Source organism: Taudactylus pleione, unplaced genomic scaffold (assembly GCF_031769625.1).
Source record: "Taudactylus pleione unplaced genomic scaffold, aTauple2 ptg000842l, whole genome shotgun sequence".
In the NCBI taxonomy this organism is placed as follows: Eukaryota; Metazoa; Chordata; class Amphibia; order Anura; family Myobatrachidae; genus Taudactylus; species Taudactylus pleione.
Window position 1 is genome coordinate 326,999 of NW_028285244.1, and position 138,384 is coordinate 465,382.

Consider the following 138,384-nt stretch of genomic DNA (forward strand, 5'->3'; position numbering starts at 1 on the left):
TGCTCGCATAGCTGTGGGTGACCACCCACAGATTATGCGAGCGGCCAAAAAGATGGTCGCGATGGTCAAGACCATCGCGACCATCGGGCTTGCGACGAGACCCTTATGGTAGGGTCTCGTCTTCCACAAGCCCGGAGTGCTTTTGGCTCTATCAGAGCCAAAAACACTCCCACTGACATCACTAATGATGTCAGTGGGGCCGGACCCAGACGGTAGGTGTTCCCATGGGAACGCCTCCGTCTGGGCAGCCACACCCCCGGCACGCCCACCAAAGGGGGCGTGCTGTCAATCACCATCGACAGCACGCCCCCTTTGGTGCGAGACCCTGAGCGACGGTTTCCCCGTCGCTCGCCAGGTCTCGCGCATGCGCACGACGGAGCAGCCTCCGTCGTGTGCATGCGCATTTGGGAAACATCGACCAGCTTGCGAGCGCTAGCGAGTCTGAATGAGACCCAGTATGCGCGGCACTCTCACATAGGACATTACTACTGGAGGCAGATTTACAGGGGGCATTACTACTGGGTATACAATCGGGAAGCCGGCTGCCTTAATACCGGCAGCCGGCTTCCCGACTGTCATATCCCGGCGAGGGATGAAATGCCGGGCGTCTAGATGTAGACGCCCGGCATTTCCCAGACGCCGGGAGACCGGCGCCCGGCATCCCGATCGAAGAGATGCCGGGCGCCGGGAGCGGACAGCCGCGGATGGGGGAGGGTTAGGTTTGGGCCACCCGGGGAGGGGGGGGACTTAGGGTTAGGCACCCCCCCGGGGGACTTAGGTTCAGGCAGCGGGGAAGGGGGGGTTAGGGTTAGGCACTTAGAGGGGGGATTAGGGTTAGGCACTTGAGGGGGAGGTTAGGGTTAGGCACCCCTAAGGAGGGTTAGGGGGTTAGGTTAGAGAATACTTACCTATCCACTATCGGGATTTCCAGCGCTGTCGGGCTTCCACTGCCGGGAACTCTGCTGATGTCGGCCAGGCGCTGCCGGGAATCGGCCGGCGGTATTTCATACCGATTCCTTACTACTGGGGGGATTTTTACATGGGCACTACTACTTGTGGGCATTTTTACAGGGGCACTACTACTGGTGGCACATTTACAGGGGCATTACTACTGGGGGCACTTTTACATGGGCACTACTACTGGGGGGCATTTTTACAGGAGCACTACTACTGGTGGCACATTTACAGGGGGCATTACTACTGGGAGCACTTTTACATGGGCACTACTACTGGGGGGGCATTTTTACAGGAGCACTACTACTGGTGGCACATTTACAGGGGGCATTACTACTGGTGGCACATTTACAGGGGGCATTACTACTGAGGGCACTTTTACATGGGCACTACTACTGGGGGGGCATTTTTACAGGGGCACTACTACTGGTGGCACATTTAAAGGGGACATTACTACTGGGGGCACATTTACAGGGGACATTACTACTGAGGGATAACTACTTGGGGCATTACTACTGGGGCACATTTACAGGGGGCATTACTACTGGGAGTACTTTTACATGGGCACTACTACTGGGGGGGGCATTTTTACAGGAGCACTACTACTGGGGGGGCATTTACAGGGGGCATTACTACTGGTGGCACATTTACAGGGGGCATTACTACTGAGGGCACTTTTACATGGGCACTACTACTGGGGGGGGCATTTTTACAGGGGCACTACTACTGGTGGCACATTTAAAGGGGGCATTACTACTGGGGGCACATTTACAGGGGACATTACTACTGAGGGATAACTACTTGGGGCATTTTAACAGGGGCATTACTACTGGGGCACTATTACATGGGCACTACTACTGGGGGCATTATTATAGGGACACTACTACTGGTGGGGGCTAACTACTTGGGGCATTATTACAGGGGCATTACTACTGGTGGCACATTTACAGGGGGCACTTTTACATGGGCACTACTACTGGGTGCATTATTACAGGGGCATTACTACTGGGGACACTTTTACTGGGGGCTTAGTATTAGCTGCAGTACTACTGGGTGCATTACTGCAGGGACATTTCTAATGGGGGCACTGTTACATGGGGCATTACTATTCATAGGCAAACTCAGGGGGGGAGTTCCGTTTGCCTGGAAACCCCCCTCCCCAACCCACACCATGACCACAATAGAAATACTGATATAATAGAATTGTACTAGTGCTGCATTTTCTTCTCCGTATCACAAATGAAATAATTAGCACCACCTGTGGATCTTTTACCATGTGCCAGCCAGTAATAAATACACCTATGCAACAACAACTAGGAGATCTGGAAAACATGCACTGTTAGGGGTGCACTGCTAGAGACCATATATAGGCTTAATTATTAATACTGCATAATAATACACTATCCAGTGATTAACGAGCCCAATATGTACATATATTGTATGTCCAGGGCAGTGCTAGGTTCTTCTGCTGCTCCCCCAGACTCCCGAACTTGCTCCAATGCTCTGGAATGGTGCCCACATCTGAAATGAAAACATTCAGATCAGGCAGGATGGCCCTACTGCCGCATTTAGTGATCGCTGGTCCCAGATATTCTGGAATTATGACACACAATACACTTTGTATGATGCAAAGCTGGATAAGTGCTAACTATGCCCTCTTCATGGACAGGCCACACTCACTTTTTAAAATCAAGCCTTTGGAAACCCCCCTCAAGAAATCCTGCGTTTGCCACTGCCTTTCCTCTGTCGGGTGCATGTTCCTTCGACGCGTGCAAATTCCGCCAGGAGGCGCCAAAATGTATCTTCACTTACCAAAAATATTAGGCTCGGGCCGGCCCTAATTACAACAACATTGTAATCTTACAGTCGTTCCTCATCCTGTAATGTGCCTACACTGAACTATATGTTGTTCCGTTCAGGCACCCTCCCTTATTCCCAAACATGCACAATATGATCAATATTAAGGGTTCCTAATATTAGCAACCACTTTACTTCTAACAAATCGCAGGGACGGGTTCCTATCAGAGCCTCTTTCCATGTATTGTGATTTGTAATAAATTTGGGCAATACTTAATTCCTTATTGCCACGATATTCGATGATAAGAAATTATAGTTATAGGGTCTAAAACCCTATAAATATTCTCCTTACAGATAAATTCAAGTTGCCTATAGCAACCGATCAGCTGTCTTTTGTTAGACTGTGCTAGGTAAATAACTACAAGCTGATCGGTTGCTATGGACAATTTCTTTACTTTCTCTCGTGAAGGTTTGGTAACTCTCCCCTTGTTTATTTAAAACCACTAAGGAAAGAACAGCTCTATAGAAAATATATTAAAATCACTCTAATAATCCAACAAATAAAAAGTCACCGTATTTTTTACCAGCAAATAACAAAATGAATGGAAAACAAAACAAACACCTAAAATGTATCTGACAGGTCTGTACTGTAGAGGGGAAGATGCTGATCCATCAAACTTTCTAAAGATGACAAGTGGGGAAGTTGCCTATAGCAACTAATCAGCTTCTAGCTATCATTGATTAATAACATTGTATGGAATGATAGCTAGTAGCTGATTGGTTGCTATGGGTGACACCGCTCCGCTTCTCTTTAGTTTTAACTTGTCAAGTCCCTGGGGTTTGAAGGGTTAACAAGCACACTGACTCCGCCAATCGGCGACTGTGTGTGACGTCGCCTCCCGCAGCAGATTTCCGGGCCTGCGGCTGCCGGCGCCGGGATCTTAGTCTGTGTAGCTGTCAGCATGCTGTCCGTACGGAGGGTTCTCCTCGCTCTCTGGCACCAGGCCGGGGGAGCCCCCTGGCAGCGATCGGTCAGCACGGGCTGGTCTCCCGTCGGGGCCGCGTTTAATGTGAAGCCGCAGTGGAGGCTGGGTGTACTGGAGAAGAGCACGGTGAGCGGCCCGGTCACGTGTCCTCCGGGTGCCCCATTCCTCCCTATGCCTGCGTGCATGGGCACTGCAGGCAAAGTGCCAGCTGCTCCAGTGCCACCTGCTTACGTGGGGCGCGGGCATTGTAACCCTGGTACTGTGTGGGGCACAGAGAGAGAGATGATTGCTGCACGTGCACCAGTGCCCTTGCCCTATACAGCGCTAATAACACTGTGCTTATTGCAAGACCCTTTCTCCACCTCCTGCTTTATATATATATATATATTCACCCTCCTTACTACAGTGGGGTGAGCGATAAGCCCCTGGCTACAAATAAGTGCATTGCATAAGTGCAGTAGCCTGGTGCAGTGTGACAGGACCAGTTTCTGTGTTATGATAGAGTATTATAGGAAATGCACCCAGGTTGTCTGGCTGACTTTGAAACATCGGGATTGCAGCAATGGTGGGAGCTTAACTTCTTAAAATGACTGAGGTGCTCACATTACATCCAGCATAGAATTATAATATTCTATGTATAGACGTGATTACGGGCAGCACAAATATTGGGGATATTGAAGCGCCCACAGAGTTGTCCCCTATGATAGCAAGTGAAGTGCTGTGATGAGTAGTCCTTGCATTGCATAGCCTGTCATTGCGCCAGGTAAACTTGTGCATGAATCTGTACTCTATGGTTCTGTACTGTAGGTATTGAATTAATTGAAAACAGACGTCAGAGAGATGATTATTTACAACGTCATAGCCCTCTTGCACCCCTCTTTGCATTTAATTTTATTATTTAAATGCTTGTGCAGGAGCAAACTGTTAGTCTCTTTTTTTTTTTTCCTTTTGATTTGGTTTTGTTACCAAACCCCAATTGTGGCTCCTCTCCCTAGCCAACTTGTGTTGGGTGTCTAATAGATGCTATTTCTTGAGGGAGTACTTGGCCTGTCTGCAGGTGAGACTCAACCCCTTAAGCTGCGTACACATTGGGAGATATTATAAACGACTGAACGTTATCGTTCAGTCATTCACAGTATCGGCCAGTGTGTATGCAAAAACGATGAACGATAATGACCAACGATGCAGGTCTTTGCCGTTCATCGTCTGATCATGCAGGCCACCTGATGATATGGTCAGATTGTTGCATGTTCGGGGATGAGGGAGGGTGCCCGGCACTGAACGATATACTTCAGTGTGTGTGTTCAATGTCGTGTTTTGTCATTTAGTGGCTATGGAGATGTACTAAGCTCTGAAAAGTGATAAACTGGAGAGTGTATTGATACCTACGTTTTAACCTCTATGCAATCCTGTCTATACCTTCTAAAATTGCCGCTATTTAGCGTAATGAGTCGCACAGTAAATAAATGCCTTCAGACTTTGAATGTGTTTCCAAAGCACAAAAAGTTATTATTCAGTATAAAAACAGATGGTTACACGCTGTGATCTAAAGACAATTAGCGCAAATAAATCATACAGACCCAAGGTACAGTTGTTACATACGCACGCGCTCTGAGCCCAGATACCGGCATCAGCATTAGAAACCTCTGTCAACAGCACAGCAAGAAGACTCAAGACTGGGGTCAGAGAGCCCACATATATACTCTTGCAGGGGATAGGCAATACAATAGACAAGTTTGGCATGATTCCATTGGTTCTTCTTAAAGGTGTTTCTGTTACAGGATAGTTTATAGGACAATTTCAAATGGACACAAACAGCCTCCAACCGCCCTTTGTGTCCTTTTTCCCGCTGCATACTAATCTAAGCTGATAACATTACAGAGTACATTTTTAATGTTTTAACTCTCTATAGTCCATAGTTTGCAGACGCATGTTCCGATCTTTTCGCCGATGACACCGGAAATCTGTGGAGACACAGTGGATCAGTACAACACCAGACACGGTCTGCTTACCATGTACTAAACCTTAGATATCAAATAACCTTTATTACACAACATTAATAATCACTGAATAAACCTTGAATATTACACTTTAATACGCATAAACTTTGTGTAGCAGACTGGTGGGTTGGAGGTGATCTCCCTGTAAATATTTATGACCATTGACTATCTCTAGGTTATATCTTGCAGACCTAAAACTATTGTGCAGATTGCAAGATTTTCATGGTGGTATTGGGGGTGTAACTGGGAGGAGCACAGGTGTGCACATAAGTTATTTCTTCAGTAATTTGTTTTCCGTGTCAGTTTCTACTTGCATAATAGAAACCCAATTTGTGCTAGATGCATCTATTCGGCCTTATGCCATATAGGCAGTCATATCTAACATTGTGTTTTTTATATCATCTAGGGTCTGTTTGGCGTTCCTGAGTTGAGTTCTCCTGAGGGATTTCAGGTTGTTCAAGATAAGGCCCTGAGGAAAGCTGAGTCCTTAGTGGAGAGGGTGTGCGCTTCCCCACCAAGTGCAGACACTGTGAAGATGTTTGACTTACTCAGCGATGAGCTATGTAAAGTTGCTGACCTGGTGAGAACAAACCTATAAATCCTCGGATGCCGTTTTATTTATGCAGGGGCAGCGCCAATTACATGAACAGTATGTAGTGGTAGAGGGAAGCAGCAACGATAACTATGCATTTGTCCTCCCTCCAACCTACAGTCTACTGCTTCGTGCTAGCTAGTCTTACAATCCTCCAAAATAGCAGTGTATTGTATCTACAAGCTGAGGTGGTGCAGTATAGTCACTATGCAGTATGGTTTCAACATGTAACCTCACTCTGTATAAGTACTTGGAAGAGGCACAGGAATGATTCTTCCACACCTCCTCCTGGCCATAAATCACATGCGATAATGACTATTGCAATTCTCTAATAGTTACTATGCAGTGTCGTCTGCAGGGAGTTACATCAGAGACAGCGAATGAAATAAGGAGTGCCACGCAGGCTCAGGAGGGGATACTTTAGGGTGTAATGAGGCAGAGAGACCCACACCTAGAGGAGAGAGGCACAGTGGGGAATGTGTTTAATCCGGAGATTTGGAAGCAGAACTTACCCACATAGTCAAAGTAATATTCATCACACACAGCTACACACAATCTATAAGGAGAGGGACCCGTATGAGAGTTTACAGTTTAGAAGGAGAAAATGACAATAGACTGAAGGCGATAAGTTGGATGTACACCAATTGTTTACAGTGCAACAGAACCACTGTAGTACTCACAACTCTGGCTAGACTGCTGCTGTACTTTTCTTAGACATTAAAAGGGGTTAATTAAAATTTTACCTGGTCTCTTCCTTTCTAGTTATTGTTATTTGGTGGGATCCTCACCGTTATATTTAGCAGGGTCCTCACTATTGTAAGTAGCCCCGGTCACTGCTGTTCTACAATCAGCGCTGGTCCGCTCTCTCCGTAGCGGTGAGTATGACGCAGCGGCTCTGATTCTTTTAATTCAAGCAGATGATCGGCAGTGGTCGTCTGAGTCCTGGGGCCCTGCGAAATCCTGCAAATAGTGGGACGCACGAAAGTGGCCAAATTCATATTTGTTGTCAGCCATTTATATGGTCCCAACGTGACCAAATTTTATAATAATGACCCTATGAAATAGCTAGATAATTATAGACATGATGGTAAAATAAGGTCAGGAGGTGACCTCCCGATATGTAAGCATTCCGCTTCCAGCTACCGATGGGCACCAGTGAAACCAGAGTTGGTCAGTGATCCTTACTGAGTGGCTTTTGGGCTGCACAGCACCATCACAGTATATTGTCACCATGTGTGGTTTGTGACTATGGGGTCTATTTACTAAGCTGTGTTAGGAGATAAAGTGAACGGTGATAAGGTACCAGCCAATCAGCTCCTAACTGACAATGGCAGTTAGGAGCTGATGGGCTGGTACCTTATCACCGTTCACTTTATATCCTAGCACATCTTAGTAAATGGACCCCTATAATCCTAGTTGGTACGTTTCCAAAATGTTCTAAAACCAAACACTGCACAGTTCTCCGCACCAAATTACGATGACACACCGTTTTTATTTTGTCCTTGAAATCTGCATTACAGGAGCATGTTATAGCTAAACCGATTTTGTTACATCTCGTTACATAAAAGTATATTTTCTGGCTAAATGAACTTTTGGCTGATATCTTCAGGCTGATTTTGTGAAGGTCGCTCATCCTGACTCTTCGTTCAGAGAGGCGGCAGAGGAAGCTTTCAGGAACATCGGCACCATGGTGGAGAGGTGTGTAATCCCCGTCCTTGCCTGATCTGTGTTATATTAATGTGTGCTTATGTTGACGCTATAGGTAGTGATTATGTAATCGGATGCTATATCGATCATTTTATCTTTTCAGAGAAGTTTTTTGAGGTATGTTATTGTTGCTGTTTTTTGTTTTTATATGCGACTGTACTTGTTTGCATCATTATGCTAGAAAAAAGATAATAAAAGATCCTAATTTGTTTTTAACGTGTTCCGTCTTTAGCTGTGTTGATCCAGAAGAAAGCTTAACAAATCCCCAATGATACAATTAACATTCTCTCCTCATGGGGAGAATTAGTCCCTGTTCATACAAATGGCTATCAGATGATTTTCTGTGATGAATAATCTAATAGCAGCATTCAGGAGAGAAGAAATGAATATCCAAAAGGTGTAATAAGTGTCCAGTCAAATGAGGAATAGATTATGGAGAATCACACAATCTGACACAGCTTCCGGCAAACCAAACACCAGGTCCCAGGACGTATTGCCAAACAGAGTTCCAGGCTCCTCACCAAAGGGTATAGCCGGCACATCGTGACCTCCTTACTAGTATAAGATAGGATAGGTACACTAGGATAAGTTAACTACCTGCCGCTTCATTGTGCTGGACATCGCGGCTGTGAAGCTATAAGCCGCCAGGCGCTGACACTACACAGAATCCATCACTGAACAAATTAATAGACAGAGATCCAGGCTCCCCACAACAGGGTAGAGCCGTTATATCGTGATCTCCACATACTGGAAAAGGATCTTATTTGTTGGAATCATTCTGCTCTGAAAATTGAAGAAGGAAGCGTTCTATTTTTCTAGTGAACTTGTGGACATATTTGGGACTATTTTATATTTTCATTGTATATCTATATTCTAGAAGGCTGCGCCTTTTTCCACACTTATTGTTTATGTTTTGAGGAACTGTGGGCCTGATTCAGAGCCGGACGCTCTGACCAGAGCGCTCGCTCTGAATCAGGGCCGTCCTATTTAAATTTGGTGCGGCCTCCTGGCTGCTCGCATAGCTGTGGGTGACCACCCACAGCTATGCGAGCAGCCAAAAAGATGGTCGCGATGGTCAAGACCATCGCGACCATCGGGCTTGTGACGAGACCCTTGTGTTAGGGTCTCGTCTGCCGCAAGCCCGGAGTGCTTTTGGCTCTATCAGAGCCAAAAACACTCCCACTGACATCACTAGTGATGTCAGTGGGGCCGGACCCAGATGGTAGGCGTTCCCATGGGAACGCCTCCGTCTGGGCAGCCATGCCCCCGGCACGCCCACCAAAGGGGGCGTGCTGTCACTCACCATCGACAGCACGCCCCCTTTGCTGCGAGACCCATAACGACGGCTACCCCGTCGTTATTCGGGTCTTGCGCATGCGCACGAATACGGCTCTATGATTGACAACTTGTTCAATCAATTATCCAAATCGCAAAAGCACTCAAAACGAGAGAGGGAGCAAATTCCATTGGGAAAAGCCTTTTTGGTCTGGGCACCACCAGTTTAACACATTATCTCCCCTAGCTTATTGCGCCAGTGCTCTTTCTACACTTTATCGGTTTGCGTCCAGTTGAAATGATTAGAAACTTTAATCTTCTGCGTTTAGTGGCAGTGGAGACGTTGCCCAAAGCAACCAATCTGTTTCTAGATAGCATTTATCGACTACATTCTATACAATGTCTAGAAGCTAATTGGGTGCTATGGGCAACATCTTCACTTGTCCACTTCACTGTTTTCACTGCTTGGTACATTTTCCCCATTGTTCCTAAATGTTTGATTGTTGATTCAGGATGGCTAAGGAATAGAAAACAATCTACATTTTTTCTACTATTACCTAAATAACCTATTAATTTATTAAATTAAGTTTGTGGATTATTTGTGCTCTACTGTTTTTTTTTGTTTTGTTTTTTTACATGAATTCTTTGTTGTTGTTGTTTATTAGTAAAATTAGAATGACTTATTCTAAACACTAACCGGGTTGCTTAAAGGGGCCTATCCATTAGCAGATAGATTTGAACGATGAACGATTTATCGTTCAGTTATTCAATTTATCTGCTAATGGATAGGCTCTGAACGATGAAAATGCGCACTCCCGCGGCCGACAAATTTTGTCTTTTGTCTCTCCAACATGAGAGATCGCTGACAGATATTAGAACGACGAACAATATTTTTAATGAAAATTAATAGAAACATTAAAAAAAATCCACTCCCAGAATGATGTCATGCAATGTCGTTCGTCGTTTGCAAAAAAATGTCATGTACATAACCGATATCTGTCACCGCAGCCCCAGGAATTTTCAAGGGATAATCTTTTGTCTTTCATCTTTTGAAAAAGATCTGCTAATGGATAGGCCTTAGATGCTTATTTCGGCAGTGAGGTCACTGGATTAATAGCGGGACAAATTCTCAAGGCAATTACAGTCACCTTAATCTCATTGACAATATAGTCTGACCTGGGTGACATTAAAAAAGCCAACCTCATCATTAAATATATAGAAAGTATACCTAAGTTTCTGCGATGGTGCACAGTTCTGTCATTGGTACAGGAGCTGCAGTAATAGAGAAAACGGCTTCTGACGTTGGTCTATCATGAAGTGTATATGCTTAGTTTTGTAAGGGTTATGCAAATTATAGACTAAATGTAGCTGCTCTAGACTTTAAATACAAGAAACGACTGACCAGTCTCTGCGAGCCTCTGGTCACATCACACTGTCAGGCTTGAAGATGACTTGGTCCTTTTATTTGTCCACTTTCTGCCAGTCTCCTCTGCTTCTCTCCTCTGTACTGTCACTCCATGTACACAGCTCTTTTCCCTCTGTTTCCTTTCCTGTCTCTACAGCCTCTCTCCACATCATCCTCTCCCCCCACTCTGTAGGGAAGATGTATGATCGTGTGGTTATCGTTCGGCAATTGTCAGAACCTGCTTTGCCCATTATGGTGGTGAAGCAGGTCCTGACACTGCCCAGATGTATTTTAAGTTGAATTGCCGAAGAGTGAGAGCGTTAATTCACCCGTCTGGTGAATTGTGTTTTCCCTCTTTCGGCATCGGAAAGACGCTCGCAGGGAGTCTGTGGATGCGCTGGTCAGATATCCCCAGCGGCACCCTCGGCTGTTTTGAAAAGCACAAAACACGAATAACCTTTTATTTTTTTGTATGCACAAATCCTGGCCATTGGAAGAGACAGCCAGAGACATTGCTGTGTGAGTGCGGCAACGGCAGCTGTCGAAATCGATAGCTGCGGTTACCGGAATGGTCAGTGTCGTTCATAACTACAGACTCCTCATCAGCACCCTATATAGGTATAGTAACCCTGTCATTCTGATCACTTCCCTACATTATTAAATGCAGTAGAGCGGTAACTGCAGCACATAACTTGCACAGTTGCTGATTTTGCACGTAACACCTGTACTTGCATCTCCCCTTGTGCCTCTCACTCTGTGCCTAATTCAGACCCGCTGGCGAGCGCTCGCAAACGGGTCGATGTTAGACCAGTGCGCATGCGTACGACGGAGGCTGCTCCGTCGTGCGCATGCGCGAGACCCGAATAGCGACGGCCAAGCCGTCTTTATGAGTCTCGCACCAAAGGGGGCTTGCTGTCGATGGTGAGTGACAGCACGCCCCCTTTGGTGGGCGTGCTGGGGGCGTTGCTGCCCAGACGGAGGCGTTCCCATGGGACCGCCTACCGTCCGGGGCCAGCCCCACTGACATCACAAGTGATGCCAGTGCTTTTGGCTCTGTTAGAGCCAAAAGCACTCCAGGGCTTACGGCAACGAGACCCTACCGCAAGGGTCTCGTCGCAAGCCCGATGGTCTAGACCAAGGCGACCATCTTTTTGGCCGCTCGCATAAGCTGTGGGTGGTCACCCACAGCTATGCGAGCGGCCAGGAGGCCGCTCCAATATTAGGAAGGACGGCCCTGATTCAGAGCGAGCGCTCTGTCAGAGTGTCCGGCTCTGAATCAGGGCCTCTATCCTAACGTCTCCTTCTAACCGTCTGTACTTGTGCCTCTACCATCTGACACTGCTCACCTAACTGCCTGGGCAGCCACAAAGGCTGCTGGGAATTGTAGTTTGTGACTTGGCTGTGTAGCAACATGTGCATATGCTACAGTGTTGGCCATAATAACTTGCATAGTGGAGTATTACTACAGTAGGCTTTTCTCTGCAAATTGTCCCTTTTAATAACAAATAATCTGATGCACTGGATCAGCTTGTGTATTATTTGGTGGTTTATATTGCTTCAATAAACATCAATATCTTCCCCAGCCTCCTGTATTTCAGGCTCTACCATCTTGTATCTCCTTTCCCTACTTGAAAAATCTACAATCATGTTAATCAAAGTTTGTTTGGTTGGGACAAAGACCCAGGAGGCAGTGACGCCTCTTCTTTTCTGCTTTACAGAAATACAATTTAGGGGGTCATCTGGTTTAAGGGGAGATGTATCAAACCTTCAGGAGATATGCACTAAGCCTTGGAGAGTGATCAAGTACCAACCAATCGGCTCCTAACTAATTTTTCAATCAGCCTGTAAAATGACAGGCTGGAGCTGATTGGGTGCCATGGGCAACTCCTCCACTTTACTAGGAGGAGATGCACTAAGCTGTGGAGAGTGAGAAAGTACCAACCAATTAGCTCCTAACTGTCTCTTTATAGGCTGTTTGAAGAATGAATTAGGAGCCGATTGGTTGGTACTTTATCGCTCTACACTCTCCAAGGCTTAGTGCATCTCCTAGTAAAGTGGAGAAGTTGCCCATGGCAACCAATAAGCTTTCTAACTGTCAATTTATAGACTGTGCTAGATAAATGAGTTATTGGTTGCTATGGGCAACTTCACCCCTCTAGTTCTCTTGAAGTTTTAATACATCTCTCCACTCAGTCTGTTCTCTTCCACGGGAGTGCTCAAACGGGCTCTTGGGTAGACATCGAGGCTGACAAACTCAGCCTATGATCCCCATATTCCTGTTTCTGGGTCCTGCACAAATCATTCCCCTCAGCCTCAGCTTCCACCCACATTGAAAGTCACACGTTCAATGTAGGATTATTGTATGAGACCAGATATCGCCGCTGAGCTCCTCTGGGAGGCTCAGGTGTGCCCGACCCTTTACCTGCCTAGACGTGACCTTCCATCCCTTTTAAAATCTTGTGTAGTGTGCCTTGAGTTGAAAAAGGTTGAAAATCGCTTCTCTAAGGTTTGATACATTTCCCCCTCAGTGAGCTGTGACTCATCTTGATAGAGGAATTGATGAGAATCAGCTGATGAATGTTATCGGCCCAACAATCTAATCTGTCCCAAAAATGCTACAGGAAAAAGCAACAACTGTAAATTGGGAAACACTTTATAGTACTAACAATATTTGGGTGTGTACTCTGTTTTGAACTTTTTGTAATTTCTGTCTTCATCCCCTTAACACAATACACTTTGACCCCCAAGTATCAACTAACAGGGGTATTCAATATGGAGCGAAAACTCAGTTTTTGCGATGTTTTCGCACTGATGACGTCATTTTCGCAGGTTTTGGTTTTACACCGTATTCAATTTCATAGACTTTTCGCAGGTTCGAAAAGTCTTTGAAAAAAAACGTGGATAACTTTTCACCACTGAATAGGTGGAGAAAAAAAGTGCAGAATTGGGGTTTAGGGGTGAAGGCTTAAAAAAAAAATAGCCTGCACCCCTGGGAATGACATTTTAAAAATAACTGTGTCAAAAAAAGTTTTTAAAAAAAAATGGGGACACCCCAAAAAATGAATTAAAAAATTGGGGTGAAAAAAAAAAATGGGAAAAAATTGTTTAAAACTAGGGAAATAGGTTCAGGGCTATTCTGCAAGTATGCGGCAGGTGTTTTCTAGAATAGATTGTTAGCGGCAGGTGCATACAGTAGTTGCAGAATTTAAAAAAAATTACTTTAGGGACATAAAAATATGCTAGTACCCATTTTCATGTACCCCAAATTTGATGGGACCACTTAAAAAAACGAAAAAAATAACCTAAGTGCTCTTCTGCATCACTTCTTCAATGTCGGGAAAAAAACACCTGCCGCAGCTATTTAAAACCACGACTTTCATTTGCAGGCTAAAACGGGGGTACCCATAGTGATCCCCCATGTTTTTACAGTTTTAGAGGGGGTCCTACAATTTATTCCAGGTAAATTTGTTATTTTTTCGCCGATCCTACTTCGCCGGGTCCCGTTTTCATATTGAATACGGGGATAAAGCAGGCGCGCGCCCTATACTTTATCCCAGGAAAATCTCCGATATGCAACGTAAACTTCGACAGCGAGGTTTACGTTCCATATTGAATACCCCTGTAAGTTGTAAATGCTTCATAGTTTAACAGGGACATCCAGGACTTGATATCCGCCTGCTTACTGGTGGGAATACGGCATGGTGCACAATCAAGCCTTTAAGTTGTGTTTTATAATCCTTGTGATGCTTTAAAATGTTGTTTGTTTTATTGTTTTTTTTTTTTTTTTTTTCTTTTATAGGTTAAATACCAACATTGAGTTGTGTCAAAGTTTGAGGAAACTCCTGGATAACAAAACACTTCTGGATTCCTTAGACGCAGAAACCAGGTACAGTGTACATCATTTCTTTCACAGTGAAACAGCGGCTCAATATATTAAATTGTTACAAAGATTTCTTCAAGAATCCTAATTATCCCCTCAGTCATTGAAGGTCCTGTTCTGTCACATTAAGCAGATTTTTGCTGATTTTCTTAGTAGACAATATAAGGATGTTAGCTAGGTCCTATGGCACTGCTAAGCAGTAGGATACTGCCCATTGTCACCTCCCTAATGCAGCCCTGTATAGGGAATTCCAAAAGGTTGAATCCTCTTTTGGCAATGTACAGTGGAGTGTTTAACTTATTTATCTTTTTATAAAATGGTGTAGATAATAGGCGAACTAAGGTAGCACTACTATATAATGGACTGTCTGTCACTGCAAAATTCAGAACGCTATGTACAACATTACAGAAAAGCTCATGGTCTTATGATAGCAGACCTCTTCTATGACAAGTCTGATTAGCCCATGGGTATTGGTTATTGTGAGATTTTAACTATCTTCTGCTCTTTACTCTGTGATTTCCTTTTAGAACAAACTGTCTGCTAGAAAGTGAATCTATGCCTTAAAGGGTTAACTCTCTATATTTTAATTGTCATCTATTTTTTTTTTTTTTTTAAGGCGAGTGGCTGAATTGTTTTTATTTGATTTTGAGATCAGTGGCATTCATATGGATGAAGAAAAGGTAGGTTCATTTCCATATAAAGAAATGTTTTTGTCTGTACATGTATACTGGGGTTGTTTTCCGTAAAGCGCTATCTCCCTTGTGTTGTGTGGCTTTGGACTTGAGCGACTGCTACAGTTCTGCAGTTTTCCAGAGACTTCCAAGTGTACAATTCACTGAGGGAAGTGGCTCTACCTCACAAGGCACAAGTTTAAGAACCTACAATAGTCTTAGTCAATGTTGCCTGGGCCATAGGCTGCAGTGTATGGGGAATAGACAAATGGGGATCCAGTCTTGGCAGCTGTGGGGGTTTTAATGGCAGGAAGTCCAACAATGCTGTTACTTATAGGGAGATAGAACTTTGGGGCTCAGTCACCTCCTGTAGAAGCTGTGCATGTGTTTGATCTGGTTATTACATCTTTGCATTGACCTGATGTCCTACTTGCCAACCTGACCAGTGTGATTGTCCGTTTTTCCCACTTATTCTCAAACAACGATAACCCAGACCAAATGAACTAGCTGGAACTAAAAATGTTTTTAAGACCCATTAGCAAAATGTCCCCATATTTATGTTTGGTATAAAAATATGTCTTTATAGAGTTCTGCTTACAGCTTGATACTAACCCGTTAATATAACATTTTAACTCCTAAACTAATATGTCTGTCTCTGTAGGATTAAATTCAGTGACTATTTGGTATAAATTTTCTCAAGTCCAAAATAAAATAGAAAATGGTAAAATAAGTCCTTTTTTCAGTTTATTCTTCTAATTAGTTTTGCGGGTCTTGGTTTATTCATGATATACTTACCGGTTAAAAAAGCAAGGTTTGGATAAACTGATTTTAGACTTAAGCTGGGCATCCACTATACAATTTTCTGTCCAGTCTGACTGGCTGGAATGAAAACCTGGTAATGTAGGGGAGCAAATGACAGTCAATCATATGGTTTTAAACACTGAAAAAAGGACAAAAAGAAAATTGTTCAAATTTGTTAAATTTTTGTGTTATAGCCAATTTGTCTGAACAATCATTTTCCTTTTTTTTGTGAGCAAATTGACAATCGTCATCTGCTCCCATACATTACCAGGTTTTCATTCTAACCAGCCAGATTAACAGATATCTGACAGAAAATTGTATAGTGGATGCTGAGCTTAAGGCTTACTGAAAGACTTCTGTGTATGTTTCCCCAGTTATATAATTTATGCCAGTGGTTTCCAAACTGGGTGCTGAGGCTCCATGGAGTGCAGTGGGGCACTTACAGGGGTGCCACGGTTTGGTGGTCTAGGACCAAATCAAATTATTTATGGTTAATATTATAGGCTGCTGATCGTAAAATATGTAAAAACAGAATTGCACCCCTGTCCACCGTCAAATAACTGAACATACTGCTGTGTGTGTACACACTGACCGATATATTTACTGTGTACGGGCGGTCCACTTGCTGCAGAGCCCATGTAAATGCCCGTACAGTTGTGATGTCAGGCATGACACATCTGGCCGGCGATTGGTAAGTGTGTATGCACTTACCAATCATCAGATAGGTCAGCGGATCGGTCGGATGGTCTATCCATTGTGTTAGTGTGTACCCAGCTTAAGGATAACGTATAAGCATAATTCACTTCATGATATTTCGCAGAATTTCTCAGTTGGAAACTTTTGGCCTAGGAGCGCCATGAAAAAAAAATGCTGATACTCTAGGGCGCTGTGATTCAGAAAAGTTTGGGAACCACTGCCTTATGCAAATCTTGGGTGATCTGTGAGGTTCACGAGTCACCGGTCTGTGTTATGCTACCGTATACTTTGTTCTTGCTGAAAACGTTTTCTGCTTTTGTTCATGTCCTACGTGCAGTCTGTATCTAAAATCCAAATGTTTGTTTAAATGCAGCGCCAGAAGGCTGTCAACCTGAATGTTGTCATTGCAGACTTGAGTAATGACTTCCTAATGGGATCCAACCTGCCCAATAAGATTGATATCAATAATATACCTGAGCATATTCGCTCTCACTTTTCCTGGGATGGGCAGTACTTACAAGTCAGTGGTTTACATGCAGATTCTCCAAATGACCTGGTAAGTGATGGGTGTATGTACGTTTGGCAAGTGTACCTGTTGCCTGCTCATTGGGGGAAGCCATTTTATGGGTTTAACCATCAGGGCTATCGCTTTGTTAAATATTTTTGATGTCACCAGTTCCTAGTGAATTGGAAAGCAAAATTATTGGTTCAGTCAACAAAGGGACAAGGATCCAATGTCCATAGGATTGCAGTATATTAAATGACAATAAACTAGCAACGTCCCTGACACGTGAGGTACTTTGTGTGTCATACTTCAGTGATCTCATAAATTCCAGATTAGTTCAGCTCACAAAATGGCTGCCTCCACTGTGTGACAGGAACTCTTGCATTTAATATTGATGTTTTTTTTTTTTTTTTTCTGTTGTGTGGTAATGTACTGCGTTTTCCAAATATCCTCTGTGTGTGTGTGTGTGTGTGTTTTTTCATTCCATACTCACTGTTTAACATGGATAAATAAGTTTAGGTCTGTAGTCTACATTAAATAACTAAACTTTATTACCCTTTTGATAAGTGTTTTTTGCTGTACAGAGCAGACAGAGTAAAGGTGCAAAGATATATCTGTAGATCATGGTTGTTCATATACACTGACTACCATCATCTTCCAGTCAGCTGCGGGTCCCGTTGGCTGAGGGTCGCACCGCCGCCCCCTCTCTCCGGCTCCTGCATGTGTACAGATTGCCCGTACACACACTTGCCGATGAACGGATATGACTGCAGATATATCTATCTGTTGGCTGGGCAGCACAGCCAATGTGATATGTCTGTGAACGACGTCATCCAGACATATCACTGGTACACACTGTGGGCACCAGATATATTGGCCGATTGATAGGCCAATATATGTGTCAGTGTGTACCCAGTTAGGTGTACTGTACAAAAGCCTAATGCTGTATTGACTTCTAGTTAAATAATTGCTCTGTACAGTCATTGTAAAAAAGTAAACCTTTGGAATGTGCCATTTGTTTTTCCTCTTATAGAGCAAAAATATCCTATTTTTCTTTTAATGGCAAATGTTAAATCAATTTACTTGACATTTTTATTATGTTTGTTCTTTTTATTTTAAGATCCACTTGTGTATATCAGGGTGTTGTATTTATTTAATGTTTTTGTATTTTAAAAGACTGTTTACGTCAGTAGTTAATTTTAGAAATGTAAATGTTGCCTAATACTGGACACACTGTAACCGGCCCTGCCCATTTAAAGTGTATTTTCCATGAAGAAAATGTACAGCCAAAAACCACTTTTTTCATAGACCTTCTAAAACGCTGCAACAGAATATTTCACCTGTTAAACCACCGTGGTCATTTGCAGTCTGCCTTCAATGTTTTCTGTCCTTATTCTTTAGCTCTTACTCATATTATACAGTTCTGGATGTACACAAATATCTAAAATGTTTTTTTTTTTGTTTAATTGGCTGATGCGACTTATTTTATTAGAAAAACAAACTGGTAACATAGTATATTTCGCTATAGCTTAATATGCTGTATGGACTCAGGGCCTGATTCAGAGCCGCTCGTAAGCGGCCGCTCGTTCGCTCTGAGCGATGTTCGCACAACTGCGCATGCGTATGGGTCGTAATGCGCATGCGCAAACCAGTCATTGCAGTCGGAAATCGTGCGCTCGTAAAACAGCGAGGGGCTGCTAATTTGATTGACAGAATGTACAGTTTGTGGGGGGTAACAGGGGAAGGTGCTTGGAAATGGGGGAGTGGAGATCCGAACGCAGGCGTGCCAAACGGTCAAAGGGCGTTTAATGGGAGTGCATAATTAGTAAAGGAGCGTCATCGACCACGTCACTTGGTTGTCTTTTAGCCTGAACTGCTCGCAGTGATAGCAGTAAGAAAATCCTACCACAAGCACTGCGAGCAGTTCAGATGCCTTTCGATGTTCCCGATTAATCTAATAAATACCGGAGATGACGTGTGATGCGAACGGCAAAGAGGCGTCTTTACAAAATAGCGAACGCATTTTTCGAACGCTCGCTCAGACATAGAGGCGTCAACAAACCGCAAAGAGTGAGCGCTCAATTTAAATAGCCGGCCCCTTTTTTGGAACGACCGGCCGCAAATAGCGTCCGGCTCTAAATCAGGCCCTCAGTCCAAAAAAGCGCTGGTTAATCCCTTTTGCTACAGAGGAAGAATAGCAGAAAAAAACTTCACACACCATTGACCCCTTTTTTTTTGTTTGTTTGTTATTTTGTTTTTACATTTATTTTCCCTTCATTCCACCTTCTGCCACTGTGACAAAGCTGGTCATACATGCATTTATATCATCATACCTAGACTACTGCAGCGCCCTTCTACATTGGTCTCCCAGCAAAAGAATTGCACCGCTTGCAGATGGTACAAAATGCAGCTGCCAGGCTATAAACCAACCGTCTCAGTTCCAGCCACATAACCCCAATTCTCTACTCCCTCCACTGGCTGCCTGTCAGATGGCAAATAGTTTTCAAGATTGGCTTAATGACTTTTAAAGCCGGCTCTAGGGGTGTTCGACCAGTGCGGTCGCACAGGGGCACCACCCGTAGAGGGTGCGCCCCTCCCCAGCAACCCGATTTCAGTGGGACAGTACTGAAGTGGCCCGCGGGTGGTCCAATTGGGAAGTTGTGGACCCCCACTGCCACAGCTGTGCGGGGCGAGGGCTGGGGGAAGCCCAGCCAGTGACGGAGGGCTGGGCTTTACCCCCGGCATGATGTTATTTGGAGGCGTGCCATGCGGGCACACCTCCAAATAACGTAACGTAGGGGGCGTGGCCTATGGTAATTAGGCCACGACCCCAATTTCGGTCGCACGCGGTTTCGCCGCGTGCGATATAAGGGCACCCTGTTAAGGGCTGGCACAGGGTGCTCCAACCCCTGGAGCCGGCCCTGCCAGGGCCTAAGGTACTTGGAGCAGCTTCTGATCCCTTACTGTCCCACTCGATTACTGCGATCCGTTGATGGACTATTAACAGTACCTAGAATCTCCCGAAATTCATTTGGGGGTCAACTTTGTGTGTCCCTTGTTAAGCTTGTTTTGTATTGTGTGCTGTAAAGGCAAATGTAAAGCACTTTGAGTACTATTAGGAGAATAGTGCTATATAAATAACATTATTTATTATTATTATTTGTAACTTGTACATATTGCGCCACAGTGATGGTTGAGGTAAATTGCAAACACTGTTAGTCCAAGTATGGTAGTAGCCCTACTTTCATTTTACATTTACACACTTCAAAAAACTGATGGGTAAAAATAACTTTCCAAGAAATTTCAGTGGAATTTACGGCTTGGAAGTCGAGGAACTATTTTACACTTTCAAAGTGTGAAGCATGCATCATATTCAAGCTATATTTTACAAATTAAGTAAATTGAACTAAACTGAAATTGCAAAATGTATAAATAAGTAGTTGTTGCCCACAATTAAATAGCTTCTAGTTGTATTGCTTTGCATAGAGGCCCTATTGTGGGAGTGGCACACGTGACAAGCAGCGCTATACAGACTGCTGACAGCAGCGTCTTCACCCACTACTCGCCCCAATGTCACTGTGTGCCCTGTGCACAGACTGCTATGTAACCTATCCTATTCACCTACCACTCACACCAATATCACTGTGTGCCCTGTGCACAGACTGCTATGTAGCCTATCCTATTCACCCACCACTCACACCAATGTCACTGTGTGCCCTGTGCACAGACTGCTATGTAGCCTATCCTATTCACCCACCACTCACACCAATGTCACTGTGTGCCCTGTGCACAGACTGCTATGTAGCCTATCCTATTCACCTACCACTCACACCAATGTCACTGTGTGTCCTGTGCACAGACTGCTATGTAGCCTATCCTATTGACCTACCACTCACACCAATGTCAGTGTGCCCTGTGCAGACTGCTATGTAGCTTATCCTATTCACCCACCACTCCCACCAATGTCACTGTGTGCCCTGTGCACAGACTGCTATGTAGCCTATCCTATTTACTTACCACTCACACCAATGTCACTGTGTGTCCTGTGCACAGACTGCTATGTAACCTCTCACCCACCACTCACACCAATGTCACTGTGTCCCCTGTGCACAGACTGCTATGTAGCCTATCCTATTTACCTACCACTCACACCAATGTCACTGTGTGTCCTGTGCACAGACTGCTATGTAACCTATCCTATTCACCCACCACTCACACCAATGTCACTGTGTGCCCTGTGCACAGACTGCTATATAGCCTATCCTATTCACCCACCACTCACACCAATGTCACTGTGTGCCCTGTGCACAGACTGCTATGTAGCCTATCCTATTCACCCACCACTCACACCAATGTCACTGTGTGCCCTGTGCACAGACTGCTATGTAGCCTATCCTATTCACCCACCACTCACACCAATGTCACTGTGTGTCCTGTGCACAGACTGCTATGTAGCCTATCCTATTCACCCACCACTCCCACCAATGTCACTGTGTGCCCTGTGCACAGACTGCTATGTAGCCTATCCTATTTACCTACCACTCACACCAATGTCACTGTGTGTCCTGTGCACAGACTGCTATGTAACCTATCCTATTCACCCACCACTCCCACCAATGTCACTGTGTGCCCTGTGCACAGACTGCTATGTAGCCTATCCTATTCAAGTGACTGCGGGCCCAAAGCACCTCTCCCTCCACCCCTTACCGGCCGCGCACATGGTGCCACACCCATCTCTTGCATTGATATCAATACATTTTGTTTTTGTTATTACTCTTCCTTCTTGATCCATAAAGTTATTCCTAGGAGTTTCCAATCCAAAATTATGCAGTTTTATGAAAATCGGTTCAGTAGTTTTTGTGCCAACTAGGAACAAACAGACACAACATTCTTATTATATTAGTATAGATGATGTCATTTGCAGTGCATATGTGTAATGTTTAAAATGTAGCGCACTTCATTGTTACTTTCTGGATTTAGGTACGGGAAGCGGCGTACAAGATTTTCCTTTACCCAAATAGCAGGCAGTTGAAGTGTTTGGATGAACTACTCAGTAGTAGAAATGCTTTAACTCAGCTTGTGGGATACCCAACATTTGCGCACAGAGCACTGCTAGGGACCATGGCTAAAACTCCAGGTACAACCTTTCTCTAACATTATTTAATGGGAAGCTATTTTTAATTTTTTTTATTTTATATGTTGTTTTATACATTTTTGTTTTTCTTCTTGTAAATCAATGTACTGTACTGTCCTTCATTTGTTTATTTACTTTTTTTTTCTGTTTGTTTTTTAAAGAAGTTAATGTTATTGAGCTTCACATTTTCCTTTTAATACTTTTTTTTCATAGAGAGGTTTATTTTAAGTAGACTTTGGGAGGAGCTGAAATGATACGACCGTTAAATAACCACAAATCACCCCTACACTATTGTGCTTGATAGGTCATTTATGAAGGGCTTTCTGTGTTTTTTTCGTTTTCACAAAACATGGCGGTGCATGAAGACCAAGCAGCTTAACTTTTGCCTATTTTCTATTATTTTGTTTTAATGTAACTCTGAAAGCCTAAACAGCATGATGGCAATGTGGTGTTGGGTAAAGGGGGGGGGGGGGGGGGGGCAAGCCTTCTTTGTAAGCCATACGTGTTCAGGCTTTGGTAATGAACTTCAGCATATACAGTGTTGATGGGGGTCTGTAGATCCCTGGATTGCTGGAGTTTCTTATGAGTTCCCAGGGCATCCGAAGTCTGATCATTTGAGGGATGCCAACGTCTAGGAAAATTGGGAACGGTTTACAAAATTCTCCGTTTTAGGTTTTTTCACTGTAAACCATGTACAGCCATGGCCAAAAGTTTTGAGAATGACAAGTATTGGTTTTCACAAAGTTTGATGCTTCAGTGATTTTAGACCGTTTTGTCAAATGTTACTATGGTATACTGAAGTAAAATTACAAGCATTTCATAAGTGTCAAAGGCTTTTATTGACAATAACATTAAGTTTATGCAAAGAGTCAATATTTGCAGTGTTTGCTCTTCTTTTTCAAGACCTCTGAAATTCGCCCTGGCAAGTTGTCAATCAACTTCTGGGCCACATACTGACTGATGGCTGCCCATTCTTGCCTAATCAATGCTTGGAGTTTGTCAGAATTTGTGGGTTTTTGTTTGTCCAGCCGCCTCTTGAGGATTGACCACAAGAACTCAATGGGATTAAGGTCTGCGGCGTTCCCTGGCCATGGTCCCAAAATTTCAATGTTTTGTTCCCCGAGCTACTTGGTTATCACTTTTACCTTATGGCAAGGTACTCCATCATACTGGAAAAGGCATTGTTCGTCACCAAACTGTTCTTGGATGTTTGGGAGAAGTTGCTCTTTGAGGTGGTTTGGTACCATTCTTTATTCATGGCTGTGTTCTTAGGCAAAATTGTGAGTGATCCCACTCTCTTGGCTGAGAAGCAACCCCACACATGAATGGTCTCAGGATGCTTTACTGTTGGGATGGCACAAGACTGATGGTAGCGCTTACTTTTCCTTCTCCAGACAAGCATATTTCCAGATGCCCCAAACAATCTGAAAGGGGATTCATCAGAGAAAATAACTTTACCCCAGTCCTTAGCAGTCCAATCCCTGTACCTTTTGCATAATATCAGTCTATTCCTGATGTTTTTCCTGGAGAGAAGTGGCTTCTTTGCTGCCCTTCTTGACACCAGGCCATCCTCCAAAAGTCTTCACCTCACTGTGCGTTAAGATGCACTCACACCTGCCTGCTGCCGTTCCTGAGCAAGTTCTGCACTGGTGGTGCTCTGGTCCCGAAGCTGAATCAACTTTAGGAGACAGTCCTGGCGCTTGCTGGACGTTCTTGGGCGCCCTGAAGCCTTCTTCACAACTATTTAACCTCTCTCCTTGATGATCCGATAAATGGTTGATTTAGGTGCAATCTTACTAGCAGCAATATCCATGCTTGTGAAGCCCTCTTTGTACAAAGCAATGATGACTGCATGTGTTTCTTTGCAGGTAACCATGGTTAACAGAGGAAGAACAATGAATTCAAGCTCCACCCTTCTTTTAAAGCTTCCAGTCTGTAATTCTAACTCAATCGGCATGACAGAGTGATCTCCAGCCTTGTTCTCGTCAACACTCGTCTGTGTTAACGAGAGAATCACTGACATGTCAGCTGGTCCTTTTTTGGCAGGGTTGAAATGCAGTGGAAATGTTTTCGGGATTAAGTTCATTGTCATGGCAAAGAGGGATTTTGCAATTAATTGAAATTCATCTGATCACTCTTCATGACATTCTGGAGTATATGCAAATTGGCATAATAAAAACTGAAGCAGCAGACTTTGTGAAAACCAATACTTGTGTCATTCTCAAAACTGTTGGCCTTGGCTGTACTTCAAGCCGTCTGAAAATGGCCGCCTAACACTTCCCAGATATTATTCTCAACTGAGTTGACTGCAGATGTGCTTTAGCTCCAAACCTTGATGCCCCACACCGAGCAACCGTGTTCTGCTTTACTTTTGTTGTCTCTCACCAGCCTGCTTCCTTTTTTTTTTTAATCCATTGTGGAAATGTCTCTTCATATGAACTAGAAATCCCCCTATATTATAGTCTTCTAGATTTGTGTCGTTAATACTAAATACATTGGATAGGCAATATACTATTTATGACCATTTAAATGTATGTCAAATAAACAGTTACTAGTAATCCATGTGTGCTCTGGTTTCCCCATCCATGTTAGATCTACTGTTCACTATAGGTACGGTGCCGGACCTAGAGAGAGAACATATCTGCGCGCGTGTGTCTGAAAAGGGGGCGTGACCAAGGAAAAAGGGGCATGTCTTTATGATGCGTCCCCTTTTCGTCACTCTTTGTAGCGTGCATGGCACTTAAGGACATGCAGGGCTGCCCCAAAGCGCTGCGGTCAGTGTGAATGGATGCTGGGCGCATCAATCATTTACCGGGAGCCAGGTAAGACGCGTCCCCAGGGACCCACCCATTTTGCAAAAGTGAGTCCCCGGTCCTCATATACGAGTAAAATATGCGCTATTTCTCGTATTAGCGATCACTGGGGCAAAAGCGGCGCAGTTACTAGAAAATAGCAGCCTTTCCTACTACAAGCTTTGGGGTCTATTTACTAAGCCTTAGGAGCTGGTTGGTTGGTACTTTACCTCCATCTAACTGTCATTTTTCAAAACACAGCCTGTAACCACCCATGCGTTAGAATTAGAATTTCAGTCATACCAAATTGGAATTTATTGCTAGAGTTTATAAATAAAACAGTTATAATAATCTACTGAATTACTATAATCCGATTAGACATGTTAGTTGAATTTAACATCACAAATCTGGGATTCTTTAACTTCCTTTGGAGTCCTCACAAAACTAATCTGAAACATACGCTCTACGTTAGTAAATAATTTCCTAGAGTTTCAGGTTTTATGGCTAAGTATTTTTCAAAAGCACTGATTTAAAGCTGCAAATAATGAATGCAAAATACATCTGCTTTTGTCTTTACTATTGCTGTCATTTTAAATCTCGCAGACAAAGGTGTTAAACCAGCGGGTTTTAAATATGGATTCTAGATTTTTTTTTAAACTTTGGGACAATCGGTTACTGTTCAATCTCTTGTAAAGAAAGAATCTTAAAAATTTCACGATCTCTCATCTGCTAGAGTTGCTTCCCAGTAATCCTCTGAAAACTTTTTTTTTTTTTTGTTTTGATTTTGATCTAATGTGCTATGAAGAGAAATTACAATTTTCTCTTTCATCCGATCTGGGGGACACTGTACCATGGGGCTTCTTGTGGGAACTGAAGGAGCTGACACTTAATTAGACTAATGTAATTCTAAGGGAGTAGCTTCTCCCCTCTGAGCTCTTCCCCTGCAACCTATGGTCTTTCAGTGTTTTGTAAGTGCCCATGGGAGCTGGGCTGTTTTCTTTAGGGCTGTGTTTTAGATCAGGGCTCGACAATTTTTTTTTTTTTTGGAGTGTCTTATGTCAGAGACTTGCACTGCTTGCTCATGTTTTTCTGGGTGACCGGGCACTTCTGGTATGTGCCGGTACTGAGACTGTTGCAGTATTCGCTAGGAGTTCAAGGCCCCACTCGGGGGACACAAGGTTAGGTAAGACCGCCAGTTACCTGGCCTAGGTTGGAAAAAGAGCAGGTCTATACCCCATGTTAATCAGGAGTTGGGTTACGCCTGGACAACAAACCCAGGCCACGATCTCTTTATTATGTGTCCTTCTGCTGTGGGTAGTCCTTTGCTGTCTGGTATCCACGCATTCCTTGCTGTTTGGCTCTCTACTGAACTCACACAGGCTATTTTCCGATTCTGTTAGGCTCCCCTTTTGTGCGAGCTGTGGCATTTCCGAGGCAGCCGTTATGCCGGTGACTGCTTGATCCTCTGTTCACCTACAGGTTCGCCACTTTACTTGCTTTCCGGTGTTCACATCCAAGCATTTTAGTTTTGTTTGGAGATTCTTCTGTTCAGGAGTTTTCTGAGCTTCCCCTACCATAGGGCGCGGCTTTTGAACATCCCAAGGTCCAGTGTCCCCCCAGATCAGAATCCGAAGAACGTGAAAATTGGATTTTTGCACTTACCGTTCAATACTTTTTTGGGGGGGATTTCATCTGGGGGACACTGCATTCCCCGCCCTTACACTCATGTCTTTGTTCATGAGTTGGTTGTGGTTGATTTGTAAGTTTACACTAAGTGGTTCACCTTTGGTTTAGGGATACTTTTGAAGTTGTACTGAAGACCATGGGTTGCAGGGGGGAGGAGCTCAAAGGGAGGAGCTAGTTATACTAGTCTAAGGGACATATTCAATTAGCGAAAAGTCGGAAAGGTTTTGCCTTCCGTACTTTTCACCGACTGCGTGTTTTGGAGGCGAAAACTTTTTGTGCACGGCCCCGCTTTTCACACTATTCAATTCCAAAGGACGCGAAATCTGGAACCGGCGCAACTCATACAGGCGAAAAGTACTGTCAGATTTGGGGAATCTAGCCTGGCACCCCCCAAAAGACGCACTAACATTGGAGATCAATTACCCGAATAGCCCTGCTGAAGCTATTTGGTGTACTTAAATGCTCTCAATAGCTGCTAATTAGCATCTTTGCACAAGTGGTGAAAAATAGCATTTAGCAGGGTTTTTTTTGAGAAAATAAGTAGTCCCAGCAAACTTGAGGTACATGAAAATGGTGCAAAAATGGTTAAAAATCGTAATAGTGAAGTTTTAAAAAAAAAAACTTAAACGCACCTTCAGCAAGCACCTGCAATCAAAAAACCACCTCCCCCATACTTGCAGATCCCCTCAAAAGCTTATTTCAGTAGTTTTTAAGTTAGTACCCCAACTTTGTACTTTTTCGCCCCCTTTTTCAAAGTCCATTTTTTGGGGTGTTCTTTACATTTTTTTTTTTTTTTTTTTTTGGACCGTTAATCTTTGGGGAGCTGTCCCAAGAGTGCAGGGCGGTTTCCCCACCTTTGCACCCCAAAACCGCAAGTCTGCACTTTCTGCCTGCTTTCATAGGCGAATCTTTTTCGCCTATACCAATGCATTGACTTTCCGCGTAGGCGAAAAGTCTTTGGAATTGAATACGGGGATAAGTTTTCGCCTTGTGGTCATCAGCAAAACTTTTCAGCTGAAAAATGGCTTATCGCGGCTAATTGAATATGCCCTTAAGTGCCAGCTCCTTCAGTCTCCACAAGCAACCCCATGGTACAGTGTCCCCCAGATGGACTCAGAAGAAAGGCTTTAACAGGAAGTACAAAAATTAAATTATTCCACATGTGGGGCTACGTAGTGGTGTAACTTGTTTTAGCTAAATTATTGAATATTGATCTCTAACTTGACTCTAAACTTGTCCTTTTAAATCTTAGATTTCACACTTTTACTTCCAGAGAAGTTACAGTTCTACATAAGTTTAGTTAAAACTCCTATTTCCTGGAGATATTCTAAACCTACCCCCAAAATGATCAATGAAGTTTGCTGTAGTCTGCTTTACTTTAGTATCTCTTGAGACCTTTATTGATTTGGATTCTTTAAGTAACTCTCTTTTATGGAGTGGATTGACAAACAAATTTCTGTATTTACTCCCAAAATAAGCCGCCATCTACAGCACCATTTTTAAGATCAAATGATATAATAATTGATTGTACGATGATTGAACTGCATTATATTTGCTTTAGACTTGTTACTTTGTGTGTTTATATTGTATATAGATTTGTATGCTGCATACATATGTACTGCAATTATTTTCAATGTAAACAAAAAAACACGATCGTCATGTAACATGTTTTCTAATGTTAACAGAAAACGTGATGATGTTTCTTGAAAAGTTATCCAGCAAATTGCGTGAGCGGTGAGTTTTCTTGCTTTTAATGTACCCATTGGCGAACAGACACGGAACTGCTACTTTGTAGGCTTAGCGGGTATTCGTAGTAATGTTTTTTTTTCATTCGTGAAGAACTGGTCTTGATTCCAAGGCTGCTTTTTCATGAAGAGAACCATGCAACAATGACATCAGCATATGATGCAGTTAGTGGATAGGGGCATTCAAATCTGTCAACAATTAGGGGTATATGTACTAAGCCGTGGAGAGAGAAAGCACCAACCACTCTCCTCCTGTCAGTTTTCAAACGTAGCATGTAACATGACAGAGCTGATTGGTTGGTACTTTATCTATATCCACTTTCTCAGTCCAAGGCTTAGTACATCTACGCTAGGCCTACTTAATTGATTAAGACTGAATGCACTACCGGAACAGGTCGCAGCCCACCTGAAAAAAGTACCTGTACGTGGAAGGTGACCGAGGGAACCCTGCCAGAGAAACCTGCTATCGTGCTGTTCCCTCCTGCAGTAGGGCGTATCTGTGGACGCGCGTTTCACCACATCGGGTTTGTTCACCTAACAGCCTCACCAAGAGTGATTAATAATTATCATACATTGTGATTAATAATTATCAGGGATTTGTTTAAATTTTATGTGTAAAACCTGCTAATACATACCCATTGGGAGACTTAATCAATTACTGTAAGTAAACATAGTCACCACAAAATGTATATAAAATATGGAGAATATGAGAAGGGTTATCCTTTTAAATTATATATAAAATTTTGTTTAGAATTGTTCTAGGGGGCTCGATTTAGAATTTTCCACAGTAGAGCAAAATAAACCCCAATTTTTTACATAGGAAATAATAATAAGTTATATTTTAATGATTCAATTATTCATCTACATATAAAATAAGAGTGGCCCGCAAAGGAGTCTTTTAACTGATAATTGGTTGCACCAATTATTGTTTTTCTGGAGCTCTAGATACTCGATTCCAGGGAGCACCTCCAGCACATAAAAAATAGAAAATAAACATTTCAAGATAATATTCTCTCGGAATAAATGGGATTATATTGCTGGTTATATTTATATATCTGATATATAATGGATAAAGATCCTGAGCGGGATATTATGTCTTTTTTTGTTGAAATTAATACATCTACCCCTCAATGATCAGATATAGGGGCATGGTTGCCCTCTAATATGGATTATGTAGAGGCTGAGAGGGGATATGCCAATGGTTTCTGAGCGACCCAAACCAAGTGCTGGGATAAAATGTTGCCAAATGGGTGAATTGTGTAGTTTTTTTGTTTTAAACCTCAAACCAGCAAGATTTCTTGTTGCCATCTTCTGTGTTTAATGCCTAATTGATTTGTACACTGATATTTTATTTTTCAGTACAGTGAAAGATTTAGAAATGATGCTGGGAATGAAAATGAAGCTGAACCCCATGAATCAGGTAAGATAGAAAGTCATTTCCCGGTGAGGTCCTGTTTTGTTAATTGCAGTTGGCGATTTGCCCCCATTGTACATATTACTTGTTTATGATACTTGCCGTCACCTCACCCAGGTTTTCAAGGCTATGTGACCATACTACAATAAATGTGGTGTATTTTTTTTTGTACCAATTACAAGGCAAGTTAGTCTAGATGTCTTGGGTCCTGAGCATATAATAGAAAATGTTAATGTCCATTATTGTATTGTGCGGAATGTGTTTTTTTTTTTTGTTTTTTTTTTCCTTCTATGTTATAAATAATTTTGTCTCAAGGGTTTTCTTTATACCATGCTGCCATAATTGTAAGCAAGTAGCCGCAGATTGCTTGATGAGAATTTAGCTTATACATGAGATTTCATACCATACACTCACACTCACACGTACACACTAACACATATACACCATAACACACAGAATCACATACATAAATACACACACACACTGAAACAGTACACATACATACTTTCACTTCATGCAGCAGCTGCTGCGAGACTGATATAGGTTGCAACAGGGGCCAGGCACCTCGATTCATTAGGCCCCTCCCCACGTTGTAATGCCCAGATTTGCGGGGGTATGGGGACGGGGCTTGCCGTATTGGCTACGCCCCTGATGCGGCCAGTGTTAGGAGGCAATCTGTGTGTAAGGGAGGGTTTCTAGATACCCGGAAACCCCTCCCTGCAATCGCTAGATGCTAGTGTGAAGCCGGCCCCTTTCCCCCCTAGAAAGCTGATGTAGGAGCACGTACTGTGCTGCTGCATTCAGTAGAACAGCCGTGGCTGCTCCTCCACCCGTGAACAGGTGTTGCTGGACACCTGTTCTTGGCAGGGTCACATAGACCCTGTGTAGGGGGCGCCTCTATGTGTGGGGACCCCGGGATGACCACCCCTGTCACCCCTCTCTTAATCCGGCCCTGTCTACAGTTGTGGTTCTTTGAGGTTGGATGTAATTTGGTCACTATCATTGGTCATGTTGGACCGGTTGCCATGTAGGTCAAAGGGGGTGTCCCTCTTGAGACCACCTGCAGTACTGTGTTATCTGAAAGCTTCTCCACAAGCCTATGATTGCTAGTGTTGTGGGTTTACTGAAAGAGAAAGGTAAAGCTGTATCATTTATTTTCAAGCTAGACCAAAGAGGTGATCTCTGTGAACTACCAGCATGAGTATACATTGGTCATCTCCTGGTTGTTCCCTCTGAGTGCAGGGACAATGAGGTTTTGTACACATGATCTAGACAGCCATTAGTAGGTGGGTCAGGACAAAAGCAGTGATGCTTCAGTAGCAGCCGGTCTCTCAACCAGAAGTATCGACTGCAGCCCACCTCTGCATTCCTTTTGGAGAGTGAATGGTTTGCCCTGAATCTGCTCTTTAATGCAAAGTTAAAGTCTTGTACTGCATTGAGTTGTATTCATATGTTCAAGCCCTAGGCGAGCCCTCGGGGTCTAATGCAGAATGCTCTTTTGGAGCTCCCGAAGGAACTCTCCCTGAGAAACCAACCTCCAAGTTGGCAAGTGTGTTTGATTTCCAACTGGGCAAATCTCCTGCTGTTGAGCCTCCTGGTGTCCAATGGGGCTTAATATTTGCAGCCATGGCTACCAGATATCTATCTTGGATCTGTTTGAGTTCTTTGTCCCCCTGTCCTGGGTTCCCAGGAATCTGGATGCCTGGAAAAACCTTCCATTCTACTATTAAAGAGTTGCTGAATGCAGTGGTAATCTGTCCTGTTCTGGGTGGCCAGAGGAGTGTTAGCAGATCTGATTTGGGCCCAAGAGGGACAATATGCCCTACACAGTTTTGTATTCCAAAGCTCTTAACAAATCCATTCTGTGAGAACGGTTCAAGATGTCTCCTCCCAGTGATCCAGGCCATGAATGAAGGAAAGTTACTGACCTCTCTGCAAATCCTCATCTGGGGGGAATATGGCTCTTCCATCTCTCATTCCTTGGAGCATTCAAAACTGAAAGTGCTCATTTTGTCCTGTCATCAGGTCACTGAGAACATGGCCATCGTGGATGTGCCCCTGCATTGCTTTGCCATTAAGCTTGTGTGTGTATATATAGATAAGATCCTGGTGAAGGCAAGGTCTAGTGAGCTGGTGATCAAACATCTGGATTTTTCAATTCAAAATGTTCACATCTTAGCGCAGTCAGTGCTGATCGATTTATATATTTGTAACCGGTTTTGGTTTATGCTCATTACAAAAACCTCATATTTGCCCCACTTCAAGTTTTTGTTGGGAGTCCATTCGTACATTCCATTCTCGGGTAGTTTTCTCTATCATGGTGTATTAGGTATCCTATTGTACAATATTTACATTTACGTGTGTGTATGTATATATATATATATATATATATCTATCCAAACGGCTCCCGGTGCCTTCCTCTATTACCTTTCCAAGCAATGGGAAGGAAAATAGTATATGCAACAATAAGCTGCACTCCCGGCGACTTCACATACAATACACTCGTGTTTATAGCCAAACACGAGTGTACACTCGTGTTTATAGCCAAACACGAGTGTACTGTGTTGTCTGTGAAGTCGCCGGGAGTGCCGCCTACTTTGTGTTTAAAAAAATAAATACATTTAAAAAAAAAAAAAAAAAATCTTTATATAGATGGAGAGATAGAGATATATATATCTGTTTATTTTTGCCAACAGGTACGGCACACTCCTTCCCTTATAGTGAATCTGCCGCGGTGCCATCTACATCAAAGCATGTACACATCCAGGTGCGGCACTCAGCGGACTTGTAAATAACATCATCACATCTCCTTTGAAGCACGAAACGTTGCTTCAAAGGAGATTTGATGTTGTTTACAAGTCCGCCAAGTGCCGCACCTGGATGTGTGTGTGTGTGTGTGTGTGTGTGTGTGTATGTATGTTTTTTATTCTTTGCATGTATAATATTTCAACACTTCTGTTTCAGGAATTGATGCCTTGGGACCCCCCTTATTATGCTGGTGTTTTACGCGCAGAGAAGTAAGTACTACTGACAAGGAAATAATGAGCATAATACATTTGTTATAGCGCAAACAGAGAATGCTTAGCCCGTTACTGAACAGGGATGCAACAAATCAAATTTCAAAAAGCCATCCAAATGCGCCAATTCTACTGTCTGCAAAGAGCATAAGTAGATGGCCAAGATTACAGCAGGTCATCTACTCTCTCACTGGGTCTGTTAATGTATTTAGAACATAACTGCGCACACTGGCCACTAGGGGGATCACACTGCCAGCATCTGCCAGCAGCTCTGATATACAGTCAGGTGCATAAATATTGGGACATTGACAGAATTTTCAGATTTTGGCCTCTATTCACCACCACAATGGTTTTGAAATGAAACAAACAAGATGTGCTTTACTGCAGACTTTCAGATTTAATGTGGGGGTAATTACATCCAAATCAGGTGAACGGTGTAGGAATTACAACGGTTTCTATATGTGCCTCCCACTTTTTAAGTACTTTTTATATTTATGCACCTGACTGAGCACATGTACAATCACGTCATTATCAGACATTGGCTGGATTTGGTGCCACATGTGCTGCGATGTGTGTCCAGGTGACAGATATTTCTGCCGCTATTGCAGCATGTCTGGCTAGCCGTATTTTACATGTCCTAATATACTGATTGTATTGCACAAGTGACTTTAGGGAGCTTAACGGAGATAATATTTTCTCCTTTGAGTACATTATAAAATACTGAAAACTTCCCAGCAGTACTAGTACTGTTGGGAAGTTTTCAGCAAGATTAATGTACTAACAATGCAAGCATGTCAATCTGCTTTTAATATTTTATTTTTTATTTTCCCAATAGGGATATTATCTGAATGCATGAGGGGCTTTTTGCATATTCCCCAGTATAATGGGTAGATTATAAGGGATGCTGTTATTAATAATTACACTCTCTAGTGTAGTCTCCTCCCTGTCCTCCATCTCGTCACACCTCTGCCAGTACTTGATAAAAGCTGCCAAATTGCTCTCATCATGCCTACTGGTAATCACAATGGTAAATGGAATATCTGCATTCACTGTACTTTATGGTCCTTCTAATGTTTGGAAGAAGTGCAATAGATTTAGATGATGTAGGTCACTACTTTGAGGCGGGCTGGTGATACACTTGTGATTTGTCAGCTGCGCTTGTGTGAGTGATTTTCTTCCGTCTTCATTCTCTTGTGAAAATCGCCATTTCGGCATTGGCCTGGAGAGTGAGGATAAACATGCAAAAATAAAAAATAGCTGTCAATCCTATTTACACACTGCATGCGGTGTGACACTTTTATCTTATCAATGCTTTTATTAAACTTAGGAATCCCTACGATGATGGTTCATTAACAGCATATGCTGGTTTACTCGTTACAATACTGTTCTGGTAGAGCAAAAAAGAAAAAAAAAACACCAAAAAAAAAAAAAAACTCCTTAAACAGCCAACGTGACAAACATATTAGCGGTCTGTGTCAGCATATGACATAAAATTAACTCACAATTTACACAGCATTTCGGTCCCTGCCACAGTGGAGCTTACAAACTGTTCCCTACCACATGGACACACACACACGTATACACTAGGGTGCATTTCTCTATTGCCAGAAGCCAGTTAACCTATCAGTTTGAAATCGATAGATCTTAGTGTAAAAACACTCTCTACCCCTCACACACATTACATGCTCCCCATAGTATGCCAGTGGGGGGCAGGCTCAATTTCCTGCTCTAAGTACTGAAATTCAGCTCTCCAGAGCTCGCATGGAACCTACATATGACAGGCAATCACTCATCAGCCGCAGTGCCTGCTGGGAATGGTACTTTGGTCTTTTCAGCCACAAAGCCAACTCGGTCATTGTGCAGTGGCCATCTCTAATGACATTCACCGCGCTCCAGTTACAGTGGAGACTATTACCCTGCCACGGACATGCCAATGTGAAATAGAGGAACTTTTTGGTCATTTCATTATAGTTCTAGACTACATGTTGAACAGCAGAGGGCGCCAATAATTCAAAAATAGAGTTTAGTGGAAAAAGAGTGAGATGCAAAAGAATAGCTGTAGAAAGTGAAATGTCCTCTCTTTAACCTCTCTCTCGCTCTCCTAGCGGGGCTAAAGCACCAGTTTCTTATTTTAATTGTAAGCTGAAATCATTCTTTGTTGCATAGTGCGTATTTTGTGTGTCATACGATGTCAGGGAACCTGCGATTGGGAGATACCCATTACTAATTATCAGACTGTAGTTTAACTTTGAATATTTGCTGTGAGTGGTCTCTTTTTAACCAACCCATTATTTAATAAGACAGTTACCCTATTAGAAATCACTCCCAGTTATTAGATGGGAGTGACTTCTTTTTATCATCACAAGAAAGATGTTGTCTGTAACTTCTACATAAGTAGCATACACACAAATGTCCATTCAGACCACTAAGTATCTGCCTGCAGTCAGTGTAGGTGGCAGGTAGACTTTATTGGGGATATTTTATCCCTGCTGGATTAGTGTTTAGTGAACAAAGCGTTTACATTTTAGATAAAGCATTTCCCATTGTACTGTAGCACTATTCCAACCATTCACAGTTTCAGATGATGGTGTAAACGCCATATTGTTTCTATGGAGAGGTAACCTTAAACTTTAGTCCCCTACCATGAATGAATAGCACTCAAACACATGAATCAGGAGTCCTCTGGGAAGCAATAAAGTGTTTATGGGGAGAAGGCAAACAATGGCAACTTTACTCTATGGTGTTCTGCAAACACAGTAGCTCCTTTAAAGAAATTGTATGTAGTTATTAAAAAGGACACCCTCACCCTTTTATGACCCTTCCTCTATAATATTATATTTATGTAATGCATACTTGTCTATACGATGTCATTCTAACGATGACTAATCTGCAGAACCGTGTTTCCGTGCATCTCTCCAGCCTGTCTAATACACATGGCATGCTATGTTCTATAGCACATTATACTGACTCCTGCTTCTAATAATAATAATTCACAATAGACACAGATCAGACAAATAGACAATGATGCTGATAGCTCTCGGGGGGACTTGGAAGCTGTGAAAAGTAATGTGGTGACATATGAGAGCAGAAACGGACGCCATCATTTTGTAATGTTGTGCCCAACTGCTGCCAAGGAACCTGGGAGCCCACAGCCCCCCCTGTGATAGGATTAAATAGATGTGTATTCCTGGAGTGATGCATGAAGAGTACATAATGCATCTGGCCAAAGCGTAGATCGGCGGATGTGTAATATCCGGTAAAGATTCTTGGCAGCTCTTCCAGAAGTTGGCACAATTGGCAAATATTGGGGAAAACTCCCCTAGATGTATTCAGAAGCATCTGAATGGGTGACTAACTGGAAAAGCAAAATTGGCACTAGGTGGACGTATAAGAATGTGGTAGTAATATACATTGTCGCAAACCGGAGGTCAAAAGTCAATTGCAGGAGTGAGGTGCCAGCCTGAAGATGGGCTACCTATGCCCGTCTGGGCAACTACATGCCACCCAAACCCAGAGAAATGCAAAAGACTCAACCCTACTCCGTAATAGTCCATACAAGGAAGTAGGTGATCGAAAAAGGTCCATTTATCCCCTTTTGGGTAATGGTCCTATGATTTGTAAACCCACCAAGAATCTTAGAAACTTGACTATTACTGCTATGGGGCCACAGAAAAAAGAAGATTCCCTCCAGCACACTGCAGCAATATTAGCAAAAATACTTGACTCCAACATGATATATGATTAAGCGCCGGGCCAGCGTCAAGGCTCCTCTATACCGGCGTCCCTAACATCACGTCCGAGGCGCAGAGCAGCCCAAAAGAACACAGCCAAGGACCATTCCCAGGACATCACACGAAAAATAGAAGAAAGGTGATAATGTGATGCCCTGGGAGCGGTCCTTGGCTGGGTTCTTTTGGGCTGCTCTGCGCCTCGGACGTGAACCCCTTAATGTTAGGGACGTCGGTATAGAGGAGACTTGACGCTGGCCCGGCGCTTAATCATATATTTGCAAATGTGTGCAACCAATACCTTTGAATTTCTATTATCATGTAGGATTCAAGTATTTTTGCTAATATTGCTGCAGTGTGCTGGAGGGAATCTTCTTTTTTTCTGTGGTTCAGTATAAACCTCGCCCTTTACAAGCACCTGAACAATATCATTAAGCTGATTTGAGCGACCACCATACTTTCTTTTTGTATTACTGCTATGGGGCAAGGTAGGGCCGTGATATAGCAGGTTGCATGCAGCTGTATAAATAAATGTGAATGCTATAGCAGAGGCTTGGTATAGTATGGCTGCATGTAACGAGACCAGTTTGTCTTTTGATCCACCTGGTTGTCCTGTGATTCTCCATGCATTCACAAAAGCCTGCCTCTTGCCCACACTATACTGTACACCAGGACAGCGGAGAATGTAAGTGATAAAATCAGAGTTGCAGGACCTAGTGCATGATAATGTATGTCCATTTGTCCAACGTGGGAAGAAGAAAATAGTCTAGCCAGCATTGTACTGCATCTGGTTCCTGTAGGGTGATTACAGCATCCTGGTCTCTGATTGGGCAGCCTCCGTGTACATGGTGCTTCATGGAGGAAGTGATTTAAACCAAGTTGCAGCCTGTGTGGTGGCCTGTAACAACAGTTGGCTGAGAATGGACTAGAGTAACAGGACTGTCACTGGAGCTGATACCCTAGTTGGAGCTGAGGACCTGCTGAGCTGGCTCTGGGAAATGGGAGTGTGAAGAAACACCTGCTTGATGGTTTTGTAATGAGGAGTCGCTCTGTTCCTCCAAGGAGCTGACTAGTCTGTGCCGTAGAAGCAGCCATGTTCCCCATTTGTGCTGGCATGAGAGAGGGTGACACATACGGGGGTCACCGCTCCGTCATTTGATTAAGGGGGGGGCGAGTTTTCATCTCTGTAAATAAAATTATTCATTTCCATAGCAAGGAGGACTATTTTAAAATGAAAATAAACTCTGAGCATCCTATTAGACTATACTGGAAAAATGACAGGAGAAATCTGCTTTGTTGTGTACAGGACCATCCTATGCCCAGATGTCCCCTAATTTATATATAATATTTTTGCACATCCTTCCCCAGCTCATCCCACCCCTGTTGTCTGTATTTGGAACCTTAGGCAGAATGAGTAACCTATAATGACAAAGTGATTCATACACGAAGTTACACAGCTCTGATTTTCTCCACACGGCATTTTCAGCAACTATTCTAGCTGGAAGCCTCTAATCCTGTAAATGCATGTTCCATAGAGCCTGGAGGCAGACGTGCGAGGACGGCGATAGCACAGTCATTGATGAGGTACAGTAATTGTTTGGCCCCAGGAACACTGACTACCATAGCATTAAGCTCCGTTACAGCTAGCCGTCTTTGTTGTACGTGGCCAGTTACAGCCTCCTTGTTGCAATCCATCAAATACATAAGCAGCCATGGTTACTTTTACACCGTGATTGAAATCCCTGAAAATTCTCCCTATTCTTACTATTTTTAAATATATGCTGGTTACGTTTGAGATGATGATGATTAAAACAATGAATAAAGCCCTGCTCTGCTTGTGTAAAGTTTAATTCTGTATTAATTCAGTTCCATCAAAGGTGATAAAAATAAAAGGTTATTCTGCATGTACGAAGTTACATGAATTGTTTATAGACTGTTTTCTCGGGGGGATGTTTATTAGAAGAAGGGTTATTTTATTTATTTTTTTCTTCCACTTAAAGTCAAGTCTTGGCCACATTTAAAGAACTTTTGTTTCACGGCATTTGCCTACGCAACGTCTGTGCTGACAATTTGCCTATTTGGGGCTTGAAAAGGTCATAAACCGATCTCAAATATGGCGTTTTTGTTAAATATTTAGCACGTCCGGTACCATTTTATCCATATTACTCAATGCTTTACAGAGATGCATAGAACCAATAGCCCCAGTGATATGTAGCAGCAAAGCTGACCTCCCGAGTCGCCCCACCAAACCGCCATGGAGCCCTTCTTTAAAAGTTATTGGCATAAGATTCAAAGGTCACATAAGTTCCGTACTTTTGCGATTGACCATGTCATTGGGAAATGTTTAAGGAAGCATGTTAACCGAGGAGTAAAAAAGGGCGTGGGTTTTGTTTAGTAGTTCTGGGGACGAGTACACTCTGTGGGGAGCAGTAGAGGATGATTTTTCCCTAAATAACCATGTGCTCTAGACCAGTCCTAAGATGTTTTGTCGGGTTGGGTACGGGATGCCGGAGGTCAGAATACCGGCAGCGGCATCCCGACAGTCAGAATTCTGACTCAAGCTGGTAAGTGTCCTAACCCTGACCCTCCTTTTCCGCAGCCTAAACCTAACCCTCCCACTAATACTTATAGTTGGGATGCTGGCAGTCGAGATTCCTGTGCCGGTATTCTGGACGCCAGCATACTGACCACCGGGATGGCAACTATAAACCCCTTTTTGTCTCCATAGCGGCTACATTATTAAGTTTATACAAAGTGTAACCAGGTTCTTTCTGTTCCTGGGTAGAACACACTAGAATGTGGGAGACCAGCTTTTTTACAATGTTTAAGGTTTTACCAATGGCAGCAACTTAAGGGCCTCTGGCATGATTAAGAAGGTTAAGAAGCATCATGTCCCAATAAGGTGAAATTACTGGGCAGGGCCAGATATGGATCAGAGTTTCCCTGTAGCTACAATTCCACTTGCATCCGAGATCAGTATTCAGAAACATCTTCTTCCATCTGTCCAGGGTATAGTACCACATGTAATAGACTTCATAGGAGGTTTAGTTGAGGTTGAGCTACACTAAATGGCTGAAACTACTTGAACACCTGTTCCAATGAGTGTTTGTTTGGTCATTTCAGTCACTCATTTCGAATATGTAGGTAAAATCGAGAATACAGCCATGCAATATCCATGGTCCTACATTAGCAGTCAATTGAGTTTTACTGAAGCACTCAGAAGTCGGTCTGTCAAATATCTGCCCTGCTCCGTCAAACTGCAAGTGCTGTTGTTGTCAAGTGGGAACATCTGAGCTACTAAGTGATGGGCCACCACCTAAGCTCACAGAACCGAATGCTGCGTTCGGAGATGTGTAGCGCGAAAGGCGGCCTTTGGGAGGAACATCGGCACAAGACCTGTTCATCAAAACATTCTTGAATTAAGATTCCATAGCTGAATGGACGCACACAAGCCTCAGATCACCATAAACCATTGTTGGCTAGAGTGGTGTAAGGTACACTGGAGCAGTGGGGTATATCTTTTCTAAAGCTATGCATTGCAAAAGAGGAAACTTTTTTGGAGAATGTGCGGAGAACTTGTAAGGAGAATGCTTACTGCCCCGGTGAATACTGCAGACTGTGAACTTTGCTGGAGCAGTGGTAATGTTTTGGGGCTGTTTTCCATGGTTTTGCATGGGCCCTTTAATTCAAGTGTAGGGCAATCGTGATGATGCAGTATACGATGACATTGAATACAATTGTGTGCTTAGAACTTTAGCAGCGGCTTTGGGAAGGCCCTTTCCTGTTTGTGCATGACAAGCTTTTTTACAATGTTTTAAGGTTTTGTCAGTGGTAGCAGTGAGTGTTTCAACATCGGGGCCTCTGGCATGGTCAAGAATGTTATGAATCCTGTCCCGATACGGAGAAATTACTGGGCAGGACCAGCTGACAATGGTTCATGCCCAAAGGTCTATAAAATAATGGGGTGCTGATAATGGCATGGAAGAACATCAGAAGCCTGCACACAGCGCTGACCTAAACCCCATCAAACGCCTTTTTGGATATACTGGAATACCGACTGCATGCTTGGCGTTCTCGTCTGAGCCCGACCTCACTGATACTCTTGTGGCTGAATGGATGTAAATCCTTGCAACCATGTTGCAAAATCTAATGGGAAACCTTCCCAGAAAAGTGGAGGCTGTTTATAGCAGCAAAGTGGGGACAGACTCTCCTATGTTACTGCCCAAGCGCATACCAGTGTGTAGTTCGGATGTCACATACTTTTGGCTATTCAGTATATTCCTTCCCTTTTGTCACCGCAAACCATCTCACCTGTCTGGGTGCTATCATCTTCTTTCCAGCTTGTGGAATCTATCAATAGGGACAATTACATCAATGAATAGATCATGCAGTTTGGAAGTTTATACTCTGTGACAAAGTAGCTGAGAGGAGGGTCCTCAAATCTTCAGTTGGGTACAAATAAGATTACACCCAAAATAAAAAAAGGATTTTTTTTTTTTGGTCTTTGATCTAAATATGGAAATCATAGACCTCATCCACAAAGTATCTGAATCAAACTAGAAATTATGTTCTACCTTCATGAGGGGGAAGGGGACTGGAATGCCTTAGACCGGGTTAATTTGACAATTCAGAGTGGTTAGATTACACTGAAAAGAGTACTGATCCCAAATGTTGACCACAAATTTTGCACTTGTCAGTAAGCATGATGGAAAAAGGGTCTGTGTGATTTGCTTAGCCCCCACAAATGTGAGAATTGTTACTGCTCAAGGGATCATATTCACTGTCTTCTCAGGATATTGTACCCAGAAATGTAGGACGCTGTAAGAGATGGGTTGCTAAATAATTTCTGGAAGGCCTCAATCCCGACACTACAATCCTGGCAGGGGATTTAACATAGGCGTCGAAATACCGATGCCTATGTTAATACCGATCGTCCAGCATCGGAGGTAAGTAGCGATGTAGCCGGGGATGGGGGGGGGGGTTAGGTTTAGGGACCCCCTGGGTTGACCTAGGGTTAGGTACCCCCCGGGGATGGTTAGTCACCCCCCTGGGGGTTCGGGGAGGGGGGGTTAGGTTTAGGCACTAACGAGGGGAGGTTAGGGTTAGGCACTAGGGGGGGAGAGGGGAGGTTTAGATTACTTACCTCCGCTGTCGGAATTTCCTCCACGTCGGGCTAGCGCTGTTGGGATTTGAACCGGTGGCTACACAGCCACCCACATTTCAATCCCATTCCAGACTGCTCCAGGAGCTAAATTCAGCCTGTAGTTTACAAAATATTAGGGGAAAATGTTCCTGATACAAAAAAAAAAAAATCATATTTTAAGATAACCCCCCAGATCATTTCATATTGTCATTATGTCATTTACATTTGTAGTTCAATGTCGGGCATGCTCCACTCTGAGGGAAGACGTGTAGATTGTCAAGCTTTCTGGTTACATTTTTGGGTTCCTGGCTGTGTGGTCTGTACAGTATTTAAATGTGAATGTTTGTACAATCCAGAAGTGACGCAGGGTTCTTCTGTCCCTATAGCTCTCTAATGGTGCGTACACACTTAGCGATTTAAATGAGTGATTTGAATTATAGCGATATTGTTATCGTCCCAATCGGCCAGTTAAATGGTCCCTACCAACTCACCATCGACCAGCGATGCGCGTCAACGTATGGATGATAGCGATATCGTCCGTCGGCCATGCATGCCGGTCAACTTGCTCAACATCGAGCAAGTTACTATAGGGACCCGCGATCATTGATTGCGAGTCGCTGTAGTCGTCCATGAGTTAGTGGTGTGCTGGATGTTCATTACCGATCATCCAGCACAGCAGGGAGGGTGCAGGACGATCAGCCAGCGATATCGTATCACTGGCTGATCGCTTTGTGTGTATGGACCATTAGACTAGTTCGCATATTTTGTATCATATATTGGGAGGTGTTGTACTGTGTTCAGCGTATGTCTACATTCAATGTACACATGGTTGTTATATTGGCTTTGAACATGTCGACATGTTTACTATGTTGATATTTGGCATGTCCACTCTGATGTAATGTGAACTTTTTTTTTTTTTTTTTCATTTTATCTAACACTACAAGGGTTGACCTTTCCCATAATGTCAACATTTTAACCATGTCGACATCATGAATTCTGACATGATCTCTGTCGATTTCATGTCTATATCCCATTAAATAAGTACGTTTCATGCAAATTTTCTGGGTGTGTATGATGTATGTACATAATCTATGTAAGTTACCATAGGCAGAATTATAGAAAAATGCACAAAAACAATTATTTTCAATATTCCAAAAAATGTATGTTTTAATGTAACCAGAAAAAGGTACACCCCCAACATCTGTGCTAACCAGCAGGCTTATTGTTTACAGCCTGTTCTGTAGAGACCTGAAGATTACCAAACCTATTCTTGGGTCTTCCAGGTGTACTGCATATAAGAGCCAGTAAAACAAATGGGGGCAGACCCAGGGAGAGACTACCACCAAAGTGTACTCATATAAAAAAGGCATTTAAAGTGAGCCAATGAATGAACAATGGGGGCAGCCATTTTGTAGACTAAACCAATGTTCAGGCTAGGGAGGTCATTCACTCACTAATTCCTCATGCTTTCTGGATTCTGATAAATATTGCTGCTGTCTCAACAGTTTGTCGGCAATTGGTTCACTTTAATGCATTAAACAAGTGTGTAATTTTAGCTATGAAGTAGTTCTGATTAAAGCCTCTACCATTAAATTTAACTTCACAGCCTTCGCTTTCTCAACACAGATGTCACCCTTGTGTTTTGTTTTTTTTTTGTTTGTTTTTTTGTTTTTTTTCCTTTCGTTCTATTTTCCTGGCAGCAGCTGAAACCAACGAGCTTTGCAAGGAGCAGCACAGATGTCAAACATCTTGCGGTTCTTCTCTGCCAACCAGAAGCCTGGGCTACAGACTAGCTGTAATTGTTATGACAGTCGGTGATGACATTCCTATAACTGGTACTGAGAATTGGTCTTCAATTGGGGGGTTAATAGGAAGCACGTGAGGCTAGCGCCGTGAGACAAAACACTGGGAAGGTTGGGTATTTGTGTTGTACATTCAGTTTAACTGCTCAAAATTAAACATTGTACTGTCAACAGGATGCTCCGAGCATGCACTAGGCTCTGTGGTTCCAGTTAATACTTTGGCAAACATTGGGGTATATTACCATTGTTCTGACTCTTTTATACATTGTTTTAACTGGTTTGGAACGATTGCCTGCAACTTGAAGGGACATTTTAAATCATTTTTGTTCTATATTCAAAGCACCACCCATCCGTTTGCAAGTTACTTGGCGCTAGTATAACGAAATCCAGCTTCAACAGGGTTCGTCGCCGAAGCAGCCCTCCAACTGTTGTTGAACTACAAATCCCACCATGCATTGCAACAGTTTTAGCATGGCCGAATAGCAAAACTGTGTCAGGGCATGTTGGGATGTGTAGTTCTACAACAGCTGGGGGGCTGTTTATTGCCCGCCCCTAATCTAGATGGCAAAGGCAGAAGGGTGATTGGTCTCTATGGCTTTTGCGCAGAATTGCACCTTTTTCCATAATTTTTCATACAGATCTCCTCATTTCAAAAGGGTGTTTTTTTTTTTATTATTATTATTTATTTATTTATTTTTTAAACCACGCCATGGTTTCTAGCCAACCTAAAATGGAGTCGTCAGATTTTTCCATCCAACGAATGTTGTAGCAAATTGCACAGGTCCTGTGCTGTTCCGTAGCTCTGACAGTAGTTTTTATTAACCACTGCAAGGTTTAGCTGATTGGAGGCCTGGTCCTTACGTGCCAATAATTCTGTAACTAGCAGCATGTTAGCTGGGGAAATACCAGTCATCAAATTCACCGGCAGAGTTCTGCATTTTGCAGCTTGGATGGCCTCACGGTTCCCTGCTTGTACTAATGGCTGACATAAATTGCACCATTTTTTTTTTTTTCTTTAGAGTGAATCGTAGATAAGTGTTCAAGCTCTTAATTGCAGTCATGGCAGGTTTTGATTAGGTGTTAGGCCTCGCTAAGGGTAAATGTTTTTTTTTATCTCTGCATAAGTCCATATTCAATCAGTGTTCCCTATCTGCTTCTGATGATGAAGAATTCACTTAAAACAGAGGCTCCCAAACGCGGTCCTCAAGGCACCCTAACAGTATTGGTGTTAGAGATATCCATGGCTGAGCACAGGTGGTTAAATCAAATTGACTGAGGTACTAAATAAATCGCCTATGGTCAAGCATGGACAGAGATTGGGAACCTCTGACTTAAAGTAATCACCAATCTCCAATAAACAGACTGGGCTGATGGCCAGGACTACCGCAGTTTTGTATATGCTCTTCCCATTTCTCATTAGAATGTATCCCTCTTCCACAGGTGGCAGCATTTTGAAACCTAGCATTGTCTGGTGTTCTTGTCAGTCTTGAGTTGAGGAATTTACAGTACAAGCCTTTTAGTCTGGGTGGAGTTCTACTGTAATATAGCATTTAGGGCGTTTAATGTTCCATTGGCAGCTGCCACTAGTTGGCAACTAATATGAATCTGTGTGGTGGGATACAGTGGCTGTTTTCATTTTTGTATGGACAGTGAAATAGAAATGTTTCAGTAATACAATTGTGCTTCTAGTTTCCACTAACCAGGTTGCATTTTTGTGTCTCCCATAGGTATAATATAGAACCCAGTTTGTACTCTCCGTTCTTCTCCCTTGGTGCCTGCATGGAAGGATTAAATTCACTATTCAATCAGCTTCTTGGCATTTCTTTGTATTCTGAGCAGCCAGAGAAAGGAGAGGTGTGGTCCAAGGATGTCCGGAAGCTGGTAACTCTTCTATTATTCCTGAGGACTTTTTTTGGGGGGAGTCGGAAACTCTACTTCAGACAATAGGTGCTACAGAGAGGGCTGATATTATAAAGCAGAACACTTCTACCCAAATACCACTTTTGTGCATATATTTTATGTGGTGAGACTAAGAGGAGGTTATAAGGAGAGCAACACGGGGATGAGATAAACGGGTGGGGGATACTTGAGATGGTGTGTGTGGGGGGGGGGGGGGTAGGTAAAGTTGTCTTCAGGTTGTTAATTAGACAGGAACACAGGTACTAGAGACCAGTGTTAAAAGGTCTGTAGGTCTTATTATATGTACAGTATGCTGTGTAGTGCCAAAAGTCATGGGATAGATGTGCAGTATTGTGTAGGACCCCCTCTAGCCTGCAAAGTGCAGCTTCTGAACGTGGCATAGATTCCAAAAGTGGATGGAAGACCTCCTGGAGAGATGTTGACCCATGCCATCTGAATAGCTTTCCACAGCTCCATGATATTTATAGGCGCAGGATGTTTGGTGCGAATTGACCTCTCCACCATGTCCCATAAATGCTCGACTGGGTTCAGGTCAGGCAAACGTCCTTGCCGCACCATTCATCGGAGCTCTCCAGAATGTTACTCAAACCAGTTCTGGACAACTTGAGACCGATGACATGGTGCATTATCCTGCTGGAATATTCCACCTTTGTGGGGGTACATGAAATCAATGTTCAGGCAGACCCATGCCATGTGAATACCCCCTACACCATTATGGAACCACCACCAGCCTGCACGGTGACTTCTTGACAACTGGGGTCGATGAGGTCTGCACCACACCCAAACACTACCATCGGCTTGAAACACATGGAACAGTGACTCATCGGACCATGTCAAAAATTGCCAGTCTTCCAGGGTCCAATCAGCGATGGTGTCATAGTGTTAACAGGGGCACTCTGGTAGGAATCTGCTCCAATATCTCATGGAAGCTAAAGAACGCTGCACTGACCTGCTGGTTTTGATTCTAGTGCCTACTACATTGATTGTGGATGTGATTTGAGCCAATGTCTCTTGTCTATTGCCATGGACTATTCTGGCCAGACACCGATCACGATCATTAAGTACCCGTGGTCAGCGCAGTGGCTGGTGGTTGGTAATGCCATTAGGTATTCCTAGTACACACGTGACACTAGATCTAGGAATGTTGAATGTCTACACAACTTCAGAAATGGAATGTCCTATCTGTCGGGCACCCACTATCATGCCCCGTTAACTCTCCATGAGCAACCTAGCCGGTGTTCAAACTGACTCGCAAGATATCTAATTACAACTGATGCAGGTCTGGGCATTTCCAAGATGTCACAGTACAGTGACGCTGCCTTCCATTACCTTTTACATACTGCTATCCCATGGCTTTTGGCACTGCAGTGTATGTTGCAGTTTATGTTGAGAGTATCTGGACAAAAGGGTTTTCTTTCTTTTTATTTTTTGTTCCCTAAAGTGTCTACATATCTGTTGGTACTAAAGCTCCACAAAATACAGTACTGTACTTCCTCTGTCTAATGCTGTGGTGCTCTTATACATAGCTGCTAAATATTTTGGCGCTACATGATCCCTAACAATATAGGTACAACAGTGTGCACTGAGGGACAGTCATTTTGTGGGCTGAACCAATAGGTTCTCTAGGAACTTGTGAGATTACTGACGTATGGGGCATAATGCACCCCACATTTTAGTAATGATGCTGGTTTTGTTATTTAATAGGATATTTTCCTATGGATATTGGATTTTTGTCCTACATCAAGTAAACTTGTCTTCCACATCTGTTGCACACTCTTATCATTTAAGGCAGTGATTTCCAAACTGGGAGCTGTGGCACCCTGGGGTTCCGCGGAGCACTTGCTGGTGTGCGACGGTTTGGCGGTCCAGGACCAAGTTAAATTATTTATGGTCCATGTCCTAGGCAAAGCCAGAGCTGGTGGCTACCAATCATAAAATATGTGGACAAACAGAAGCACAACCCTGTCCACTACCACATAGCTGAACCTAAAGGCCTGTTTGCACTAGATGGTCTACTGTGTGTACACACTTGCCGATGCCAGGAATGATGGCGCAACAGCGGGGGCCATGCTGCATTCGGCAGCATGGCCCCCACTGGCTATATCGCCCATGGGACCTGCATGCAGGTCCGACAGACAATGTTGCTGACGACGCGCGGGAGTGAGCATATTCAGCGACCTAGCTGGTACTCACTGGCCGATGTGGACCATATGTCGTCTGATCCGCCAGATCGGACGCCATATCATCTAGTGTGTTCCTGGCATAAGGATGACATGAAAGCTCACTTTAATCATTTTTGCTGGATTTCTTGATAAGAACCTTTTGGCCTAGGGGTGTCGTGGAAACAAAGCCGATACTCTAGGGTACCATGATACAAGAACGTTTGGGAACCACTGATTTAAGGGAAATCTGCCATTTTTAACCTCGAATAGTAAAAGATTTGATGTAACCCATTTTATACTACACACATTTGCTTATTTGCGAAATTTAGAAATGTATTTTTTTATTATTGCCAGGCAGTTGTCCATGAAAACGAGGGCTTATTGGGATATATTTATTGTGACTTTTTTCACCGGCCGGAAAAGCCTCCTCAGGTAATCCCAATAATAACCCTTTATGTGTTACCATAATTTGCTAGGTATATATTTGTTTGCTGTTTGGTAATGCATGGTTTACATCTATGATGTATTTAAAGTTACCATGATAAAAAAGTTTTTGTTTCCCCCCCCCCATCCAAGCTTACTTTGTGATTTTACATGTAGACATGATGAAAACAGTAAATTTTTTTATGTCCCTTTTATAATGCAATGCCGAATTCAATATTTCGAAAGGATAGGACTGGGCAACAGCGAGGATACCTGGCCGATGAGAGCATCCAAGGTGGTAGGATGTAAGCGGATCACATGATGCTTACATTCTATCCTGGGAATCCTCCATCAGCCAGGTACACTGCTAAAGGTAGAAGTGTCGGATTTTTACTGTGTTTATAGAATATGTATTGTAATCTTTAGATTAGGGATGTGCAGGCTCAGATTAGTTCGGATTTGCACGCCGGGTTCGGATTTTTCCCTCCAAAAATTGGGGCTCAGAAAGAGGCAAAACGTCATCTTTCATGGAGAAACATCATCATTCCTAGACTTTTGTCCAGGAATGATGATTTGTCCATGAAAGATGATGTTTTGCCTCTTTCTGAGCCCCGATTTTTGGAGGGAAAAATCCGAACCAGGCATGCAAATCCGAACTAATCAGAGCCTGCACATCCCTAGTTTATATACAGTACCGTGCAAAAATCTCTTCCTGTGAGAGACCTTGCTGATGCAGTGTGCCATGGTGTATGACCTGTGACATGAAACCGGTCTTCCACAACCTCAACTTTGTAGCAGAGTTTGGCTGTTCCTCACCCAGTTTTAAACCTACACAGCTGTTTCAGTTATTGACTGTGTTTCAACCTACATATAAAAATGATGGTCATTATCACCTATTTGGTATGATTGATTACTCATACACCTGACTATAATCCTACAAAATCCCTGACTTTGTGCAAGTGTACCTAGAAGAATTGATGCTGTTTTGAAGGCGAAGGGTGGTCACACTAAATATTGATTTGATTTAGATTTTTCTTCAGTTCATTCACTTTGCATTTTGTTAATTGATAAAAAAAAAAACTATTAACAATTCTAGTATTGAAAGCATTCTTACTCTGCAGCTTTTTTTTACACCTGCCTAAAACTTTTGCACAGTACTGTATATTAGTGCACATTTGTTCCTGGCTGTGTCTTGAAATCCGCACTGTGTTGTTGTTGCTGCCTTGGTAACTAGCACAGCTTTTATGGAGTCTTGACACGTGGGGACTACTTGCCATTTCTTATATGCTTGATTTGTACTTATGCTTGCAAGGTAGCAGGCAAGCCATGTCCTCTTAATGAATATAAAACCTATAAAGCAGGGGTGGCCAAACTCTGTCCTCGAGATCTACCAACAGTTCACGTTTTCCAGGTCTCCTCACAGAGTCACAAATGAAATAATTATCTCCACCTGTGGATCTTTCAAAATGTGTCAGTGAGTAATGACTACACCTGTGCACCTGCTGGGTGACCTGGCAAATGTGAACTGAGGACCGAGTTTGGCCACCCCTGCAATAGAGGCATGCAGATGAAAACCATTGATTTTGGTTTTTTTTTTTTTTTTTCTTGTTGGTGATAGGGGTCTATTCCATCACGCTCCATTATACATTAGCTGCTGAGGTGTCTGTGATCCATATACCAGCGCCCTCTAATGCTAATCATTCTTACATGTTCTTTGCACAGGGGTTCTGTGGGACATGTTAAAAAAAAGTAAAGTAAACCCTACTTCTGGATTTGGTAAATTTTCCATTTAAATGCAACTTGCCTATTTTTTCAGTAGATAAATGATTTTCCGTGTATACGGCTTTGTGGCTCATTTAGAAATATAAATGTCTTTTGCATTTAACTTCAGATACCATTTAAAAGAGAAGTTATGTATTAGAACTTGTTAAAGTTGGGAAATATGTTTTAGTAACATTCACATGTATATAAAATCTTACGAATTATGGGCCTGATTCAGAGCCGCTCGTAAGCGGCCGCTCGTTCGTTCTGACCGATGTTCGCTCATCTGCGCATGCGTACGGATTGTAATAAGCATGCGCGAACCAGTCAGTGCGGCCGAAAATCATTTGTTCGCAAAATAGCGAATGTCTGCTATTTTGAGTGACAGGAGGAGGCGTATGTGGGTGGTAACGGGGGAAGGTGCTTGAAAACGGGGAGTGGAGATCAGAACGCAGGCGTGCTTAAAGGTCAAAACGGGCGTTTAATTGGTGTGCATAATTAATACAGCAGCGTCAGCGACCACGTCACTTGGTTTTTTTTTAGTCAGAACTGCTCGCAAAATAGCGGTTGAAAAAACCAACCACAAGAATAGCGAGCAGTTCATACGCTGTTCAATGTACTCGATTAATCTAATAAATAGCGGACATGACGTAGGATGCGAGCGGCCAAGGGCGTATTTTTCAAAATTTCGACAGCAAGTTTTGCTCGCCCGTTCAGACTTAGAGGCGTGAACAGGCCGCAAATTGCGAACGGTTCATTTGAATAGCCACCCCTTTTTTTTAAAGAACGACCGCAAATAGCGAACAGCTCTGAATCAGGCCCTATATATTTTTATGTACACTTTCTATGTATTCATAGCTGTCTGCACACAGTGTAATATATGTATGGTTTCCGCATGCTCGATAACGGTCTGGTTGCAGTCATTCAGTCTTATCGGACATACCTATGAATCCTGTAATGAGATGACCACGCATCCAGTCTATATCGGTTCCTGACAGTGCATCGGCCACTCACCCTAAGCCAGTGTTGACTAACCTTGACACTCCAGCTGTTGTGGAACTATATATTCCAGCATGCCCTGCCACAGTTTTAGCATGCCCTAATAGCAAAACTGTAGCAGTGCATGCTGGGTTATGTAGTTCCATAACAGCTGGAGTGTCAAGGTTAGCCAACACTGCCCTAAGCCAAGAATGTCAAGTTTGCTAACATTGTGTAGGCCCAAATTTGACTGCTGTGTCCTTGCTCTTGGCACCTAAACTGGACACACGCGGGCAAATCTGTATACTTGGCATAAATTAAAGCTATTAGATTTGGTCCGCTCTAGAGGATCTCCACCACCACCTTTCAAATTATGGACTGTAGAGACGGACGGAATATCAAATGTGGTGGACATGCAATGGCATTGAATCCGGGGGAACCTCTCTTAGAGGTATATGTTAGCGGATGGTTTAAGCAAGTTGTATATGTTTAGGCCTGGTGTTTCTTTATTACACTGAGGGTTCTGACAGGGATAGCACTACCAGCTGTTTGTCAGGTACAGGTTTTATCCATTGTTATATCTTTTTTTCTTTTTTTGTTATATATCATTTTTGAAATAATTGGCTTTTTTAATTTTGTTCTGTGGTTCTGTGATAGGATTGTCACTTTACAATTCGAGGAGGACGGCTTAGGGAAGATGGAGACTACCAGCTCCCTGTGGTGGTTCTCATGCTGAATTTCCCGCAGTCCACCAAGAGCTCCCCAACACTGCTAACCCCCGGCATGGTGGAGAATCTGTTCCATGAAATGGGGCATGCTATGCATTCTATGCTGGGGCGGACACGCTACCAACACGTTACTGGTAAGAGGCACCCTTCTTGATAGATATATAGATTGAGATAGAGAATTATTTTAAACCATTGCATAAGGAAAGTAGTTTATGGACTGTAAGTGTGTTTATGTGTTTGTGTTTATGTGTTTATGTTTATGTGTTTGTGTTTGTGTGTGTGTGTGTGTGTGTGTGTGTGTGTGTGTGTAAAAAATGTTGGAGGTCAAAGTTAAAAACTAGCGAACTTGACTCTGGGGGGGGGCCCCAAGTATGCCCCAGGTGTTTTTTTCATTGCAGGGGCTTGCAGCAGGTGGACTTTTCACGATCTTTGTAACTTAACTTTAGCAACTTTAAAATATGCTGACCCCCATTTTCAAGTACCCCAAATTTGCTGGGATAAGTTATTTTCTGCAAAAAAAACCCTCCAGAATACTGTTCTGCACCACTTACACAAAAACGCTATTTAGCAGCTATTGAGCCCGTTTAAAAACAACAAATACCTTCAGCAAGTCAAATCGGGGGGTACCATAGTGAAGCCCCATGTCAGAGCATCTTTTTGGGGGTGTCAGGCTGATTTCCCAAAATCTGACAGTACTTTCCGCTTCTTTAAGTTTTGCAATGCCCCTTTTTTGCGTACTTTCAAATTGAAAACTTGGGATACGCGGGCACGTGCGCGATACTTTTCCGCCTACAAAACACGCGATGTATGCGAAAAGTCTGGGAGGCGGAAAAGTATTGCGGGTTCCGCTCAAATTGAATACGGCTCTTAATCTGCTACTTTCTACAAATTCTTTTGTGACAAAAATATTTAATCTTAGTCCTTGGTGCACTATCAGCGAATTACGATGCATTGTTCAGGAAAAAGTACGCAATCTGGGTAAAAAGGCAAAAGACTTATCCTATGTGTGGCTCGCACCACGTATCATTATGCTTAATCTGCTATTTTATTCAAATTCCTTAATGACCCCAAAATATACTAATACTAAATACTTATTTTGCGAAGTGTACTAAGACGCAAAAACTCTGAAAAAGTACTCAAGCATGGTAATCGCTACCCGTGGTGAGACACTTAAACCCGGACATTTCGCCTCTTTTCCAGGTGGAAAAGTATTGCGCACGTGCCTGCTATTCCCCGTATTCAATTCCAAATAGGCGAAATTGGGAACAGGCGAAAGTTTGATATGCAAAAAAATACGGAATTTTCGGGAAATAATTGTAGGACCCCCCTAAAGATGTCCAGACCTGGGGGATCACTATGGGTACCCCCGTTTTTGCCTGCAAAAGAAAGTCGGGTTTTTAAAAAGCCGCGGCAGGTGTTTTTTTCCTGACTTTGAAGAAGTGATGCAGAAGAGCACTTTTTTTTTCGTTTTTAAAAATGGTCCCATCAAATTTGGGATACCTAAATATTTTTAAGTCCTTTTAAACAAATTTTTTTTAAATTCCGCAAGAAAACACCTACCGCTAATAGCCTATTCTACAAAACTCCTTCCGCATACTTACAGAATACCCCTGAACCTATTTTGCTTTTTTTAAACATTGTTCCATTTTATTTATTTTTTTACCCCAAAATTTTACATAATTTTTTGGGGGTATCCCGTTTTTTTTTTTACTTTGCACATTTTGTTTTAAGGGGCCATTCCCAAGGATGCAGGCTATATTTTTTTTTTTTTTTTAAAGCCTGCACCCCTAAACCCCTATTCTGCACTTTTTGTTTACCTGCTAAAGGGAAGTGAAAATTTCTCCCCATTTTTTTCAATTGACTTACTGCACCATCTATAAAAAAAATGGGAATTTTCGGGTAATGTGCTTGGGACCCCCTAAAGATATCCAGACATGGGGGATCACTATTTTGCCTGCTGATGGAAATCTGAGATTTTAATAGCTGCTGCAGGTGCATATTTGTGGCTATGAAGAAGGGATGAAGAATAGCACTTAGTTTTTCTTTTTTTTTGTTAAAATAAATATTCCTAAGTGCTATTCTTCACCCCTGCCTGGACATCTTTAGGGGGCTCCCAAGCACATTTCCCAAAAATTCCCGTTTTTTTTTGTAGATGGTGCAATAAGTCAATTGAAAAAAATGGGGACAAAGTTTCACTTCCCTTTAGCAGGTGAAAAAAAGTGCAGAATTGGGGTTTAGGGGTGCAGGCTTTAAAAAAATAGCCTGCACCCTTGGGAATAGTCCCTTACCTTAAAATGTGCAAAAAAAATAAAAAAAAAAATTAAAAAGTGGAGCAATGTTTAAAAAAAGCAAAATAGGTTGAGGGGTATTCTGTAAGTATGCGGCAGGTGTTTTGTAGAATAGGCTATTAGCGGCAGGTGTTTTGTTGCAGAATTTTTAGAAAATTAATTTAGGGACTTAAAAATATGCTAGTACCATTTTCAGGTACCCCAAATTTGATAGTTTTTTTTTTTTTTTTAGGAATATTTATTTGATCAAATTTGGGGTACCTGAAAATGGGTACTAGCATATTTTTAAGTCCCTAAAGTTATTTTAAAAATCCTGCAAAAATGCACCTGCTGCTACTCTGCGCAATGAAGAAAACTCCTGCCGCATACAAGGGAACCCCTGTGGATTTAATTTTGTCTATTTTAGAAGTGTTTTTGTTTTTTTTGTGTTTTTTTTCACCCACCAAAAAAGCTACTTTTTGGGGGTCCCGATTTTTTTTTTTTTTTTTTTTTGACAGTTTATTTTTAAATAACATTCCCAGGGGTGGAGGATATTTTTTTTAAGCCTGCACCCCTAAACCCCAATTCTGCACTTTTTTTCGCCTGCTAAAGGCTGGCGAATATTTATCCCCGTTATTTTACATCGACTTTTTCGCATCGGCGAAAAGTCAATGTAATTGAATACGGGGATAATTGAAATAGGCAAAAATGACGTCATCAGCGATAAATTATCGCCGATTCCGACATTTCGCCGCAAATTGAATACGTGCATTAATATGTGTGAACAAGTTATTTGTGACCTAGCTATAGTACTGTGCTGCGATTCCTGTACGTGGAGAAAAACAAATAGTTTAACCTAAAGTAATTAAAGTAATAGCTGCTGCTGACAGAGAGAAATGTCTGAATAGGAAGGGAGAAGGTTCCACCAGCCTGAGGAAGCAGTCAGCTACTTGACTAGAAAGCTTTAGGCTTCTATAAACCATTCTGCAGTTTCCAATATTGCAGCACTACCTGGGCATGGTGTAATCTGTACACTGCTTTTAAATAAAAGTTACAATTTGGTTTTGGATAGCATTTGCTAAGTTACCTGTAAATTCTTGTTTTACCTCTGATGTGCATTTTTATTATCTAAATAAAGAATAATCTGTGAAGAGATAACTAAAGAAGAGAACAGAGGGTTTTCTAATTGTTCAAAGTCTGGCCCCACACACAACTTTTGACATAACACATTGGTCATATTTCATAACTTATGACCCTAAATAGATCAGCATGCCCATGAATGTTTTTAAATTGAAGAAAAGTGTGTAGCTCACATGTATTTATTCCCAAAACACCCCAATCGCCTTATCTCACTCCTGGTCAAGGATCACAGCATAATTGGGATGTTCAAATACTACAGTTTAGGCGTTGTCCTCTATTCACCAGAGTTGTACCAATAAATAGGATGCCCATTACTCTTAATCATAAAGGGTTTGAATAACCACCAAAAAAGTATGTGGCCTACATTGCATTCCGAAAATATGAAAGAGATACTTCAAGAAAGTCGATTCAGAGAACCTGAAACAGCCTTCTATGACCTCCTTTAGGCTTTTCCCTTGCACCAGTATCGATACCCCTTAATCTATACACCCTAAATGTCGCTGTGTAGCGATACAAGTTGTATAAGAAATAATTGCTTTCCAGACTTATGTTGTGGTTCCAAAGCACAAAAGTTCTTATTACAATAAAAGAAAGTTACACGCTTAGATCTAGCACAATTAGCCCAAAAGACAATTAAATACAAAAGGTACAAGCCGATACATACGTGTGCGCAATGGTCCCAGTAAACAGTTGTCACTCCAGAAGCCTGTGGTCATCCAAGAAGAATGGCTGTGTACTATAACCAGTATGCCAGCTATATACCTTACAGAACAAAGAAACTAGTTAACAGGTTTCCATTGGGTCTTGCTCCTGGACATTCTGGTACGATGCAGGTCATTGGACAGTTCATAGAGCATCACTGGGGGTATGTCCCAGTTCCTCAGATATTTCTTTGTGTGGTTTTCCCGCCGAACAACTGGTTCAAACTAATAAGACACTTCATACAGCTTTACATTCTAACCACTAATTTCATATAGTTCATATCTTGCGAACGCATGATGCGATTTCCTTGCGGGTCGAACCGGAAATCTACAAATAAACAGTGATTTAGAATGGTACCAAACATATGTCTACTAACTTATGTACCTTAAATATTGTATACATTACATTTCACCACATAAGCATTCGCTAATAAAACCTCTGATTTTAAGCTTTTAATGCGGATGAACCTTTTTATAAGTTATTGTATGTGTAAGTGTGAGAATATTGCGTAAAGTCGCTAGTATGCGTGGTGCGTCTGTGTTTTATGCTTTGATGAACAGCGCAACTGTGCACTGTGCGTCTTGTATATTTTATATGTATGACTTACTGTGCATATAGGTTATGGTAGGACTTTTAACAATATACAGGAGCAAAGCAGTCGCACGACGCTAATAATCTAATAAAACATCGTACCCAATGGTTTCGTGCTGACAACGCAAGATGGCGTCATCAGGGGCAACACAAGATGGCATCGCCCGATATTAACTCAAGATCTGGTCTCAGCCAATCATCCGGCTTCGACACCAGTAAAGCACTTCTGGTTGAGTTATTATTTTCCATCTCTCCCTTTTAGACATTATTGTTTCCAAGATGCATGATTCTCAAAGTCCTAATTACCCACCCAATATTGCACAAGTACACTCCTAACGCAGGCCAGGCAGTTGTTTTCCATCTTCCTAATTACAAAGACTTACAGAATAAAGCTGGCCACACACTAGACCAGTGGTTTTCAAACTTTGTCCTCAGGACCCCAGTTCACGTTTTGTAGGTCACCAGGCTGGTACACAGGTGTACACAGTACTCACTGACACATTTTAAAAGATCCACAGGTGGCGCTAATATCTCACTTGTGATTCTGTGAGGAGACATGGAAAACATGCACTGTTTGGGGTCCTGAGGACCGAGTGTGAGAACCTGTGCACTAGACCAACTTATATCCAACTAGTTTATTGGTTCCAATGAAAATCTGGTAAGGTATGAAAGCAAATGACAATCAGTACTTTGCTCCCAAAAGCCGGAAAATGTTCAAACAACAGTGTTTGTCCAAACTGTTTAGATCAAACATTTAACAAATTTGTCTGAACGACCAATTTCATCTGTTTTCTGGCATTTAGGAACAAATTGCTGATCATCATTTACTCCCATACTTATTGACTTATTGCACCATCTATAAAAAAAAAAATTTCGGGTAATGTGCTTGGGACCCCCCTAAAGATGTCCAGACATGGGGGATCACTATTTTGCCTGCTGATGGAAGTCTGAGTTTTTTTTTTTCGAAAATATTTTTATTATGACTCTTTAGCACAAAAATAACAATATATTGTGGTTTTGCACAGTTATGTATAACAGATATCACTATACAACACATAACATAGTTTTGATATCATACAAATTTCAACAATATACCATTACATATATATCTAATATTATAGAAACTAAAAAAAAATTAACTATCAGATCTCAATAATTGAATCATGCCGTCACGCGGATAATGGCCCCTCCCCTCTAGAGCAATATCGGCGGATCATTATCCACCATTCTAAGTTCAAACCACGATGTGGGAGAGAAACACTTGTGGAGTAGCTGTCTTGTATTCAGTGGCAAAGTTGTCGAATAACTTTCCCACATCTCAAAAAACCTACCAACCCTGATCTCCCTCTCCAAGGATGCCTCTAACCAGTCCATCCTGAAAAGATAGAACAACTTCTCATGGAACAGAGATAAAGGAGGGGTACCCCTCTGGATCCACATCTGAAGAATAGTTTTCCGTGCTGCAGCACTAATTGCCAAAAGAAGTTTCCGCCCTCCCCTAGATACCCTTTGATTTGCTGGTAATATACCCAATATGGCCCACTCCACATTAAAGGGTAAATAGTTCACTAGGTGTTCAATTGCAAAATTTCTTACACCCAACCAAAAGATTCTCACTAAGGGACATGCCCAAAGACAGTGAAATATATCTGCATTTTCTTCCTGGCATCTATAACATTTGTGCGAAGGGGAAGACCCCATCAAGAAGCCTCTGTGAGGGCTTATATATGTCCTATGGAATATATTTAAAAATAGTTCTTTATAGGAACTAGCTGGTATGAGATGACAAGATTTTTCGAATGCTTTAAGTAAATCATCTATTGTCAGTTCTGGAAAATGGCACAGCCAACGAGATAGTCCTGTTTGTATACACTCATAATCAAGCTTTACTCTAAGAAAATTGTAATGAGTAGATATGGGCGGGGGATTAGCCAAAAAGGGGTCTAAAGAGTTGGACCAATCTCGTGCAGAGAAAATTTTAATGATTTCACCAACATAATGTTGAGCTTGATAGTATGCAAATGGGAAGGATGATAGAAAACTATATTTCCCCACCGCCTGTTGGAATGTGAGAGGCCGTTTCATATTATAGTCCAATAGACATCCCACTGATCTAATTCCATTTGATGCCCATGATGTAAAGGGTTGGCCAGCCTGACCCCGTTGAAACTCAGGGTTGAGCTCAAAAGAGCTAAAAATTGATCTATTAGTATGTAAATGTGATTTGTGTCTCAATAGGAAGTCTTGAGTTTTTAATAGCCGCTGCAGGTGCATATTTGCGGCGATGAAGAATAGCACTTAGGAATATTTATTTTAACAAAAAAAAAGAAAAACTAAGGGCTATTCTTCACCCCTGTCTGGACATCTTTAGGGGGGTCCCAAGCACATTTCCCGACCAGCCAACTAGTTGTATGGTTGGATGAAAGTTGGTCTAGTGTGTGGCCAGCTTTACAAGAGACACATGTAGGATGTGGGCCTGCTTGACACATGGCTGAACGTTAATTCAAAGACTATACATTTTATTCCTGTCTGCATCAGCTATGTTCCAGGATCAACATGATCCTATCACGTAGTCAAACAAACCAATTGTTGAGCCATGTTGATTCATGATATAAGCCTTGATTTATCATGACATCACTTTTTGGAAGATTCTAGGTTGAACTCTCCATGCAATAAATCCCCTATCTAGCATTCTGCAAAATACAAACCCAAGCTCGAACATCTGTCCAACATCTGAATAAAGAGATAAGAATTGAAGTATAAACCCGATTTAAAATCCACAAAATAATTTTAAACTGCAGGACTCGTACTACTTCCCCATGTGTTAATACAAAACATTTACACTTAACCTCACTTTTTAATAGAAAGGGAACATGTTCGTGCTGACCCCACACAAGCTAGGACTGTAGTTCGTCCAAAGCCAGATGATGACCTCTAATTCTATGAATTATCCCATTTCCCTTCTGAGCACTGAACTAAAACTCTTTTACCAAGTTTTACCCATTAGATTAAATGTATTGCTTTCCAGTCTGGTTGATTCAGATCTTGGTAGGCTTTATTCCACAGTGCCCAGCTTTAGACCACATTAAGATGATTTAAACTAACAGCATCTTGCAGACATGTTTAACTTTGTTTGGTCCTTTCTTTGGCTGCTAAAAAAATTATTTTGGTTTTAATGGCCTATTTTGCCACAATCATTACCAGTCTTTGGGTTTCAGGGAAACTTTTGCCGCGTTAAGATGCCCTAAAATTCTTCAATGTTTACTATGGGCTCAGCCAAATTTGGTTAATGGGACAAGGCAAAGATGGGCTCTCGTCGCTGATTTTTACTATAATGATAGAACGTTTTGGCTGGCACGTCTGGAGTCGAAATTGATTATAAACCATCTAGAATAGTGTTCCATACAGATAACATCCTCCTAAGCTGGATACATCTTAATGATACGATTTATCTTTAAAACATTTTGGATGGGCAAGAAATTCATACGTAAATGGTCTGTTTTAACGAATACTGTTATAGTAAGAAGAAACTTTGGTCTAGTTTTATCATTATTATAGAAGTGCTATGAAGCCACACAACTTAGCCAAATCATGTGCGAGTGCTAGATTTACCAAGCAGCCGCCGCTTGGTGGGTTTGAGCTGGAAATTGAAAGGGTCAATAATAAGTCCAGGTCAGACCCCCCGAGAAGCATGCAGACTGTTTGGAAGTCTTTCGGTTTGTTTTTTACATTAGGGATCAAAGTTAAGAAAATGACTATAATGGCACTAAATTAGTGACACCGCTAACGGTTACATCGAGGGTAGAATTTGTCAGGTCCAACCCCATAACAATGTGGAACCGCAAGCAGATATGATCGGCACTTGTGGCTGAATACGGATGTGCCCTCATACACCTAACCTCAATACGCCATATGGCGCAAGATACCTGGCGCTAATGAGCTGCCAAGTCCCATACGACTAATGCCGTATCTTTTTTAATCATGGAGCAGATCGTTAAGTGTTTCCCCTGCACTGCCGGGCTTGATGTCGTTAACGACATTGAGCATACACACAGAACGTGATAGTTAATTATATCGTTCAGTGACTGCACCCTCCCTCACCCCCGTATTTGCAGAACGTGACTATATCTCCAGGTTACATATATAAATCTCACATATTACAATTTATACAAAATGTAAAATGGGCAATAACATGTTAGACCGCATAATGTGGCAGATGTACTAAGCTCTGGAAAATGGTAAACTGGATAGCGATAAACTGCCAGCCAATCAGCTCCTAACAGTCATTTTTCAAACACAGCTGACCATTGTCTGATATAGGGACATTTTAAGGTATATCCAATTAACGTTACATTTTTATAATAAAGAAATAAACATGTGAACCTAGTTACTGACATAATCTTTCTTCTTACATTGTTTAAATGCTTTGATCAAATCATGACAAAATCCCCTTGGTTTTATTTGCTGCACACACACAGATTTGCAGTACATTATTGTTAGCGCCGATAGCAAAGTTTTTCTGTTTTGTTTACATGTGATTGTCAGTTTGGATCCATACGATGCTGTGCGTTAACATGGAATGCAAAGTGCTATAGGACATCACCCTAAAACAGTGGTTCTCGACCTGGGGTACAAGTACTCGCTGTGACATTCAGGGGTACTTGAAAAGTTTTCTGTAACGGCGGGGTGGGGTATCTAAGTGATCATGCAGGTGTATTAAGAGATAAAGTACCAGCCAATCCGCTCCTGTCATTTTTCAAACACAACCTGTAAAGTGACAATTAGGAGCTGATTGGTTGGTACTGTATCTCTCTCCACTTTCTCCAACGCCTACGACATCTCTACCCTAGAGAGAAATCAGTACCCTTGGTATCTCTAGCCCCATGCATCACAGTAAGTAGTTGGTAACAAAATGAAATTGTATCCCTGTAAAAGGGAGCATGGGGAAGATATACTAAGCTCCGTTTACAGGCTGTGTTTGAAAAATGATTGTTAGGATCTGATTGGCTGGCAGTTTATCACTATCCAGTTTACCACTTTCCAGAGCTTAGTGCATCTGCCACTGTATGCGGTCTAACATTTTATTACCCAGTTTACTTTTTTTTTTTTTTTAATTGAAACACACTGTACAATATACAGATAAAAACAAATAGACTATATTCCAGCTCTCATCCTAACTTGCTACTACATGCTCTCTCCTCCCTGTCTTCGACATCTGTATCATGCCCATCTGTCTGCCCCTCCCCTTGAGAATGTAAGCTCTTGCGAGCAGGGCCCTCTACCCTCTTGTGCTTCTCCTTGCTTTATGTTCATCTACTTCTTACTCCCCACTAGGACACCTAACACTTGGTGCCTATGCTTTGTTGCTTATGTGGGTATTATGGCCACCTATGTATCAATGTATATTATCCATGTCCTTGTCCTTCATTGTATTGTATTTTACTGTGTCACTTTTTGGTCATGTACCTTGTAAGGCGCTGCGGAACACTTGGTGGTAGTCATGAGGCGAGACCGAGAACCCAGCGCACCACCCCCAAAATAAAACCATAAATGGACATAAATATACAGTATACCCTGATTCCAATGTTAATATTTCCACAAACACACATTGTATATAAAAGTATATTGATATTCTCTACTATAAGGTGTTGTTAAGATTCCAGAGTGATTGGAGATTATACAATTGAGTATTTTTGAATGATACATGGATGTGTTTCTGAATACCAATAGGCAAAATTGAGATCCATGTGTCTCAAAATTTAGAAACCCGAACTTCCCTTTCTAATGTGGTTTCTATCTGCTCCGTGTTAAGCACATGGAAAAGCTTCTCCTTAAATAATTTTAGAGTAGGAGGGGAAATACTTATCCAGGCTTGTAAGATGGCTTTACATGCTACCGCACTAATTATCAGTAATAGTTTTTTTACAGCCTTTTGTGACTCTGACCTTCCGGTAATATCCCAAACTTTGCCCATTCATTGGTAAAAGGCAAATAATTCACCAAATTATCCAAATTGTATTTACGCACTTGTAACCAAAATATTCTAAAAAGAGGGCATTTCCAAAAATAATGATGGGAGTCTGCTAATGGAGATTGACCTCGAGGACATGAGGGAGATATTAATTTAAATTTTTTATAAATTGTAATTTGTGCGATTTATATATGTACAATTCTATTGTCATATAAAAAAAAAAAATCTTGTTAATAATAGCATTTTATAGAATAGCAATTCTGTTCATTGCAAACGTTGGATGCACATATAACGTAAATGGGCTGCCAAGGCCTACCAGGTGAAACCGCTGCCCTAAAACATGATCTGTCCAGCTTCTTAGATCATTTTAAATGATAGATTATTTAAATTAATCAGCTTAATGGCCTCTAATACGGGATAGGCAACATGTGGCACTCCAGCTGCTGTGGAACTACACATACCAGCATTCCCTGCCACAGTTTTGCTGTTCATGCTCAAACTGTCAGGGCATGCTGGGATATATAGTTTCACAGTAGCTGGATGGCCACAGATGCCTACCCTTCCCGTAACATTTACACATGCTTTCCTATAACGTGGATAGTTTGTTTTATGTCCGTAATACAAAGGTTTACATGTGCAGACTAAGATTGTCCTTTTCTCCTCAGCAGAGACCTAATCTATTATCCAGCATCCTGCAATGGTGTACGCAACTGTTTCTCCTACATTGGTTTTGTGTACAATGGAAAGTCAACCAGATCCTGCAAACACAGCATTACATGTGCAGCCCCCACCCACCCACACTGGGTTACCACAAACAGTCGGCATGCTGGCTGAAGGCTTAGCTTGTTGTGTGTATGGTGTCTGAGGAGGCTGCTATTTAACACAATGAGAGTTTCAGCGTTTCATGTCGGGCCAGTTTTACACTATCCTGCTGGTGTTTGCGAAGGGTGTGATGAGCTGTTAAATCTCCCTCCTTCCAGCTGTGCAAATAATATTAGATTGTCTGTTTTCAGAAATCTGTATGAACATGTGATTTACTTTTTATTTTTTTATTTTTTTTATTCCTTCCATTTAATAAGTTAAATGTTTATTTTTAGTCACCTGGGCACCTTGGGCGTAAAGTCTTGTGATATATATATTTTTTTTAATGTTTTTGAACGTCAAGTTCAAATATTGATGAACTTTGCTGTAATACTGTGTGACACAGTGTGCACAAGTTGTGTGTTGGTTAGATGATGGTCTCTTAAGGGGGTAAATGTACTAACCAGCGGTTTGTCAAAGCCACCCATCATCCAAGATACTGACCGGTAGGTTTAATACCGCAATAAAAATAAATGCTAAAATTCTATTGCCTTTAAATGTACCGGTCAAAGATGCCGGTTAGTAAATATACCCCTTATTAATGCACAAAAAGGTAGGTACGGTACTGCCCCATATGTGAGGGACTGTTGCTGGTTTACAATTCTGATTTATTTGGTGTTTAGATTTACCCACCTCCTGCAGAATAGAAGCAGTGTGTTTTGACGGCCGAACTAATGTTGAGAAATTTTTCGTTGCTAGCGTGTAACGGACTATTTGTTCAGCCCACATAAGGCTGCTTCTACTATGTATTTCCCTAAGTATAACAGCTGGATTCAATTAGCCGCAGTAAATTACCGCAGGCTAATTGATCTGCCGGGGCTATTCAGTTCAGCTCTGAATAGCCCCGGCAGATCGAGACAGTCCTCGATCTGCATTTAGCATAGGCGGCTCGCATAAGGAAATTCGTGTTAAATGCCCTGATCGTGGGTGCCGTGAACACGTTAACCCTTAGATCCGGGGACATATCTCGGATTCTATGGGTTAACGCCAGATAGCTGGTAATTTACCAAGCGAGGAAGAGAGGCTGTAATTGAATAGCCCCAGGGGTTAAAGCCCGAGGCTACCACCCTTTTCCCAGCGCAGAAAATTACCGCATTGAAGCCCTAATAGTGCCACTGATTCCTAGGCTGGGGCCGCCCTCCACTATGTGATGACCAGTACACCTGAGACTTGTGTACTTTCCATTTAGTCTTAATGAACCTTTTTCACGCGTCCTGTTTTCTAGGTACCAGATGTGCTACAGATTTTGCTGAAGTCCCTTCTATACTCATGGAATATTTTGCCAGTGATTACCGGGTAGTAAACCAGTTTGCACGGCATTACCAGACTGGACAGGTAACCGTATCTTGGTAACCGTATAATGTGTAAATCATTGAAGGCAATTATGCACCTAGAGATTTGGATCAAACCAGACGAACAGTTTCTGTGCTGTGGTCTTGTGAACTTCTTGTCTGTTAATAGTTGAGGGTATGACTATATGATTCTTTCATTTTACCACTATAAATGGTGTTTTATTAAAAACCTATCAAGCTTTGCATTTCTTCATAGTGAATATTGCAGATCATTTTAAAAAATAAATGTTTTAGTGAGGCCCCTCTCTTGCTGTCTGGTTTTTCCATTGTAGGATTCTTAGAATGCTTGATAAAGGGTTTCTTGCACCAAGGGGTCAGGCAGGTTGAGCAATGCTTTTGCTTAATCCAGTTCCTCAGATCCCTTTCCCACAGTCTAATATCACACCAACTGATTGTAAAGGTATTTAGTGATCTGTCTGTAGTGTAGAGATGATGATGTGTTTGTGGTCCTGCAGATTTGCAGAGCTCCTGAGGGGTAGTCCACTGTGCTTATTAGCAAGGAGCACCTCCACTGTAGACCATGCTTTAAGCATGCATGAGCGTGCCATTAGGGGTGACTGTTGTATAAAGATACAACAGTGTATAGTGGGATGGAAAGACTGAGTAAGCGTAGATAGCCACAACACAATATACTTTAAGATTCCCAAGGCTTGTACCTCTATTGACACCCATTAGCAAAGTCGCGCTTGTAGACCCACCATTGGTTTACATCAGGGGTGGGGAACCTTTTTTTTGTCCGAGGGCCATTTTAATATATATAACATTATTCGAGGGTCTGGTGCAGACCACGCTCCCTGCATGTGATGTCACACGGAGGCGGGACCATAATTGCTGGTGATCATTGCAATGCCCGGAACATCCTGAGGATGCTCCGGGGAGCTGTAAGGGCAGCAGTGTGACCATCTGACGCATCCTAAGGACGCTCCAGGCGAGATTCTGGCTGCATGGTGCCAATGTAGGCACTCTGCTTGCCAGATGAGGCTAGCAGAAAATATTCAGAGGGCCACACCAAATGATTCCGGGGGCCTTATACGGCCCTCTGGCCTGAGGTTCCCCATCCCTGGTTTACATCTTTTAAAATGTCTTCTTCAGATTTCGTCTCTTAATGTACTGCATTGTATTAGAAATGTTTTATTGACCCCTACTCCTGTTTCAGATTGTTCAGTGACACCAAGTATTCGCTTGGCATAATAATAATCTTTAATTCGGTACCGCACTATTTGGTGTCTGTTCCCTATTACAGGAAACTTTTTTTGTATTATTTAAATAGATTCAGTACATGCAGCTGCCAGATGTATGTTTACTATATACAGTGCATTGCTCACTAAGCATACTTCATGGAAAGTACAGTAGTTGGCTATTCCAACATATACACTGATCAGCCATAACATTAAAACCACTGACAGGTGAAGTGAATAACACTGATTTATCTATTTGCAATGGCACTATTCAAGGGATGGGATATATTAGCAGCAAGTGAACAGTCCGTTCTTGAAGTTGATAAGTCGGAAGCAGGAAAAATGGGCAAGTTTAATGATCTGAGCTACTTTGACAAGGGACAAATTGTGATGGCCAGATGGCTGGGTCAGAGCATTTCCAACACGACTGTTCTTGTGGGGTGCTCCCATTATGCAGTGGTTAGTACCTACTAAAAGTGGTCCAAGAAAGGACCACCTGTAAAGTCATGGGTGCCCAAGGCTCATTGATGTGCATGGGGAGCGAAGGCTAGCCCGTCTGGTGCTATCCCACAAAAGAGCCACAGTAGCACAAATTACTGAAAAAGTAATGCTGGCTGAGATAGAAGGGTATCAGTACAAACAGTGCATCACAGCTTGCTTAGTAGTCGCAGACCGGTCAGACTGCCCATACTGACCATTGAGGCGCCTTCAATGGGCACGTGAGCATCAGAACTGGACCATGGAGCAATGGAAGAAGATGGTCTGGTCTGATGAATCATGTTTTCTTTTACATCAAGTAGATAACTGGGTGCGTTGTTAGACCTCGGGAAGAGATGGCATCAGGATGTACTATGGGAAGAAGGCAAGGTGGCGGGAGGTAGTGTGATTCTCTGGGGAAACCTTGGGTCCTGACATTCAAGTGGATGTTACAACCTACCTATACGTTGTTGCAGACCAAGTATACCCCTTTATGGCAACAGTATTTCCTGAAGGCAGTGGCCTCTTTCAGGAATGGCTTGAGGAACATGACCGAGGTGTTGCCATGGACGCTCCACCTCCCAACTTAATGGACGTAAAGGAACTGCTGCTAATGTCTTGGTGGCAGATATCACAGGACACCTTCAGAGGTCTTGTGGAGTCCAAGCCCTGACTGGTCAGAGCTGTTTTGTTGGCACGAGGGGCACCAACACAATATTAGGGAGGTGGTTTTATTGTTATGGCTGATTGATGTATATTGTCCAACAAATGCTACATACAAGAATTGAGTTACATTTGGTGGTTTTATACACATTGTTGCTGAACATCTGTTAGGTGATGAGTATGTACTTCTGAGTCAAATATTTGTCAAGTAATAAATATTGGTCAGAAGCTGCAGCACTAGAAACACTGACTGAATTGAGTTAAAGACGCAATGTTACTTCTACGTCCATCTTCAGGCTGCCAGCTGTTACCCTCCTATGTCTTGTATTACTCGGTTGTCTCTGTGGATGTTACTAACAGATATTCTGAACAAAACTGGATAAAACACATTTATGTACTGATCAAAATGATTGGCTCAATGAAAAGTGCATGGGAAGAAAGCCTTACTGGTTTTAAAGTTGGCAGGATTACATGTTGACCGTTTAGTTACGATAGTTGCATGCATTGGGTAGCAAGGCAACGATGGCAAAACAGTGTAATGTAGATGTCTATGAACTAGGTAAAGCGTAATGGGATTAAGTTATGTGTTAAGTAACTAGATCTAAAAATGTTCTAAAAATGTTGTAAGTGATGTTTTAAGCCATTGTTTGTTTGGGGTTTTTTCTACTTTAGCCATTGCCCAAACCTATGGTTTCTCGCCTCTGTGAGTCCAAAAAAGTTGGGGCCGCTTCAGACATGCAGCTTCAGGTAAGTGAATCTCTCCCTGTGGGCTTACACTATGTAGAATCAGTGCTGGGGATGGTGTGAGTAGGTTATTTTACAACATAGTAACATTTCCTTACATTGTTTGCATCAGTGGTACATTTGCACTTGTAGTAATACCACATGGGACCTCTAGGGTTAAAAATTACAATTGTCATAGTCACAGAGTAGCCTCTCTCCCTCTCTCCCCCTCTCCTTCTCACATTAAGGCTTTCAGCCAAGGTGTTTGCTGAAACTTAATTTTAGAAAAGCCTCCACTGACTTTTCCTAGTCCTGCTCTTGTTCTTCTTGTTCTTGTTCTTCTTGTTCTTGTTCTTCTTGTTCTTCTTGTTCTTGTTCTTCTTGTTCTTGTTCTTCTTGTTTTTCTTGTTCTTCTCCTTCTCCTCCTTCTCCTTCTTCTCGTTCTTCTCGTTCTTGTTCTTGTTCTTCTTGTTCTTCTCCTTCTTGTTCTTCTTGTTCTTGTTCTTCTCCTTCTTCTTGTTCTTCTCCTTCTTGTTCTTGTTCTTCTTGTTCTTCTTCTTGTTCTTCTTCTTCTTCTCCTCCTTCTCCTTCTTCTTCTTGTTCTTCTTCTTGTTCTTCTTGTTCTTCTCCTTCTCGTTCTTCTCCTTCTCGTTCTTGTTCTTCTTGTTCTTGTTCTTCTTGTTCTTGTTCTTCTTGTTCTTCTTCTTCTTGTTCTTCTCCTTCTTGTTCTTGTTCTTCTTCTTCTTGTTCTTCTTCTTCTTGTTCTTCTTCTCCTTCTTCTTCTTGTTCTTCTTCTTGTTCTTGTTCTTCTCCTTCTTCTTCTTCTTCTTCTTCTTCTCCTTCTTCTCCTTCTTCTTCTTCTTCTTCTTCTTCTTCTTCTTCTTCTTCTTCTCCTCCTTCTCCTTCTTCTTGTTCTTCTCCTTCTTCTCTTTCTTGTTCTTCTCCTTCTTGTTCTTCTTCTTCTTGTTCTTCTTCTTCTTGTTCTTCTTCTTCTCCTTCTTCTTCTCGTTCTTCTTCTTCTTCTCGTTCTTCTTCTTCTTCTCGTTCTTCTTCTTCTTGTACTTCTTGTTCTTCTTCTTCTTGTTCTTCTTCTTCTCCTTGTTCTTCTCCTCCTCCTCCTCCTCCTCCTCCTCCTTCGCCTTCTCCTCCTTCGCCTTCTCCTTCTTTGCCTTCTCCTTCTTTGCCTTCTCCTTCTTCTTCGCCTCCTTCTTCGCCTCCTTCTTCTTTGCCTTCTCCTTCTTCTTTGCCTTCTCCTTCTTCTTCGCCTTCTTCTTCTTTGCCTTCTTCTTCTTTGCCTTCTTCTTCTTTGCCTTCTCCTTCTTCTTCGCCTTCTTCTTCGCTCTCTTCTTCTTCGCCTTCGCTTTCTTCTTCTTCGCCTTCTCCTTCTTTGCCTTCTCCTTCTTCTTCGCCTCCTTCTTCGCCTTCTCCTTCGCCTTCGCCTCCTTCTTCGCCTTCGCCTTCTCCTTCTTCGCCTTCTCCTTCGTCTTCTTCTCCTTCTCCTTCTTCGCCTTCTCCTTCTTCTTCGCCTTCTCCTTCTTCTTCGCCTTCTCCTTCTTCGCCTTCTTCTTCGCTCTCTTCTTCGCCTTCGCTTTCTTCTTCTTCGCTTTCTTCTTCGCCTTCTTCGCTCTCTTCTTCGCTTTCTTCTTCTTCGCCTTCTCCTTCTTTGCCTTCTCCTTCTTCTTCGCCTCCTTCTTCGCCTTCTTCGCCTTCTCCTTCTTCGCCTTCTTCTTCGCTCTCTTCTTCGCCTTCGCTTTCTTCTTCTTCGCTTTCTTCTTCGCCTTCGCTTTCTTCTTCTTCGCTTTCTTCTTCGCCTTCTTCGCTCTCTTCTTCGCTTTCTTCTTCTTCGCCTTCTCCTTCTTTGCCTTCTCCTTCTTCTTCGCCTCCTTCTTCGCCTTCTTCGCCTTCTCCTTCTTCGCCTTCTTCTTCGCTCTCTTCTTCTTCGCCTTCGCTTTCTTCTTCTTCGCTTTCTTCTTCGCCTTCTTCGCTCTCTTCTTCGCTTTCTTCTTCTTCGCCTTCTCCTTCTTTGCCTTCTCCTTCTTCTTTGCCTTCTCCTTCTTCTTCGCCTTCTCCTTCTTCTTCGCTTTCTTCTTCGCCTTCTTCGCTCTCTTCTTCGCTTTCTTCTTCTTCGCCTCCTTCTTCGCCTTCTCCTTCTTCGCCTTCTTCTTCGCTCTCTTCTTCTTCGCCTTCGCTTTCTTCTTCTTCGCTTTCTTCTTCGCCTTCGCTCTCTTCTTCGCTTTCTTCTTCTTCGCCTTCTCCTTCTTTGCCTTCTCCTTCTTCTTCGCCTTCTCCTTCTTCTTCGCCTTCTCCTTCGCCTTCTTCTTCTCCTTCTTCGCCTTCTCCTTCTTCTCCTTCTTCGCCTTCTCCTTCTTCTTCGCCTTCTCCTTCTTCGCCTTCTCCTTCTTCGCCTTCTCCTTCTTCGCCTTCTTCGCTCTCTTCTTCTTCGCCTTCGCTTTCTTCTTCTTCGCCTTCTCCTTCTTTGCCTTCTCCTTCTTCTTTGCCTCCTTCTTCGCCTTCTCCTTCTTCTTTGCCTCCTTCTTCGCCTTCTCCTTCTTCTTCGCCTTCTCCTTCGCCTTCTTCTTCTCCTTCTTCGCCTTCTCCTTCTTCGCCTTCTCCTTCTTCACCTTCTCCTTCGCCTTTTCCTTCGCCTTCTCCTTCTTCGCCTTCTCCTTCTTCGCCTTCTCCTTCTTCTTCGCCTTCTCCTTCTTCGCCTTCTTCTCCTTCTTCTCCTTCTTCTTCTCCTTCTCCGCCTTCGCCTTCTTCGCCTTCTCCTTCTTCTTCGCTTTCTTCTTCGCCTTCTTCTTCGCTCTCTTCTTCTTCGCCTTCGCTTTCTTCTTCTTCGCCTTCTCCTTCTTTGCCTTCTCCTTCTTCTTCGCCTCCTTCTTTGCCTTCTCCTTCTTCTTCGCCTCCTTCTTCGCCTTCTTCTTCTCCTTCTTCTTCGCCTTCTCCTTCGCCTTCTCCGTCTTCGCCTTCTCCTCCTTCTCCTCTCCCCCCCCCCAAGCGGCCGTTCGTTCCGAGCGATGTTTGCACAACTGCGCATGCGTACGGATCGTAATACGCATGCGCGAACCAGTCAGTGCGGCCGAAAATCGTTTGTTCGCTAAATAGCGAATGCCTGCTATTTTGAATGACAGGAGGAGGCGTATGTGGATGGTAACAGGGGAAGGTGCTTGAAAACGGGGAGTGGAGATCCGAACGCAGGCGTGCTTAAAGGTCATAACGGGCGTTTTAAGGGTGTGCATAATTAATCCAGCAGCGTCATTGACCACGTCACTGGGTTATTTTATAGTCAGAACTGCTCGCAAGATTGCAGTTGGAAAAACCAACCACAAGAATAGCGAGCAGTTCATACGCTGGTCGATGTACTCGATTAATCTAATAAATAGTGGACATGACGTAGGATGCGAGCGGCCAGGGGGCGTAGTTTTCCAAAAAACGACCGCAAGTTTTCGCTCGTTCAGACCTAGAGGCGTGATCAGACCGCAAAGAGCGAACGGTTCATTTGAATAGCCACCCCTTTTTTCTGAGCGAGCGCAAATAGCGTCCGGCTCTGAATGAGGTCCATGGTCCCCCAATGGAACATGAGAAACCACAAGTAGATGTTTGGGTGCGCAGGCCGTATGCCTCTGCCCTATATCAACAGTGCTCCAACATATTGTGCCACCCAATGCTCCACTCCTTCCTCTGTTAGACTGTAATTTCTCATGGGTGCTTTTTTTTATTTTTTTGTTAACGCTTTGTTTAAACATCTGTTCACCTTTTAGTTATTACCGTTTTATTACTCTATACTTTGTCCCACTCTTACTGCGGAAGGAGAGACAGCTTTGTCACAAATGATACAGCTAAGTAAGAAAGTGGTAAACAAAATACATGGTCTTTACGCATGCCTGCTTTCTCTTCTGCAGGTATTTTATTCCATTTTGGATCAAATTTATCATGGGAAACACCCCCTGAAAGGTTCAACCGTGGACATTTTAAGAGAGACCCAGGAAGAATTCTATGGTTTGCCATACGTACCTCATACGGTGAGTACAGGTTGCGTTATCCGGTTTCCTGGATAGCAAGCATTGGGATCGCATTGAGGCTGTATATATGTATACACACATTTGCTGGCACGGCAATGCACAAAACGTTACTTATACTTGTTCCTTGAGATATACATCCTTTAGACTGTCAGATATACAGCCTTTAGACTGTCAGATATACAGCCTTTAGACTGTCAGATATACAGCCTTTAGACTGTCAGATATACAGCCTTTAGACTGTCAGATATACAGCCTTTAGACTGTCAGATATACAGCCTTTAGACTGTCAGATATACAGCCTTTAGACTGTCAGATATACAGCCTTTAGACTGTCAGATATACAGCCTTTAGACTGTCAGATATACAGCCTTTAGACTGTCAGATATACAGCCTTTGGAGCAGCAGCACTCGCAAAGAAGAGACCAGACTACAGGATGCCATCTGACTTTTCTGACCTTTATGCTCTTTCTTCAGGGATAACTAATATATATATATATATATATATATCTTACCTAAGTAGTACGTGCAGCTCGTTTAGTGGCGGCCAACAGACACTGTTCTGTGACATCACATAAACGTGTTTGTCGCTATAAAAACACTACAAACACTGATAGACTAAAATGAAAGTATGTTTCAATATTATTAGTACTTGAAACCCGATCGTATATGGTACGCTGTACAAAATATACAAGCGTCAAGACACTAATACCCCAACTACAAATAATTTAGCTCTGCACATGAACACACTATGCTAAAGACAAATAAGAGATGAAATGCACAGTCCCTGTCTGTAGTTTCCAGTTTTGGTCCAGTTCTGGTGATGGACACGTCTAATAGCTGATCTTCATTGTATGGCAATGAAATGCGAACTTGACCAGAAAGTCCCAGCACGTTGTATGCTTCATATACGTTGACAAATGCCTCTTGTGAACCTCGACACACAAATTAGTAAGTCATCCATACACAGGTATGTCCACTTGCATCTTTGTGCTTGAAATCTCGCCACGTATGACACAAGTCGTACTGGTAAGCACTCTGCGTTTGTACCCGCGACCCATAGGATTGCATGGTGCGAACACAGCGCGGTATGGCGTACCGTGGTGCACGCAGCTGCGGAAAATCGCATGGCGTGATGCATGCGCACGTTTGCAACGCAAGCGGCAAGGATGCAAGAGGACCTATCTGTACCTCCAAGAGGAGTCTTTCAGGTCTGTGCTATAGTATTTGTAACCGGTATATAGCTGCACAGATGGCAAAGTGACACAAATAGGGCACACAAGCAGCTTCTGCTGATTACAATGATATGCAGCATGCCTATATTCTGTGTGCGACTGCAGGTGTATCTGCATGTGAAATGCTATGTTATTGTCACAGTTGCTGACACCGTAACGTAGCATTTCACATGCAGAGACAGACACAGAATATAGGTATGCCACACATCATTGTAATCCGCAGAAGCTGCTTGTGCATCATAATCGCAATCCCTTTCAAGTAAATACGCTTGGCACTACAGAGTTCCACAGCGCTCGCCTTATGTTTAACGCGACTTGTAGCGCACGGAGGTAGGATGTATGTGGACACATCTGTATTTATGTGCTCCTGAGAATGTCCAGCATAATCCATTTTGGAGGGCTTGTTCCCGATAGAATTTTAGCATTTTGGGTGAAAGTAGTATGATCGGCCAAACCTTATCATAGAGACTTTACCATCTGCAGAGGGAAGATCTGTCGTCAGGGGGCGGAGTGTTTTTTTTTGTCTTGGTCAGAGGGGGATCCACTGCCAGACCTGAAGGGCTTTATCAAATCTGATTGGAAGATTGAAAGTGATGTCGTTAACAAAGTTGCCAGCGTAGAGTCTCCAATTTGTGTTGCCTTCTCTGCAAGTGTTATCTCTCAGGATAGAGGCACTAGCTGGTGCAGCCATGCTGCAGGCTGCTCAGTGAATGTCTGAGACAGTGGGCCTGATTCAGAGCCGGACGCTCTGACAGAGCGCTCGCTCTGAATCAGGGCCGGCCCTCTGGTTTTTTTGAGCAGCCTCCTGGCAACTCGCATATCTGTGGGTGACCACCCACAGCTATAGCGTGCGGCCATGCCATCGCGACCATCGGGCTTGCGACGAGACCCTTGCGGTAGGGTCTCGTTGCCGCAAGCCCAAGAGTGCTTTCGGCTCTACCAGAGTGGTGGTTAGATACACGCAGGTGCGTTGAACAGTTTAACCACTGTTGTCAGTGCGTGCCTAAATAAGCCACTGCGTCCTTGTTCGCGGCAGGAGAGCCCTCTGCGTGTCTGGAGACCCGCTGTGTCTGCGGCACCATAGGCTTTCTCAGAAGGCTGATGGCCGCCGGATCTGCGTTTTGATGTTTTCGATGTTTCTGGTTTTGTGAGTGAGCGGCGGATGTGAGTTGCTGTCACTGGTTGTCTCTAAGAACGGCGGGTAAGTCATTAGCATATTTTCGCAATTGTGATCCGTGAGATGTAGCTGCTGCAATGGCATTTGCGGGTGGATCTGAATCGGAAGCACAGTTCTAAAGTTTCCTGCTCTGGGACGTTATAAAGTCCATGGTTTCTTACATTATACAAACGCTATGTCTGTGGAGTTTTCCTTGGTACCAATCATTCTAGTAATTGTATGGGGGCATGTGGAGGCTGTTTGATTCCTTATAAGGAGATTGTGGGGATCTGATTGGCATTTAAGGGCCTATGGGGTCTATTTACTAAGCAGTGTTAGGAGACAGGAGCTGATTGGCTGGAACCTTATCACTTTTCACTCTAACTGCCATCTCACAGGCTGTGTTTGCAACATGACAGTTGGGAGCTGATTGGCTGGCACCTTATCACTTTCTTATCACTTTTCACTCTGTCTCCTAACACTGCTTAGTTAATAGACCCCTAAGTGTGGAGGTCTGATGCCATGTGGGAAAATTTAAGGTATATGTGGAGAGTTCTGAGGGTCATTTAAGGGACATGTGTGGAGGTATGATTGCATTATATTATATAGATTTTACTCAAAACTATAAATTATAATGGAAACCATGAAGTAAGACTCCAAATGATTTAATTGATGGGTCCATTGCACCACATAAATACTGTATGAGCTTGGTGCAATCACTGGCTACAAAGTACAGCCAGCATAAAAGGTTTGTTTCTTCTTAAATGCGAATGTGTATTGTAAACTTGTGTGTTGTTATTACACAGCTAAGAATACTTCTATTTTGTAAGGTGCCCTTTCCAAAACACATTGCTTTATGTCTCAGTTTCTTTGTTATGATGTGTTGATCTCTGTATAATAAGTTTAATTAACGGCTTGGGTTTAGTAGGTCCCTCAAGCAAGTCATAATATTATAAAGCCATGAATAATTGTGCAGGCACCTGGCCTATGCGTACAGCCACGTAAGTGGTTAATGGGATGTTACATTCCGATCCTCTTCTCGCTGAGTAAATAAGTTCTAAATATTTACATTTTCTGCCACTCTATATGTGTCAGTGACAGTTCTGCGCAAACAGTGAAGTGTTGTATATTGGACCTTTTCATATGTTGTGTTGCTCTTAAAGTGAAAACGGCCTCTCAGCTGGCTTATTTTAGCCTTCTAAATCAAACACATTTTTAGGAAGAGACTAATTATTTGGCAGCGTTTGCTGGTGTTTTTAATGTGCTCCTTCTGTTATTGCAAGGAGCTCAGCAAACTCTACTTTAAGTTACATCGGCCCTGATTCACAGTTTGTATGCTATTTTGATGTTCACGCAATTGAGCAAAATATCGGTGGTCTCTGCATGCGTCACAGCCACAATGCGCACGTGCTGCGATTTAATGACTATTATGGTTGCATCCGCAAGTTGACAGGAATCTAACGTTTTGTGGGAGGTAACGGGAAGTGACTGCTAAAACTGGGGCGTGTTTCGGCCTGTCGCTACGATCCAGTACGTAGATAACTGGCCTTGGTTGCAGCAGCCATTCTGAGTGAGTGACCACAGACTCGCTCAGGGAGTCTGTATGATCTGCGTCTGATGCTGATTATGAGCCGTGAGGGCTCCGGTGGGCGTGCAAGTCCCCAGCCATTGTCCCATTAGCATATCTGCGCAAATCCTCAGCTGCAAAAATCGCGGCAGCAATAGCGTCCAACTCTGACTCCATTGTACCCTACAGATGTGTCCTTATACATCTTTGTTGCAGTCGCGCAAAAAAGCCCCTCTCGGCGCTCCAGGTTCTGTGAGCACTGCTAGTGCCAGGTGTCTTATTATTATTTTTTTTTGCGTCTTTTTTTCTTTTGCCGATAATGCGTCCAAATCACAATGCATCTAGAATGCACCAGCAGACTGTGCTGATTAATTTGATATGTGACCCTGACACATTATATCTGCAGATATAATGTATCTGCAGATGATGGTCGTTCATACACACTGAATGGCCATCATCTGCTTGTGCCCTCGGGTCCCGGGGTGCGGGACCCGGCGGCCGCTGGGCGTGTCCCGCCCCCTTCCTCACGGCTGCCACTGTGTGTGTTCAGGTGGTCTGTCCATCTGTCCATCGGCTGTGCAGCACAGCCTATGCGATATGTCGGTAAACGTCGACGTTCACCGACATATCGCGGGTACACACTGGCCGATGGGCAGCAGATACATTGGCCGACCAATTGATCGGCCAATGTATCTGTCAGTGCGTACCCAGCATGAGTCTCTGAATCTGTATACGATGTGCTACAATGTAGCTGCTCCTGCCTCTTTCAAGTTCCATTGTTCATATACAGATTTAGTTGCACACAATTATACAGTGTCGCATATCAAATTAATCAGTACAGTCTGCTGGTGCGTCCTAGTCTCATAACATTGCAGCTGAGACGCATCTTCAGCAAAAAATATGCCTGCCGCTGAATATCACTGGACTTGGCGCCTTACTCACACCAGGCTAGTCGCGCTGCGTGGTGTATTGAGGCTAGCAGTATGAGGACACATCTCCATTCTCATTCTCAGAGTTCCACCCCAGAATATCAGCAGTACAACTATATGAATAAAGCGGCTTTAATTTGACTGTTTTGTTAAGCAGGGTTTGTGTATTTTCTTTCTTTGATTTCTTTTCATTTTGTTTTTCTTTGGGTGTGCAGTACCTCCAGTTATACTTTATTGTATGCAAACAGAGCTGAGCCCCCACCTGCTGCCCTCTGGTAACACCTCAGACTAGCCCAGTGGTTCCCAAACTGTGCACTGTGGCACCATGGGGTGCCTCTGGACACTTGCAGGGGTGCCTCAGGTTGGTGGTCCAGCACCAAATCAATAATTATTTATGTCCCCCACTATATAACCAAACCTAAGGATGACAGGTAAGCACAATTTACTTCACTTTACTACTTCGCTACCTTTTTTTCAGAATCTCTCAATAACAAACTTTTGGCTTAGGGGTGCCGTGAAAACAATGCTGATGTACTAAGGCGCCGTGATTCTAAAAAGTGTGGGAACCTCTGGACTAGCCCCTCTCCTGCTCCTTCTCGTGTGTGTGTCCTCCTGCCATTGTTTATCCATTCAGGACAAAAATACATTACTAGGCTGTATTATTATTATTATTTATAGATTAGTAAATGTTGTGATAGCTATTCAAGCCCACAAAATCCCCAGCCTAAATGATTTTCTCTGCTGCAGTTTTCTGGTGTGTAAGCACAATAAAATTGTATTCAGAATGGATTAAATTTCACATGGATTTACCAATGCCAGCTTATTGACAGCCGTACACTGAAAAATGCGATGTAATTTCGCTAAATGAAAGCAGCAGGACCAATCTGGACCATCAAACCTGTGTAAAAATGAAGTCAAACATTCACAACCTTTAAACGATGATTGTTCATGTACATACAGTGAACAATAATCATTCCGGATGGTCGTGCATCGGCCAGATTGAAATGATTATCACTGTGTATGATCCGCTTAATATGGATTATGATTAGCCTGCAATGTACTGTTCAACCTTTATCTAGATTGAGAATACTACATTGTGTTCCCTCTGAATGCCTTTTAATAAGAGTGCGATTACGCTGCTGTAATTATAGTGTGTTGGATAACGCCAGGAAGTTTTCTCGCTGTCACATAAAATGGACAAGAACATCCTTTTTCACATGGTGAAGCTTTGTCTTCTGTGTCCTGATGAGAATTTACTTCCATCTATATTTTGAAGCTTTGTGATGGAGCCTGTAGTACAAGTCTGTCTTATTTTATATACATTTTCACATATGCATCATATGTAAAAAATACTTCCTATTTTAAGAATAAACCGCTACAGTTAATATTAGCTAGCTGTCGCATGATTTTATACTGTGGAAGTGCACATTTATTTATATGTAGCTGTTGTGCTTCGCACAGTACATGCTAGCATTACATTCAGCAGGGGAGAAAATAAAAATAATAATTTCCAACTAGACCATACATAACTTGCGTTTTCACCCTTTTTAACTTGTGGTGCATTTTTGTTTCGTTGGGTCTTACTCGTGCCCATTGCACAAACGCTACGCGTAAAAAAAGGTGAACACATCTGTGACAAAATAAGATGTTCTCTCAGTCAAGCCAAAACAGAGACATGAAAACTTGTAAATGCATATTAAATGTAATATTGCAGTTAGCCATCACTGCGCCTAGGACCCTAGTCCCGAGCATTTCAGCTTTGTGCTGGACACTACAAGCACAGCGGGATCCGCATTTTTTATATCCATTGATGCAGATAGTAGCCTCATAGGATGACTTATTTATTAAGTTACCTGTATAGCGCACGTATGTTACACAACCATTACATAGCATATTTTGTCATACCACCCAGCGGGGCTTATTCTCTGCTCCCTTGGACACACACATACACACTAGGGGTCATGTTTTGTCGTCATCACGGCACCGGTATCCTGCCCGTCAGCATCCCAGAGGTAAGTATCGGGGTGTAGGGGGAGGGTAGCGTTAGCTAGCGGGGTAAGGGTTAGGCACTAGGGTTAGGATTAAGCACCGGGGAGGTACAGTTTGGGATTAGGGTGCGCGGAGGGAGAGGTTAGGTTTAAGGCACTAGGAAGGGGAGGTTAGGTTTAGGCACTGAGGAGGGTGGGTTAGGGTAGGGGATAGACTAGTACTCACCGTTGGGTGTCGGGATCCTAGCTGTCGGGATGCCGCTGTCTGTATTCTGAACGGCGGCATCCCGACAGCTGGGATATCATGCCCAACCCGTTTTTGTCAGCAGCCAGTTAACCTACCATTAAGTTTTTGCATTATGGCAAAAAACTGGAGTGCCCTGCGGAAACGCACGCAAGCGTGGCCAGAACATACAAGCACCATCCAACTTGTGGAGCTGTTTGATTCCCATCCCAAAGATCTCCTTAGTTCAGTAGATGTTTTCCTGCCCATTATTCAGGCTAGGCTGCGCTATTTGGGAATTGGAGGGGGGTTTATTTGTCTGCAGTCGCTGTGTACAGCTAAAGAGCTGTACAGTCCTTTTTAGATACTTACATAATTCCAGATCAATTTCATCTGAGTGGAAAGATGTGGGATTCTGTTTTCAGACCTGTGGGATTCTGTTTTCAGACCTGTCTCTTACCGGATACCTGTAATCACTATGTAGACGTCTATGTCAAATGCTCATTGCTAAAATTAAGTAATTAACGGGACTAGAATTTATGAGCACTGAGGCTTATTTTTACCTGCGTGCTTCTGAAAAACAGCCCGGGGATATGTAATAAAAATAATTATGTTGTGAATTGGATACAGAATGCTTGAGGATTTGAGGGAAAGGTGTCTGGTATAACATGGTGATGACAGAATGTATTATCCTGCCAAGAGCTGGAGTGTGACACTGCCATTACTCAATCATTGTGTGTTCAGAAGACCTAAGACAACTCATTTATATAGCACAGCCAGCACCTAAAGTCTCTGAAACAGTAACAAATGAAGTAGTCCTGTCCTTCAGAGCTTTGCTATCTATATAATACATCTTAAAGCTAGCCTACCATCTAAAGAAAATAATATTAATAGGAGGTGGTAAATATGTACAGTGGACATGTTTTCTTCTGTTCCGTGTAATCTCCTGCATGGTTGCACACAGGAAAGACGTGGTCACTTACAGGTCCCTACCCACAATTCCCAGGTGCAGAGCTCTCTCTGTATCTCTTGAGTTGATTTTGAGTGGACATATGGCTTTTGCATTAGAATGCATAGTATAAAAGCCTCCTTTAGCAAGCTGATCTACCACACTAGATCTACGTTTTTCCCCCACAAAAACTCCTACTAGAGGTTTTAATTTATTGGCCAAGACTAGGGACATACTGTAAAAAAAAAAAAATCAATTTGAGGGAGGAACGGATCTGCAGTGCAATGATGGTGATTGGCCATGAGGGAGTAGCAAGCCAAAAGGCGTCAGCCAAAATTGTAATCCAGATCACCTGCTAGTCGGCTTAGGTCCCATGGCAGCTGGCACGAGTGTGTTGTAAATGATGAATAATGGGTAAACAAGGTCATGGCAGTGGGCTGCAGGCACCGTGGGCCCTTAAGAGAAAGGAGCCCGTTGCGTGAACCACTAACTTCTTTTTCTGATTTCAACTGGGATTGCATATAAACCCATCAGACCCTCTACAGCAGAGGTATTCACATGCGGCCCACCAGCTGCGGTGGAACTAAACATCCCAGCATGCCCTGCCACTATTTTGCTATTGGGGTATGCTAAAACTGTGGCCTGTTGAATACCCCTGCTCTCCTGTGTTCTCCCCAGAAGGTCTTTCCAGGTGGGCGGGAGCAGACTGAACAGCCTTATATTAATTGCAAAGCCTCTAGAGGTTAATGCTCACTAACCCCCCCCCCCTTCCCCTAGCCTAACCCAAACCCTCCCGGGGAGTGCCTAACCCTAAGTCATCCCCCCGGGAGCCCCTGACCTAAACCTCCCATCAACCCCCTCCCTGTCCGAGCCCGGCTTACCTTCCATTGGTATGCCGGATATCTGGCTCCTGACGTAGGTCTAATGACAGGCGCCGGGATTTAAACACTTGTCATTTCTACCTTGCAGAGATTAGAAAGTCGGGAAGCCTGTGGTCGGGATTTCGTCCGTCGGCTTCCCGTACTGAATACATTCATTATAAAGACACTGGAGGTTATTGCTCACAATGTGGAGGAGAACAATAACATTTGTGTAGCTCTAATGCGCAGTAGCGCAAATGAGGTGTTTTTGTTTTCCCTGATTCAACTCTGTGACAGCCAAACGTCGGCTTATTCCCTAAATAATGTGATTAGTGAGTCACCATGTATATAGTGGAACAATGTACAGAAGGCTCTGCTGATCTAATCTGTGTTCGCCCACTGAAAAGTGACAAACAATGGGTATGGAGTGCCCATCTGTGCAGAAGTATTTCCCGTAATGCTACGTCACAGGGAGGGAATGAGGAGTGGGACCCAAGGTTAATGGTAGGGAGTGAATGAGGGAGTGGGACGGAAGGTTAGTGGGAGGGAGGGAATGAGGAGTGGGACGGAAGGTTAGTGAGAGGGAGTAAATGAGGAGTGGGACGGAAGATTAGTGGGAGGGAGTGAATGAGGAGTGGGACGGAAGGTTAGTGGGAGGGAGTGGACGGAAGGTTAGTGGGAGGGAGGGAATGAGGAGTGGGACGGAAGGTTAGTGGGAGGGAGGGAATGAGGAGTGGGACGGAAGGTTAGTGGGAGGGAGGGAATGAGGAGTGGGACGGAAGGTTAGTGGGAGGGAGTGAATGAGGAGTGGGACGGAAGGTTAGTGGGAGGGAGTGAATGAGGAGTGGGACGGAAGGTTAGTGGGAGGGAGTGAATGAGGAGTGGGACGGAAGGTTAGTGAGAGGGAGTGAATGAGGAGTGGACGGAAGGTTAGTGGGAGGGAGTGAATCAGGAGTGGATGGAAGATTAGTGGGAGGGAGGGAATGAGGAGTGGGAGGGAGGGAATGAGGAGTGGGTCGGAAGGTTAGTGGGAGGGAGGGAATGAGGAGTGGGACGGAAGGTTAGTGAGAGGGAGTGAATGAGGAGTTGACGGAAGGTTAGTGGGAGGGAGTGAATGAGTGGACGGAAGGTTAGTGGGAGGGAATGAGGAGTGGACGGAAGGTTAGTGGGAGGGAGGGAATGAGGAGTGGGACGGAAGGTTAGTGAGAGGGAGTGAATGAGGAGTGGACGGAAGGTTAGTGGGAGGGAGGGAATGAGGAGTGGGACGGAAGGTTAGTGGGAGGGAGGGAATGAGGAGTGGGACGGAAGGTTAGTGGGATGGAGGGAATGAGGAGTGGGACGGAAGGTTAGTGAGAGGGAGTGAATGAGGAGTGGACGGAAGGTTAGTGGGAGGGAGTGAATGAGGAATGGACGGAAGGTTAGTGGGAGGCAGGGAATGAGAAGTGGGACGGAAGGTTAGTGGGAGGGAGTGAATGAGGAGTGGACGGAAGGTTAGTGGGAGGGAGGGAATGAGGAGTGGACGGAAGGTTAGTGGGAGGGAGGGAATGAGGAGTGGGATGGAAGGTTAGTGGGAGGGAGGGAATGAGGAGTGGGACGGAAGGTTAGTGGGAGGGAGTGAATGAGAAGTGGGACGGAAGGTTAGTGGGAGGGAGTGGACGGAAGGTTAGTGGGAGGGAGGGAATGAGGAGTGGGACGGAAGGTTAGTGGGAGGGAGGGAATGAGGAGTGGGACGGAAGGTTAGTGAAAGGGAGTGAATGAGAAGTGGGACGGAAGGTTAGTGGGAGGGAGTGGACGGAAGGTTAGTGGGAGGGAGGGAATGAGGAGTGGGACGGAAGGTTAGTGGGAGGGAGGGAATGAGGAGTGGGACGGAAGGTTAGTGGGAGGGAGGGAATGAGGAGTGGGACGGAAGGTTAGTGGGAGGGAGTGAATGAGGAGTGGGACGGAAGGTTAGTGGGAGGGAGTGAATGAGGAGTGGGACGGAAGGTTAGTGGGAGGGAGTGAATGAGGAGTGGGACGGAAGGTTAGTGGTTGGGAGTGAATGAGGAGTGGGACGGAAGGTTAGTGGTTGGGAGTGAATGAGGAGTGGACGGAAGGTTAGTGGGAGGGAGTGAATGAGGAATGGACGGAAGGTTAGTGGGAGGGAGGGAATGAGAAGTGGGACGGAAGGTTAGTGGGAGGGAGTGAATGGTGCCTGCTGCTGCTATCCTTGACTGTCAGTTATTGACATTAGAATGGATTGGCAGCTGGGCAGTTTGGGAAAAATGACAGATGGTGCGCCTGTGAAAAGGGCCCTGGAGAGGACATCGTTCACCCCCTTCCCCTGTTGCTTTGGTGTGACCAATAAGACAGTTATTGGAAACCAAACCCAGAGCTACGATTAGGTAGTTTAACTGCCTAGGGTGCCAGCAACTGGGGGGAGCCTATGAGGCCGTCTGGCACAAAAATGAAGGCTTATCCTACTCAATGTTAGTGGTGGTCAGTATTGCCGACAGCTGTGTCCTTATTATTTCTTTTTTGTTTTGTTTGTAAAATCTATGTATTATTTGTGACTATTTCACAAAGTGAGGTAATTGGGGGCAGGTGCAGCAGGGTGAAGATTTGCCTTTGGGTGTCTAGAAATCTTGCACCACCCCTGACAAGGGTAGGTGCTCATAGTCAACTATAGATGGTCATAGAAGCTGTTCAATTTATGGTCTCTTGTATACTAACTTGCTACTACATGCTGCCCCCTCCCTGTCTTTCCCATCTGTATCATGCCCGTCTGTCTGCCCCTCCCCTTGAGAATGTAAGCTCTTGCGAGCAGAGCCGGATTTAGACCTCATGGGGCCCTAGGCAAGATACCAGTTTGGGGCCCCCCTACCTCAAACAATCAATAGCACTTTATTTGCATTCTTGATTCATGCAAAGCATCCCTACCCTAATCCTCACCCTAACTCAACCCTAAGCTCAAACCTGACCCTAACCATAACCTCTAACCCTAATACCCTAACTGCTAAACCCTACACCATCCCTAATACCCCAACTCAAACACCTAATCTGACCCTAATACCCTAAACCAAATTGATACACCAACCCTAATACCTTATCCCTAATGCCAAAACCCAAACTAAACCTAATACCCTAAGGTTATACTCTGCATTATCCATTGAATACATCACATAGGCCTGAGGAGTGCTAAGGATTAGAAGGTAGCTGCGAGGTGGCATCTGCAGTGGTTGTGGTGTGGCCGTGCCCAGTATTGTTTGACACTGCTCAGCTGAGTACAATGATGGGGATGAGTCATCACCATTACACCTCCTCCCCCCCCCCCTTTTTTTTTTTAAAGTACACTACAGGATTTATTTTTGTAATGGTAGGTGGGGAGTGGACAGGACTGCATTATAGTATAGTATATTGCAAGTACCTAACATGAAAATAGCATCATCCTGGATTGATGTACTAATAATATCATGATCATCATAATGTATATTACTATATGCATGTAATATAAGGAAGTCCTGTCCACTTCCCAGACCCCATCTACCATAAAAAATAAATCCTACATAATTCAATCTATATTAGAGTAGGTGAGAATAGCACAGTACTTGACCCTCCCTGCCTGGCTGCTGTGATTCCCTGAGATCTGGATCCTTGGTCACTGTCTCACTCAGCCAGACTCTGCCTTGGCCTGTCCCTCTGCTCCTTGCTGGGTGCCACCAGTGCGTGCTGCTGGTGGCAAGCTGCAAGCCTGGCAGTCAGTGGCAGAGGCTGCTGTGAAGCCTGGCAGGCAGTGGCAGAGGCTGCTGTGCTGGGGGTGGGCCGGAGCTGGATGGGGCTGGTCGGAGGACCTGGTGACCCTCGTCCTCCCTCTTATGCGCAGTCACTCTGTGACAATGCAGACAGTGGTGCCGCAGCGGGACTCTATAAGCGAGTCCTCGTGACATCTTGATGTCACGCGGTACTTGTACAGTGCTCCTCTGGGAGCATTTTGACCGGCCAGATTTCTTGGGGAAAAGGGGCCCGTCTAGGGCCCCGCGAGTCAAAAGGGGCCCATCCACGGGCCCCTTGCGACTCGTGGGGCCCTAGGCGAGCGCCTAGGTTGCCTTGTGGAAAATCCAGGCCTGCTTGCGAGCAGGGCCCTCTACCCTCTTGTGCTTCTCCTTTCTTTATGTTCATCTACTTCTTACTCACCACTAGGACACCTAACACTTGGTGCCTATGCTTTGATGCTTTATTGGGTGTTATGGCCACCTATGTGTCAATGTATGTTATCGATGTCCTTGTCCATCATTGTATTGTATTTTACTGTGTCACTTTTTGGTTATAAACCTTGTAAGGTGCTGCGGAACACTTGTGGCGCCATATAAATAAACGATAATAATACTACAGTCTTAAAATCTTTTTCTTTAAAATGTACAAATGATTTAGAGATTTCTCATTGACAACAAACCGTAAGGTATGTACAAGTGACCAACTCCTGCTGCATTTATAATGGAAAGATATAAAAAAAAAAAATCCAGTAATAATAATGCAACAACCAGTCTCCTGTAGGCAATATTCTAAACACAATGAGAAACCCAATTCTTTCTAGGTAACCAGAAGCATGGATTTCTGTGAAACATTGGTGCTGTTATCTCACACTCACACACTTTTTTATTTATATTTATATTTATATATATATATTTATATATTCCAAAACAGTGGCACTCTCAGGACTTAATACAACCTCATCAGGACCTGATTGCCACTATTTTGGATTTGTGCATTTACATTTTATTTTGGAGGCACCCAGGCTGGATGCACAATGTTTAAGCATTGAATGCCAGCACATGTTCGTTCAATATTTATATATTACTACCTTTCAAAAGTTTGGGGTCATCCAGACAATTTTTGTGTTGACAGTTTTACATGAAAACTGAACTCTATTTATCAAATGAGTTACAAAATGAATAGAACACATAGTAAAGACATTGGCAAGGTTTAGAAATAATGATTTTTATTTGAAATAATAATTTTGTCCTTCAAACTTTTTGCTTTCGTCAAAGAATGCTTCTTTTGCAGCAATTACAGCATTGCAAGCCTTTGGTATTCTAGCTGTTAATTTGTTGAGGTAATCTGAAGAAGCTTCACCCCACGCTTCCTGAAGCACCTCCCACAAGTTGGATTGGCTTTTCTTGCGTACCATACGGTCAAGCTGCTCCCATAACAGCTCAATGGGGTTGAGATCTGGTGATTGCGCTGGCCACTCCATTACAGACAGAATATCAGCTGCCTTCTTCTTCCCTAAATAGTTCTTGCATAATTTAGAGGTCTGCTTTGGGTCATTGTCCTGTAGGAGGTGGAAATTGGCTCCAATCAAGCACTGTCCACAGGGTATGGCATGAAGTTTCAAAATGGAGTGATAGCCTTCCTTATTCAAAATCCCTTTTACTTTGTACAAATCTCCCACTTTTACCAGCACCAAAGCAGCCCCAGACCATCACATTACCTCCACCATGCTTGACAGATGGCATCAGGCACTATTGCAGCATCTTTTCACTTGTTCTGCGTCTCACAAATGTTCTTCTGTGTGATCCAAACACCTCAAACTTCGATTCCTCTGTCCATAACACTTTTTTCCAATCTTCCTCTGTCCAATGTCTGTATTCTTTTCACAGTCTCAGATATGGCTTTTTCTTTGCCACTCTGCCTAGAAGGCCAGCATCCCGGTGTCGCCTCTTCACTGTAGACATTGACACTGGCGTTTTGCGGGTACCATTTAATGAAGCTGCCAGTTGAGGACTTGTGAGGCATCTATTTCTCAAACTAGAGACTCTAATGTACTTGTCGTCTTGCAAAGTTGTGCATCGGGGCCTCCCACTTCTCTTTCTACTCTGGTTAGAGCCTATTTGTGCTGTTCTCTGAAAGGAGTAGTACACACCGTTCAGTTTCTTAGAAATTAAGGCTATTCCATGCAAGAAATTGCCAAGAACAAGAATAGACTGTCGAGTTTCACATGAAAGTTCTATTTTTCTGGCCATTTTGGAGAGTATAATCGAACCCACAAATGTGATGCTCCAGATACTCAACTAGCTAAAGGAAGGCCAGTTTTATAGCTTCTCCAAGGAGTAAACCCATTTTCAGCTGTGCTAACATAATTGCACAAGGGTTTTCTAATCATCCATTAGTCTTCTAAGGCGCTTGGCAAACACAATGTACCATTAGAACACTGGAGTGATGGTTGCTGGAAATGGGCCTCCATACACCTATGTAGATATTCCTTTAAAAACCAGACATTTGCAGCTAGTATAGTCATTTACCACATTAACAATGTATAGAGTGTATTTCTGATTAATGTTATCTTCATTGGGAAAAAAAAACAGTGCCTTTCTTTCAAAAATAAGGAAATTTCTAAGTGATCCCAAACTTTTGAACGGGTGTGTGTGTATGTATGTATATATATATATGTGTGTGTGTGTATATATATATATATATATATATATATATATATATGTATATAATATATATAGTGTGTGTGTGTAATATTACACCAGTGGTTCCCCGTACTGTGCGCCCTGGCACCCTGGGGTGCCTCAGGACACTTGCAGGGGTGCCTCAGGATGGTGCTCAACACCAAATAAAATGATTTATAGTCAATGTAATATACATATGTGGGCAAACAAGTGCAAACCTGTCCAGCACCACATAACTGACCCTAAGGATGACAGGTAAGCACAATTTACTTCACTTTACTACTGTACTTTACTAAAAAAAAAATCCTGAATTTCTCAATAATAAACATAAACTTGGAGTGCCGTGAAAACAGCCCTGATGCATTAGGCTGCCTTGACTCAAAAAAGTTTGGGAACCACTGTATTACACTATATATGTGTGTATCGTGCCTGGTATAAATGGCTGCTCTCACTTTGTGTAGGTGATGAGTGCCCTTTGCAAAAATATATATTTTTAAATACCGAAGATCAGTGATAACAGAATAAACAGGTTTGTTTTATTACAGTTAGCTTGTAACATTTGCAAATGAAACTGGCATTTCCGTTGAGAATGTAATAATTTTGGATTAATGTCAGGTTGAGCATAGGGAGTCATACTGGAGGGCAATCCATCACACAGTGCGATCAGCTTTAGCTACTGAGCGCAGAGAACAGGCAGTGACATGACCGGTACATGGCACATAACAAGCCCTCGGCAGTTCTTCACAAATGAGCTTATTAAATGTCCTCATCATCCTTCCCTGGGTTGTTACATCTGTATGGCGTTACAGATAATTATGCAGACTTCACTCCGCTGAGCCTGTATTACCTGTGTAATGTAACCTTCAGCTAAAAGACATATATATTTCTTGAGTGTGCACGTTTTAACCCCCAAGCGCCTTCTTTTTTTTTTACTTCTTCTTCACTGGAAACCATGTCCTAGTTTATATGGAACATGTCAAGATCTTTCAACAGCCAGAACATTAAAGATGCATGCAGGACATGATCTTAATGCCTCCCATGTTTACTCTCACACCTCCTGACATGCTACGTTTCAGTGGGTTTGTGCAGCGGACAGAGACAGATTGTGTTTTACAAACATTAAAAATAGGATTTTGCAGATTTTATGGCAAGCGCTGTCTTTGAACAGTCATGTACAGATGTGTATATCCCGGGTCTGCGCCGTTCACACGGGTGCAATGCTGGCACTTGGAGATTATGTCATCACCAAGCGCCGGAAACTCCAGATCTCCCCTGAACGCCAGACCGGAGCGGACCGGCGACCAGTGGAGGGGGTCCTTTCCAGGGGGGAAGGTGTCATTCGGGAGGCTGTCACCGGGCAGGGAGAGATTACAGCCACCCCTTATGAAGCGGGAATGGGATAAAAACCGGAAAGGTCCGGACCATACGATGAGGCTGTAATCTCTTCCTCTCTGGTGACAGCTTCCGAATACCAGCCAATCACCATGAGGTAAACAGGTCCCAGGTTGGAAGACCTGGGTTACCCGTTTCCACTGAGCCTGACCAGGGTTCTACCTGCGTAAAACCCTGCTTGAGACCTGGGAAGAAATTTGGGGGGTTTTTGTCCTAGGAGCCTTTTCTACTGAGTCGCTACCCAGGTTGACACAGCAATAACCCGTACATTTTGGCCAGTGGAAAAGGGGTATAAGCTTATTTGCAGAAACCTGAGAATGCAGCATATTAAGCTGCTGAGGACCAGTGACGTCGCTGAGGTACTTCCTGAATCTTTTCTCTCCCCTGATTCTGGTGATTAGTCGGTCGTGGTCTGCAGTACCCAAGAACAGAGACCATTATATATAACCAGTGCCTGCTGCTCCTAATTTCAAGTAGTTTCCCAAGAAAATTTGCAATAAATAAAAAGGTTTAAGCGGCATGCATGCACAATTTATTTTATGAAGACTATGTACTGCTACAATTAAGGCTTTCACTAAAGCTCCTGTTTATTGTGCGTTTTTCCTGCTAATTAGGGGGTTAGTTTTAGTCCTGGTTCTACATTTGCATTTTAACACAACACTAATTGTACCATGATTGTTATATATGTTATTTGATGTCTCAGCCTTTATAGGGTTAACTGAAATAAAATACTTCAATGTAATTAACTGAATTACAACAATGTGTTCAACATTTTCGGCTTCGTTTGTACCAAGCACCGTTTTCTATAAACTACACAGCAACCACTGAACAGTTTAATTTAACATAATTCTAATTGTTTTGCGGCAGGCCTGGCATCTGCGATTTAGTCATCTGGTGGGATATGGTGCCAAATATTACTCGTACCTGATGTCCCGGGCTGTGGCCTCTATGGTGTGGAAACAGTGCTTCATGAAAGACCCATTTGACCGGTAAGGGCTTTACTCTCCTTTGATTTTCTGTCTATCCTCCTTTTGTGTTGCTTTGTGTGCTATAAAAGCTGTAGTACCACCACCGGTCCTGCTTTTCCCCAGGGCTGCTGCGGTTTGCTCAGTTCAGCAGGGCTCCTGTACATCTCATGCATGTCTACCCCTGTAATTATCTCCTGAGCACCTTACTGTGGTTCTCATGGCTAAAACTGATAGCCAGCATTGGCAGATTGGCAGTGTGTTACTACCACCCAGTCAAGGTGGTAGTTTATAGCTGTGTGACAAATCTCTCCTGCGTGCTCGCGCTCTCTTTCTCTTTTTCTCTCTCTCTTTTTCTCTCTCTTTTTCTCTCTCTCTCTTTTTCTCTCGCTTTTTCTTTCTCTCTTCCTCTTTCTTTCTTTCTCTTGTTTTTCTCTCTCTCTCTCTCTCTTCTCTCTCTCTCTCTCTCTCTCTCTCTTCTCTCTCTCTCTCTCTCTCTCTCTCTCTTTTCCAGAGCCTATAGATTATTATTACGGAGGCCAGCCAGCAGAGGTCAGCACTCATGTACCTGGACAGTGAGTGTCGTCCTAATAGAGGGGGTCCCTTCTAAGAACTGGTGCTGGGAAAGGGTGACCTTTATTGAAGTAAATAATGGAGAAATACTCCTTGATTCTAAAGTGTGCCTTGCCTTGTTTTATATGGGAACTAGAATTATTCAGGGGGATTGGGGTCAAAAAGTGTTTAGATTATCCAATATAATGTAGATTAAACTCTAGTGAACATTTTTGTTATACACTATGCTGGATATCGTTCAGCGTTGTGCACCTGGAAATGTCAGGGAGTCTTATGCTCCGCTGTAGAATGAAGGACGTCGTTGTCTCATGGTGGCAGGCTTCCCTATATCGGTATCAGTCAGGAGACATGAGACTGTCCCAGCACATCCTCCAGGGAACGGAGCATGCAGGTGGCAGTAACAGGATCTGTCTTGTCTTTAGGGTGATGGGAGAGCGCTATCGCAAGGAGATGCTGGCACATGGTGGTGGAAAAGAGCCCATGCTCATGGTTCAAGGTAAAACAAGAGATGTTTGATCCTCTGATCTTTTTGTCTGTTCAGTTGACCAGGGTGTATGTTTGGCAAACACCAGCTGCTGTGATCAGATGGTTATCAGACGTCTCAGCCTGTTCCCAGCAGCAGCCTTTTCATATGAACAAAGCTGCCTCAAGAGTTTCCCATATTAAGGAACACAGCGCTCTTATTGCCTGAGATGCATCATCTAGGTTTTCTTTAGATTGTAAGCTCTAGCGAGCACGACCTTCTGTTTCATTGTGTGTTGTACTGTATTGTTATGTTCACTTAGTCTGTAATTGTACAGAGCATATTGCAGTGTATGCTGGACGATAGTAGAATAAGAATCTGCTTATACAGCTGGGTTTATTCGCTATAGTAAAGGCCGAACTACAAGCACAGGTAATACAATGCTGCAATCTAATATATATATATATATATATATATATATATAATATAATATATATCTAGCAGCACATGGTCCGGCACTCCAAAGCAACAAATCCAAAACTGCAGACTGTGCCTTCACAAAAAAATCCAATAAATATACATTAGGTGCAGCACTCAACTTAAAACTGTGAATGGAGTTTTCTAATGGACGAGTGCCACACCTGTGTGTGTGCATATAGATAGATATCTATCTCTGTGTGTGTGTATGTATGTATGTATATATATATATTTGTGTAATAAAAAAACATTGTTTAGTTCTTATTTAATTTATCAACTGCATTGAACATTCATTTGGTTTTATGATCCCTATGTTCTTCTGTAACCCAGACCACCTCCCCCCGACTGCCTTAAAGACTGTGGGGGACATGTATCAATCCTTGGAGAGAGCGAAAGTGCCAGCCAATCGGCTTCTAACTGCACTTTTACAGGCTGCTTGAAAAATGACAGAAGCTAATTGGTCAGTACTTGATCTCTCTCCAAGGCTACCATCTCCTCCTATGCCTCCCCACTACCACCACCCCTTTAGAATATAATCTCTCCCAAACTGGCCCCCTCCCTACCCACTACTTAACGTATATGCATGTAACTGTGTGTACAAATATACTGCAGAATTGTGGCACCATTTTGTTTCTTCATTGTTCCATTTTTGTTTTGTCCTTTATTTTGTGACACCGCAGTCGTCACATCTATTAGCAACAGGCTCATTGTTATGATTATTATTGATCTTTATTTGTGCAATTTGTTTACATCTACCAAGGTGGATTTTTTTTTTTACCTTATGCTTAAATGCCAATAATATGTTAAGCAGTTGTGTTGAAGTGGTGATGTCACCGTTCAGTAGATGTATAAGGTGTTTCTTCTTCAGGGTCCATAGGGGGATCCGCAGGGATATCATGGGGTGTGTGAGGTCGGAGCGGTCCGGGCACCAAACAGTTAAGCTTTAGCTCCCAGGATGCATCCTTCCTCCTTCATATATACCCCAGCCACAGGCAGGCAGACCGTTTTGTGTTTGGTGCGGCAGGATACGTTTTCACCTTTTCTAACAGGGGAACTGCTACAGCAGTGCCAAGCTTTTATGTTTAAGTTATTTTTTTATTTATTTTTTGTTATTTAAGAGTAAGCATTATTCACGAGGCCAGCGCACCTGGGAGTTAATGCATCACAGGGGAGGTAGCCTCTCCCTTGGCAGCCCCTCCCCCAGCCCAGACTGCGATCCCTCCATTAAGAGCTTTCCCGCTTCTGGGCTGCTCCTTCATCTCCATCCTCCATCTCCATCCTCCATCTCCTACCTATATGAGACACTCCATAACAATTATTCAGTGCTCTGCTGAAGCTATTGGTCTCAGGAGTTTTGAGTCCAGTCTCCCTGTATACCTCTCCTCATGGGCCAGGTTATTAGTAGTAGTTGATTCATAGCCCATTGTAATTATATTTAGATGCATTGTATGTGACTTGTGCTAGCTCTGCTGTGGTGATGCACTTTAACTTTCTGACTGTCAGTTATTCCTATCACTGCTGCTTCTCCTTAACCCTCAACTACCAGGTGTGTAGGAGTTCAATAGTACTTCACATTTACTTGTGAAGGTTGTCACATTGCATTGTTATCTTTACACTTATTGTGTGCTATTACTGCCTATGTTTTCTGTAGATAAGGATAAACAGGAGGCTAAGGCCCCTGTGCTGGTTGCATGCAAATCCTGTCTTGCCAGCTTGTCCCTTCAGGATTCCATACAGGATGGTTTGTGTACTAATTGCTATAGATTTACTCACCAGTCCTCATTACCAGCCCCGGTATATGAACCACCCTGGGTGTCCTCCTTATCCCAGGTTATGACGCAGCTAGTGGATCGTTTATCAACTCCGATGCGGCCTCCTACCATGGGGTACCCTCAGCTGTTACAACCTACAATGCCTGTATCCCCTATGCAGTCTCTTTGGATGGATGTTTATGCCCATCAGAATATGCCGCCTCTCAGCAAAAGTTACAGATGGGGGAAGACCATTGGCCACCAAAGCACATAGGCGGACTGTATTAGCCTCTCAGTCCACCCAGCTTTCGGATTCTGACGCATCATCTGAGGAGGCTCTCCGAGTCACACTCTGATGAGGAGCTCCGTCAATCAACAGTGGATGTTCCTACTTTAGTGAGGGGGATTAAATTAATCCTAAATATAGAGGATGATGAACCGTCACCTAAAACCCTGTTGTTTAAACGTCAGAAGGTGGTTAAGGCTGAATTTGCTCAATCAGAACAGCTCACTGAGCTTGTGGGAGAAGCTTGGGGTACTCCTGGCAAGCGGTTCCAGGTCCCAAAGAGACTAGCGTCTTTTTACCCTCTACTTACTAAGGAGTGTTGATTCACATGTGGCACGCTTAGTTAGAAAATCTACGCTGCCATTACCATCTACATTCTCCCTTAAGGAAGCCACGGATAGAAAGCTAGAAACATGTCTAAAGTCAGTCTACTCTCTTTCTGGCGCTATCACTAGGCCAGCTATGGATGCGGCCTGGGTGGCTAAGGCTATCGAAGGATGGGCAGGGGCACTGGAAGAGAGCCTGCCATCAGATGCTACCAGGGAACAACTGGCCTATATCTCCCATATTCAGGAAGTGGCCTCTTACTTGGGAGAAGCTGCGTTGGATACTGGACCCCTTACCTCTCGGGCATCTGCGACTTCGGTAGTCGCACGCCGGGTCTTTTGGCTACGGTCCTGGAAGGCGGACATTGTATCCAAGAAGGCACTTCAATCCTTACCCTTCTGTGGAGACAGTCTGTTTGACGCAGAATTGGACAAGAGGACTGTCTTTTCCCAGGCTGTCTAAGACCACCAAGCCGCGAGTCAAGCATCCTTGGTCAGCCAGACGTCCAGCTTCCAAGCCTGACGTCAAACCTTCCGCCTGATGGGACGGGCCTCCTCCTGGGGAAACCCAGGGTGGGAGGCCGACTACTTCAATATGCCGACTCTTGGCATGAAACAACAGACGCCTCTGTACGAGAAGTGGTCTCTCGGGTACGCCCTCACTTTCTTGAGGCGTCCTCCCCAGCAATTTTTTCATACAGGTTCCCGATCAGACCCTATCAAGGCCCTGGGGGGTTGATTATCTGTTCCTTTGGCTCAGAGAGGAATAGGTTTTTATTTCATCCTTTTTTTGATTCCAAAGCCGAATGGGTCTCATCGGCCTATTCTAAATCTCAGATCCCTCAACAACTTTATCAGAGTGCCCAAGTTCCTTATGGAGACTTTATGATCAATTGTCAAGGCAATGGAGCCTGGGGATTTCATGGTTTCTCTGGACACTCAGGATGCATACAGTACCTGCATGTACCTATTAAGTCAACCCACCAGTGGTTCCTACGGTTTGCTGTTCCGCAGCAACATTACCAGTTTTGGGCACTACCCTTTGGTCTGTCAACAGCCCCTCGGGTCTTTACCAAAATAATGGCAGTTATGGTGGCACACCTCTGACGCCAGGGAGTCAGAATCCTGCCATACCTAGATGACCTCTTAATCTTAGCAGATTCACAGCGGATGATGCATCTGGGGACACTCCTAGATTCTCGAATACAGAGGATCTTTCTGCCAGCAGACAAGATTTTGACCCTACATTTGCATGTACACAGCTTGCTCCACTATCGGAGGGTATCCATTTACTCAGCAATGTAGGTCTTGGGACCCATGGTGTCCACCTTCTATATAGTGGAATACGCCCAGTTCCACTCCAGGCCTTTGCAGCAACTGATTCTCTGCCGGTGGAACGGACTGTGTCATCTGATCCGGTTCCAGACGATCGTCCTCTCTCGAAGGTTCGGCTTTCCCTCTCATGGTGGCTACAGATGTCCCGTCTGGACAAAGGTCGCCCCTTCTGGATTCCAAATTGGGAACTTCTCACGACAGATGCCAGACTTCGCGGATGGGGTGCGGTAGTCGTCAGACCTTTCAGGGATGGTGGACATCCCAGGAAAGTCATCTGCCAATAAACATTCTGGAGCTTTGAGCAGTGTTCAGAGCAAGACCTTCTCTGGGACAGGCAAGCCCAGATCCAGTCCGACCACACAAATAAAGTAGCATACCTCAACCATCAGGGAGGCACACTAAGTTGGGCAGCCATGCGAGAAGTGGCAAACATTCTGGTCTTCGCAGAATGTCATCTACCAGCAATCTTGGCAGTGTTCATTCTCGGAGTCCTCAACTGGGAAGCGGACTTCCTAAGCCATCGGGACATACACACCGGAGAGTGGGCGCTCTACCCGCATGTCTTTCAAATCTTGGTGGACAAATGGGGCCTGCCAGACGTAGACCTCATGGCCTCACATCACAACCACAAGGTCCCCAGGTACGGGTCCAGGACCAGAGACCCCTCAGCCACCCTTGTGGACACTCTGGCAGTGAGATGGGACTTCAATCTCGCATACCTCTTTCCTCTGATCTCCCTCCTCCCGAGGGTACTTCGAAAGTTCAAGCAAGTAGGTGGCAATTGGCAGACTGTGCTACAAAAGCTTTGTTGGCTGTTTGACGCATGCACTGTGCAGTTTAGGAAAAGCGACATCTGGTGGACAGAATGTTGTATTACATGCTCTGGCTTTTCCAGCTTTTCAATACGTTACGTTGCGCCTTATTGCAGCATGATGCGACCTAGAATGCCAAGCAGTGGCGCGACAGGGCGCAAATAGCATGGCGTGCTACATGGCGTATGGAGCAAAGATGTAGCAGGGCACATCTGTACATGTTACCATTTTGTCCTGCTCATGAGAGAACTGTACTACGGAGTTGAATCCTCTGCTTATTGTGTCAGAGGCTCTATGGAAAACTCTGAAATGCTGTGAGCAGTGTTTCTGTCCAGCAGGAAAACAGCTGAATCAAATGCTTCAGTTTGTTTTGTTGCTCCTGTCACACGAGATTACACATCTTCTTTAGAAACTGCTCATATGTTATGTAAAACTTTTTTCTGGTTGGCACTTTCCTGCTCTGACGTATTTTAAGTCTCTTTACTTGGCGACGTGAAAGCAGCTTGTGTGATACCACCCTTTACACAGATACCCCCTAATTCATCAAATTCCAGGTTTTCCTCCCCCACTTCATTATATTACACAGGAACATCTAACATTTCAACATCAATTCTCACTCACATTTATACAAAGTGCATGGCCGGCGGTTCGATTCCCGGCAGCGCCTGGCCGACAAAAACAGAATTCCCGGCAGCGGAAGCCTGACAGCGCTGGAAATCCCGATCGTCGCTATGGTAAGTACAAACTAACCTAACCCTCCTTAGGGGTGCCTAACCCTAACCTCCCCCCCCAAGTGCCTAACCCTAATCCTCCCTCTAAGTGCCTAAACGTAACCCCCCTTCCCCGATACCTAAACCTAAGTCCCCCGGGGGGGGTACCTAACCCTAAGTCCCCCCCGGGAGTGCCTAACCCTAAGCCTCCCTCCCCCTAGCCTAACCCTAACCTTCTGGGGGGGTGCCCTAAACCTAACCCCCCCCCCCTCCCGTGGCTATCCGCTCGCAGCGCCCGGCATCCCTTTGATCGGGATGCTGGGCACTGGTCTCCGGGCGTCGGGGAAATGCCGGGCGTCTACATCTAGACGCCCGGCATTTCATCCCTCGCCGGCATATGACAGTCGGGAAGCCGGCTGTCGGTATTAAGGCAGCCGGTTTCCCGATTGTATACCATGTGGACACATCTATATGTTCCCTGATTAATTGCTATAAATTAAACGTATGTATTTATATATTATAATGTGTGTGTGTGTGTACGTGTTCCCGCTAGGCTGTTTCAGTGGTGCGCTACTTACTCTCTGATTTTTAAAGGGGCAAAATGCGCACTGCCCTTTTAGCAGCGCCCAGATAAAACAGCCTGCCCACTACCAGCACGGCACCTATAGTTACTGAGAGGAGAGCTTGGGGGAACTCCAGCACCTCCGCAATGTAGCGGCAACACTATAGAGATATAGATATGTATAGATTATAATAATCTATCTCATCTAAATATACAGTATATCTGGCTTCTCCCAGATAAAAGCAGTTTGCAGTGGGAACTTGCTCCGTTACACGGCTGCAGAGTATTATTGCAGTTCTTCATCTGCGGAGCAGGAAGCCTTTGATCCATTTGCACGCACATTCCTGGCTGCTGCTAGCACTCATCTCTGCCCACATCTGCTCCGTCCTGTTGTACGTTTTCCTACGGACTTCAGATTACGTTTTATTTTTCTTCCCTACAGTTGTTGTCACGGTAAAATGTTTGTTGTAAGTAACTGCACCCCTGACCTCAAAGTGATGTCACTAGTTCCTGTCGGTGGGCTCCCTATTATTTATGCCCACCAAATTGGTAGCTGTCTCTGCATAGGGGCCGAGCGTGCACCCTCATTTTATCATGACACTGCGACTAATCCAACCCGTGCTGATAAAATGATTTGATCTGGGCTTTTCCGGAATAATGAAGTAAAATTGTCCAGCGCTTTTTTGATATAGCATGTATGTAGATTTGCCATTCACTTGTTTTTCCATTGTACTGTAGAAATTCTCCTTATCCTGACCGTGGCACATTATGATAAACATACCCCTTCTATACAATGTCTTCCCAGCGGGAGATATCCTAACCCAGAAATGCCATTCCCACCCGCGCTACATTTCCTTCTCAGCTGTTTGTCTCGGGGTCTGACTTATGCTACAGTACAAAACGAGGAGCGTAGTTTGTTTTCTCTGCTTTTAAGTTAGTGGGATTACTGTTTTGACTCCGGTTTCCCTTTGTAGAGGGGTCTTTGACTAATTGTCAGTTCACTCAAACAATGTTTTTGCTCAAGATGTTTGTTGTTTCCCCTGGCTATGAGGGAAATGACTCCACAAATACATTTTCCCAGAACTGTGCGTAGCGCTAGTTATCCACTTTATTTTCAGAAAGTCATTTGGACATGCTTAATGTAACGGTACTTGGTTATATTCCACAATGTGCTGATTGTCATAGTGACCAGTCCGGGTCTGTCATTGTACTAGTGCAGTTTAGAAAATGGACGTCAGCCTCCACTGGATGCTGGTTACAGGTCATGGGTTAGATATGTCAAATCTTGGAGAGAGACAAAATGGAGAGCGATTAAAGTACCAATCAATCGGTTTCTAACTGTTTGAATAATGACCGTTAAAAGCTGATTGGTTGGTAGGTACTATAGCTCTCTCCAAGGTTTGATAGATCTCCCCCCATGTGAGCACACCAGTCCATTTAATCCAGTGAGGATGGTCTGTGGCATGTTTCCAGCACAAATGACTGAGATGCTTGATAGGCTCATTATTGGGCATGGTGACAAATGTGATTGGCAGAGGACTTCTGTTGGTGTGTGCGTGGCTATATTATATTGCGCTAACAGGCCGGGAAGGGATCCAGCTTACGAGCCAAATTCTGGATCTCTTCAAACCTAGCCAGCAACATGTGTGGTCAAACTGAAGAATGATGCCGTGCCTCGGGTGGAGTTGGGCGATCAGACTCTTAGGAGTCTTCTTTACTAATATTGTGACTGAGATAGCCAGGACCCTTTTTAATAATGTGTTCTTATTTGGGATTGACTTATGCTAGAGACACACATTGATTACACGTGTAGCTTAAGCTTAGGTGTTGATGCCTGGGAATGATCCACTATAAATTGACCGGGCCTGATCTAAAAATCAACTCTGCAGATGAGCATTGTGCAACTATATATGCGGTCATCTCCACAGGCCTCCCATGTCATCCAGCAACTTGCTCTAGCAGTCCGGCCATATTGGAAATGGATACACTATGGCGCTCTCTATCGCACAATGCAATCCTATGGAGTCGTGGGAGCGAACACAGTGCGTGTATCTGCTTGCGGGCGCACGCTTCGCCCCATGCTTGGTATGTTTTGACGCATACGCAGCAAAGATGCAAGCGGACACATCTGTAAGATACATTAAATAAATCCATATTAGATTGAAGAGAGCCTTGGATCCAGAGCCTTTAGCCGTATGTGTACAGCATACTCCCAGGTAGTTCTGATTTCATTGGACTGTTCCAGCTTTTGCAAGTGGGTGGTTGCCAGCTGCAGTTTTGGGGTGTGCATGGGTGTATTAAGGCCTCAAATGTCTTAATTTGTAAATGGTGAATGCTCCACCTGGACTGGACCAGAATTCAGTAGAGGTCAGAGTTTAGGCTGTGACATGCACCATTTCTCTTTTTAACGCATGTTAAACACTGGTTACAGTTATGGGACCGGCGGCTGCGATGGCGCCGGTCTCAATACCGTCATCCAAATCCCGACTTGGAACTTAAGATAGAAATACTGATGCCGGAACGCTGAAGGACGCCAGCCCATATGAGGTAAGTCCTGGGCGCCCTTAGCATTAGCCGCGGGGGAAGGTTATGTTTATTGAGCGCAGCGGGGTTAGGTTTGGGGAGGTTAGGGTTAGGCACCCCTAAGGGGGGAGGTTAAGGGTTAGGCACCACTGGGGGGGTACCGGGGATGGTTAGGGTACAGGATGGGGAGGGTAAGGCTACAAGAAGGGAGGGGAAGGGGGGAGGGAAAGTATACTTATCCGACCATCAGGATGCCGTTGTCGGTATTTTGACGGGAGGTATCACGACAGCCGCCGGCATTACATGCCCATTCCGTTAAACACAAGTAAGCAGCATTGCATTGAGTATGACAAAACAGCAGGTTATTTTGCTCAAGCCAAACGTATGCGGAAATGCATGTACAGACTATTATATGGCATCCAATTGAAAGTCTTGAATTACTCATGTCCAATATATTCAGCTCTAACATCCATGTAACTTAAATAGAGATTTGTAAGTTTTACTGATGAGATTTTTTTCATATAAATCATGTTTAGTTTTGTGTATTCCCCCTTTAATCCATTTTTAAAAGGGCGTGCCATCAGATGTGAGATACGAGCTCTCTGTAACGCGACGCTCGTTATTGTGGTAGAACTTTCTTTTGGCATAACCACAAGACAGCTAGCAGTAATCCATCTAAGTACGTTGACATAATCATAATTGACATTTTAAAAGGGCCATGGTTTCCGAACAAGCAAGACGTGTCTTCCAGATCATGGTACAAAGACAGAAGTACAGATTTGTTTATATTTTATATGGTTACACCCAGACAAATCACATCATCTGACAACATTGGGCAGATGTGACTTTATAAGATTACGGTAATGTATAATTATAATCACCTAAAATAGCTAGTCACAGAGTGTGGAGACTCCGTACAATATACTGTGCTCATTTGGTAAATATACCCTGTTCATTACTAGGATTATTCTTGTGGGGGGTTTTGGGGGAAATAGCCATAATCTTTATCTATACAATGACTAAATCCTTATTGGTGGTGGAGAGGTACCAAATTGTATATTGCTGTAGGATAACGTTACATATACACAGACTATAATGGGGCAGTGTTCCAGTTTCTGGCATGTTAGAAATCTTATGGTGCATACACACGGTACAATTAAAATGGACGATATGAACGATAATGATATCGATCATATTGTGCATTTTTTCGGTGCCCAATGACCTGCGATGCGCGGGCACATATGGTCGATATCGACCATCGCCCTTTGATGCAGGCCAACCTCGTCGATATTGACCAGGTTTCTAGGTTCGCTATAGTCGTTGGTGAGTTGGTGGTGTGCTGGATGATTGATATGTATAGTCCAGCACACCCGGGAGATCAAACAACGATACTTTGAATAATATTTCTTTACCAAACAATAACATTTAGGTGTTTATTTTTTTTAAAATATAAAAGAAAAACGTTCATGGTTTCAGCACTTTGTTCCTCCCCTGACCGTGTCCTGTAGCTCTGTGTGAGCAATCCTCTTTGGCCAGGCCCTCCATCTGAGGGTGCTGGATGTAACTGTCTTAGCACCAATCTATCAATCAGACTGCAAACCCAGCCTGGGATATTTTAAGTACCCTATAGTTGAACAATCCAGTTATCTCTGATGGCAATTTGCTCAGATAACCCAACAACCCTACACATAAGTTTCGGGTATTTAAGTTTATCGCACACATCCCACCTTCAGTTCCACTTGAGCATAGTTCTCGATAAGCAATGTGACGGTGAACTATACAGTTTATCACAAAGTGAGAGGGGCTTCCAAATCGGACAATTCCCAGTAATACACTGAGATGCTAATTGTCATATAATTATGTATGACCAATCAGAACATGTTTACCTAATCCACGTAAAACCTTACAGGAGCTGTTTTTAGACTTTTTTTATTGAATGTGTCAAATGCTAGACGGTGATCAACAGGGATTAAGATTGACGAGTTCCCCGGGGGGACATTCGCTGCATAATCCAGTGGTGTCAGCTAAAGGTAGACAGAGGCCTGCCCAGCTGCTAGGGAGCGGTGTGTATTGTGGTGACATACACAAATAGCAGTATAAGCAGCCAGTCAGTCAATATACTGTACATAGTAAATAGTACCTTTAGAAATGTCCTAAAAGTCACTAACATTAAAGGTTCCGACACTGTGGTTCCTGGCTTCTGCAACGTGTCCATAGGTCAGAATGTTAAATATTATTCAAGTTTTATATAATTAATTGTTAGGCATAGTCTAAGCTGTGTTTTGTTTTGTTTTTTCTTTTGTTAATGAAAATTAGTTTTTTTTTTTGTGTTTTTAAGTCCCCTTTATTTTCAGTGTTACTAAATACACTATCATTACCAACATTAGTACATTGATGCAATAGTAGTTAGCATTACTGCGTCACAGCACAGGTCTTGGGTTCAATTCCCGCCTTGACCCTAACTGTGTGGAGATTGTATATCTTCCACATGCTTGCGTGGCTTTCATCCTGTCAAATTGGGACTGTTTGGGGTATGTGTGAAGGAGACTATGGGGTCTCCTACACACACCCTGGCAGTGATCACGCTGAGCAGCAATATGTGGGTCCCAAGGACCCGCCACGTTAAAAAAAAAATAAAAAAAAAAATGGGATCCTACCTGACCATTTCTGGGTCCCGTCATAATTTAGCCTTTAGAGCTCCCCACATGCCCCTCAGACCTCCCCACATGCCCCCACACTAACCCACATACGCCTAAGTTTTGTACATAGATGTCAGATTTCAGTACCCATTGACAATTATGAGGACTGCAGTCTGCTGTGGTAGTTAAGGGCCTGTACATTAGCAGATCTTTCTCTACGATGAAAGACAAAAGATTTATCCCTTGAAAATTCCTTGGGCTACGGTGACAGATATCTGTCATGTACATGACAGATTTTTATGAACGATGAACAATATTGCATGACATCATTCAGGGAGTGGATTTTTTTTTAATGTTTATATTAATTTTCATTAAAAATATCATTCGTCGTTGACCACTTATAAACTGACAGATATTTCTAATATCTGTCAGCGATAATTGATCAACATGTTGGAGAGAATTTGTCGCCCGCGGGAGTGCGCATCTGTCATCGTTCAGGGCCTATCCATGACAGATAAATTGAACGACTGAACGATATATCATTCATCGTTCAAATTTATCTGCTAATGGATAGGCCCCTTTAGTCTTCTGCAGGAGATGTCTGTGAAATTTTCTGCTTTAGACTGTTCTTACATAGCGGTGATACATAAAATGATGCAGTAACTGTACTTTCTGCATCATTTTATAAAAAAAACCACAAACCAATAAAATTGAAATACATTTTAAAAAAATACCTAAAAAAGATTTTCTACGCTTCCCTTTGAACAAAAATGTTCAAAGAATTCTCTGTTTCTAGCTGTGCACTGTTCTGTATATTTTTCTGTGTGAGCTGGATGGGGAGGGCTGCCCTCATGCTGCAGGTCCTTATGACCCCTTGAATTCTCGATGTGTGGGAGGCGGAGTTGGGGACAGGGCATAGGAGGTGGGGACCCGGAGACAGGGCGTAGGAGGTGGGGACCTGGGGACTGGGCGTAGGAGGTGGGGAGCCAGATTACAGGTGGTGGGGAGCGGTGTAGGATATGGAGAGCCGGGGACAGGTGTAGAAGGTGGGGACCCGGTGACAGGGCGTAGGAGGTGGGGACCTGGGGACTGGGCGTAGGAGGTGGGGACCTGGGGACTGGGCGTAGGAGGTGGGGAGCCAGATTACAGGTGGTGGGGAGCGGTGTAGGATATGGAGAGCCGGGGACAGGTAATGGAGGTGGGGACTCGGTGACAGGACGTAGAAGGTGGGGTCGTGGGGACTGGGTGTAGGAGGTGGGGAGCCAGATTACAGGTGGTGGGGAGCGGTGTAGGATATGGAGAGCCGGGGACAGGTGAAGGAGGTGGGGACCCGGTGACAGGGCGTAGGAGGTGGGGTCGTGGGGACTGGGTGTAGGAGGTGGGGAGCCAGATTACAGGTGGTGGGGAGCGGTGTAGGATATGGAGAGCCGGGGACAGGTGTAGGAGGTGGGGAGCAGGGAACAAGAAGAATGGGGGGGGGGTCAGAGATTATAGGTGGAAGGGAGCTGGGGACTGGAGGAGTTAGCAGGGACAGGAGAAGGGGCTGGGTGCCAGGTATTAGATGTGGAGGGAGCCAACGTACAGGAGGAGGGGGAGCTAGGGACCACAGGAGTAAGCCAGGTCAGGAGAAGGGGCTGGGTGGGTACCACTATGTATTAGATGTGGAGAGGAAGCGGGGATTAAAAGGCAGAAAGTCGAGGACTGCTGGGGCCAGGTGCGCTGCAGTACTCTCCATCCTCATTCTATTGTCACTATGTCTCCGTCCAGCCTGCTGCTGGCTTCTGCTCCTCAATGTGAGCCTGATCTCCGCCTTCAAACAGCAGGAGGGGCGTCAGCACCTCCAGACCCTGTTTGAAATATTTCCAGAACCGCCAACGCTGCACATTGTAGCCAAACCCCCGTCGCCTAACCAGCCCCCACCCGATGCTTCACTACCGTGGCGCTACCCGCTATACACTCACCTGTCCCACGGTGTGCAGACACACATTGTGCAGTGTCTTGTCTGGTCCACGGTGCCTTCTTGTTACCGGGTGCTGTCTTCAAACCAGGGGCCCGGCCGCAGTCTTCACTCCGGAGGGTAGGGACACAGTGACAGTCTGCGCATCGGGGAAGTCCTCACATATGAGCTGCTGTTGGCTCCACCCCCTGTTCTAGTTCTCCCTGCAGCTGGGCCAGCGTATACATCAATCATTTAACCAGGAGCCACGGCATTGGCCGGCAAAAAAAAAGTGAGTCCCCAGTCCTCATTTGTGAATTGTAAAATACGCGCTATAGCTACATACACCTTGGTACTGCCTAAGGGGTCGCCTACCGGGGCCGCAACTAGGGGGGGGGGGGGGGGCTGAAGGTGCACGTCCACTGCTGCACTCGTTGCCAATGTCCTCTAGCCCCGCGCCTCAGGGGGTCTCCAAGCGAGATGCCCGCTGAGATGTTATTACCAACTGGTGCCCGGCTCCTTCCCTGCAGCGCCGCGGTAGCCAAAGGCTGGAGTTCTCTCCAGAATTCCAGCTTCCTGCTCTCCCTGCGGGCACTATGGGAGAGACGTCATGACGTGTCTCTCAGAGTTCCGAGGAGCAGCCGGGCAGACCGGACGGCGGCAGACGTAGGAGCGGGGTTTAAGTTTTTTGTTTTTTTTGTGTGTGTGTGTAAGCGGCACTACAGGGGCATTACCATGTGGGCGCTACTACAGGGGCTTTACTATGAGGGCATTACCATATGGGCACTACTTCAGGGCTATTACTATATGGGCAGTACTATAGGGACATTACTATATGGGCACTCCTACAGGGGCATTACTATATGGACATTACCATATGGCATTACTATATGGGCACTCCTACAGGGGGCATTACTATAGGGACACGGCTGCAGGGGACATTACTAAGGGGGAATTACCAGGGGGGGCGCCAAATTACTGTCTTGCCCCAGATGACAAAAATCCTAGTTTCGGCCCTGCTCCTACACACACCTACAGTGCACCTTGGTACTGCCGCGATTATTATATATATTATTATATATCCATCTTTGAATTTTTTTTTATTAATGTACCAAGGGGAACTCGCAGGGACAGCTGTTGCGGTGACATAGTATATAGCAACAATACATAAAATTATGCAGAAACTGCCATTTCTGCATAATTTTATGTAAAAATCAGCTTGTTACATCTGCCCCTAGTTCACTGTATATTGGTATTATACAATCTTCTACATATACTTTTTGTTTTTTTGTGATTGTTTTTCTATAGCATCAAGTCTTAGATTTTTTTATTCTTTTTTATATATTTGCTTAGTAAACGCAAATGAAATGCTTTTGTCATTGGATAAAAATACTCTAAAATCCAAACCATATATTTTAGTGACACGGAAAGAGCTCTGTTTAGATTAAGGGTGGAACATATCTAAATATTTACTCTTACATTTTACAATATTTTTGCCTTATTTTAACATGAGAAGATGGCTTCACTCCAGTTACACTGTGGAGATTAGTGTAGACTGTGCTCAGCCCCTCATCTGGTTGTCGCTTAATTGCTGGCTAAACACATGTTTAATGCACAATACAGGAACAGTTGCTTCCACCAGATTTATTTCTGTATGACATTTGTAGGGTGTTTTGCAGTATCATGCGGCAAACTGAATTGGGGACCTCATTCAGAGTCGGTCGAAGCGGCCGCACAGTCGTACTGGAAAAGGGGCCGGATATGCAAATGATTCCCTCGCAAGTTGCGTCCCTAAGTTCGGATCGGTAGCTGGCCGACCAAGGGGAGGAAGCGGTCGTAATTCAAAAAAATACGCCCCCTTCTCGTACGCATTGCACGTCATCTCCAGGCATATAAGGATTAATCGAGACCATCGGAACTGGTCGTAGAGCTTAAAGTTGACCATACGCTCTCTTAAGCTCTACGATCAGGTCAGTGTGAAAACCTCCCATGTCACATGTGCCATGACGCTACTTTGTTAATTATGCACTCCCATAAACCGTATGCACTCCCATAAAACGCCGTTCGCATAATTAGGCACGCCTGCGTTCGGATCTCCACTCCCCCGTTTTCAAGCACCTCCCCTGTTACCACCCACAAACGCCTCAATCTGTCACTCAAACTACCGACCTGGCTGTGTTCAAGGAGAGAGAAATTTCTGATCGTAGCGGCTAGTTTGCGCACGCGCATTGCGAACTTTACGCATGCGCAGTATAGCGAACATCGGTGGCGTACGACCGTGCGGCCGCAACGACTGACTCTGAATGAGGTCCTGTGAGCTTTTATTTCGCTGTCTACATCCTGCTGGCTTGGGAAGAGAGGAAATGCTTCTGAAGCTTCCTATGGCTTCTGTGCATCTTAATTTATTCCTGATTCGTCTATCAAGCTGGGTACACACTGGGCGATAATATCGGTCGTTCAATCGAACGTCCGATATATCGTGAGTGCGTCGGCGAGGGTGTACCCCGATATGTCTATGAACGACGCCGTTCAGACGTATATTATCACAGCACAGCAGATATATTGGTGCATCTACCGGTGTGTACGGGCCACCTGCCTATCGCCTGTACAAGTGCTGCAGGGACCCGGCGGTGAGTGACTGCTCTACTGGGCGGACAAATTTTAAATGCCCACTCAATTGTGACGTCAGGCCTGACACATCGGGTGGATGCCAATCGTTAGATAGGTCGGCAGGTCGACCTAGTGGGTACCCAGCATTAGGAATTGAACTTCAGGCGTCCTCACTCTTATTTCCTGTATGCAGGACTTTTCCTCTGTCTTGTGGTTACGTATGAGCATTGCGTGACTCCCGTATACTGAGAACTAATGTGAATGCTTTCTATTTATCGGACTAACTATACATTATCAGGCCCATGGCACTCCTGCAAAGCTGAAGTTGCCACATCTTTTGGAGCCAAGCCATTGCAAAATTCTGATTCATCTTCACAGATCTGCTAGAAGTGCCTGAACATACACATGCTATACATTTATTCATTGGATGCTAAGTTGCATGAAATAAATCCATATTAGATTGAAGGGAGCCTTGGATCCATTGACCTGGGGGCTTGTGCTCCCAGGACCCTTTAGCTGGGAGTTTGCTGTACACATACGGCTACTTTCATTGGACTCTTCCAGTTTTTGCAAGTTGGTGGCTGCCACTTGCAGTTTAGGGGTGTGCATGGGTGTATTAAGGCCTCAAATGTCTTCATGGGAAATGGTGAATGTTGGTGAATGCTACACCTGGACTGGGCCAGAATTCAGTAGAGTCCATGGAAAAATGCAGATAACCAACAACCTGTCGACGTAATTTGTCTGCCGCTGCACCTTCTGGCTTTAGATTTGTATCGGTGCTAACCTCATGGGTTCCAGACCTCAATGTAAATGAGCTTCAAGAGATATAGGCCCTGATTCAGAGCCGGACGCTCTGACCAGAGCGCTCGCTCTGAATCAGGGCCCACCTCCATAAATATGGAGCGTCCTCCTGGACGCTCGTATAGCTGTGGGTCACCACCCACAGCCTATACGAGCGTGCAGGATGATGGTCGCGATGGTCTTGACCATTGCGACCATCGCCAGTGCGACCAGAAGCCTGCGGTTGAGTTTATCAACCGCAAGGCCAGGAGTGATTTTGGCTCTATCAGAGCCAAAATCACTCCCACTGACATCACTAGTGATGTCAGTGGGGCCGGCTTCTCATGGTAGGCGTTCCCTTGGGAACGCCTCCGTCTGGTTGGCACGCCCACCAAAGGGGGCGTGCTGTCAATCAACATCGACAGCACGCCCCCTTTGATCAGACACAACGAGCGAAGGAAAGTCCTTCGCTCGTCGCGTCTCGCGCATGCGCACGACGGAGCTCCCTCCGTCGTGCGCATGCGCAGTGCACACCATCGACCCACTTGCGAGCGGACAGCCGCTCGTGAGTGGGTCTGAATGAGGCCCATAGTTGTATGCGAATTGTATTTAACTGGAACCAGTATATCCAATGGACAAAGCTAGATAGATGGCTTCATCTTCATGGCACCACTGTATTTATCTTTAGTAGCCAAATCCACACAACGTTTTCGGAGGCAGATGAAATTTGCGGCCTTAAAAGTGTCCTGGGTTGGGGGCCAAACTCGCGTTGTGTCTAGATGTCGCATGTACTGTTCTGCGTCGCTTTGGCAACAACTGATGGTTTCAAAAATATGTTAGGATGAATTGATAGGGCATAGAAGCCCATTATAAGGCTCTGGATATAACTGAGCCCTTAATCCGAGGTTTCCCCCATTCGCTTTCTGCCCTTTCACTTGTTTATAGCTTTTCAACTACTTTTAACGTAGCAAAATAGTTTTCAATATTTATTTTATTTGGGCTTTTTTTTTTTCCCAAGGTCTCCTTGTCTCTATATTGTGTTGTAGCCTGGGGGTATGTTATAATGTGTGCCCTGATATCTAATCTTGCAGTGCCTATAAGATATACGGTTACTTTCTGCTGCCTGGCTCGGTCGTCATGTTCTCGTCTTTGATCCGCTCTACTCTTAAAGCAGTGATCTATTTTGCCCATCAGGGCTCTGCAGAGATAAAAACTGCTGTATGCTAGGAGGGAGCCGACACTACAAAGAAGGAACAGGTCGTCTTTATCACATCCTAAACTTTCCAAGATCTGATAAATACATTTCACATCGGCTTTTGCAGCCAGTTTATTTAGAAATGTGTTTTTTGGAGATCAGCGCTGCTAACATTCCTTCTGCGGTTCTGTAACTCCCCTCTTCTCTTCCCCAAAGTGTCTCATCGCCCTGACTCTTGTCAAATACAGGTATTCAGAATTATGCATAGACCATTTACAGTATTATTCCAGAATAACAAGCGTTTTATAGCCGTGCAAGCAAATGTATTTTTGTATAATTGAAACGTCCTTACCTTAGAGGTTTCCTCTCTAATTGTTTTCAGTACAGCACCTCCTACTCTGACATCATGAAGGGATTCAGTGCAGAGCGATAAATATGATTTGCCAAGGTTTTAAGGATATCCATGCTTGACCACAGGTGGCCTAATTAGTACATCAGTCAATTTTATGTAACCACCTGTGTTCATCCATGGATATCTCTAAAACTTGAACTGTTGGGGAACATTGAGGATTGTGTGTTTGGGAACCTTTTCCTTATACAGTACAAGGAGGAATAAAAATGTTATAGGGTTTTTGGGTTTTTTTGGATACCACTTAGGTTTACCCAGTGCATTCTCTTAAGGTTAAAGCAAGTGAATAGAGCAGGCAGTGGTCAGTAAAACTAAAAAGTGACCGTCCCAAACCCAAGTAACATTGCACAATGGGAACCATGGTATCCAAATATAGTCCTGTTTGAAAACGCTTGTGCAGGGCACAGGTTTACGCCTGTGGTATCAGGCTTAATTGAGTAAAGCCTAACTCAGACTGTGCCCTAAATTTGATAGACAAGTACAGTGATCTGTGTTTTTTGTTTTGATGCAATGGCCACTATAGGTTGTATTACTGCACGCTGTATGGAGTTGCACGGTTACATATATGCAATACAATATATTATGTTATCACTTGTTGGAGATCTTCAGTAAATTCCATCGTGCCCCTTTCTCTGCAGCCTCTGGTCAGATTAGAATAGAGTTGGGGCAAGCACTTGACACTTTTTGTTTGACAGCCCTGACATTCAATCTCTTTCCAGACTCGTAAATCACTCCCTCATTAAAGCAAAAACTCAACCAGGAGCACTTATTATTATCACTGACATCATTAAATGTAATTGTTTCCTATCACAAGGGCAGAAGCTTCAAAGCAGGGAAGGTGAAGCCTCACAATGGCCCAGGGCTTGGGTGAGGCCCATCTGCAGTGACTCTTGGCTCCCAAACTATATTGTGAAATTTCCAGAGCTGCTTTGTTGTCACTGGCTAATTAAACTCCTGTATGCGTGGACAATAGTGCGCTTGTACACTGTTAATCACAGAATGTTAAAGGGACGTTTTACTGAAACCTAAAAGCAATATATATATATATATATATATATATATATATTATTTTTTTTGTTGAACGCTTTTAATAAACTGAACAATGACGTTCCTGTGTTTCAGATATCTGTAAGGGGGCACTGTCCCATTAGTGTCTATGGATTTTTTATTCTCTTCTGGGGGAGTGATGTATAGAGTGCCTACCTTCCCTCCCCGCAGCCTAACCTCCCTGTAGTGACAGCACTGTTAGCGCAGTGGTTGGTAGGGTTTGAACTCATGACCTTAGCACTGTGAGGTTGCAATACTATCTGTGTGGAGTTTGTATGTCCTCGTGTGTACATTGGCTTCTTCAGAGTTTCCTCCCATAATGCAAAAGCTAACTGGTCGATTAATTGGCCTCTGACAAAATATTATTAGCACAGATTGTAAGCTCCACTGGGGCAGGGCCTGATCTGTTCTCTGCATTATGTGTGAACTATAAAATTAATATATATTTGCTAAAGTTTCTGGCTTTATCCCTGCCCTCACGTCTGCCCCCCCCCCCTTCCCATCTTTTGTGCCTACTATATGGTGTACAGAACGCCTGACTGTGCTATAGTCCTTGTGCCATATTTATCACCATCATGTGGGAGTAGTGGTTTAGTGAGTAACCTACAACGAATGGCTTGCCTTAGGGCAGTGGTTCTCAAACTCCGCCTCTGCTCACCCTAATAGTCCAGGTTTTAAGGATATCCATTGTTGAGCACAGATGGTTAAATCAAATTGACTGAGATACAACCTGTGCTCAAGTTTGGATATCCTTAAAACCTGCACTGTTCGAGTGCCTTGAGGACCAAGTTTGGGAACCTCTGCCTTTGGATGATTTATAGTTTAATAGCCACATTATAGTGAAAATGACTGTGTTGCAGAACGTTTACATTAATTTGGGGAAAAATAATGTTTGCATACAGTGTGTATGTAACCGTTTTTAGATGAGGGGCACTGACGTAATCGAAACATGACTACATTTAAAGTTATGTAGTTTTGCTCTTGACAGGCCCCTTTAAAAAAGTCTGAAGCTGTGATAGAGTTCTGGGTATAATGACTTTGGGTTACACTGTTTTCTTTGTCTTGTGCTAGTTGGAATGTGGAGGATAATAAGTGAACAATAATCCACCTACTGTCCTTATAACCAATCTGTTCTATGACTTGTTCCCAGGAATATGTCAGTAATTAGATTTGTATGTGTCAGTAGGAGAGCGACTTCTGATACTATTGGTTCTTCAAGCTGGGACTTGCACAAAGCATTCATTTGTAACTTGCGCAGCTGAATGTGATGGCATGTATGGGGGACCAATCTGTGTAACTACTCATTACTGCCCCCGGCCCTTCCTCCTCAGCGCCGATGTAACTGTCAGTGCTGGAGGCTCATTCTGAAAAAGCTCTCGCAAAAGCCAAATGGCTCCAGCAGTGTTTGTACAGGATATAGGGGAAAGCTTGTATTTCTTAATGAGCGCTGCCTATAATTATTCGGAGAGAAGCTGAATTGTTAAAAGCATTTGTGTTTTGCATGATGTACACAAGGTGTGTCAGTCCACAACCAGGTCATGTTTATTTTGGCAAATTAGCATCTTTATTTATTTATTTTTATAATAAAGAACCACTTCAAAGCAGCAGGCGTCTGTAGAGCGCACCGCATTCTGGCTGCCGGTGCCAGGCCTCAGGGAAGCACCTCATTTTTCTCTGCGTTGCAGATGTTTGGTTTTTTTTTTTCCATAGAAAATTAATCCATCCTGCCCGTGGCAATGAGATCACTGTTATAGGGTGAAGACATCATTTTGAACACTAATAATTTAAGTGACGCTCTAATACCCAATAGAGAACATGATTGTCAGACACGATGGCTTCTGCTGTTTGACCCCTTGCTATGTTCTATGAAGTACTGTGTCGAGGGAGAGGAACCTGTGGATTCTGAAAACAAACACTACTATTCTGCGTCTTATGTAAATGGCACAATGATGCTCGTAAAAAGAGGAGAACCACTACTTCAAGCGATAGCAACCCAACTCATTCACCAACGTTATAACCTCACACCATGGGTCTCTGGTTTTCAGTTTTGTTAGTGTCTGTAATAGTAATGATGCAGAATGTCATCATTTACATCAGTATCTAACCCCCGGTGACCCATGGCAGAAACACGGAAACCCACAGAAGCTGGGAATGAACATCAAACAATGGTCTAAATTGAACCCAGGTCCTCAGTTCTGCAAGGCAGCAATACTTACCCCTATTTTACCCAGTTATATACTCTGCAATGCCCAGGTGTTGGCGCCACCATATATCAGAGAATATACAGAGTCAGGGCTTTATCTGCCTTGCTTGAGAAGCATAGAAGACCTGTGTTTTATAAAAACAAAACCAAGTATACACACAGTTGTATTACATCAGGTTCCAGACTTTTTTCTGATTTGAAATTATGAACACTTTGCGGAAACCCAAACTATATATAGTTCAGTGTGTAGTTTTCCTGAACTGTATCTATGACCTATAATTATGTTGAAACAATGGAGAGTTTAGGGAGCGTAGTAATCCAATTGAAAACAAACTTCTCACTAATTTAAATGGTTCTTTGAGTCAGTGCCCTAGGCCGCTACTTATACCCTGGCCAGGACTAATGCTAATAATTTCCACTTACAGACTATTTCACCCTCATTATTTCACACTCTTCAGTCCAAGATGAAGTGTTTTTGCTCCACATGTAGAGTGATGTGCACACAGCCTTACTGCAACAGGTATAATGGGGTGCCAAGTTACTAAAAAAAAAAAAAGGGAAAACCAGTTTCAAAGAAATACATCTTTTCATAGCGGGATGTAGGCATGTCGACAATACAATGTCGACATTCAAACGTTTGATACCGCTGTGTCTGTTCTCATTATGTTGGCACCTGCAATCACCATTATGCTGACATATGAAATTTCGACAGTCAGAATGTCGACAATAGAAATTTTAGGGTTTTGCCTAAACTTGAGCATTGACATGGTCCGTCAATGTTGTTGTGGTTGTCCTCATTCTGAAGATGTCGACATTACATAATACCTGTTGATATTATGGTGTCAAATGTAATGGTTGTCGACAAAGGGCAGCTGTGCAGGCTTCCATATGTTTTAAGTCCATTGTGAACTACCAACCCAGGTTTTAAAATATGGGATCCTGCTGAGACAATTCCCACCAGCAGGCGGTCTGACAATAATTGAGGAACTGGGGGGCCACAGGCGGAATATCGGTTGGCCTACAACAAAATAACCACTTAGTAGTGATAGTGTACTGAATGTATTAAACTAAACACACATGCTGACACTCTCCCAGTCAGAGTACAGCACTGACAGTGATAGCCGGATACAGTCAATGTCAGTGCTGGATCACATCTGCCTCACTGACAGGGACATGCTTTGATGTGGGCGGAGAGCACATCTGTCAATGAGGCACTTGTATAGGTGCCGATTCTCCTGCTTTTTTCATTGGGCTTTTTACTGCCTGCGGCTTGGCCCCCGCCCCCCTCTTCATCACCTTTACTATTCCCCACGGGAGGCACCGCTCTCAGTGCCTCCCAAACAAATTTTGACTCTTATTTCCACTGTAAAATTGATCAGAATAATATAAAAGAAGATACTTGTGACACAGAATTTGTCATAAGTATCTTCTTGAGAGCCTGTTAGAAGTTTTGCAGAGGGGTGCAGAGTCTGACCGGGAGAGGTAGAGCGTTCCAGAGGTAGGGAGCAGCATGCCCAAAATATTGGAGACTGTCATGGGAAGAAGTAATCCGTTGCAGGAGATGCAGCAATCATTAGCGGAGCGAAGAGGGCGGACGGGAGTGTGAAGGGAGATAAGGTCAGAGACGTAATTGGGAGAGGGCTTTAAAATAACATGGCTTCTACATTGGCGTAGTGGTTAGCATTGCTACCTCACAGCACTGAGTGGTGGTGCTATATAATGACATTTTCTATTAGTAATGTTAGCTTTGCCCCAATAACATAATTGTGAGTGTGCTGTGTTAATTGCACGTCTGTTTTATTTATAGGGATGCTTCAGAAGTGCCCCTCCGTGGAAGACTTGGTGGACGCGCTGGTTTCAGATCTGGATCCAGACTTTGAAACATTTCTTATGGACTCTGAATAGAAGAGAGGGAACGATTTGGAACACTAACAATGTAATTTGTAACAGTCTGTTCTTTTTAATTGGTTCCATTGTAAAAATAAAACTGCTGGCAATGAAGAGCATGTTCTCTAGGACAGGGTGTAGAGGTGAATGCGTGTTACCATGCAAGCTGTTTTCCTGCCTTAGAACGTGGCTGACATTGTACTGTAAGTATTGCCGGCTGGGATGCACTTTTCAGGTCCCAGGGAATACTGTATGTTTCTCCTGTACTACTGTTATGCCCAGTTGTATTTATTTTTGAGAAAATATGTTTCAGGCACTTTTATTTTAACCCCCTGTTCTATAGCTCTCCTAGTCCCATTGTATTATAAAAAGCGGGACTCCCTTAGCCGACTTCGTCCCTCTTTTGATGTGGCATAGTTTCAGCCTCTGTTCTTGTCATCAAACACTTAGGCACATAAGCGCTGTTATGGTGGGCGGTTTCTGCTCGCAGCCGATTGAATTGTGAGCAGAAATCGGCCAAAGACATAACCAGCAAAGCCGCACCGGTGGTAGCTCGCCGGTAATTGTATTTGCTCCTTACATTATATTTTTTAGCCCTGTGCTGTAGTGAAGGCAGCCAATCTGTGAGCAGAATAATACCTCCTGTCAACACATTAAGGGGTAAATTTACTAAGGTGGGAGTTCTATTTAAGAAGTGATGTTGCCCATAGCAACCAATCAGATTCTAGTTCTCATTTATCTAGCAGCTTCTAGAAGATAATACCCGGAATCTGATTGGTTGCTATGGGCAACATCACTTCTGAATAGAACTCCCATCTTAGTATATTTACCCCTAAGAATTAGTGACGTCCCTGAGTCGTTTCCGGTGGCTTATAGGAAATGTAGCTATATTGGAAGTTGATCCAATGTATACAATAATGTGATATTTACAGACGTGTTTGTTTTTTTATTATTATGATTGGTCAGGTTTTTAAAAGGAGCTACAATAAATTCAGCACATCTATGGGGTAGTCGTACAACAAAGTTTCATACTCTATATTGCTCTGAATGCCACCAAATACCTCTGTTCATCACAATGTGGGGCTCTTATGTTTCCTTTATGTGGACAAATAAACCGTAATCTGAGATTAAACTCCTTTTAACAAGTGGTATACAATATGTCCATTCTTTACCCAATTAATAAATCTTTAATGTACTCCATTTTCAGAATTAGAATGAGAACATTATATATTTAAAAAGCACCCTGCCTAGCTGGGGACTGTGAATGCTAGACATAGCTCTATGCCATTTTTCTGTACAATGTATAGGCTAGACCAATTCAGTCATATTTTCAGTTTAGACCAGTCCCCCATTATGCTATAGCCGCCCCTCACTAGTGGGCCACGCCCCCAACTATTATAATGTAGGATGATCACACAGGAATAAGATTGACAGGATGGTCTGGAAGGAGCTATAAGGAACATGTGACAAAGAAATAATGGCATTGTACTGAATAATGAGCTTCTGGAGTCTTCATAAACTGTTTATATTGTTTACGGTAATAAGCATTGTATTACACACTAATCTCAGGCGTTCCACTAGAGGTGTAATAAGATAGAGCAATGTTTCTCAAACTCAGAACAGTTCATGTTTTCAAGGTATGCTCAGGAATAATTAGTACCACCTGTATATCTGTTGTGTTAAGCAATTAACACACCTGTGCTTCAGCTAGCTGCTAGATGATCTGGAAAACATGCCCTGTTCAGGTTCTGTAAGGTCCGGCTTTGAGAAACCCTGTGTTAGAGTAAGTGGTGTAGCCTCACTAGTTACATATTCAAGGCGAGGGCTAATTGTGGTGCTGAAAGTTATATTTAGCCAGTAATGAAAGAGGAGGGGGGAGTAAAAGCACATATGGCATACGTAGCTGGACTGACATATCAGGGAGTATAGCTGTTTTTTGTCTTGTTTCTTTTCCATAGTGTTGTCTGTCTTTATATTTTACCTTGGAGTTTGTTTTTTTTTTTCAAAATGTAAAATATGTCTAATGTAAAATAAAGATTTTCATATGTCAGAAAAAATACTTTGTTGTCCAGTTTAACTATTGCAGTGATAGTTACTTATTACAACTTTTGTACTTAAAAAAAATAAATATATATATATATATATATATATATATATAGTTTAAACCGTACATAGTAGCTTTTACAATTTGTAAAATGTTACACTGGAGGCTCCAATTAGGGGTAAACGGCCGCAATGCGATTTTTGTTTTGCAGCAGGATGTAGCAATGCCATGTAGCAGCTGATGTACAGTGCATCCGGAAAATATTCACAGGGCTTCACTTTTTCCACAATTTTTATGTAACAGCCTTATTCCAAAATGGAATAAATTAATTTTTGTCCTCAAAATTCTACACACAATACCCCGTAATGACAACGTGTAAAGTTTTTTTTTTTTTATATATATATTTTTGCAAATTTGATTTAAAAAAAAAAAAACCTAAGAAATTACACGTACATAAGTATTTACAACCTTTGCTCAATACTTTGTTGATGCATCTTTGGCAGCAATTACAGCCTCAATTCTTTTTGAATATGATGCCACAAGCTTGGCACACCTATCTTTGGGCAGTTTTGCCCATTCCTCTTTGCAGCACCTCTCAAGCTCCATCAGGTTGGATGGGAAGAGTCGGTGCACAGCCATTTTCAGATCTCTCATGAGATTTTCAATTGGATTCAAGTCTGGGCCACTCAAGGACATTCACAAAGTTGTCCCGAAGCCACTCCTTTGATATCTTGGTTGTGTGCTTAGGGTTGTTGCCCTGCTGAAAGATGAACCATCACCCCATTCTGAGGTCAAGAGCGCTCTGGAGCAGATTTTCATCCAGGAGGTGTCTGTACATTGCTGCATTCATCTTTCTCTCTATCCTGACTAGTCTCCCAGTTCCTGCCGCTGAAAAACATCCCCACAGCATGATGCTGCCACCACCATGCTTCACTGTAGGGATGGTATTGGCCTGGTGATGAGCAGTGCCTGGTTTCCTCCAAACATAACGCCTGCCATTCACACCAAAGAGTTCAATCTTTGTCTCTCATGGTCTGCCAAAATGCACCTGAAGGACTCTAAAACACCAGGTGGGCTGCCATGTGCTTTTTACTAAGGAGAAGCTTTCGTCTGGCCACTCTATCATACAGGCCTGATTTGTGGATTGCTGCAGAGATGGTTTTCCTTCTGGAAGGTTCGCTCTCCACAGAGGAATGCTATAGCTCTGACAGAGTGACCATCGGGTTCTTGGTCGCCTCCCTGACGACTAGGGCCCTTCTGCCCCGATCGCTCAGTTTAGATGGCCGGCCAACTCTAGGAAGAGTCCTGGTGGTTCTGAACTTCGATTTACGAATGATGGAGGCCACTGTGCTCATTGGGACCTTCAAAGCAGCAGATATTTTTCTGTACCCTTCCCTAGATTTGTGCCTCAAGACAATCCTGTCTCGGAGGTCTACAGACAATTCCTTGGGCTTCATGCTTGGTTTGTGCTCTGACATGCACTGTCAAGTGTGGGACCTTATATAGACAGGTGTATGCCTTTCAAAATCATGTCCAATCAACTGAATTTACCACAAGTAGACTCCATCCTTGAGATGTTCCTACAGCTTAATTGATCAGTGGAAACAGGATGCACCTGAGCTCAATTTTTAGCTTCATGGCAAAGGCCATACATGTGATTTCTTAGTGGGTTTTTTTTTTTAATTAAATTTGCAAAAATCTCAAACTTTTTGCACGTTGTCATTATGGGTTATTGTGTGTAGAATTTTGAGGGCAAAAATGAATTTATTCCATTTTGGAATAAGGCTGTAACATAACAAAATGTGGAAAAAGTGAAGTGTTGTGAATACTTTCCAGATGCACTGTATATTGTCATTAATTAATATCTGCAAACTCCAGAGTGACTTAAGATCTGACTATACAAATATATCCTAGATTCATGGGATGTGGTTTAGGCTCTGTTTGTTTATTAGAATTTTATGACTTTCATTTGGTGTGGGGTAAGGTTTATTGGGGGTGGGTTCAATTAGTACCTACACATGTTTGCTTTACTATAGATTTAGTAGGTTACAGGCTGCAGGCCTGTTACAAGGCTGCATAAGTTTTTCTTTCAAAGTTTTTATTTTTTCCTAAGTGGTATTACATGTACAGCATAACTTAAAGAGTTAAGGTGCGTACACACGTAACGATTATTTGAGCGATTTAACTATAACGACATCGACTATGAACGAAAATCTTTCAAGTGCGCTCCCGTTTGTAGTTCATTTCAGACTGACCAACACAACGATTTTCATTAAGGGAAGGAACATTTTTCGTTCATCGTGGTAAAAATTGTTCATTACACTTCAAAAAATTGTTCACTTTTCAATGGAAGTTCTGACAGAAAATCTGACAGATAATCGTTGGTTACAAAATCGTTACATGTGTATGCACCTTAAGACATGAGTTAAACGGGAGAAACACAGGTGGACAACATTTTAAAAAAACTCTATAATTTGGAGAAGAATGAAAAGGATCTTCTGAGCTTCTGGATACTCTGCAGCTCGGCCACCTGCTTTCAGTATAACCTGGACACACCTTTTGCACACACCCTGCTTCAGCATTGCAAGCAACTACCAATTTGCTGCACATTTTTAATTTTTATATGTATTCTACTCTACACTGTTTAAATCATTCCAGTACCTCCTGTCAATTTATTTCTATACCACTGTAGTATCTACCATTGTTTTACACCTATACATTTTTTTTGTATATTTTATCCTAATTCTAAAGTCCTGCAACTTTAACAGCTCTAAACTCCTTTTTGTTTATAATATACCATTTTAGTTGTGCCTTTCATCTACAGTACCAGCACTGTTCTTCCTTTTATCTGATTTTGACATTTGAACTGTACTGTTCCTGTATCTCACGCTCATTACTACTACTGATGTTTCCCTCTCTCCAATTCCCTCATCTACACTGTATCTTTTCTGGTACTCCCCCCTCACTCAGCAGCTACATTATTCTCTCCTCTACTACCAAATCTCACTTTCCTCCATCCATAGTCTCTCCCTCCTTCCTCTCCTCTGTCTATCTTCATCCCATCTAATACTCTCCACTGCATCTCCCATAACTCCAGTATTCTTCACTTGCTGCACCACCACTAAACCCTGCACCCTCCCTTTTCTCCAAGTCACTTCTCCTCTTCTCCACCCACTACACACTAAACCTCCACCTTACCCACTACCTGCTATCACCCTTCCTCATTCAGAAGCCCACCACATACCCACACTCTCTTCATCCCCCCACTCAAAGTCAATCTCACCTCCACACTACATCAACCCTAATAATCTCATTCTCCTCTCGCCTCTTAACTCTGAGCCTCTCTCCTGTGCCCTCTGGAAAGCCAGTTCTGTCTATAATAAACTGGTCCCCGTTCATGAGCCCTTCATCTACAACTCCTTGATTCTCCTTGCAATCGCCAAACCCTTGATTTACCCATCTGACACCACTGCTCCTGCAGCTTATCTCCTTTGGGGGCCTCACATTTTCTCACACACCCTGGCCTGGAGGTTTCCATGGTGGTGGTCTTGGGGTCAGTCTATCCATGGGTCAGTCCTACCAACCCTTACCTTATGAACCCTCCATTTCTTTCTTTCCATTCAACACTCATAGCAGTCTCCTCTTCCAACTTCTTCGAGTAGCTGCCTTTTTTCGTACCCCTAGACTTGGCTCAAAAATCTTCCATAACTTTGCTTTCTGGCTCTTAATCTTCAAATGGGCTCTCAAGACCCATTTCTTCCTCAATGCTTTCCATTGCTCATCTTAACCCACTACTCTATGCTCCTTTCTCACTATCTAGCCCATCTGTGTCTCCTGTTTGTCTGCCCCTTCCCTTTAGAATGTAAGCTCTCACGAGCAGGGCCATCTTCCCTCACGTGCTTCTTGCCTTTTACTTTCATTTACAATGGCACCTAGCACTTAGTTGCTGACACCCTGCTGCTTATTTAGGTGTTATGCAACAATGTTTATAAATTATGTACTTGTCCTGCATTGTTTGTACTGTTAATAATGGTTTTCTTGTGTGCTCATTTGTTTCTGTACTTTGTAAGGTGCTGTGGAACCCTTGTGGCACCATATAATTAAAGGATAATATATATATATATATATATATAATGTACATGCATACACTAGCTGAAGTACCCATTGTGGCATGGGTAAATATTCGTTATTACGTTTTATTACGTGATGTCATCCAAATCCATCCAGTAGAAGGCCCAGAACTGGCTAACTGGGTCAAAGTTCTGCCCAGTGTACACTAACGGGAGGTCTGACCGGGACCCTAACCCCCTAATACCTGGCCCGGACCAACTGGACCACCTTGCACTGGTTTCATCCCAATTGGTGCAGGGGTGCCCGAATGCATAACTGGATAAACAAACATATAGACAAATTTATATATATATATAGCAACATGTAGTTGGACACAGAAAAAAATTGGTTCATGCCGGGGTGCCTTCCTTGAATAGCGTAAGATGCAGTAGTTATCCAGCAGCAGAAGGATCAGGCGGCGCTTTCAAATAACTTTTATTCTTAAGCCGACATTTCAAGACCCAACCGGTCTTTTCATAATAAGCACAATTATTGATTATTTGAAAGTCCTTTGGAGTGCCGCCTGATCCTTCTGCTGTTTGATGACTACTGATATATATATATATATATATATATATATTTTGTGATAGGATCACTGGTAAAGTGGTCTATGGCAGGGACATTTGTCCCAGATTCCTGTCCTAGGTGTTTTAAATCCCCAGGAGAAAGTCTGCAGTGTAGTAGGCTTGAGTCTCGGCTTTTTGAAAAGCCGGTTTGGGTCCTAGGAGTGGTGGGTGAGAGGAAGAGCTCCACCCACGGCCACTCCAGGTTTGGCTCATTAGGGCTTCCAGCTGGGAATGGCCAACATATGCTTAGTTTGTTTAAGGCTGAGTGTCTCACCTGGGTGAGCAGACGGGGAGTCTGCTCAGAGACCCCGGGAAACAGCTGTGAGGACTGTGCTGTGCTTTTGTTGCTGGTGAGTGTATTAGGCCCTGCCAGGATCTTGTAGTGAGGGAAATCACTTGTAAAGTTAGAGCCCAGACAGGGCTAGGATTTATGTTTGTTTTCTTTATGTAATTTCTGACATTGTACAATAAAGACTGGCGCTGACCAGCTTGTACTCGCATCCAAACTGGTGTGCTGTTTCCCCGGCTGCTGTGTGTGTAAGAAAGGAGTCCATCTACCCCAGGAGAGGGACCCCTAACCTGCCTGAACGTCACAAAATAAATATATATATATATATATATATATATATATATATAAAAAAATTCTCAATGTTATTTATACTTTCTAATTCACTGCTGATTCATTGAACCTCGTGTGACCTCGCACTTTCGTGGTTTTACTATGAGAGGACTGCGAGTTTATTCCCATTGTGCGTCCTCCGAGCCAGGAAAGATAGGACAAGATATTGTGGTTTCACTCATCACAGTAAATTACAGACTGTTTCAGAACCATCTGTGGAATTCTTCAGCAGATTCTGTGTAGCTTTTATTTAGTAGCTATCAGGCTACCAATGTACCTGCACCTGGCAGATGAATGGGTTCTATTCATAAGTTATTTTTATTTACTGATGGAAACCTGTCACTTGTAATCTAGCGAATACTAATGATGACCATACAAGGACTGATCACTACTGACTATAACAAAATGGGACTTGTAAGATCACACATTTAAATTCTCAAGAATTGTATAGCTGAAACCCTCTTGGTGACGCTCCATGGAAAGCACCTAGTGCTCAATAGGAATTGTGTATGGTCTTAATGTCTGCATACCGTAATCATATCATACTTGCCTACCCACCCGGAATTTGCAAGAGGCTGACGTATTTTCGGGTAGTCCCATGCACCCCTGGAAACAGGCGAATCTCCTGCATCCAGCCCACTTCCTAGTGAAAATGCAGGATGGGGAGATAATAAGGAGACCTTTGTGTCTGTAGGTAGGGGCCGAGCTAAAATGATGCAATTTCTGTCATTTGGTCCTGCCCCTTTTCCATGAATCAGGGCTCATTGCTGTGACGGGGATGAGGCCTAGTGATGAGGAGAGCTTGGCCCCACCCCTATTCTGGCACCTATGAGTGAGACTGTTATTTATTTATTAAGTTACTTATATAGTGCACACAAATTTTGCAGCGCTTTACAGAGAATTTTGGCCATTCGCATCGGTCCCTGCCCCAGTGTAGCTTACAATCTATATTCCCTACCTCACTGGTTCTCTAAACTCTGTTCTCAGGACCCCAAACAGTACACGTTTTCCAGGTTCCCTCACAGAATCACAAGTGATATAATTATCTCCACCTGTGGATGTTTTACACTGTGTCGGTGAGTAATGAATACACCTGTGCACCTGCTGGGTGACCTGGAAAACATGACCTGTGTGGGGTCCTCAGGTCCGAGTTTGAGCACCACTGCCCTACCTAATATACAGATGGCTTCTCATATACCTATCCGCAAGTTGCTCTAACTAGCCATGCTGGTGCACCAGGGACTTTGTAACTAAGCTGCACTATGCGATCCACCACAAAATATGTGTTTTATTCGCATCACTAATGTGACAACAGTACAATGCATTAATACTTTCGATACTGGCAATGGCATTGCATGTAAAAAAATAACAGTACACAGATGAGTGAGCTGCTCCATGGAACGTTGTGCTTAATCTGCGCCTTTCTACCAATATCTTTGCAACAAAAATACTGATGCTTAGTGCCTAGGACACTTTAAGTGCCTTTGTAAGTGGTGGGAGCCGGTCAAAATACTGACAGTCAGAATGGCGGTGCTTAGAATGCTGGTGCCGGAATCCTGGCACCTGTCAGAGTTCCGGAGCTGGCATCCCAATGGTAGGTACTGGGGTTATGTTTAGGGACTAAGGGGGGGAGGGTTAGGCACTGGGGAGGATTAGGGGTAGGGAGAGGGGGATGCCCGCTGGCATCCCATCCCATGGCAGAGTGTCTAAGTCACGTTATATGGCACAAAACAGATGTTTGAGGACACATCTGTATACACACTAGGGCACAGGTTCACAAACTCTGTCCCCAGGACCCCAAACAGGTCTTGTTTTCCAGGTCTCCTCACGGAATCAAAAGTGAAATAAATAGCTCCACCTGTAGAACTTTTAAAATGTGTCAGTGAGTAATGACTACACCTGTGCACCTGCTGGGTGACCTGGAAAACATGCACTGTGTGGGGTCCTGAGGACTGAGGGCCTGATTCAGAGCCGGACGCTCTGACCAGAGCGCTCGCTCTGAATCAGTGCCCTCCCACCTAAAAATGGAGCGGCCTCCTGGCCGCTCGCATAGCTGTGGGTGACCACCCACAGCTTATGCGAGCGGCCAAAAAGATGGTCCCGATGGTCAAGACCATCGCGACCATCGGGCTTGCGACGAGACCCTGCGGTAGGGTCTCGCTGCCGCAAGCCCAGGAGTGCTTTTGGCTCTGTCAGAGCCAAAAGCACTCCCACTGACATCACTAGCGATGTCAGTGGGGCCGGCCCCAGACAGTAGGCGTTCCCATGGGAACGCCTCCGTCTGGGCAGCAACGCCCCCGGCACGCCCACCAAAGGGGGCGTGCTGTCACTCACCATCGACAGCACGCCCCCTTTGGTGCGAGACCCATAGCGGGTCTCGCGCATGCGCACGACGGAGCTCCCTCCATCATGCGCATGCGCATTAGGGCACCATCGACCCGTTTGCGAGCGGGTCAAAATTAGGCCCTGAGTTTGAGAACCACTGCACTGGGGATATATTTTTTTATTGTGGTCAGGAGCCAAGCAACTGATCCATGTTTTGGATTATGGGAGAATCTGGAGGAAACCTGCACAAAATTGCAGTATGTGCAGACTCTACGCAGGGAGGGCCTTGGTGGAGATTGGACCCCAGACCTTAGTGCTGTGAGGCAGTAATGCTAACCACTACACCAACCCTAAAACCAAACACATGCATTCCTTTGATTAACTGACCACATGTAATTTGAATCCGCCTCCCTTATGGGGTAGATTTATTAAATCTTGGAGTGAGATAAAGTACTAACCAATGGGCTTCTGTCATTTTACAAGCTGTTTGCTTGGTACTTTATCTCTCTCCAGGCTTTGATATATCTCCCCCTTTAGCAGTTTGGGGGTGGAGGAGAGGTTTTTTGCGATTTCCTCACTAAGAGGCAGGTGTAACGTGAGTACTGTGCCAGGTTGCGTAGTGTAACTGTGGTGATTTTGCACGGTACATGCCCAGAAAGCGACTTACTAATCTCCTCTGCTGTAATCACCACTTGTGAACTTTTATTTCCATAGTTATTCCCTAACAAGAATATCCTCAACCCATTTTTATAAACATAATATAAATATCTACTTTTCCAGTGTTCTTTTTTTCTAGTACTATTATAATTAGTTGATATTGACACTGGATTGGCACTAGAACTTTAAGATGAAAAGGCTAATGGCCCTCTGCAGCCACCCTCATCCGCAAAGAGCACCCCTCTCCAGTCTGATGCAAATCCAAAAGTTGGGATCATTTCTTGCAGAATGGAGAATGTACAATCCCTCCAGCACAAAATTTCAGGGGCGCACTTAAGGTGGGTCTCCAAAGACCTCTCCACCTCATGTCCACAAAGGTTATTATTGGGTGTTTAAAGTATTGGATTTTTTTATTTAATGATGTTCTAAAAAAAATTACATAGACCCTTGCCTACAAAATGGAGGTGCTCATGTGAGAAACACACGCTAACCATGCTTAGTGGGGACAAATTATGGGAGGGTGTGACAGTCCCCCAAAATCGGGACAAGTGGGAGGTATGAGTTTACCTTTAATGTTGGAAGTTTATATTAATTTGACTAATTAATTGGGGGTGTTACTGTATGTTGATGTAAATGAATGTATTCTCTCTGATGATCAAACACACTGAATGGTCGAAGAAGCAGGTATTGGATACTGCCTGGCAGGACCCACAGGCTGCCTCGAAACAGGACCTCTGAAATGGGCTGCTGATTAGTTACTGATAGCACCATGGGGGGAGAGGCCTCCAGCCTGATACAGAGACACTGCGCTGGTGTGAAAATCCCTACAGCGCATGCCTTGCAGAGTGTACACACAAAGTTGTAGTGATTGAGACGCACTAACAGAAACAGAAACGTCTTGGAAAAGTGCTGGGCAGTGGCTAAATAGATGCACGTATGTGGTCCATTTTATGGGCATGTTACGGGACCGGCGAGCACGATGCCACTGGTCGCAATGCCGACAGGTAAATCCCGACAAGGGCTTTAAGATAGGCATCGAAATACTGATGCTTATCTTAATCCTGATGCTGGAACGCCGAAGGACACCAGCCCGAACAAGGCAAGTCCATGGCGCCCTTAGTGTAAAGGAAAGGGGGGGGGGGGGGGGATGGGATGGTTAGGTTTAGGGAGCAATGCAGGGTTAGACACCAAGGTGGTAGGATTAGGTTTAGGCACTAACGGGGAGGGTTAGGGATACCAACCATCGGGATGCAGCTGTCGGTATTCTGACAGGAGGCATCCCGACAGACGGCATTACATACCATTCCGTTACGGGAGTGTCATAAGCATGTTGCTTAAGTGGTTGTATACACAGATGCCCAATTTGTTCTGGAGGCCATACTTATAAGGAAATCTGCACTTGCCAATGAGCTGGTGCGACCCATGGTGGTGTCTGAAGATGCAGCATCTACAGAGGCTCATAGTGAGCGTCTAAGGTCTTGCCCATTCAGATGTGCGCCAGGGAAGGGTTTGTAGGGGCTTTTGCATAAAGTCACAAATGGGTAACGTCTTTGTCCACCTCAGGCTCTATGGCTGGTTGTCAGACAGACAGTGAGAGCGGCTGGAGGGCTCTACCTCCAGCTCTCATTGCATTTGTGCAAGACGGACATTGAACAGGATTATTTAATAGGTTATGTTTCTGTTTTATTAGATAATGTTATGTAAGTAATCAATACTTTGTGACTCTACCATGCTTCTTGTTTTCATTGAAAAGAACATCTTTTAAAAAAATATACATAATTTTTTTTTTTTTTTCATTTGGTACAATGGGAAATCTCAGAGGAGTTATGCAGCCTGTTAGCACTTAACTCTAAAGTAATACAGCAAACAGCTATTCGTGATTACTAGAGTATAATATATACAAAGCACCAGACATAAACATCTGAAGATGGCTCTCTGTAGATGTACAGTACATAAGGGCTACTTAGTGAACATTTACAGATATAAACTTTGTAAGCTGTCTGTAATAGAATGAAATTAGGTTTCCAAATGTTCAAATCACTGCACACTGTGGAGACCTACTGAAGTGGCTGCAACGGGATAGCCCCAGCACAGAAATGCAGACTGCACAAAGCGAAGCTGACAGGTGTCCTGGTTCTGCTGGGCAATAACCATGAGATTTTATACTTTTCAAAACCTTGTGTAATAACTGACCCATGACCTATTTCAGATTGCCTAATACTGTAGGTCAGTATTCTGATAGGTCAATGAATTCTGGGCAGCAAGGCTCCATTCCCTTTTGGCCAGTTGTGAAATAAGTCACACATGAGGGTCCATGATGCACTTCTATTGGAGCATACACACGGTCAGATTTGTCAGATGAACGATTGAACGATTTTACCAAAGTTTTGAACGATTGAACGATTTTTGACTGCATTAAAATGAATGGAATCGTCCAAGTCTGACTGCAAACACATCAGATGTCCGATATCATTATCTGACAGACGGGAACGCGCATCGTCCATCGTTCAGGCATGTTAGATATGTCAGATTTTCCTTCAGATATGAACGACTCGTTAACGATTCGTTATCGTTCAGATCTGAAGAAAAAAGCTGACCGTGTGTATGCACCATAAAGGTTTTTCAGATCCCCCAACTGTGCGTGGTTTTATTGCCCCTTAATTTAATAATTCTGTTTGAAGCTCAAATATGTCCCATATATCGATCTAGAAACCCAGACTTCCTGCTTTAAGAGTAAAGTTATGTGAACTTCTGGCTACTCCTAGATGTATGGTGCAATCCATCTCTCTCCCCTGACCCCCCCCCCCCCAATCTTTGATTGAGAAATCTGACCTCTGACACAAAAATGTGTATAAAGGGACCCTTGATCAGCACTGGAAAAGGAGGGGGTAGGAGCGATTCTGCAATGGGATAAAATGTCAGGAGACCTGTAATGTATGGTCCGTTACCTGGGATGCACGAACGCTTTCTGATGTCAACTCCTTTCTCTGCAGGGTCCTAACCCATCCTTTATATGTTAGAAATTCTGTGTTCTTCTTTTTTATTTCTTGAAACTACTCGTGTATATTAATCTGTGTCTCCTTTATTTAATAATTTTTGTATTTGTTATGTATTGGAGTAATTTTGTACTCCGCTTAAAAAAATGATAGCGTGATTTCTGTAGTTCTTTCCATGACCCTATAGGCCTGTAGGATTGCTAATGTCTATGCTATATATATATATGTGTGACATTATTCAGTAATAATAATTGTGGCACTGTAATCTTCGGGAGAACGTAAACGCTCCAATTTTAACCCTTTGTGGTGGCATCTAAAATTGTGTTCTTAGCCGTGAGTACTGATGTAACCATAACTACTACCAGCGGCTACAGATTGAGGTATCTGGGCACCGGCTTACCGTGACAGCGGGTATTCCTTTTATACTCTCTTCCAATAATTTGCCCCTTTAGCAGTCTGGTGGTGGAGGAAGAGAGGTTTTTTGCGAATTCCTCACTAAGTGGCAGGTGTAAGGTGAGTACTGTGCCAGGTTGCGTAGTGTAACTGTTATGATTTTGCACGGTACATGCCCAGAAAGCGACTTATTAATCTGCTCTGCTGTAATCACCTATCATAGTTTCGCCCACCGACGACCAGCCCTGCTCTGGTAGTCACTTGGCAGTGGGCCAATCATATTTGGGGGAGGAGCTTGTGGGTCACACCATAGGGTGGAGCTATTTTCTATGTCTCGATGCCAGGAAGGAGAAAAAGAAAAGCCATGGGGCTCTGTGCCACCGATGGCGGAGAACCATTGGATCACCGCCATCTATGGAAAAACAATCAGCCATCGATGGTGTATGGCCATACCTCATTAGTAAGTGCTGATCAGTGATGGTGGCGGTGTTATTAACCGAGGCTAAATGCACCAGTATAGAAATCTTTGCCTTGTAATACATTTTGGAGAAATGGTATTAACCCTTTTTTCTGTAATAACACCAGAAAAGGGGGTTATCACCGCTTTATACATACATTTGCACCCAAATATCATGACTTTTGGCAAAGTTTGGGAACTTTTCGGCTCACCACATGGTGCCAGTAAAATCAGGAACTTGGCTCCGTATAACTGGAGTGGTAAACTAGGAGAATCTGCTCAGGATGTGCACTACACGTACCTTCGGCAAATGTCACAATTTGTTGTTTCATACTGGATCAAAGCAAATGTATAGTTTAGCAGTCGTTTCCTAGTCCGCTTATTAACAGCGAGCACAGTTCTGTAACGTGTCTAAAAGAAGAGGGTTTGTTGTGTGTATTAAGCTCACATTCACAATCCTGTGGTTTTTGTAAGAACCTTCTGTAAATAATACAGTTTTCTCTACACTTAATCAGCTTGTCATATTCCCTATGAAGAAGGGCCAGTCTCTTGAAAGAGAATATAATTATAAGGAACTTTTGGAAAGTGGTTTGTGTGGTTAGGACAAGGGTGCAACCAGACCAAAATTATAGGAGGGTAGAGACGGATATGTCATTTTTGGCGCCTTCTGTTGTTACTTTTGACGTTTTATAAAGGAGACAGGAAATAACAGTGTAATAACCTGTTTGTGATTGGACCTGGAGAACAACATTTTAATGGATCACAAATTCATATGCAGCCAATTAAAAAAACATATACATATATATATATATATATATATATATTTTTTTTTTTTCATTCTTTCAAATTGTGTAGAGCAATGTTCCTCTTTAGCTGTTCTGGAAAGAAGAGAGTTAAAACCTCAGGGTGTTAAGTTCCAAGTACTGTTTTCAAAGATTTTCACTGTATGTCACCTTTTTTTGACACCTATTCTTAGAACTAGAACCCAGGAGCGAACAAATCACCTGTGCAATCTGATGACCAAATGTAGCCTGGAACCTGGTGTAACACAAGTACTAGGTATAATGTATAGACATTTATGATGACTGTGATTTTAGATTAATAAACGTTGGGCGTTTTGCACATTAATTTTCTGTTTAAAGGTTCAATCACACAAGCGATTTCTTCAACTGCATTCCAAACTAACACAACTGGATGACAACCAGGGGAAAAATGTATGTGTGATCACACTGTAAAGCTGCATACACACGTAAAGATTTTCTGTCCAACCATCCAACTAGTTGATTGGTTGGAATGAAAATCTGGTAAGGTATGAAAGCAAATGACAATCAGCAATTTGCTCCCAAATGCGGAAAATGGACGAAAACTGTTGTTTGAACAAATTGTTTAGATCAAACATTTAACAATCTTGTCTGACGTCCATTTTCATCTGTTTTCTGGCATTTAGGAGCAAATTGCTGATCATCAGTTACTCCCATACGTTACCAGATTTTCATTCCAACCAATCAACTAGTTGGATGTTTGGACAGAAAATCTTTACATGTGTATACAGCCTTAAGACAGTGATAATCAACCCAGGGGCGTATCTATAATGGGTGCAGGGTGTGCGGGGAATACGGGCCCCTGGGTCCAGGGGGGCCCCGCACGGGACACCCTGCACCCTTAATATTACTTACCTCTCCGGAGTCCTACGTAAGCGCAGGCGGCCGGCGCTGTAAAACGACTGGAAAATGGCTGCGGCGGCCATTTTCCCATAGTTTGTGCATGCGCAGTACAGGGAAAATGGCCACCGCTGCCATTTTCCCGGTGACCTGTGCAGACACTATAGACTCTGGGCACACTCTAGTGCCCAGAATCTATAACTCCGGCGCTGGCCGCGCACAGCTCAGTGTGCTGCCGGCCGCCGGGCGGAGAGAAGGGGGCCCGTGTCGGAGACTGCACACAGGCACCCTCCTCTCTAGAAATGCCCCTGAATCAACCTGATAGACTTCAGTGTCTCTAACCTTTAAAATGGCCGTATACTACCCTTAATCTCAAAAGTAAATTAAAATAGTACATTTCATTGAAGAGAGAGACACCTATCTGTAATAACATAGCAGCCAGCATTTTAAACAAACTGTAACAACCAAATTGGAAGATAAATCAAGAAGGAGACACGGCCGCAGGTGAGGGTTTGGTGGGTCAGGCGGCGGGCCACATGTTACCCTTTCACTGCTGTAGATGGCAGAAGCAGTGACACCCCAAGATCAATGGATTTATATAGCCACACTATTTGTCCAGTGGTTTTTCCACTTTACTCCTATGGTTAGCTCTGTAGATTTGGCAGATTTATGTTGGAAGCACCTGTGTGAGGTACCAGCTGATTATCCCTCTGTTATTTTAAACAAAGTAAAAACCACTTGAGACAGATCTGGTTTGTTTTGAATAGATGGGATAGACGTGTTCTCCACTTTGTCATTATCAAGACTGCCCTGGAAGCCATTGATGGGATTACCTACTAAAGTCCAATGAATATAGAACAATATACACAACACAGCATTTGATCTTTGCATGAGAAAAACGTTTGAAGTGGGGAAGGTAACATTGTATCACCAGGTCACCAAACTACACACAGCTCACAATCACAACTGTTATCCACAGCAGTGATGATACCTCCGGCAAATGTGTTTTCTGGGATTCTGCAGAATTGTGCAGACTGGTATATAGACGTCAGGGGAGGCAGAGCCACCCCTGTCATGCTCCAGAGTTTTGATCTAAAAACTTTGTTTTTATACAGGTGTCACTCCTCAGCCATTGACCTCACTGCACAGCAACAAAAACGTTAGATTAAAAAAATAAATAAAAATAAATTGTAATGAAACATAGAATAGTAAACATAGAATAATAAAATTCATTTGTATTTCAAAGCTTACGTTTTTTGTGGGCAATAGGGTCTTTCTACTGACTTTGAAGGCTTGAATTTCGCCGTTACCCTTCTTACTGTACAATCATACTTAACATGTTACATATTTTGGTTTCATTACAGTGCGAGAGTACACCCTCATGTACTGTAGTGTATTCAGTTGGGATAGGAATCTGAGGCCCGTATTCAATTTGAGGCGAAAAGCCGTAATCGGCGAAAAAGTTTCGCTGATGATGTCATTTCGCCAGGCGGAAAGGTATCGCCGTATTCAATTTGAAACACTTTCCGCCTTGGCGGACAGTCAATGCAATGTAATAGGCGAAAAAGTTTCGCCTATGAATAGCAGGCGGAATAAAGTGCAGAATTGGGGTTTTGGGGTGCAACATTGCGGGAACCCCCGTGCAGCCTTCAGACTGTCCCCCAAAGGTAAATTGCATCCAAAAGGTTTTTTAAAACACTTAAGAACACCCCAAAAAAATCACTTTCATTTTGGGGGCAAAAAAAAAAAATGTTGGGGGACAAAGTTAAAAACTAGCAAACTAAACTCTGGGGGGGTCCCCAAGTATGCCCCAGGTGTTTTTTTTTTCATTGCAGGGGCTAGCGGGAGGTGGATTTTTCAAGTTTTCTTAAACTTAACTTTAGCAACTTTAAAATATGCTGACCCCCATTTTCAAGTACCCCAAATTTGCTGGGATAAGTTATTTTCTGCAAAAAAACCTTCAAAATACTATTCTGCACCACTTACACAAAAATGCTATTTAGCAGCTATTGAGCCCGTTTAAAAAACACCAAATACCTTCAGCTAGCCAAATCGGGGGTACCATTGCTAACCCCCATGTCAGAACATCTTTTGGGGTGTGTCAGGCTGATTTCCCCAAAACTGACAGTACTTTCCAATTGTTTAAGTTTCGCCGGGACCCGCTTTTGCGTATTTTCAAATTGAATACGGGGATACGCGGGCACGCGCGCAATACTTTTCCGCCTACAAAACACGTGATGTAGGCAAAAAGTCTGGGAAGCGGAAAAGTATTGCGGGTCCACTCAAATTGAATACGGCTCTGAGTCGGGCACAAATAAGATCTATGAATGTAAATGGTGAGTTATCTAGTACTTATGAAGGAAATGTATGTCAGATAAAACATATGGGGGTCTATTCATCATCACTTAATTTCTACAAAAACAGGTGAGAATGAACATTTTTCACCTACTTTTATAGAAATTAAGTATTGGGGCCATTTATCATAAAGGTAACACATGAGATATCACCGATTTCTCCTGCTTGCCTTTCTCTCCCGATGTGGCCTGCTCTCCCCATACACTAGTATCACAGATATCTCCTGCTTGCCTTTCTCTCCCGGTGTGGCCTGCTCTCCCCATACACTAGTATCACAGATATCTCCTGCTTACCTTCCTCTCCCGATGTGGCCCGCTGTCCCCATACACTAGTATCACAGATATCTCCTGCTTACCTTCCTCTCCCGATGTGGCCTGCTGTCCCCATACACTAGTATCACAGATATCTCCTGCTTACCTTTCACTCCCGATGTGGCCTGCTGTCCCCATACACTAGTATCACAGATATCTCCTGCTTACCTTTCACTCCCGATGTGGCCTGCTGTCCCCATACACTAGTATCACAGATATCTCCTGCTTACCTTTCTCTCACGATGTGGCCCGCTCTCCCCATACACTAGTATCACAGATATCTCCTGCTTACCTTTCTCTCCCGATGTGGCCTGCTGTCCCCATACACTAGTATCACAGATATCTCCTGCTTACCTTTCTCTCACGATGTGGCCCGCTCTCCCCATACACTAGTATCACAGATATCTCCTGCTTACCTTTCTCTCCCGATGTGGCCCGCTCTCCCCATACACTAGTATCACAGATATCTCCTGCTTACCTTTCTCTCCCGATGTGGCCCGCTGTCCCCATACACTAGTATCACAGATATCTCCTGTTTACCTTTCTCTCCCGATGTGGCCCGCTGTCCCCATACACTAGTATCACAGATATCTCCTGCTTACCTTTCACTCCCGATGTGGCCTGCTGTCCCCATACACTAGTATCACAGATATCTCCTGCTTACCTTTCTCTCCCGATGTGGCCCGCTCTCCCCATACACTAGTATCACAGATATCTCCTGCTTGCCTTTCTCTCCCGATGTGGCCTGCTGTCCCCATACACTAGTATCACAGATATCTCCTGCTTGCCTTTCTCTCCCGATGTGGCCTGCTGTCCCCATACACTAGTATGGGGACCTAAATTCATCAAGCTCTGAAAATATAGTATTGTCTGAGCTTGACTGTGGGAGCATTCGCCATCTTCAGATGGCGTTTGCTCCCACACCAGCTCCTTTTCTATGGGAAGGAGTCCCGGGTCGTGAAGAGAGATCTTTTTTGGATCCCTCTGCCCCTGTCCAACTCCTTCCACCGGATGCCGGGGCTTTGTGTGCCTGCATGAACCCCGGGTCAGGTGCACTAGCACTGCTGAGTCAGACTCTGCAGTGCTAAGTTTCACTGCTGCGGAAGTTGAATTGCTCCGGTGATTTTGTACGCACCACTGATACTCACAGCGAGCTGGATACTTAATTATCGTCAGTCCCATGGTGTTGGTTGTCAGAATAAAAATCTTTGCAATACATTTAGCACAGAAGCGTAGCGCACTGCACTGTACATTATTACACCATCACTTAGTAATTCTGCACCCAACAAGATCTTGGGGTACATGTACTAGTTTCTGATTTCCTAGAACCGACGTGTACTAATAAAGTACTAATGTTTTAAGGTGAAGCTAACCTGGTTTTGCTTTAAAACAAGTTGCTACCTTAAATTTAGCGTTTACATTGCCAAAATAACGCCACTGCCAGGAAATCGGAACCTATTACACATGCTCTCTAGTTTTCGTATTCCGCACCTGTCCTTCTATTTCTACAGCTAGAATTGAGATGTGAACACCTCAAGTTTAAACAAAAAAAGTAATAATTAGGAAAAACTAATAAAAGTAAAAGATACAACTGGTTCAACCATATTATTAACCAAAAATACAGCAAACCGTTTTCATACGACAATACACCACAATGCAACAAGCCATGGGAAGATCTAAAGCCATACCCACATTTGTTTAGCTATGAAACTTCTAGATCCTCCAGCTGCCATCTTTGTATGCACTAAGTGCACGCTGTTCAATTGTGCAATGTTTTTGAATTCATAAATTCCGTCCTTGCCATTTTTTTGGGGGGTTGCGAACAATAGCTTTGTCTTCTGAGAGATTTACTCGATATTTCTCAGTTTCAAGAGGATTTAGTTTGCAATTAATGAGAAATGCCCTTTTCTCACACATCTCGCAGAGACGGTGCCACTTACTATGATCCCTGAAGGAACCCAATCAAATCCTTTCACTCTCCCGCCTACCATCCGTACACATTCCCCTCTAATCCCCTCATTCACCACTTATGTGAAAAACAGCAGGGCTGCTGGCAAATCCACTCGCCATTGTTACTGTATGTCCCTGCTGGAAGCACTGCATCATGGGATATAATCAAAATGGATCAGATGCACTGTGAAAGCCAAGTGGGTTTTGCCAACACTGATGCTTTAAACCAGATATGGATTAGATTGCACCCTGCTAGCACAAAGTGTGCTTTGTGTTTTCTTGTTATGCAGCACACAAGCCGCGCTCTTCAGCTTTGTAAATAGAAGCAGACACTATGTCCTTTGTTTTGTCTTTAGAAAGAAAAAAAAAACTGGTGCATGATCTGGAATGTGCTGCAGGTAATAATCTAGACTTCAGACACAAGCACTGAAGGGGGAGAAGACTGATAATTATTTTTATGCCCAGGAGTCGGCTGGAGGTAGCTCAGAGGAATGAAAAGTTAAGAACTCTTAACAAAAACAGAGGCCTTTAAGTCTGCACTGACAACACACAATAGCTTGTCTTTGTTTTTATCTTTGGGGATGGTGTGTCCTTGTCAATTATAATTTCAAACACCAATCATCATACCTAACAATGAAAAAAAAATATTCATTAAGATAACTACTAAAAAATACACTGTCCTGATGTACTGGCCCGATCATCGACTAACAGTGTCCAATTTGTGTGTAATAATGCTAAATAATCTTCATGAGGCTGTAGTTAAACATTTTTCCTACAGTCCTAGTATGTCCAGGAGGTTCCCAGATTAGTACGAGAACTCTTGGAATCCCGTGAGGGCAGGCTGTTCTCCTGCGTTCCCGTTTACCTGCCGATCTAACTGGCGAACACGAGGTTAGCGCGGTAATGTTTTTATAACTAATAGGCATTGCTCCACCCACTTGATGAGGCGAATTGTGCAATCAAGTCATGACCACTCTCCCATGCCTCGCCCCTGTATAAGCTGAATGCAACGTATTGAAAGTATGATAGTGGAGCCAGGAACCAATACCTCATGAATATTATTTTCCACTGCAGCAATAACCCAGGTTATTGCTGGGTCTGCCCGGGTAGCGGCTCAGTGGAAAAGGGTCCATGAAAAATAATCCGGGTTAAGTGACCTGGGAATCCAACCCGGGTAGCTACCAGGGTTGGACCTGGGTAATGGTGCAGTGTAAATGACGCAACCCAGGTTATCCAACCAGGGTCATGCCTAAAATGAGCTGATTGGTGGCTGTGGAGCAGTCACCGCCCACTTTTTATGACCTCACAAGTTTAACAGACACGGGAATAACCCGGATCGAAGGTGCAGTGTAAACGGGGTCTGACCTGGGTTGGAACCATGGGCCTGATTCAGACCCGGTCGCTAGCAAGCGTTCGCTTGTTGCTGATGTTGTTTGCTAATGTGTGCATGCATCGCAGTGCCCGTGCGCGTACTAGTCCGAGTGATCGTGAACAGTGGCGGTTCTAGGGGTGGGCTAACAGGGCAGTCGCCCGGGGCGCTGGCCCCTAGAGGGCACAGCTGAGTCCCCAGAAGGTAAAAAAAATATAATCCCATAATTAAAAAAAAAAAACAGCATTGGTCCCTCCCGGGCACCCGGCTCCCTCCCTGCAAAGGCAGCCGAAGCTCACTCTAGAGCTCCGGCTCCCGCATAGAGCACTATGGGAGGGACGTCATGAAATCATAGATCCGTGGAGCCGGAGCTCACTCCAGAGCTTCGGCTCCAGCCGAGAGCACTATGGGAGGGATGTCATGACGTCTCTCCCATAGATCCTTGGTGGAGCCGTGGTCGGACCGGACGGCAGCGGCGGACGCAGGAGCGGGGCCTAAGATAAGTATTGTGTTTGTATTTTTTATTTTTCAGAAGGGAGGCATGGGGGCATTACTACTAGGGGCATGTCTATAAGGGGGCATAACTACTAGGGGCATGACTATAAGGGGGCATTACTACTGGGGGCATGTCTATAAGGGGCATTACTACAGGGGGCATGTCTATAAGGGGCATTACTACTGGGAGCATGTCTATAGGGGCATTACTACTGGGGGCATGTCTATACAGGGGCATTACTACTGGGGGCATGTCTATAAGGGGGCATTACTACTGGGAGCATGTCTATACAGGGGCATTACTACTGGGGGCATGTCTATACAGGGGCATTACTACTGGGGGCATGTCTATACAGGGGCATTACTACTGGGGGCATGTCTATAAGGGGCATTACTACTGGGGGCATGACTACTGGGAGCATGTCTATAAGGGGGCATTTCTACTGGGGGCATGTCTATAAGGGGGCATTACTACTGGGGGCATGTCTATAAGGGGACATTACTACTGGGAGCATGTCTATAAGGGGGCATTTCTACTGGGGGCATGTCTATAAGGGGGCATTACTACTGGGGGCATGTCTATAAGGGGACATTACTACTGGGGCATGTCTATAAGGGGGCATTCCTACTGGGGCACTGCTATAGGGGGCGCTAATGGGGGCATTCCAACTTTGGGCACTACTATAGGGGGCATTCCTTGGGCTTTGTGTATAAGGGGCACTAATTTGGGCATTGTGTAAAAGGGGCACCACTGTGTGTCATAACATGAATAAGGGACTAATGTGTGGGGTAATTTGAATTGGGGATACTGTATTATAAAGGGAATTACTGCATGTGGCATAATGTGCTATACAGGGCATTACTGCATGTGGCATAATGTGTTATACAGGGCATTACTGCATGTGGCATAATGTGTTATAAAAGCCATTACTGCATGTGGCATAATGTGTTATAAAGGCCATTACTGCGTGTGGCATAATGTGTTATACAGGGCATTACTGCATGTGGCATAATGTGTTATACAGGGCATTACTGCGTGTGGCATAATGTGTTATAAAGGTCATTACTGTGTGTGGCATAATGTGCTATACAGGGCATTACTGTGTGTGGCATAATGTGTTATACAGGGCATTACTGCATGTGGCATAATGTGTTTATAAAGGGTATTACTGCGTGTGGCATAATGTGTTATACAGGGCATTACTGCGTGTGGCATAATGTGTTATAAAGGCCATTACTGCGTGTGGCATAATGTGTTATACAGGGCATTACTGCATGTGGCATAATTTGTTTATAAAGGGCATTACTGTGTAAGGCGCATTACTGCACATGGCAATTATTCACCACAAGGGGAGAGCTTGGGGGAAGTCCAGCACCTTCATAAGTGCTGGGCACACCCCACAGTTTGATGAATAGGGGGTGTTCCGCAAGGACACACCCCCTTTCTGTAGGCGCGTGTGCTTTCAGCGCGTGCAGAGGAACATCATCTACAAAAAGTTTTTTTTTTTGTGTTTTGTATTTTAGTTTTTTTTGGGGGGGACGCGCAACTGTGAACTTTCGCCCTGAGCTCCACAATGTCTAGAACCGGCCCTGATCGTGAAGCGCGCGCTCGCTAACTCAGCAAAGACAGCCCAGTGGAATGAGTGACAGGAGAGGCCGTTTGTGGGTGGTAACAGGGGCAGGCCAGTAGTAATGGGGAAGTGGAGGTGCGAACGCAGGCGTGCCTAAGTGTCTCAACGCCGTTTCAGAGGCGTGCATTATTTAATAGGCAGCGTCATTGTACACGTCACCTTGCTGATTTTTACACTGAAGTGCTCGCAGTGCTTGCGGTAGGGTAAAGACAACCACAAGCGCTGCATATGCTCCCGATGGTACCTGATATACAGATGGTTGCATACACTTCCTGGTGATGATGTGCGCAAGTGGGCGTCTGCATACACAAAACAATCGCACGCCAAGACATAGTGGGCATGCTTATGCCTTGCCGTGCGATCGTCTGCCTTGCTGGGTGTGTTCCGCATTTGCATATGCTGGGAGCGAGCGTACGCATCTAGCGACCGGGTCTGAATCTGCACATTTTATACCAACCCCACCTGCAGTGCAGCATGGTTTTGCCAATGTGTAAAGTTACTTTTTTTTTTTTTTTGCTTCGCTCCCAACTCTGAATTAGCCCCATTGTGTCATCATATCACACCCACATCACAGGGCAGA

The 138,384-nt window shown here is 43.7% G+C and overlaps 2 protein-coding genes across 2 annotated transcripts; one reads left to right on the forward strand and one right to left on the reverse strand.

Moving 5' to 3' along the window:
• The first annotated feature begins 3,615 nt into the window (after nt 1-3,615).
• Nucleotides 3,616-114,552, forward strand: MIPEP (mitochondrial intermediate peptidase). Its single transcript, XM_088458542.1, has 19 exons — nt 3,616-3,863; nt 6,144-6,317; nt 7,939-8,027; nt 14,516-14,602; nt 15,213-15,276; nt 17,138-17,320; nt 22,250-22,406; nt 28,567-28,615; nt 29,986-30,046; nt 33,005-33,057; nt 45,458-45,611; nt 48,167-48,244; nt 51,632-51,836; nt 64,460-64,569; nt 67,577-67,651; nt 71,530-71,649; nt 89,244-89,365; nt 90,337-90,410; nt 113,786-114,552. Exons 1-19 carry the CDS (start codon nt 3,714-3,716, stop codon nt 113,881-113,883), a joined length of 2,103 nt encoding a protein of 700 aa, XP_088314668.1. The 5' UTR covers nt 3,616-3,713; the 3' UTR covers nt 113,884-114,552.
• On the reverse strand, nt 67,934-71,509 carry LOC148474461 (uncharacterized). The gene is made up of 5 exons (XM_088458556.1): nt 71,430-71,509; nt 69,817-70,610; nt 69,520-69,768; nt 68,797-69,384; nt 67,934-68,580 (listed from the first exon to the last, which is right to left on the reverse strand). The coding sequence occupies exons 1-5, from the start codon at nt 71,507-71,509 to the stop codon at nt 67,934-67,936; spliced, it is 2,358 nt and encodes a 785-aa protein (XP_088314682.1).
• Nucleotides 114,553-138,384: the final 23,832 nt, after the last annotated feature.

Excerpts from the sequence above, each read along its gene's own strand:
- MIPEP (XM_088458542.1), top strand. The coding sequence starts at position 3,714 with ATGCTGTCCGTACGGAGGGTTCTCCTCGCTCTCTGGCACCAGGCCGGG. Across the intron at positions 6,318-7,938 it reads TATGTAAAGTTGCTGACCTG|GCTGATTTTGTGAAGGTCGC; the intron begins GTGAGAACAAAC and ends TGATATCTTCAG. Across the intron at positions 48,245-51,631 it reads GGCCGGAAAAGCCTCCTCAG|GATTGTCACTTTACAATTCG; the intron begins GTAATCCCAATA and ends GTTCTGTGATAG.
- LOC148474461 (XM_088458556.1), bottom strand. The coding sequence starts at position 71,509 with ATGCGTAAAGACCATGTATTTTGTTTACCACTTTCTTACTTAGCTGTA. Across the intron at positions 70,611-71,429 it reads AAGCTGTCTCTCCTTCCGCA|AGGAGAAGGAGGAGAAGGCG; the intron begins GTAAGAGTGGGA and ends GGGGGGGGGGAG. Across the intron at positions 69,385-69,519 it reads AGAAGGAGAAGGCGAAGAAG|AAGAAAGCGAAGGCGAAGAA; the intron begins GCGAAGAAGGAG and ends AAAGCGAAGAAG.